The 142,169-nt window shown below is 29.5% G+C and overlaps 17 protein-coding genes and 3 long non-coding RNA genes across 34 annotated transcripts; 9 read left to right on the forward strand and 11 right to left on the reverse strand.

Moving 5' to 3' along the window:
- Positions 1–12,012: 12,012 nt before the first annotated feature.
- Positions 12,013–13,142, reverse strand: LOC141537237 (uncharacterized). 6 transcript variants are annotated; one of them, XR_012480889.1, is made up of 4 exons: positions 12,982–13,142; positions 12,639–12,786; positions 12,356–12,564; positions 12,013–12,281 (listed from the first exon to the last, which is right to left on the reverse strand). It is a non-coding gene; the product is annotated as an uncharacterized LOC141537237 (long non-coding RNA). The 6 variants fall into 6 exon arrangements; XR_012480892.1 differs by having other exon boundaries at positions 12,639–12,712; positions 12,982–13,140; XR_012480891.1 differs by having other exon boundaries at positions 12,639–12,712; positions 12,917–13,139.
- Positions 13,143–14,983: 1,841 nt separating this feature from the next.
- Positions 14,984–17,398, reverse strand: LOC141537169 (uncharacterized). The gene is made up of 6 exons (XM_074258015.1): positions 17,378–17,398; positions 17,096–17,299; positions 16,674–17,004; positions 16,303–16,506; positions 15,595–16,212; positions 14,984–15,117 (listed from the first exon to the last, which is right to left on the reverse strand). The coding sequence occupies exons 1-6, from the start codon at positions 17,396–17,398 to the stop codon at positions 14,984–14,986; spliced, it is 1,512 nt and encodes a 503-aa protein (XP_074114116.1).
- Positions 16,875–20,273, reverse strand: LOC141537243 (uncharacterized). Its single transcript, XM_074258106.1, has 4 exons — positions 20,172–20,273; positions 18,456–18,801; positions 17,096–17,729; positions 16,875–17,004 (listed from the first exon to the last, which is right to left on the reverse strand). Exons 2-3 carry the CDS (start codon positions 18,791–18,793, stop codon positions 17,504–17,506), a joined length of 564 nt encoding a protein of 187 aa, XP_074114207.1. The 5' UTR covers positions 18,794–18,801; positions 20,172–20,273; the 3' UTR covers positions 16,875–17,004; positions 17,096–17,503.
- Positions 20,274–20,546: 273 nt separating this feature from the next.
- On the forward strand, positions 20,547–24,854 carry LOC141537248 (uncharacterized). Its single transcript, XM_074258116.1, has 10 exons — positions 20,547–20,626; positions 20,800–21,121; positions 22,344–22,599; positions 22,685–22,747; positions 22,892–23,095; positions 23,175–23,502; positions 23,592–23,736; positions 24,054–24,142; positions 24,279–24,386; positions 24,470–24,854. The coding sequence occupies exons 2-10, from the start codon at positions 20,820–20,822 to the stop codon at positions 24,757–24,759; spliced, it is 1,785 nt and encodes a 594-aa protein (XP_074114217.1). The 5' UTR covers positions 20,547–20,626; positions 20,800–20,819; the 3' UTR covers positions 24,760–24,854.
- A 1,107-nt stretch (positions 24,855–25,961) lies between these two features.
- LOC141537278 (uncharacterized) lies at positions 25,962–70,222 on the reverse strand. 4 transcript variants are annotated; one of them, XM_074258166.1, is made up of 9 exons: positions 70,091–70,222; positions 32,302–32,563; positions 31,504–31,912; positions 30,664–30,867; positions 28,667–28,976; positions 27,208–27,282; positions 26,868–27,098; positions 26,474–26,785; positions 25,962–26,402 (listed from the first exon to the last, which is right to left on the reverse strand). In XM_074258166.1, the coding sequence occupies exons 3-9, from the start codon at positions 31,528–31,530 to the stop codon at positions 26,224–26,226; spliced, it is 1,338 nt and encodes a 445-aa protein (XP_074114267.1). In that variant the 5' UTR covers positions 31,531–31,912; positions 32,302–32,563; positions 70,091–70,222; the 3' UTR covers positions 25,962–26,223. The 4 variants fall into 4 exon arrangements, with proteins under 4 accessions (XP_074114267.1, XP_074114269.1, XP_074114266.1 ...); XM_074258168.1 differs by lacking the exon at positions 70,091–70,222 and adding an exon at positions 44,487–44,795; XM_074258165.1 differs by lacking the exon at positions 70,091–70,222 and adding an exon at positions 32,802–32,984.
- On the reverse strand, positions 33,257–37,571 carry LOC141537217 (uncharacterized). Its single transcript, XM_074258071.1, has 3 exons — positions 37,466–37,571; positions 36,791–36,858; positions 33,257–36,710 (listed from the first exon to the last, which is right to left on the reverse strand). Exons 1-3 carry the CDS (start codon positions 37,567–37,569, stop codon positions 35,617–35,619), a joined length of 1,266 nt encoding a protein of 421 aa, XP_074114172.1. The 5' UTR covers positions 37,570–37,571; the 3' UTR covers positions 33,257–35,616.
- Positions 37,936–40,088, forward strand: LOC141537170 (uncharacterized). The gene is made up of 5 exons (XM_074258016.1): positions 37,936–38,143; positions 38,719–39,078; positions 39,318–39,412; positions 39,696–39,891; positions 39,970–40,088. The coding sequence occupies exons 1-5, from the start codon at positions 37,948–37,950 to the stop codon at positions 40,086–40,088; spliced, it is 966 nt and encodes a 321-aa protein (XP_074114117.1). The 5' UTR covers positions 37,936–37,947.
- On the forward strand, positions 48,727–50,747 carry LOC141537229 (uncharacterized). Its single transcript, XM_074258085.1, has 2 exons — positions 48,727–48,966; positions 49,039–50,747. The coding sequence occupies exons 1-2, from the start codon at positions 48,922–48,924 to the stop codon at positions 49,816–49,818; spliced, it is 825 nt and encodes a 274-aa protein (XP_074114186.1). The 5' UTR covers positions 48,727–48,921; the 3' UTR covers positions 49,819–50,747.
- LOC141537171 (uncharacterized) lies at positions 51,142–52,305 on the reverse strand. The gene has a single exon (XM_074258017.1). The coding sequence runs from the start codon at positions 52,303–52,305 to the stop codon at positions 51,142–51,144; it is 1,164 nt and encodes a 387-aa protein (XP_074114118.1).
- On the forward strand, positions 53,632–54,801 carry LOC141537172 (uncharacterized). The gene is made up of 2 exons (XM_074258018.1): positions 53,632–53,770; positions 53,861–54,801. Exons 1-2 carry the CDS (start codon positions 53,632–53,634, stop codon positions 54,799–54,801), a joined length of 1,080 nt encoding a protein of 359 aa, XP_074114119.1.
- On the forward strand, positions 54,807–61,336 carry LOC141537173 (uncharacterized). Its single transcript, XM_074258019.1, has 11 exons — positions 54,807–55,122; positions 55,192–55,398; positions 55,480–56,300; positions 56,450–56,655; positions 57,337–57,427; positions 57,510–57,695; positions 58,483–58,668; positions 59,550–59,660; positions 59,763–59,919; positions 60,376–60,473; positions 61,244–61,336. The coding sequence occupies exons 1-11, from the start codon at positions 54,807–54,809 to the stop codon at positions 61,334–61,336; spliced, it is 2,472 nt and encodes an 823-aa protein (XP_074114120.1).
- A 661-nt stretch (positions 70,223–70,883) lies between the features above and the next one.
- On the forward strand, positions 70,884–77,712 carry LOC141537222 (uncharacterized). Of its 2 annotated transcripts, XM_074258077.1 has the most exons (10): positions 70,884–71,066; positions 71,306–71,567; positions 71,961–72,231; positions 72,307–72,369; positions 73,002–73,205; positions 74,895–75,204; positions 76,585–76,659; positions 76,769–76,999; positions 77,081–77,392; positions 77,464–77,712. In XM_074258077.1, the coding sequence occupies exons 2-10, from the start codon at positions 71,341–71,343 to the stop codon at positions 77,640–77,642; spliced, it is 1,872 nt and encodes a 623-aa protein (XP_074114178.1). In that variant the 5' UTR covers positions 70,884–71,066; positions 71,306–71,340; the 3' UTR covers positions 77,643–77,712. The 2 variants fall into 2 exon arrangements, with proteins under 2 accessions (XP_074114178.1, XP_074114179.1); XM_074258078.1 differs by lacking the exon at positions 76,585–76,659 and having other exon boundaries at positions 70,887–71,066.
- A 17,955-nt stretch (positions 77,713–95,667) lies between these two features.
- LOC141537233 (uncharacterized) lies at positions 95,668–98,488 on the reverse strand. 3 transcript variants are annotated; one of them, XM_074258092.1, is made up of 3 exons: positions 98,357–98,488; positions 98,003–98,274; positions 95,668–96,012 (listed from the first exon to the last, which is right to left on the reverse strand). In XM_074258092.1, exons 2-3 carry the CDS (start codon positions 98,201–98,203, stop codon positions 95,668–95,670), a joined length of 546 nt encoding a protein of 181 aa, XP_074114193.1. In that variant the 5' UTR covers positions 98,204–98,274; positions 98,357–98,488. The 3 variants fall into 3 exon arrangements, with proteins under 3 accessions (XP_074114193.1, XP_074114192.1, XP_074114194.1); XM_074258091.1 differs by having other exon boundaries at positions 98,003–98,249; positions 98,357–98,469; XM_074258093.1 differs by having other exon boundaries at positions 95,668–95,816; positions 95,883–96,012; positions 98,003–98,381.
- A 4,147-nt stretch (positions 98,489–102,635) lies between these two features.
- Positions 102,636–104,069, forward strand: LOC141537227 (protein ILRUN). The gene is made up of 4 exons (XM_074258084.1): positions 102,636–102,792; positions 103,020–103,230; positions 103,403–103,752; positions 103,823–104,069. Exons 2-4 carry the CDS (start codon positions 103,073–103,075, stop codon positions 103,927–103,929), a joined length of 615 nt encoding a protein of 204 aa, XP_074114185.1. The 5' UTR covers positions 102,636–102,792; positions 103,020–103,072; the 3' UTR covers positions 103,930–104,069.
- Positions 104,070–104,355: 286 nt separating this feature from the next.
- On the reverse strand, positions 104,356–106,195 carry Ts (Thymidylate synthase). The gene is made up of 4 exons (XM_074258082.1): positions 105,810–106,195; positions 105,462–105,725; positions 104,806–105,068; positions 104,356–104,722 (listed from the first exon to the last, which is right to left on the reverse strand). The coding sequence occupies exons 1-4, from the start codon at positions 105,961–105,963 to the stop codon at positions 104,513–104,515; spliced, it is 891 nt and encodes a 296-aa protein (XP_074114183.1). The 5' UTR covers positions 105,964–106,195; the 3' UTR covers positions 104,356–104,512.
- A 2,476-nt stretch (positions 106,196–108,671) lies between these two features.
- Positions 108,672–125,143, reverse strand: LOC141537225 (bleomycin hydrolase). The gene is made up of 4 exons (XM_074258081.1): positions 124,939–125,143; positions 112,285–112,595; positions 109,262–110,089; positions 108,672–108,957 (listed from the first exon to the last, which is right to left on the reverse strand). The coding sequence occupies exons 1-4, from the start codon at positions 125,072–125,074 to the stop codon at positions 108,742–108,744; spliced, it is 1,491 nt and encodes a 496-aa protein (XP_074114182.1). The 5' UTR covers positions 125,075–125,143; the 3' UTR covers positions 108,672–108,741.
- On the forward strand, positions 121,706–124,128 carry LOC141537244 (uncharacterized). The gene is made up of 2 exons (XM_074258107.1): positions 121,706–122,282; positions 122,357–124,128. The coding sequence occupies exons 1-2, from the start codon at positions 122,238–122,240 to the stop codon at positions 123,134–123,136; spliced, it is 825 nt and encodes a 274-aa protein (XP_074114208.1). The 5' UTR covers positions 121,706–122,237; the 3' UTR covers positions 123,137–124,128.
- LOC141537228 (uncharacterized) lies at positions 124,548–125,294 on the forward strand. Its single transcript, XR_012480886.1, has 2 exons — positions 124,548–124,830; positions 124,926–125,294. It is a non-coding gene; the product is annotated as an uncharacterized LOC141537228 (long non-coding RNA).
- Positions 125,295–126,623: 1,329 nt separating this feature from the next.
- On the reverse strand, positions 126,624–130,828 carry Poldip2 (DNA polymerase delta interacting protein 2). Of its 4 annotated transcripts, none has more exons than XM_074258141.1 (7): positions 130,702–130,828; positions 129,081–129,198; positions 128,840–128,995; positions 127,708–127,807; positions 127,296–127,637; positions 127,026–127,231; positions 126,624–126,908 (listed from the first exon to the last, which is right to left on the reverse strand). In XM_074258141.1, exons 2-7 carry the CDS (start codon positions 129,173–129,175, stop codon positions 126,800–126,802), a joined length of 1,008 nt encoding a protein of 335 aa, XP_074114242.1. In that variant the 5' UTR covers positions 129,176–129,198; positions 130,702–130,828; the 3' UTR covers positions 126,624–126,799. The 4 variants fall into 4 exon arrangements, with proteins under 4 accessions (XP_074114242.1, XP_074114243.1, XP_074114244.1 ...); XM_074258142.1 differs by having other exon boundaries at positions 129,081–129,176; positions 130,702–130,720; XM_074258143.1 differs by lacking the exon at positions 130,702–130,828 and adding an exon at positions 129,251–129,265 and having other exon boundaries at positions 129,081–129,176.
- Positions 130,829–131,764: 936 nt separating this feature from the next.
- Positions 131,765–134,286, reverse strand: LOC141537262 (uncharacterized). Its single transcript, XR_012480896.1, has 3 exons — positions 133,983–134,286; positions 132,787–132,972; positions 131,765–132,712 (listed from the first exon to the last, which is right to left on the reverse strand). It is a non-coding gene; the product is annotated as an uncharacterized LOC141537262 (long non-coding RNA).
- Between the last annotated feature and the right edge of the window lie 7,883 nt (positions 134,287–142,169).

Raw genomic sequence — 142,169 nt, forward strand, 5'->3', positions numbered from 1 at the left:
TTAATATTTATAACTTTAATTGATAGATTATTTTTTTTTATTAATTGTTCGATCAATTTAATTCTTTGTTCGATCGTTTTTATATTTTTAATTAATTTTTTAGATTAATTTTTTTATTTTGTGGCGCATGCGTAAACTCACACGAATGTAAATGCACATCCTATATTGTACAGAACAAAATTGGAGTACATTTCTTGCAGTCACCATGATGACTCGTTTATATTCATTATATTTAATCTTGTGGATTAATTTGTTGAATATTTTGAGATTTATAGGTTTTCGTAATAAAATATAAGTGAAAAATTGGTCTTAATATTATATTTACTTGTGACTTTTTTTTATTTCAAATTCAGTTAAAATATATGGATTTGCGTCATAACAGTAGTTTGGAGTACATGTAAAACACACAATTTTTGTACAAGAAAATGGAGCAAATAACGAAATTGCTATGGTCCGTTGTCGTTACAATTTTATTTTTTTCCTTAAATTTTTTATGAGTGGAATTTTTCATGAAAATTAAGTTAATCGACAATAAATCATTGTTATATATTTTTTTAATAGAACAATTTATTACAGTTCATCAATCAATCGAATTTCTAAGCTCTCTGTAGCATGGCTGGGAAATGTTAAATTATTACAGAATAATGTATTCAACGCCGGGTGATAAGGTGAATATAATTTCATGGAGATTGTTAATTAATTTTTCTAGTAATTTTTTATAATTTGTATACTCCACTTTTTTTTAATGAAGGTTTTTTTTTGGACATGAAAGGACATGTGAAAAACAATCAAAAAAATAATAATTATACACAAGAACAATTAGATATAGAAACAACTATATACAGTAAGTTATTTTTGAATTCAGTTATTGTTTTAAATATTAAATATTGTTGGAAAATAGTTTTTATTTAAATTTTCATATAAAAGTCATGTAAATAGCTGACAATTTTAGTAATTCAGTTTTTTTTTAGATAAAAATAACCAATAACTGATTAAATACCAATAACCAACAATTCGTTAAGAGATCGTGCCTACGTTCTACATTTTTATTTATTAATTTAACTACTTTTTTCTATCATTCCAATAGGGCCGTTTCTGATATTGATATAGTTTCTAAGTGATAAAAATAAAAACTATGATTACAATTTCATGATTCTCTCTTTAATTTCATTAAAACTTTTCAGGATTCAGTACAAGGAACTTAGTTGAAGAACTAGAAATAAAAATTTGTCATCCGGAGCCATTGGTAAAAGCAGTATTAAAGCAAACAAGGAAAATCTGTCTCTCGAATAGAATATTTTTTTTAATTTTAATGTCAATATGGATTCCGATGAATAATATTAATCAGAAGCTACAATGGAAAGTATTGAGGGTATCAAACTGGACAACAGCTTTTACATTAAAAGTTATTTTAATATTGTCAAATATTGATTCGTTATTAAAACGAAAAATGAATTTTCATAATTCATTTTTTTTTGCTGATATACGATAAATTGATTAATGGTCGAAAAAAAAATATGAGAAAACGCATAGGTATCCTTAAAATTATCAAATTTGAGAATTTCAACAGATCAATGCAGAGATTGTGACATTTTACACCCCAATACTAATAAAAATTTTCAAGACATCCAACTTAATTTCTTCGGTTCTGTGCTTGGACATTTGTTGCTAGTTTTGTAGCTCTTATACCGAGAAATCCCAATATTGGAATTGTAAAATGGCGGGCAAGAATTTTTACTTTTTCATATGATCAAGCTGTGAAGAAATTTGGGGAAGATCCAAGCAGGTTAATATTTTTTCCTTTCTTTTTTTAATAAACATAATTATTTATTTACTTACTTTATTATATTTCGAATATTTTTTTTTTTTAAATATTCGTAAAGGAACTCGTGCTAGCGCTAGCTTATTGAGATGAAAATAGATAAATTGTATTGTATTGACATTTTTAAAAATATAAGCCTATCATGATGTTACACATGTCAAGAGATTTCGTTAGAGTACCCACATGCATTTTTTATATATTTAAATATTTTATGTATATGTACATAAAAAATATATATAGAAAATACATGTGGGTACTCAAATGAATGCTGTCGACGAGTGTAACATCATGACAAACTTATATCTTTAAAAGGTCAATAGCTCTCTACAATTACTGAATCATCATTTAGTTTTGACATAATAAATAGATAAAGTTAATATCTAATGCTTGGTATTGAATCTAAAACAAGAATATATCTACTCTAAAATATTTATTATAATGTGTTCCATTAAAATTAATTTTAAGACAATAATTTAAATTTTTATCTATGATCTTGCGGAGTTCAAGTTACAATTGAAGGTGCCAATATATTGACACATATTTATACTATAATATCATTTCTTGATTAAATAGATGAAACTATAAGTCAGCTTTCTATAGCGTACAGATTTTATTCGTTACTATAAAATATATCGTTTATCGTTTGATATATCGTTTATCCGGAATTTTATAGAAATTTGAACTTTAAAAATTGTTTAAATATTCTATATTTACTTTCATGAAAATAAATAGAGTCAAAACATTTATTAACGGTGTATATGCACTTGTTTCAGATCATTATGCATATATAAATATCTTTTAACATTAACTTCAACAAATTGACATATTATCTTTCATATACTAATGTAAATTTATTCATGGTTCCATACTTACTTGGTTAATAAAAAAAAAAATTTTGATGTACATCATAAATTGAAATTCTATTTAACTTATAATAATAATAATAATAATAATAATAATAATGTTTCAAGTACATAAGTTTAATATTGAATGAAATCATATGATACTAAAGTTAGCCGACATTTGATAATTAAAAGAAATTTTTTAATAAATAAATTAGTTTCAGAAAATTATACTTAAAATATTGCTTATTTTTGTTCATTAAAATTTCTGTTGTTAAAATTTTTTTTCAATCATTTTTTATTATAACTTATTCGTTGAAAAATTATGAAAATCATTAAATGTCTGTTGATTTGGTTATCACGAAATTATGATAATACAAAATAATAACAACATCAATTATGATATTGTCAGTATTTTTTGCGATTTAACAAATTTAATTTTTTTTTTAACATTATTGCTTTCTTTTTACTATATTGATGAGATTTGAATTTTTAGATACACGTTTTTAGTATTTGAGATTTAAAAAAAAATTATTTGCTATTTCTGTAGTATTATTAATAATAACAAATTAAGGTTAGCATCGCTTGAACTGCTTTATAAATAATATTAACATATAAACATAAAAACCGCAGACGCAGACAAGTTCTTTTACCTTATTGAATTAAGACAAATCAATTTTTAATATTTAATTTTTTGTTTTTTATTTATCTCAAAAGAAAAGGTTTGTTTATTTAAAAATACCGCGGATTAATTTCTATTAACTTAACGTCATTTAATTTCAATAGATCATCAGTCGGTAAAATAATTTTGATAAGAATATAAAATATCTATATAGAGAATTAAATTCTTTTTAAACAAATGACAATCAATGAAGAGGTTTTTTTTATTAATAAATCATTGAACTTGCCTGTGAAATTCTTTTCGTGAAGTTTTTTAATTTATAATAAATATCAATAACTCTTGATAAAAAAAAAATTTTTTTTAATTTTGTTTGCTATTGTTATTAAGTTAACAATTAAAATGTTTTCTATAACAATAAAATTATAATTATTCATTTTTTACTCAGAAGGTTAGTAAGCTAAGAACGTCGGAAATTGTGTAATATTTTTTTACTGATTTATAGTTTAATTCAATTTAATAGACTTATAAAAATTCTTTTTTTTTATTTTTTTTTTTTTTTATATACTAAGATTAAATTATTTTTTTCAGATATTAATTGTTGACGATAATGGCACCTACAGCAAAATTTTCTGTTGAATCGGCAGTGAATGCTTTAAAAAAACATATTCAGTATTTTATCCCTCCTTAAAAACCCAAATGGTCTTCAAAAGTCTGGCGACTAATTTCCAATGAACTAAAAAACCAGTGGAATGAAAATGCTGTTCGTACAAACGTAAATAAAAACAGAAGAAAAATACTATCAATTGCTTTAGAGGAATGTGGATATTTTACTAATGAAAAAAATACAAATAAGAATGTTCGTAACGATGATGATGACAACGATGATGCTGATGTTAAAGAAGAAAATTCAGATAATAGCACTGAAGAAGATGACCATGATAATGATCCTGATTTTTACGATCAAGCTGCTTATTTTAAAAATATTGAAGAACTTGATGAATTTGATGTAGAAATATCTAGAGAATTATGGAATGATATTGTGAAACCTAGTGCTGGTAAAAATCAAATAAAACTAAATAAAAGAGCTTGGACGAGCATCATTGCGTTTGCTTTTTGGAAGCAATATCGCTTGAAATGTTGTTTTATCTTCGATAAAGGATCTTTAAATACGAATGGTTCTTATTATTTAACCATAAAAGCCCATTGTAAAAGTGGAAAGTGTGGCAACCGACTATTTGGATTTATAGAAGATGTCCCCTATGATGATGGTCCCGTATATATTAAAATAAAATGCCGCGATACTCGAAATGTAGAAAATCACGAAGATTATAAAAGACCACTTCGAGGTGAAACAAGAAAAGCAATCAGTCGACAAGTAAACGATTTAGGTGTTCATGGTTATCAACGCCTAGCAGCAACAAAGTTACTAAGGTCTGGTGATACTGGGTGTCCTTTTCTGTATAAACCAGACGTACTACATAAAGCAAAACAGCAGTTCCTCGATAATGAAAGAGGCATCAAGCCAATCGATCGAAAAGATATTTTCTTAGCAATTGATCGTATAAATGAGAATCCTCTTTACAGAAGTTCAATTATTTTAGTTGGGAAACCATTTTTTGTTTTTTATGCTACTCAGTCACAAATGCATTGCTACAAGGAGTATCGGCGCCTGCATAAAAAATCATCTTCTATTTGTATAGATGCAACAGGTGGAGTTGTTCGCAAATTAGTTACTAATGGTAAAAAAAGTTCGTACATATTTTTGTATGAAATTGTTATTAACTTTAATAAAACTTCTCAATGCGTATACCAGATGTTGACAGAAATGCAAGATGCTCATACTATTACTTTGTGGTTGAATAAGTGGGTTAGTGCAGTAAAATTGTTGCCACATGAAGCCGTCTCCGATGGATCCCGAGCTCAATTAAATGCTATGTCACGAGCTTTTAATGACATGTCGCTGAAGCATTACATCAAAGTGTGCTTTGAAAACCTTAAAAATGCCCAAAAAACGACTGATATCAAGACTTACATCAGGTTGGATGTGGCACATTTTGTCCACACAATTACGGGTTGGAAGTGTTTTAAATCGGTATTACACCCATCTGTAAAAAAATTCTATACCTACTGTATTTGTCTTTTAATAGACAGTAAAGATTTTTCCAAATTCGAAAGAATTTTAACGTTAATTTTGATTATCTGTAATACAGCTCACGAAGATAGTGTTATTTTTGTAAACAATGAAAAATTTACTCCTTCTCTTGCAAAAACAGAATTAGAAAATATAATTTCCCTCGGCAAAGTGGAACAATTTTATACAACTATAAGTAAAGAAATTGAAAATATGGAACTTGATCCCAATAAAAATAATTTCAAAGATATAGAACTGGAATCTACTGAAAAAGACTCAATATGTATTTCAAGTTGGATAAAGAAATTGGTAAAAGGTTCTAAAAATGTGATTCATCATGGTAAAAAACTACAAGGATTTTACCTTCCTACATTGGAAAATCCACTTGTTCAAGCGGCAGTAGAGTTTCCTTTATGGACAAATATTTGTGTTCCTCATTCTGAGTTACGAGCAACATCGAGTTACGTTGAAGAAGACTTTAAAGACTTGAAGATAGCCTTGGAACACCAAGTTTCTTTACCTACCGATATATATACATTTTTAAAATTGCATCTTGATTATTTAATTGGGGGAGTGAGTTTACTGAGGATGAAAATAACTAAATTTATTGATAATAATTTAAACAATACAGACAAAAATCTTATTGATATTTTAAATTGTGATATGAGCAAAATAAATAACGCTAGTAATAACAGTGAAGATTCTCTGAAGCAACCAATAAAAAGTAAAAAAAAAATATATCAAATGACTTGGATGATGAAACTACTACTTATACTAATAATAATACTTCTCACTTTAATAATGATGTAGATTTTGATTCAAATAACGTCGACAGTTGTCCGTTTGATCAAAAGGTTGGTACTCTTCAATTTGACGTTGATGAACCGCAATTCAATGTAAATGCAAACTATGAAATTAGTAGTAATTTGCAACATAATTTAAGTGATACAACTGAAGAAAACAAAGTAACTGCCGAAAAATTGTTGGAAAATAGTGGAAGTAATAGTACTTCAAGTCAATTCGATCAACTGGATTCAGTTACTTCTGATATTGATATAAATACAAATTTTGATCCTGATTGTGATAATAGTGGAAATTTAAGTTATGATTTAAGCGATATACTTGAAAAAAAAAATAAAAATGATCCTTTCGAAAATTGGCGGGGAAAAGGTATAAGTAATAAACTGAATCCATATGATTGGATGACACCTGGAGAGTTAATTGATGGTAATGAAACCAAATCGCATATTAAAACTAATTCCACACAAAAAGATGTTGAAGAATTTATGATTATTTCTGATGAAAGTTTGAATATTACAAAAGAAGATGCCTTAAAAGATCATGATTATTCTTTTAAAACCAGTACTCCCGTTGAAGAAAGAAAGTCAAAAAAAACTTTAGTAACTGCAATAGATCAAGTAGCTAGAAAAAAAACTAACTCTGGAAAATATTTTAACAACTGTCCCGAAATAAAATTAGAAAATAAATTTGTTAAACCTGACAAGAAGTCCGTTATATCTGATGAAAAACAAAAAAATAAAAAAGCATATTTATTATTTAATGGTAATTACTGTGATGCAATATTGATGAATGGTTATCAGTGGATACTATATAATACGTGTCCCTTTGACACAGTTGTACATTTACTTATCGAGGGCGCACTACAAGACATTAATTTTTCAAAATTTTGTGAAAGTTCTAAAAATTTTGTTTTTCAATTTTTAACCAGTTTCAGAAAACAAGGCTTAACTGATAATATCTATGAGAAAAGATTAAAAATTTTATATCCTATTTACAAACACACAGAGATAAAACAATCAAAAGTTGTAAAAGAAAATCATATTACTGTGCCTATTTCGCGAGTAATAATTTGTGAAGATAATATTAGTTTCCTATGGACTAGTCTTTTTGCCGATGAGCCAAGTATTTTTGAAAAAAACTCTTGTCCTACTCCGAATTGTAAAGGTAATAATAATAAAAATATAACAAACTTTCCAATCAATTATCATACAGTCATAAAACATGGATATAAATCATTACAAAAAGCTGTGGAATTTGATAATATTATTTACAATATTTCGTGTCAATATTGCAAAAAATATAAAAGAACTCGTAGACAGAATCCGAACTTCTACATTTACATTGAACTTGATGTTAAAACGCCTAGTGAGACGCTGGGTCGAAAGTGCAAACTACAGGAGCTTCCAGCTTACTTAATCTTACCTGTTATTGATATAAATGACAATGTTAATAATTTCCGTTATAGGTTTGTAAATTATTTAACTTTTATTACTATTTGTTTTGTTACAATTTAATGTTAATTATATATCTAATTTTAGATTATCTGGAGTAGCTGGTTACTTTGATGGTCATTACATCGCCTACAGCCGGAGATTATCTGGAACATGGATCAGTTATGATGATACGACCAAGAAGCCAAAATTTACAACTGCTTGTCATCAAGTTTTGCCTCATGGGGCATTTTACATTCGAATTTTATAATAAAAACTCCTATTTTTCTACAGTATTAAATAGTTATAGAAGAAAAAAATGGTTAAACGATAAAATAACTGAAAAAAAATAACTTGAACAAAAAAAAATGACTAAAACAATAATAACTTATTCTAAAAAGGATATTGTAAAAATTTGTTTCTATTTTTGTCTATAGCTATAATTGTTTTAGTTATTTTTTATAAGATTTTTTTTCGAGTTATTTATATTTAAGTTATTTCGTCTACATTGAGAAATGTAAATTTAAATATTAAATCTGATTTTATATTTATAATATTTTAACAAATATGTATACTGAGTACTGACATTTTTATAAACATAAGTTCTTACCACTATTGCACTCATATATACCTTTTATTTGAACACCCACATCAATTTTTCAGAAATACAGAAATATCCAACTCTTCTTTGAACATCTTAATTTAATACTTTTTCCGCAGATTTCCTGAAAAAAACAGGCTCCATACACCATTTAATGAATAGTATCCAGTAGGCAAGTACTGTCAAAAAATTATAGATACTACATTTAAAATCAATATATTAATTAATTTATTTATTTTATAGTTTTGCCGGCCATATGGATGAACATTGTCAAGAGAAAGACAGGAGCCTCGTTATTTTGTCTCAATCCTCACGGATACAGGTGCTAATCATCATTACTGTACGTGTATGTGTTTCAATGAAACTGTTTTGACTGTTTTGAGTAAGCCGGTTGATGAAGAGGAATAACCTGTTGATGGCGTTAATCGTACATAAGTTAGAGCTATCACAGTAATTACACATCATAACATTATGTAAACGCGAAAATGTTTGGTATTAGTTTCAAAATTAGATTACATTGAAACCTTTTAGGTATTGATCAATTTTGCTTAATTTTTTATCATTTTATGATAGGATGAATAAATTTATTACTAAAACAGATTCAGAATACTTATTAATTTTTTTTTTTAAACTATTTGGGTATTGTTCACACGGTGTACGCTGAAAATTATTAAGTTCTGCTAAAAACATTGGTTGGAAATATATTGGGATGTGTTGGTGACCGGCACGCATTACATCCTCTGATAAGTCTATCTTCCAATTATTCATACCAATATTAATTTATTATTCTAACAAAATTTCGACAAAATTTGATTTTATTCTGCCAGCTAATCTAAACTTACTAAAAGTTGTCGAGCGCTTGCTGCATTAATGTATCCATATTTCGATATACACGTATATCGTATACCTATATTTCATTATGACCGGTTGCTTCTTGTGAAATTCTCAGAATGCCTACACTATTTATTATAGGTGTACATAGTAATTTAAAGCATAAAACAACTGAATTGGTAAGTATTATTATAAATTATAATGACAGGAATAATTTATAAAAATATGTACGTAAATATTAGATGGACGTCATACAGTAGCTAATTTAGATGGTAGTTCAATCACAGTACACGATAGGTTATTTCTAGCTCTTCTTCCTGAACCACTGTTCCTACAGGCACTAGACGCTTTATCACAAGTTCTGTAGCCACTGTTCACTTCCGTGAATCACCTGAAATACACAGTCAAATAGTTGATAAACTCTTATAATATCATTACGCTTGTAAACCACATGTAATGGCATCATCAGATGAAGAGATCAATGATTATTCAACATATCAGAGACCGAAATGTAAGTTTATTCAAATTAATAATTAATATTAATATACACCTTGAAGGATATAATTTTATCATCATAAATAAATAGAAATAAATTAATTTCTTTTTCAGAGAGTCAAGATGACGAAAAAATGTTAGCTTGGATTCGTATAATACAAAAACTATCTATAATATTCATAGTTGAATAAAATTCAATTATATAAACACAAATTTTACTTTTAGTATTTTAATATCATTCTTTTTTTGTCTAGTAAATTACATGAAGCTTATTCAAGAATAGATCAACTATCCGGTTAACGAGTATTTAAGCCTTCTATCAGAGTTGGTTTTTACAGAAGAAAATTGAGTGATCTCAATTGGTAAACAATTTGTTTATCAAGTATCGATTTTACAAAACTTTCTAAAATATTCTTAAGACTTGAAAATTATCACGTCGAACAATTTAGTATTGATAATGTCGTTGCTTGAAAGCAAATTGTAATTTACCCTGTTGAAGTAGCTATTGAAGATATTCAGAAAAAAACAATTGAAGTATTAATTTAATGACACTATTATTGAATTTTATTACTTTAATAATATTAATTTTTTTTTAGCTGGCTAATACTATCAATTAAGATTCACTGGCTACATATATATATATATATATATATATATATATATATATATATATATATATATATATATATATATATAATTTATATGAAAGATATAAAACAAAAAAATTAACTAACGGAAATTATTCCTCATATTTCGATGTATTATTATCAAGTTTAGCTATCATGTCGGTTTCTCAAATGGTATAACATATTTAATATATTTTTTTAATGCCTCTTTACTGGAGATCCACGCTCACTTGTGATTTAGGTCCAATATTTAGTAAATATTTCTGTATAAAAAATCAAATTAATTTATAATTAGAACACATTGTTGAAATTCGAATTTTTAAAAATAAACTAACCTTTTATAGATTTATAAATTTATAGTTATTATCATTATCATCATCAAAGATTTTTAGTAGTAACTTATTTATAAACAAAAATCGAAGAGTGATTTCAAAGATTTCAAGATTTATTATTTTAAAGTTATTGTTAAATTTTAAATTTATTATTTTATTATTATTATTTAATTAAATGTATTGATATTACAAATTTTAATAATAGAACAATGGATTATAAAGAAATGTATATGAGAAATATTGAAATGTAAACGACTGTCATTTGTTCAGAAAAAATAAAGTTTTTATATAGATATAAATGTACTTTAAATACGGCAGTAATGATCGATTGTCGACTGATGATTTAATAAATTTTCTTTGTTATATAAAATAATATACCAGCAATAAATTAAACATAATAAATTAATTAACGTATGAACACATATTCTTTTCTTACTTTAAATAGAATTAAATTAGTTTTATAATTATGAGACAAATTATGGAAAATGTAATTATCTATCCAATATATCATTAAAAATGTAATGTCAAGCAATTATTAAGTTTAAACAAACGTACAGCGTACAGCTAACTTTTTTTACAATAAATTTTATATTTTTAAAAATTAAAAGTTTTGAAATTTTTATGAATATAATCTCTATTAAAAATTAATTTAAATACAATATTTTAGGCTCTGTAATGGTAAGATTCTATTTATTCAGTTGAATTTTTATAAATATTAACTTATATTAGAATAAAATAATTAATTTTCACCCCTCATCTAAGAAAATTTAGCATAATTTTGTGAAATAAATTTTAATACTCACATCCACCATCACAACAAGACTTAGCCGATTATTTTATCCTTATGAGATTAGAAATTACTTGAACTTCACCTGAAATGTTTTAAGGTATGGAGAATACGTAGCAACTGTTCATATTGTTTATCTTTTACATTGTTCCTTCAGTTTACCTTATGCTTTTTAACTTATAGTAAAGGGTGTTGCAGAAATAATTCGGACTATTGAAATAAAAAAATTACTTTGACTTAATAAGAAATAATTTTTAAGTACAAAAATAAAATAAATAACTCATATTTAAGTTTCTATGAAAAACTGTTAGCCTGCGTCTCACCTCATATTCTTCAAAATACGGTTCTCTATACGTAATTTGAACTTATGCTTTATCAAGATTCAGTTTGTTAACAAATGGATTAGAATCTTTTATTATATTGACATTATCAATACTAAATTGTCTGATGTAAGAATTTTTAAGTCTACTTCAGAAAGGTTCGTTAGAATATTTACTTGAAAAATAAATTCCTTACCATCGATATCACTCAATTTTCTTCCGTAAAACTAACTTTGATATAAGGTTTAATTACTCGTTAACCGGATAGTTCATCTATTCTTGAATAAGCTTCATGAAGTTTGCGAAACAAAAAAAGAATAATATTAAAATATTAAAAGTATAATTTCTATATAATTGAATTATATTTACTCATAAATATAACATAGTTTTTATAATTATATGCAGTTTCTTATGTTAGAAGTAGTATATGATAAACATCAAGAATATCTTGTTTTTCTGTTGGGTCCATGTTTACGACCAACAAGAGTAGATAATGATATCTCCATTAGCATTTAAGATATGAGTTCACAGCTGCACCAGATAATTTTAGTCAAGATTATCTTGATTCTGTTTCCATTCGTGTTTCTCCGATTCTTGGAGGTACTTGTTAAGTTTTTCAATAACCTCAGGTAGATGAAAATCTGAAAAAAATTTGAAATTATTTTGTGTAGAATCAATATTTTTAGTTTTTACGAGAGATTTGAAATAAGAGTACCTATCAATACATTTATTTTGAAGATGTACACTTGAAACAGGGTATATGAGGATGATCAACCTCCCACGATGAGCATCGATCCATCTAGCTCTAGGTAAAAGTATATCTGGTGCTATGTAAGAATAATTTAATGGTGATGGAGCAATCATAGCAGGTAATATAAGTTCACCGAATTGAAAATATTCATCTTTTCATAACAAAGATAACCGCTGAAAAAAATTAAATTTATTTAATGTCATAACAAGTGTATTTTAATTTTATTAATTATTAAAGATGCACTTACCATATAAGTGATTGGAGTTTCTTTTATTTGAAAGGTGCTCAAATCATCAGCTGGAAATGTACTCCAATTTTGTTCTGTCCAATAGGTATAGGATGTACATTTACATTCGTGTGAGTTTACGCATGCAACACAAAATAAAAAAATTAATCTAAAAAATTAATTTAAAATATAAAAACGATCGAACAAAGAATTAAATTGATCGAACAATTCATAAAAAAAAATAATCTATCAATTAAAGTAATAAATATTAAAATTGGAAATACAAAGCGTTAGCTTACAACAAAAATTTTTTTAATTTTTTATAAATAAACAATAATCGAACAAATAATAATTTTTAACGAACATTAAAGAACAAATGACGAACAATTGATTTGTTTATAACAAATTGATATTAAACAATTTGAAGTCGACAAGTTCAATGAGGTCGTAACCTCATGGTTTGAGTAAAGAAGTTTTGAGTTGAGCTGTATCGGTGCCTATCGGTGCCGTAAATGAAAAACTTTTTTTCAATTCGCACTGTATTCAAAGCGGCACCGATACAGCTCAACTCAAAACTTCTTTACTCAAACCATGAGGTTACGACCTTATTCAGTCACATCTGCATTCAACTACAACTTTACTCCATAACTATAATATGTTTACTCAATGACTGCAATATTCAGAGACATCTTTACTCAAAAGAAATTGTCGATAAGCAAGAAATTTTCATTTTGTTGAGTCGATAACAAAGTAAACAATTAAAAAACTTTTTACGAGAACTATGTATAAAAAACGGTACTTACATTTGTAAACCCTTTTTCTATATTTTGCCTATATAATTACTTACAAATGTAAGAAAATTAATTTTAATAATATATTTATAAGCATTATTTTAAGATCAAAATAAAATATAAATTCAAAAAATTTAATGTAAATAATTTGTTGAATTACAAAAATTTCAAAATAAATAAAATTATTTCTCGAATTTATTATTTTTTAAAATTACAAAGTTGCTTGCATATATTTGTAATTATAAAGTTAAATCTAATTAAAAAGGTTGTGTCATTTCTTTTTAACGGTAACTATTTACAAGTGGGGTTCACCATATATTAATTTTAATTTATTTGCACGAAATTTCTATTTCATTTTATTTTGATATATTTTTTTTAAATACATAAAAAAATGAACAATTAAAAAAAAAATTGATTATCGCAATTTAAAAAAATTTTCAAAAAAATTTATAAATCTTTTAGAAAATTGCGATATTTAACTTATTTTTTTTTAATTATTCGTTTTTTTTATGTACTTTTCAAAAAAATACATATCAAAAACATCAAAAATATAAATTTAATCCAAAAACATGAGAGCCAAGATTTTTTGCAACTTTTGAAGGCAAAAAAGAATCGAAATCTTAATTTTTTTTCTTTCACGGCATTTTTTATCATAAATGCGCCGTAAAAACAAAGCAGAATCATAAAAAAAATTTGAAAATGTTAATTATTCGCCTAGATATGGCAAAAAATAGGGTGGACCCCATTTGTAAATAATTACCGAATTTTCTTCATTATCTTTATTTAATTGATTTTTAATTAAGAATAATAATTATTCACTGAGAAATTCAATAACTTGAAATTAGTTTATTTGAATAAAAATATATTTCTTACTTGAGCTAAAATTTATATACTACTAAATAAAAAACTAGACATTCAATACTTTAATACACATTTTTTGCATCAACAATTGGTTTGCTCTATTATTCTATCTACAAAGTTAATAACATTAATAAGCTGATTATCAACTCGATATGATCGAAGTACAATATCATACTGCACAGTGTGTCCCTGTGAGTTTAGAGAAACTAAAGTTTTTTTAAGGTTCTTGTCAAGAACTCATGACTGTTACCATAGATAAGAAGACCTCAGCTTATAGCAGACCGGTACTGATTATATCTTCTCCGGTACTAGTTAAGTGAATATCAGCATTTAAACCGAGAAGAAAATACGATAAAAACAAATAATAAACAATATTAATTAAAAAAAAATGTTGTTATTATTTATGATTTGAAGGAGATTAGTTTTTGTTATACCAGCTTTAATAATTGAGAGCCATATTATTCCATCATCAATTTTAGCTCTCGGAGCAATAAATCCATCTTCACCGATGTATAATTGATAACTTGCATGAACAACGACAAATTCTCCAGAAAAAAAAATATTTAAAATAAAATTTTTAAAATATAAAATTAATTTAATTTCAGAAACTATTCAACCAATAAAGTCAATTATAATCCACAAGCCTTCATCACCAGTTCGAGATGACGATAGAAAAATTGACCAAGAAAACAATTCATTAAAATTGAAATAAATTTAAATTAATAAATCAACTTCGATGTATTTGCCCTTGTCCTTGCCCAGCGTAGCAGCACGTCCCTTGCTTTGCCTGTCGTTAATGTTTTTACGGTCTTTGTCCATCTTCAATTTGACATTAGTCTGAAATTCCTCTAATTTTTAATTAATTTAGTATTTTAATTTAAATTATTTTTGTATAAAAATATGTTGTTAAATAAAGTCGTACAAGAAATTTTTTTTTTTATTATTATTATTCACACACAACATAATTTTTTTTTATTTTTCAATGTATCTATGTACATTTAATAATATTATTAAGAGTACTTAATTTTTTTAAAGGCACATAGTACATAGTTATTATTACATTATTAAAATCAAACAATTATTTTTTATAAAAATAGTAATAATAGTTAAGAAAGCCAAAGGTAAAAATAGTAATAATAAGTAAGAAAGCTAATATTGCTTATAAAAACCATCTTTAAGAAAAATAATAACATAGTTATAAAATAAATGACACATTATTGCAGTACTTTGCACACATTAAGCACTAAGAAAAAGAATTTTTTGTAAAACTTACAAAAATGAAAATGTTGATTTTTTTTAGCAGCGAATTGCAATTAAAGCTGTACTTGCTTTTTTGCATAAAACACATGAGGCCCGATATTCAGGTCGATGACGATTTTCATGCTCACATTGTTTTTGTAGTTTAAATGCGCACTTGACACAAGCAACGATGACCACAAGGAAAAAAGCCATTTTCCGTTTGTTTACAAAACATAAGCAACATGGCTCCTCTTCATTACTAGCTGCCTCATCGTTGAAGTTCATTTGAAAGCTTAAATTGTGGATCCAGGGAGGTTCTTCCGGATCGTCGGCAAGTTCTATTTCGTTTTGGTAGTAAACGTCATCCGAAACTTCTGGAGTATTAACAACTTCTGGAGCATTAAGAACTTCTGGAGCATCAAGAACTTCTGGAGCATCAAGAACTTCTGGAGCATCAAGAATTTCTGGAGTATTAAGAACTTCTGGAGTATTAAGAACTTCTGGAGGGTTCGGAACTTCCGGAGCGTCACGAACTTCTGGAACTTCTAGAGTTTCAGCATCCTCATCGTTGTCGCTGTCTCGATCAATAATTACATCTCTCAAATTATTATTAATGATTCCATCGACATCCATTTGCACCACTTCACGATGGGTACCCAACCGATTGATTTGCGCGATTTTTTCCATTTGAGTATCATAACGATCTGAAATTAAAGAAAAAAAAGAAAAAATGTCAAGTAAATAATATTTTTCAACAATTAAAGATTTAAATATTGTTTCATTTTTAGACTTACATTGCTGACGATCCACAGCAGTGTCAATTAATGACTTGATGGATTGTCTAGAATAGCCTACAATTTGGATGTAGTCTTTTAAACTACACCGACCATTCAGTAATCGATCCCTCAAAATTCTGAACGCTCGATTCATTTCGTAGGTAGATGGAGATTCTTTACTCATCTTGGACTCACACCGTTGAATGAACTTTGACAGTTTATCTGAAAAATCAAAAATAATTATTTATAAATACTTTTGTATAAAAATAATTACAATAAAATAATCAACATCCTAAAAAGAATAAATTTATTAGATAAGATCTAAATTTAAATTAATAAATTAATAATAATAATAATAAAATATTTAATTTCGTAATATTCATAATTACCAAGAAAAGTTGGCATTGATGGGTGTAGCTCGCCGAAATGTTTGAGAAGGCATTTGTTAAATGTTTCTCCCAAAATCGTGCACTCCCTCGATGAAGTCCAAATTGAGAAGTTATTTGCTTGTGGAGCTAATGACTCCAAAATAAACTGGCGGAATTGCAAAAAATGAATATTGTCCGGAACATGACTTTCTATCATCGAGACAAGAACTTCTACCGCATCAATCACCAAATGAAGAGGCACAAATGCCAACGCACAAGTGTAATAACAAATTACACTTCGTGCGTGGCTGCGCTTAGGTAAATCCATACCGTTCCAACTACGGTGAATAGCCTGAAAAATAGATGAATCAAAAAATTGATTATTATTGTTATTTAAATTATGATTATTATTATTATTATTATTATAGTAGAAAAATTTTTACCCTAGCAACGGTAATCCATGACGCTTTACAACGGACCGAAGGAAATAATTGATGAATAGATGCAAGTAAGACCCCATCACAATCGCAAACAACTTCCTTTAGATTTGTTGCCACTTGAGGAGCTTTCTCAAGGATCCATTCCCATACTGAGCAGAATAATGGAGTAGATTTGTTTCCACATAAACAGAACAAAACTGGAATACCCTATGGAAGTTAAATTATTTAAATAATAATAATAATAATAATAATAATAATAATAATATATAAAAAGTTTCTTATTACATCAGCTCCTCGACGCCACATAATTGTCAACAGTAAGGAAATAGATGGAATCATCGGAACGCACTGAAAATAACAATAATAATATCAATAACTTTTAAACAGTATTTACAAACATTTTAATTACAATTAAATTACCTGGAATGTAATGTCGACGTGCCACTCACGGACCTCACCAAGTTTTGTAATTAAATTGGAGTTTCCGAATAGGTATCCGATGGAGTTGTCGGACCCTATTACTTTTGCTAAATAAATACTGTTGATCTTCTGTTCCATAAGGAAATATTCATGCAAATCAGCAAAACTTTGTGGAACTGGAATCACACGCTGCCGTGGTTGATTGATCCTTGTATTACTGAAAAATATTATTATATTATAAATATTATATTGTAATTGTAAATATTTTTATATTATTAATATAATTTTTGTAATATTATATTGTAATTTTAATTATTATTATATTGTTAATATTAGTATAGTAATATTATATTGAAATTGTAACAATATTTTTCCCCGTTATATAAAAATTTAAACCGGAGGCAGAGATACCGGCGGGTTAGAATAAAGTACGGCCGCCCTGAAATTAAATAAATAGGCCCGATGACACACAGGCTGGGTTAGAAATCCCGTTGGACGCCAGATAATTTTATCAAAATTGAAAATGATTTTCAACAAATTAAAAATTATTATCGTTGAACATTAGAATAAAATATGAATGTGAACTTAGCGGACAAAAGACAATTTAAAACTTTGACAATCGATATCTCGGCGAAGTAGTCGAATTTACAAAACAAAAAGACGTGTGGCACTCAGGGACTGCCGCGGTAAAGCTATTGCATAGATGATGCACGGCCTTCAAGCCACACCTCCGTGCCCGTCGGAGTGAAGAGCGTGAGGTTTTTTCGTTACGGAATTTCTGGATTCGGTCCCCGCGCTCAAGGCCCGCGATAGAAGCTATGCAATAGCTTAATAAAAAAATGAAGGTATTCAACGTTCGGATATTTACACTTGATTAATTTGTATTTTAAAAATAAATTTTTGAATAATTAAAATGTTTTTAATTTCGGTAACGAAATCTTACCGAGTACTTTGAGTGGCCCTGAAGGATGATGCCGCTTGAAGAGCCAACGCTCGGTTGAATCGTAACCTCTGCGTTCTAGATGAGTTGTTAATTCCACGAGGGGCGTGGTTATCACGGAAAGAGGCTGCCTCCTCTGAAGGTGGTATGTTTACTCCTGCATTAAGATGATGATTATGAGTACCCATTGTGACTCTTTCGCCCGTAGCCAAACACCACAATTTAACGTTGCACGGTTGATTATTGAAATTGTAGGCACACAAGTATCGTTGTCCACTTTCGCTCTGGTTCCTCACATCTCTTATGAAGAGATAATTGTTGTGTCTGATATGATAACTCATATGGTGATCTAAAGAGAATAAAAAGACATTCGTTAAGACCAAATAATTTTATTTACTTTATTGATAGAAAATTTTTTTTTCTTAATTTACTTTCTCAAAGTAATAGAATTAGTTTTTAATCCTTCGTTGGTCGCATCTTTTTTAGTTTCTAGCTCGCACTATAGCGAGTCTCTATAGGTTGAGTAGTTGTTAAGTGGCGATTCGCTCATAGCGCGATCAACGAAGGGTTAATTTTTAATCTCAATGCTATTTTTGTTTTTATAATCATTATTATTATTATTATTATAAAATTTTTTCGATATTTACTCATTTCAATGTAAAAAACAAAAAAAACAAAAAAAAAATATTAAAAATATTCTTGTAAAATTGAAAAAGTAAATTTTCAAAGCGTTATCATCAATATATAATAATACAAATAGAGAAGATACAATCAATCTACAGTAAGTCAAAAAGCATTCATTGAAATCACTGAGTCGCAGCAGTGGACATCAAAACAAGCACCCGTCTATCCTATTATATCCTCTTCTAAAAAGTTGATGGCCGGATGTCGTATCGTTTTACGTCACTTCTGTGACTATTTTATTAGGTTGTTGATTTGTCGACTGAGATAGTGGCGGGATTTTTAAAAGAATGAGGGCGAGCGAAGCGAGCGTGTTAAGTCTAGTATAATAAAATTAAGATGAAAAATATGTGTTGCAAACTATTCGTAACGTGATTGATTAAATATATCATAAGCATGAAAATATATCCCAAGTCTATAGTCAAGCGCGCTTGTGCGCGCAAATCAAATTCTAGTTCTTAGAAAAAGAGCTCCAGTAGAAACTAGCAATACTTGTGTAGCGAGAAACAAAAGACTATCAGGAATACAGTCGACACTCTGTATTTGACGATTTTACATAGCTCGTACTTCAGATCAAAATGTTATGCATTCTTCAAAATGTTATAGAATTTCTTAGCTTCTAAATTTATAATACAATAAAAATTTTTTTTTTATAAAAAAAAAAATAGTTTAATGTTCTACGCTAGAATTATGTAATTTATAAATTAAGTACTATTAGTAATTAATTTTTAAAAATATTTTGCTTGTCGATAGACAATTAATTAACCTATCGACAAGCGAAATTATTTCTCATAACAGGAATATGACAATAAAGTTAGCAGCCTTTTGAAAATTTTTTAACTTTATAGAAGAAATGAATTGTTTCAGAAAAATTATTTTATAAAATTGCATTTATATTTATTTTTAATTGTTTTATGTCAATTTCTTTTCTTATTTGTTTGCCATAATTTATTTATTAAAAAAATTCCAAAAATTATCAAATATCTGCTAAATTAATTATCATATGAAGAATTAAAATTAATACATAAATTATGTTACCTGAACGTAAAAAAATACCGGATTTTTCAAAAAATAACCTCCACTGCAAAATCACAAAAATCTAAACGACACAGTTAAACGAACAAGACGAGCGTTCGCCAGGCAGTGCAGTCAGATCGTGGGTATAACGACCCCCCACTTAAGGCAAAATAGCATGGAGTGTAATGGAAAGTGGGGGAACTTTTTACTCACGATCTGGCTGCACTGTCGCCAGGTAGTGAGTAAAAAGTTCCCCCACTTTCCATTACACTCCATGCTATTTTGCCTTAAGTGGGGGGTCGTTCTACCCACGATCTGACTGCACTGACTCGAAAGTCCCGACGACCCAACCTCAGTAACAAGTGAACGCTCTCTCTATTTACATGACCAAGTTATTTTTATTTTCGCAGCAGAGATTTTTTGTATTGGTGCACTATTTTTTTTTTTGTTAAAAATCATTTATTTAATAACTAAAGGTAACGTTTATTTTTCCTTTTAAGTTAAGTTTATTTTCAGGTGTAATTTTCAAGTCTGATCTTTTATTTTCAATATTTTCAATATAAATTTTTAGAAAAAAATAATTTACACTTGAATTATTCATAAACGATTGTTACACTAGTACTTATAATAATTCTGTTTAATAATTTAGAGTAGTCATTTAAATTTTCAATGGAAACTCCTGGACAACGTGTACATTCTCGGCGTCTCCATTATGGCCGATTTACTTACCATTTGGACTCAAGATATGCGACGAAGGCGAGAAAACGCTACTTATGTGCATCTAGAATAACAGCCACTCATTGTCCAGTTAAGCTGTGGAAAAATGCTGATGGTGCAATTGAGGTGATTGGCGAGCATAACCATCCAGAATCTGATATAGAAAATCGAGAACCAATAATCCGAATGCTGCAAAATCAAGCAGTCACTGATGATCTTTTGCCACAAGAAGTAATTAATACCATTTTAAGAAAGTAAGTATTTTGCATTTTAATAAAAATTTATTAAAAAAGGTTATACGTAAATTTAAAATAAAAAAAAAAAGGATGTTGCTAGTCATACGATTGTCGTATGAATAAAAAATAATTATATGAAAGACAATTTTTTTATCAATGAAAATAGAATCAATTTTATATTAAAGCCACAGTAATATAGATAGATAGATAGATATTTATTATTATGCCAAGGCTATAATGGCCGAATGGCAAATATAAAATTACATATTAATAATATACAGTACAAATAACGAAAAAATTATTTACTTAACTAATTATTTAATATTAATTGATTTATTTTCAATTTATAATGCGTAAATTTAGATTTTGATTTAACTGAGAAGATAACTAAGAATAAAGTATATTAGCTCACTTACAAAAGTCAAATAACAATTTGTTGTTGTGTCCTACTTTGTTGTTAACAATTAATATTTTTGAATCATTTTATACAATTTTCAAATAATATCAAATCTTAAATGACTAACAACTATCATATATCTTACAATGACTTACTTGATATTGGCATATAATAACTTAAATATCTAAATTAAACAAGTAATCAAATAATCTATTCTTAAATGCTTCAAGACTAGTTGCATTTACTATTTCACTTGGTAATTCTTCCCAGAGACGATTATAGCACTAACAACAAAAGATGTTTCATAGTAAATTGTACTGGAATTTGGCATTTTAAAGTTAATGTTGTTTTTCTTTACTGCTAATCTTTCTATATAGTAAAACAACATAAATTTATAAACTATTATTTTAGTTATTATTTAATGAGCGAATTTATTTTAAAAATTGTCGGACAAATAAATAATGGTTATTCATATACGACAATCGTATAAATAAAGGAAAAGTCTAGTCATCCGACAATCGGACGATTATTTTTATTTTTATTAATACGATAATCGGATGAATAACTATTATTTATTTGTCTGACAACTTTTAAAATATTCCCTTTCTTTTCCTTATATTTTCTTTTCCTCCTCCTATTTTTGCCATATTACATCGTTAATAATTTAATAATTTTTTTTTAATAATTTATAAATTAAATCTTTTATATTTTCCAACTTCTTTTTATCGCTGTTATAATTATCCGCTTAAAAAGTTTTGTTATGTCATTGAAGATCAAGAGACTTTCTTTAAGTTGATTTTTTTGTCAGTACATCACTCAAAGTTTTTATTACTTTTTAAATAGCATTCCGAATGCTGCTAATTATTCTAACCAAGCGTCAAGGCAAGTGATTCATCGACAACGTCGCCGTTATCGTCCTCCACTTCCGGAGAATTTTGCCGATTTAGGACAAATGCTGCTAGGATATAGAAGGATAATGAATATTAATCGTCATCAAGTTATTGCAGAAGATGGATCAATCGCATATATTTTTGGTAGTGATGAAATGTTGCAAAGACTTGCTATTGTTAGCGAATGGCATGTTGATGGCACTTTCCAGGTAAATACTTATAATAAAAATATTTAAAATATATTCCACATAATTAATAGAGTATATTTAATATTTCATATATTTTTTAATTTAGTGTGTACCACAACGTCCTCGAGCAATGCAACTTTTTATGATTCACATGCGTAGGATGGACATAGTAAATATATTAATTTTTTTGCATAACTGCGAAAGTTAACGATAAAGATTTTAGAATAATAATATATTTATATCACTAAAAAAATTGTCGTTGCTTAAATAGAGTTCTTTATTTTAATTATTAATCTAGAGAAAATAATTTCAGGGAATCCCAGTTTTATATATTTTGTGCAGTCATAGAACCATTCCGATGTACAATGGTATATTTAATTGGATTTTGAACCAAGTTCCAGAAATTCGTCAAAATTTACAGACAATTGTCTCAGATTTTGAAGTTGCCATTTTAAGGTCTGTCGAAATTTGTATGCCATGGGTGAACAGAAGGGGATGCTGGTTTCATTTTGCGAGAGTATGTAATTTATTAGTTAAAAAAAAAAATTAATTTTAATCATTATTCTATTAATTCAAAAATATTTATATTTTCCTAGGCTGTTACAAGAAAGTGGAACGCATTGAGACTACCAGCTCATGATGCACCTGAGCATCGCATTCTTAACCTAACTTGGGCACTGCCATTGGTCCCAGCTAACCGATTTACAGAGGCTTTAGATGTTATTATCGATCAACTCTTACCATTGGAGAATATGGATGATAATTATTATTTATTCCGCCGATATTTACAACGATATTGGTTGCCACTAGCAAATATCGTTTCAGTATACAATTCACCTTGGAGGACTAATAATATATCTGAAGTCTTTAATCGCCACTTATTATCAAAGCTTGGACCACATCCAAATTTGTTTCGATTTCTACGTCAGTATAAGATAATTATTTAAAAAATAACTATAAGTATTTTTTTAATGTTTTGTTTACTATTATCAAAATTTCTCTTATATTTTTAGATCGTTTAATAGAGCTCATTAATGAAGATAAAAATCTATTTAATGCTTTGGAAAATGGAGTAGATCTGGGAAGAAATAGGCGACATCGACAATACAATACAGACCGTTACATCACAGGAATTCAAGAAGCTTTAGAGACTGGAAGGTAGAATTTTATTTATTAATAAAAATAAAATGATTGTTTTCAGGATTTACATTAAAAAATCCTGTCACACAAAAATATCTGTTTACTCGGTACAAAATTTCATAACACATAAATTTAAACATTTTCATTATTTTTAAACGTTAAATTATTATTGATGAGAATTTCGGAAATATTGGTTTGTTATTACTAAAATTACTGAGATTATTGTACAGAACTCGAATTTCTTGTTCAGTAGAAAAGAAAACTCTCTTTCTCTCTGTAATAATATATATATATATATATATATTGGTTTTTGATGACCTGTATTTTTTTTCCAGATATTCTATGATGGAATTTCTTGAAATGGCGACGATTCGACGCGTTGAAGTCCGATTTCAATTGAATGCAGCTATAATGAGACAACAATGTAAGCTTCTTGGTCATATTAATATTAATCGACTATTTTACTACCACTACAATTTTAATTTTAATTTAGAATCGTTAATATTATCAAGTTTCTATTGTGTTATTCTTTCAAGTTTCTGTTATATTCTTTTCCGCAGATTTAAATGATAACTTGGCTGTAGAAGAAGAACTTTTGCTTCTACAACACTTACCAGCATTACTACACCCAATGAATCCTGAAAATGAGGATGATAATCAATTTTACGGTAAGATTATGAAGTATTTTGTTAAATCTACGAAAAATGACTTTTATGCCATAAAATCTAATCAAATTATATCGTTATTACAGTAAATGAAGTTATTTATGAGGATGAACAAGAAGTCCCTTGGATTCAAGCTGCAGCAAACGGAGTTATTTTCGAAGATCAGCCTGCAAGCGTGAACACTACTCCATGTTGTGTATGCCTTGAAAATGAAGCAAAGGCAGTCTTCGTCCCATGTGGGCACAACTCTTTGTGTTTAATGTGCAAATTTAAAAGTGAAGCCGCTGTCGCTAGAAATGAGTTACCAGAAAGGATACAAGGTTTAATTTGTTATATTTGCCAAGCGCCAAGTACTGGAATAATGCGTCTTTATTAATTAATTAATTATATTATTATTATTATTAATTATACGTAAACAACTCTTTTTTGAAAATAATAAATCCGAAAAATAACTTTATTTATTTTGGAATTTATTTTATTTAACAAAACAACATTAAAGTTAAAATTAAAATTAAAATAAATAAATTTTAAAAATTAACTCGATTATACTACTTATATTATATTTATTAATATTAATTCTAAAAACTTATGTTAAAAACTTTTGTATCCTACTTGTCTATGTGCAAAAATAAAAATATCGCATACCTTAAAAAGAAATGACACAACCTTTTTAATTAGATTTAACTTTATAATTACAAATATATGCAAGCAACTTTGTAATTTTAAAAAATAATAAATTCGAGAAATAATTTTATTTATTTTGAAATTTTTGTAATTCAACAAATTATTTACATTAAATTTTTGAATTTATATTTTATTTTGATCTTAAAATAATGCTTATAAATATATTATTAAAATTAATTTTCTTACATTTGTAAGTAATTATATAGGCAAAATATAGAAAAAGGGTTTACAAATGTAAGTACCGTTTTTTATACATAGTTCTCGTAAAAAGTTTTTTAATTGTTTACTTTGTTATCGACTCAACAAAATGAAAATTTCTTGCTTATCGACAATTTCTTTTGAGTAAAGATGTCTCTGAATATTGCAGTCATTGAGTAAACATATTATAGTTATGGAGTAAAGTTGTAGTTGAATGCAGATGTGACTGAATAAGGTCGTAACCTCATGGTTTGAGTAAAGAAGTTTTGAGTTGAGCTGTATCGGTGCCTTCAAAGCCAACAGTATTCAATGCAGAGTTTACTCAGCGCTGAATAGATAAATAAGCAAGCCTCGGTAAGAACGAATTCAATCAGAGAGAAATGACCATATGGTGCTGTATGGAGATTCCGAAATCATCTTGAATTAATCAAGATAATATTTAAATAGATTGAACTTGGTAATAAATATAAACTAGTCATTACTTATTAGATTTATTTATAGAAAAAAAAACTAGTCTATTTTATTATACCTTTATAAATAATTATAAAAATTATAAAACTTGGGTTAAAAATATTTAAATATTAATGAAAATATTTTAATTTTGATAATTATGGTCCAAGATTTATTTAAAAAATTAGTTTGTTTATAAAAACTTTATAATATTTTATTAGTTAAAATTAAGACAATTTTATTATAAAATAACATTTTGTGCACAATTGTTAGCTTAAAATAATTAGGTTTAAAAACAAGTATGTGAAAAAAAAATTGCTTCTAGAAATATATTTCTAAAAACTTGATTGTGTTGAATCAATAATACTCGTTTTATTATTAATTAAATATTATTACTAACTATAATTAACTTAATTAATAAAAAAAACTCTTATTATTGACTCAACACGATCAAATTTTAAGAAATTATTTTTATGATTTTCTTTTATTTTTTTAATCTAAACCTGCACTATGGATGATTGGTAAATATTTTAATGTTTCGTGATTTTTCACGACAGAGTGGACAGCGATCTCCAATTTTTCGATTGCACTCATTGCAAATACATAAATGACCGCATTTAATAAATGCCCAGACAGCAGCCCGAAATCTACAGCAGCAGCATATGCTTGTCCCTTCCGGAATAATCTCTGAAAATATTAATTTAAATTTGTTAAGAAAAATTGATTAAATTTCATATAATAATTTCTAAGTAAAATACCTTCGTCGTCACATGCTGAGTTACTTTGAATTACTGTTAAGCCAGACGTTGACAGACTAGACTGTGACATACTAGAACTTGACAAATTTGCCATCGCCGGGCTAGAACCGGCGGGGGCAGACGCAGACGATTCGTTGACTGTTAAGCCAGACGTCGACGGGCTAGACTCTGACATCCTACGACTTGACAAATTTGCCATCGAAGAACTAGAATCGGATGGCTCAAACGCAGACGAATTATTGAAAGTTAAGCCAGATGGTGTGGTCGCACGGCGATCAGTCCCTGAAGTTACTAAGGAGTTAATGAAGTAATCTGTAACAAATCCAATTATTTATTAAATTGTTTCATAAGATGGCCAAATGAAAACTAAAAAAAATAATTAATGAAAAATTACCTTCATCATCACTATCCGATGAGATTATTAAAGTGTCATCTAAAGCACTCGCATTTTCCGATGATCCTGCAACCGTGTCATCAATCACAGCTTCAGCTGACATAGGCTGTCTTGGCATAGTCGGTCCCGTTGATGAGGTTCTTGGAGTGAACCTATCTGGGTAGGTACGTTGATTAATGACATTAGGCAGATCCTGCAGATCCGTTAATCGAGGCACTCTAATATTTAAACCTAGATGAGTTTAAGAGAAAACAGAGTAAAAAAAAATATATAAAGTAAGATTATTCATGAATTTTAACAACTATAGTGAAACATAGTTATTAAAGACAAGAAATCTTACTAGCTTCACTGGCAACAGCACGCAAAATTAAATCCTGCTGATAGCGGTCAACAGAAGTTGCCAAAAAATCTTGAACTGTAATTTGTGAAGCGAGCAAATTACTTCGCAGTTGGTCAATATTTCTGTTTGAAAATTGATTGTTACCCTTGTGGAAATAATTCTCTGAAAAACTCTTGAAAAGTTTTTATAACTCTGAATAAGACTTTTCGAAAGTCTTCACATCCCTAACTAAGTAAAGGAAAGACTTAATAAGTCTTCAAAACTCTGCAATACTCTTCAAAAGTCAAATTTTCCCTGCAATTTCGGAATTTCTCAAAGAGTTATTAAGACTTGATAAGACTTGTTCAGTTTTACAGGAAAAGAAGAAAATATTTCTTTTCAAAAAAATTACTTATCAGAATTAAATAAAACTATAAAAAAGAATTAATGCATGTTTTAAAAAAATTTTTTTTAAATAATATTTTCATTACGAAAATACTTTGATGGGCATCGAATCACTCATAGTTGAGCAAGTCAAAACATCAACAGCAAATGAAGTGCACTTGATGTTGGAAACAGATACTACTCAAAGAGTAAATCCAATCGGTATTTAATTTGGACTATCAAATATTAAAGTCAACTTTCTAGGTAGGAAAGAATTTTCTATCCACACGCTATCTGCTGGAATTAATTGATACCTAACATATTTTAGTTTACGAATTTACAGTTAGAATCTTTGAGTGTTCTTAGTTTCTAATAGGTGGCATGTGGTTAGAAAATTCTTTCCTACCTAGAAAGTTGACTTTAATATTTGATAGTCCAAATTAAATACCGATTGGATTTACTCTTTGAGTAATATCTGTTTCCAACAGCAAGTGCACTTCATTTGCTGTTGATGTTTTGACTTGCTCAACTATGAGTGATTCGATGCCCATCAAAGTATTTTCGTGATGAAAATATTATTTAAAAAAAATTTTTTTAAAACATGCATTAATTCTTTTTTATAGTTTTATTTAATTCTGATAAGTAATTTTTTTGAAAAAAAATATTTTCTTTTCCTGTAAAACTGAACAAGTCTTATCAAGTCTTAATAACTCTTTGAGAAATTCCGAAATTGCAGGGAAAATTTGACTTTTGAAGAGTATTGCAGAGTTTTAAAGACTTATTAAGTCTTTCCTTCACTTAGTTAGGGATGTGAAGAATTTCGAAAAGTCTTATTCAGAGTTATAAAGACTTGTCAAGAGTTTTTTCAGAGAATTATTTCCACAAGGGATATAATTATCAAATTTATTTTAAACAAATGACAATCGAATAGAATAAATTTAGTTACAACAAAAATTCATCATTTCTAAGTCAAAAAAATATTGGTTCCGAATATATATATATACATATATATATATAACTAAAAATTATTATTATTACTAAAAATTTATATATATATATTAAAAATTTTTCATGAATATACATTAATATTACTTACGTAGAAGTACATTAAGAGATGGGTTATTACGTCTGCATAGACGGAGTAATTGTTCTGTGTAATTTTCCGTGATGTTCTGAATACGTAATGGACCGCTTTGCCTGAAGAACCCATCGAATCGCTCTATGTGTCGAAGGAAAATGGCTACACTAGGGTACTCTTCTTCAATTCTAAGTCCTGCCGCTGATGTAAGTTGGAAGGCATCAGGTCGATAATCGTCAGGAACAAGCGGCAAGGACCATGATAATCTTAGAGCGTGATCATTAATACGGAGTGGCAGGTTTAGTGAACACCAATTTTGGGTAAAATTCTGATGAAAATTCAACAAATTAAAATTTATTACAATTACAGTAATTTAATTAAAAAAAAAAAAAAAATAATAAATAATTCTTTAACATGTGATTTTTTTGAATTTATTACTTTAAAATAGTAGGAATAAATTTATTAGGCAAATATTTTGTATAAAAATTACCCATTTTAAAATAGAAAAAATAATTGCGTCAAGAAAATGACAGCAGAAAATACAATCATTTTATATCGGATATTCAGATTTTTTTTTCTTTTTTTTTTTTTACATCAATAAAATTCATTAAAGAAGCTGATATTTTATTAGTAGAAAAAATTTTTTTCCCCTTGTAATTATTTTCATTTAATTTTTTCAAGAATAAAATCTAATTTTCTTATTTATAAGCCTATCAAAATGTTATTATAAATAATTATTATCAGCAGTAGTATAGCTCAAATTCAACAATTGTTTCATAAAAAAATATATGTGAAATAAACAGTCAAGTTAATGCGAAAATAAAAGCTCCCCATCTAAATTAAATTTGTCGAAATGAATAATACTTTCTAAGAGATAAATTTCTTTTTTTCTTCTTTGGTAAGTATATATATATATATATATATTTAATGATATAAAACCAAATTCCAGAAATCTCTAAATCAGCTTCTTTGACTTAAAAGTGCAATAAAATGTTATTATAATATGAATTCTATATTACAAAAATAACGCTATGTTATCATAAAACATCTCACTACGCTAAGCACTCGCGCATGGTCTTAAAATTATTCTTCGGTTTTCTGATTTATTTTCAAAATTTTGATATTAAACTAAGTTTACTAACTGATGAATTTTATAAGATAAGAGATAATGAACATAAAAGTATTAAAAAAAATGAAAGTATTAACAAAAATGTAACTTTTAGTGCTATGTAAATATATATTTTAAATTCAAGTAAATATTTTAAATAATTTTTTTTTCAGTAGATATGCTACCATTTTTCGAGTATCATCACAGGATACGATTTTCTTGATAATGAAAAGAAATTTATTTATTTCTTTATTAATTTTATATGCCAAGGCGTTAGTCGAATTACAAATTGTTACAACAGCAGAAGATAAAAGTAGATATGATTATATAAATCGTTCGTTAACAATCATTTAAATTTATAAAATAATAACATGTGTAATATCAAAGAAAAAATTATATACAAATGAATCTTTTTTGATTTGTGGTAGAATTTTTTTTCTCTCTTTGAATAATAATATCCTTTGTCTTTATTGAAATTTTTTTTAATATTCAGTTTTCTTAGTTGTTAGTAAATTAATATAAATTAGTTATAAGAATTCTGAATAACAAACTTGATAATTTTCTTATTTTCTGCATAATTAACTGCACATAAGGATAACTGAAGAAAGTATATTGTAAACAGCATTTACTTTTTTTTTCTTCATTTATATCAATATTAAGATATCTTAATAATTTATAAGTGCTTTTCGAATCGCACATTAAAACAAGTCAACAAAGAGTACTACGTTTTATATCAATAAATAATTATTAAAGTAGTTCATAAATAATTATAACTTTTATAACAGAGTGTTTCAATCGATAACATTTTTTGTTAAATAGATAACGCTATTTGTTGTACACTTTGAAATATTATTAATTTTTTTCCGTTTAATTTTATTCTATTGTATGGAATTTAATTTGTACTTACCCGCATGACTTGCATCCATGTAGCTTCAATCCTACATGTGGGGAAGCTGCTGCGGATCGCTCCGACAAGATTTCCATCCATTGATGTCACGACAGTACGTATGTTATTCGTTAGGCGAGGATTAAATTCCAAGAACTGCCGAAAAATAGATCTATATAGTTCTTCTGATTGTGCACTGCACAAAGATAGCATCAATGGGATGGTCTGTACGAAGAAAACATAAGAATTATATATAATAATAATCATCATATAAATTTTTATTGAATTATAATTAATTGAATAATTAAAAAAAAAAATTACTGTCAGTTCAAAATATTAAATATAAATTAATATTAAAATATTAAATATTAATTATTTAAAAAAAAAATAAAGTTAGCATCTGTTAGTTTATCAAACCAGCTTACGAACGTTTATTTTTTCAACAACTTTGATTATAAAAGCATTTTTTCTAAATACCGAGTTCAAATTTATTTCTTCATCTAATTATAAATATATATATATTTTTTTTAATTATCAATATATGAAAAATTTATTAAATTCAATAATCAAAATAAATTGTATGCTTTATAATATTTAAATAATGGGTGTCAATAACGAGTTCATAATTTCCAAGTTGAATCTCTTATTGACAGCCATTCGACAGCGTTACGATAGTAAATATTAGTTATTATCATTTTTAAAAAAGAATTTGATTATTAAAAATATTTTATGAGACATTACCACGAACAAAATTCTACGATATTGATACTTGATTCGTTAAAAAAATATCAAATCTCTAATAGTATCAATAATTGGGGCTTCTACCTTATGTTTTAATTATTGAGTTTAAATTTTACTCACGGATTCCGCTCGGTAAACGAGTACCATCAGTAAATGACTTAACCTAGGTGAAGTCGGAACGAGCTGCAACACAACGAATTAAATTTTTTTTTTTTAATTTATTTTTTATTGAATATATTAAAATATTTGAAAATTCACTCTCATCGAAATATCAATGTAAATTGTATTTTCTTCCATTCGTTGAAGTAAACTCATGTTGGCAAAAATAAATGCTGTACTTTGATCTCCACTGTGAACCGTACCACGAAAGACATTATTTGTAACGGTTAGGTTGTTTAAAATTACACCTAACTCTGTCAAACTTTTTATTTGTCCTCTTAATCTTATATCTGCGATTGGTCTTCTATCATTCGGAATAGTTGGATAAGGCAAATTACGAGCTCGTCGTGCCGTACCTCTACCTCGTATTCTGTAAAATATGATTATTATAATAATAAAAATGCATGCACAGCAAAAAAATTTACTTGATTCAAGAGAAAAATTTTTTTATCAAGTAAAATTTCCTAAATCAAGAATATCAAGTTCTTTAAAATTATATACTTGATTCGAGAACTTTTTTTTCTGTGTGTGAAAGCTAATTTTTTATCAACACTAGTCGCTTACAATGATAGAAGAATTTAATAACCATTGATAAATATTTCTTAACAATTATTAAATTGCACTTAATAAATTACCTATTAACTTTTCATAAATATTTGTTAATTATTAAAAAATATTTATAAACATTTAATAAATAATTTATCGATTGTTAATAAATTATATTGCAAAAATTGAATAAAATTTAATAAATAAAATTACCGCTCTCGTCCAATTCTCCCAGGTTGTTGTGGAACTACGTAATCGCGGTCGCGGTCCTCATTTGGGTGATTTAAGTGACAATTCAACAATGATCGCCTAGAATCATTCCAAATCCATAATATGGCAGGACACTGGTTTGTAGGCTTATAAATACAATGATATTTGGTAACTATCAATGATCTTTGAAAGAATTTAAATGTTTCGCCTTGATGGTCTATAAATTGCATTGGAATACATCAACATCATCTCCATTTTCATTCATCTATATAAAAAGAAAAAAATGTTTTATAACATAAAAATTATCAGTTATCTAAAAATTTACAGACTTTATGGATCATATATATTTTTTTATTTTTTTTTTTTTCGAACAGAATTTATTCATCGTTTAAGCAAATTTTAATTATTAATGAATAAAATAAGTTTCAATAATTTATTTCATATATAATTGTTAGTAAAATATTTTTTATTTTTTTTTTTTAATTAACGAAATAATCAATTACCTTGCAATCTGATAAAAATCAACGAAGCCGTAAACTTAAATAAATACACTTCCGAACCGTAATTTCAAGCAGACTGAGACTAACCACCGAACCAACAACCGACGCCAACGACCAGTACAACCACAACCAGAAATAGAGTTAAGCGGGGCAAGTGTACGCTGGGGCTGAGAGTATCTGCGCATTACACTCTTGAAGCAGGCTCTACTATAGGCCACTCGACAGCCAATCACAATTTTCTTATTTATATATCTATATATATTCTTCTGTGCTTAATATATATATATATATATATATATATATATATATATATATATATATATATATATATATATTTTCGTATTTTTCTGCTATGTTCAACTATATATATATACACAAGTAAACGTAGCAAACTAATTCAAGAGGCTACGACTATATATATTTATGTACATACATACATACATACATACACACAAAATCACGCTTAATAAAACAAAAGAAAAATTTTTCGGCTTACGACAAAGAATTCCATGGTTATCGTGTAAACATCTTAGCGTATAAACAATGACTTACTTATGATATACTTATTCTTATTATTCCGTATTAAATCTACTACGTTCTTTACGAAACTCCGAGTAAAGTGATTGAAAACATTTTAAATTCAAACAATCCTTTCGTCGTACATTTTTTTTGTTAACCCTCCGTTGGTAGAGCCATGAGCAAATCACTGGCTAACAACTCTTCAACTTATAGAATGTACCTGTATTGCAAATGAGAATTCAAAGAAGACGAGGCTGACGAAGGATTAAGAAATTTTTTTTCATCTCTTTAGCAATCTACATGATAACTATTCTTAAAGAAAAATATTCAAACTATGTGTGGCTGCAGTTTAAGCTAGATAATACAAAACACTACAGTGCCGATTAATCAAGTATCTCTTTAATTAATAAGCATCGTACAATGCAGGGATCGTCGTGTACTTTAATTCCCGAGTAAAAACATAAAATATCCGCAACAGGGCTGCAACAGCGCCGCACGGAGTCTAAGTGCCCGCAACAGCGCCGCATCACAGCCGCAACAAATCTGTGATAAAATAAAAAAATTATAATTGCCGCAACACCGCCGCAACACAGCTGCACTGTAATAAAAATTTATAAAATACTTCTTAAATCCCGCAACACCGCCGAAACACAGCTGCAACAAATCTGTGACAAAATAATAAAATTGTGATTGCCGCAACACCGCTGCAACAAAGGTGCAACACTCAACAAATCAATCATATATTTTTTATAAATTTTAAAATAATTTATTATATCATATGGACGTTCTAATTAGTAAATTGTCTAACTCCATTTTAGAGAATCTTCTATTTGTACGTAAAACACAATTAGTTCAAAATTCATTATCACTTTAAAAAACCATTTAATATCATTATTATCTATATTAGAGATATAATATTTAGGTTTGAATCATTCAAATAATTTATAATTCGATTATGGCTACATAAAAATGTTAAACAAATCACCCTCTAAAAAATATGGAGTTAGACAAATTACTAATTAGATCGTCGATATACCATCTAGGCCACTGCAATGACTCATTACTTTATGGTAATTTTTTCAATAACTAGTATATTTGTTAGAAACAATTTTAAGATTATTTAGTACAGAAGTTTATAGAATAATTAGTTTAAAAATGATAATAGTATTGTAGAAGAGATGAAAAAATTTTATATATCTACTAGTCGAACCATGTTTCCAAAACATTGAACCCATCAAAATACTACAATGGAAATGAATTACAAGCCAGCACTTTTAATTATGAAATATTTTTATGATAATTAACATTAATTTTAACAAGTTGCATAATCTATTAATAAGTTATTCAATATATTCGACATTATTTTCTTGTTCACCAACATACGTATTTTTTATAGTCAAACCTTCAACATTCCGTTCTATTCTAATTATATAACACAAATTAATTATTTCACAAACATCAATTAAAACTTCTGACGAATCTCTTTCAATAATTTTATGAAGATAAGGAACGGTAATTCGAGTTTAGTTTGGTCCTTCAATTAAGCTCAAAGATGCTGTAGTTTTAAATGAATCTTCAAAAAAAAGTTCTTTAAAAAAGACATAAAATCTTGAATCTTGACAATGATATTCACAGTTATTGGCACAGTTACAAATTTTTAAATAATACTTCACAAATCCAATTTTAGGTCCACTTTGAGTAGCTACTTTTATACAGTACGATGCAAATGCTGTCTTCCTGGAATAATCTATCGAATAAATTATTTGTTTCTGCTTTTTTAATCTGTAAAATTTATGAATTTTTACATTGTTATTACTTTCACCAATTTGATCTAGTGCGACGATAAGATTTTGAGATTTAGTTTTGAGCAAAGACATTTTTCCCAAAGCGTATAAATTCTCTCCTATTTTACGACTAGTATCAACTCTTTTTCCTGTAGTTTTTAATTTCTTGCAAAATTTTGTAACTGGTTTTTCTTCAGGTAAATCTTTTATTTTATTCAATATTGTTAAGTGATTAGAAACTTTAGTGTAAATTTGCAATCCAACATAACGGGTACCATGCACGTATCCTACCATTTTGCCCAGCAAATCTTCCAAAAAAAAACATGAGGTTATCCACAATGGACCTAAGTCTTTGACTACCTGAGGTAAATGCCGTAAACAGTGAATATTGAATGTTGTAAATTGAATATCATATAATGTCTGAAATTTAGCAGCAAATGCATTTAAAAGATTTTCACTCAAAGCAAGGGACTCTAGCGATATTGATTGTTGGGTGAGAATGTAAATTCCTAGGACTAACTCAATGTAGTGCTTAAAAATGTATTAACTTTGGGATCAGATGGTCCAAACCAAAGTCCTGCCAAAATTATATTTTCCCTTAAAATCCTCTTCTCATACGGTAGTTCATTTATGATAAAGTAAAATGGCCACACACTGTAAGTCCGTGATTTAAACACAGGAGCACCATCGGTATACCACATAAAGGTCAAATTGAAGATATCATGATCAGGATTGAATTCTGCGATGTGTTCCTTGTACAATAACCCATCATAGATATCTTCGATGCAATCATCATTAATTTTTTGACGCCTGTACGGATATGATAAGTCATTAATAAAACCAGATCGTAGAAATAATTCTTTCAATTGATGATACAGTGGTACTTCTATAAAATATAAAATTTCGGGTCTGTTTTCAACTTTATCACTTTCACAATTATTTTGAGGTTGAACTACGCAGCTGCAATTTGACTCTATCGTTTTTAAGTTAGCTAGACATTGACTGCAGTAGTAGTGTTTGATTAATTGTGCCTTAGAACCGTTAAAATGTTTCATAAAAGTATGCACCGTTTTTTTATGTTTACTATTTGGTGGTAAGTGTAAAGATATTAATGACAACAAATCTTCCAATGCACAACCCGTTAAATTATGTCGAATAGAATACATAAAAATACTAAGCATACTTTCAGAGCATGTTATGGGAGATGATTCGTATAGTGGTAAGTTTTCTTCGTTTTCTTCAACATTTGATTGGAGATCGTCATCATCACTAGCCTCGCCATTAATTTCATCGTTGTCATCGAACTCGTTGTTACTATTATCGCTATCATGATGATCATCATTATCATCCTCATCATCGCCAATCTCATCATCAATTTCGTTATTTTCATCATCATTGTTAGAAACCTCGTCATTTTCACGATCATAATCACCAACAACATCATCAATTTTATCATTTTCATTATCGCTATCATTGACATCGTGACGGTTGCCATCGTAATCTTCGTTGACAGCATCGTTGTTATGAAAATCGTTTTGATCACCTTCTACAATATCGAACTTTTCTTCTTCAGCTTCACTAGCTGTAGAACTTTGGTCACATTCTTCTTCTAGAAATATATAGTTGAAAAATTTATTTTTTAAACAATTACATTATTATAAACATAGCTAATAAATATTTATATTCTACCACTTAATTCATCCGTATTGCTTAAGTTTTTCATGATGATTTCTTTCCTTTTAACGAACCACAGCTTCCTAAGATTTGTGTAAGTTGGATTATCAGAACTATTTATTTCTTAAAATTAGAGCAATCAGTTTTTTAAAAATTGAAAAGAAATTATCAATAAATAAATGATACTGAAATTAGCAGACATCTGAAATTTTTTTTGTATTTATTACAAATCAATTAAAATATAAATATATTTTTTTACATTTGTACTTGTAATTTTCTTTAAATATAATTTTTTTTACATTTCTAGACATCGAATTTTTTTTCAAAATTTTTTCGTTTTAATTTAGTTATAAAAATCCAAAAAAATGACTGATGTTTATTAATAACAGTTCCTTATAAATAGATAAATGAATAGAAAGTCAATATTTAAAAATTATAAGTAATTACTCAAGCGGCACAAAAATATTTTTGTTGAATTTAAGTTGAAAATTATCAGTTTTTAACTTCTTGGTTAATAGAATCTACTAAAAGCTCAAGTATTTTTTGTGACGCTTGCTTAATAAAAATTTTTTTGAGGTTACACTGAAAGGTCCTAAACTTAAACTTCAATGAATTTATTTTCTACTAATTGCATTTATCGTTTTCAGCAAATGCTATTTTCATTATATTGAACTATTTGTTATATTTTACCTGTTATTGTTGAAAATCTGTGAATTTTTCAATCGTTTTCGTAAAGTGTATTGTCTACTTCGACAATAATTTTCAATATTTTTCGAAGTATTAAGTTTCGGCATTTTTATTAAATTATTTTGTTATTTTTATTTTGAACAAATTTTCCAAAAAGTATAAAATACATAAAGACATAAGACGATATCAGATTTAGTATACTAGTATATACTAGCACACATACTTATATAGCTCACACATACATTTTGGATAATCAGCGCCATTATTGCACTTGTTATTTGGCGCCAAGAGCGTAGCATCTCGAGTGAAGCGCCATCATATACTACTAAACTTGCAACCGCTTATGTGTAAGAGTGAGACAAACTTACAAACGACGCTCGTAACCAAGGCAACGAGAACCCGGCATGTTCATTCTTGCACTGTTCAACTCTTTGTGTCGCTTATAATCGAAAACTTGATAAATATTGAAGGTATGACTAATTGTCATGGTCAAAAAAAATAAAGACAAGTGGGTGTTGATATTTTGGATAGAAAGTTGTGAAATTTCAATCGTTAGTCTTAAAGACATTAGTGAAGTGCTAAAATCAAAATTGATTCGAGTTGGCTGGTGCGGAGATCTTCCGTGGGTTGATCGATACGGAATTACGACTTTATATGAAGCTAAATTATTGAAAATTTCACGTGAGTATTTCTGTAAAATTTTGTAAATGATATTTTATAATACAGTTTAGTGTTTCTAAAAAAAATTAAATAGTATTCTGTAAATAATTTTACTTTCTTTAACCTATAATTTTTAACTATGATGCATGTAAATGTAGCAGACAAATAAAAAATTTTTCATTAAAAATCACGCAATAGTTATAAAATAATAATAAACAACAATTTGCTTATTGATTTGTTAATGTTTATAATAAGTTTTTATTAATTTTTTATATATAAATATTTTATTTCATGTTTTTACAATTATGGAAACTAATCAATGTCTCATATTAAAAAATTTTGCGTTTTTTTGTTAAAAAACAGTGTTAAAAAATTTTGTATTAAATATTTAACACTTTTATGTGTAAATTTAACATTTATTCTGTTAAATCAACACAAAGAATTGTTAAATATTTAACATAAAAATTCTTAACACAAAATTTTTTGAAGCAATGAAGCAAAATTTTTTACTGTGCTGCTAGTTTCAAATTCTCTAACTATTTTCCTTAAATAATTTATTGATAATTAGTATTAAATTTTTTTATTGGTATTTTCAGGTAATTTCAATTATTTAGAAGCTTTATTAATTGATGTAAAGGGTAAAGTTTTAAAAAAAAATTATTCTGTTAGCATTATGGCAGAAAAAAAAAAATTATCAGGTAACAAGAAGAAAAATGCCAAGTTACAGGAAAAGAATGTTCAATCTATGAACGAATCAACCAAAGAACTTGTCAAGATTGGCAAGCCATTAAGCAATAATTCGCCACAGATAAATCGTCCCATCACAACTACTGATAATGATTTGATACAAGTTGATGATAGTACCAAATCCACAACTTCTAGTGAAACATCACAGACACAAAAAAATACTTGTGAAAACTGCAAAGATTGTATTTGTAGACCATGGAGATCAAATCGTAAGTTTTAACAGTAATTAAATAAATTTCTATTAATGTTATTTTTAAATGATTGAAGAAAATTTTATAGAGCTAGTAGACACATGACTCTATCATCATCTGACTACTAGATTTGATTTAGTTGCTAGTGCTTTTTTTATGTATTGTTTGAGACAATTCTTTGATACTGTGACTAAAAACTAAATCTTCATATTGATTATTTTAATATTCCTTAAATAAAATATTTTCTATTCATTTAGTTACGCCAGAATATACAACTTTATTCGGATTGCAAGCAAATAGCTTTAATAAATATATATCAAAGAAGAATTTAACTGCAAGTCAAAAGCTAAAGGTAAGTCAATTACTATTTTATTGTTATTTATAAAATATAAAAATTTTATTTCAGCTGTAAGGAAAAAATATAATATTATGAAAATTAAGGATATAAGCTGTTGAACCAATTATAAAAATATCATCAAACATAAATTTAATTATTATAATTACTAGATCCAGTTTTTGGATGACAGAAATCGAGAATTAATTATTATTAATTCAAATATTTAATGTTATTTAAGTTTAAAAATATTTATTTAATAGATTTTATTAAAATAATCTAAAAATAAACCAAATTTCAGATTGAATTACATCCTAATACTGGAATTTTTATTTCTGAAAATGAGATAAATCTTGCCTTGAGTAAATCCAATTACAAACATCGAAAGCTGGTTAGGCAATTGTTATCTCTAATAATAACTAATGAAGAATTAATTGCATTTAAAACTGCTGAAAATATGAATAAAAATAATCCTAACATACGCAATGCAATAATTGGTAAGGAAAATTTTTTAATCGGTAAACTAAATAATTTATAAAACAAATTAAAAAATTTTTATTTTTCTTAATTCACAGGCTATTTGAAAAGTGAATGTGATGTCTCCTTAACGATTGTGGAATTCAATGACATAGTAAGACGCAAAATCGATCAAGCTGTAATAAATCAAAAACCACTTGATGAAATACAAAAATAAAAAGTAAAAATATTGAAAGGGCTTTGACCAGCCGATCTAAACGAAAGCTACTATCAAAAGAAAATTCCAGCATTGTTTCAAAAAAGTTAAAGGTTGGTTTAAATGTAATTTTCTATAGTTATAATGTTTATCTTCGTATTTACACTACTGTTAAGTTATTTTATAAATCTTTATATTAATTGCCTTGATAATTTTTGATTTATTCAGTTTTTAAATATTTTTATCATAGATTCTGATGATACGCTAGGAATAGAGCCATTTCTTCACTCAGAGAGTAAAGATAGAGATGACACAAGCCAAAACAAGACAAGTCAAATTATTCATGAAGATTTATCACTAGTAAATATAAATGATAATCACGAGCAATCGACTGAGTCATTTATTGGAAATGATAATACTTCAGGAAAGGACAAAGGTACAGATGTAATTAAAGTGTCAGAAATTGGAAATCAACAGAACACAAATAAGATTGAGCAGACAGTGACCATTGAAAATCTTGAAGAGGACAAACCGAATGGCTTGGAAAAAAAACAAATCACCAGCAAAACAGACCAGTAAAGGAATCAGCAACAAATTTAGAACAACCAAAAAACTTTTCTGCCAATAATAACTGTCCAAATCCACCATTTTCTCAGCTTGAAAATAATACACAGACTTCATTAACTACTTACGACAATACTAACACTGGATATTACGAAAATACACCATTCATGAACCATTTTCATTTGCAATATCCTTATAATTATGGTCAAAGCTACCAGCCACCGAACCAAACTATGCAATACTATGAAAATGAGAGATACGTACCGCCCTCGAATTACAACGATTCTGTCAACAACTGGTATTACCCACAACAAGACTTTAATTATCATCCGACGACAAATAATCAGGCCCCATCGAGTAATAGCGGATTAAATGAACAAAATGACCAACTCCAATTCCAAAACCTTTGAAAAATTTAACTATGAAATTAATTGCACTTTAATTCATTTTTCAATCAATAAATAATCATCTTTTTTATAAATGAATAATTTCTTTACCTAACTCTTTTTTATATAGCGTGCAGCAGTGTTGCGGCGACGATTTTAATAAAATTCAGCAGCGTGCAGCTGTGTTGCGGCGGTGTTGCGGCAATGCGAGTCGAGAATAAAAATTTCGTGTTGCGGCGATTTTGTCTTCCAAACGGCTGTGGTGCAGCGGTGTTGCGGCAGTGAATAAAAATTTTATTTTTTAAAAATCAATTTTCATTTTTACTCGGGGTATTCATAACAATCCTTATATGCTTAATTTATGTTATTTCAATAGTAATGTAAATAATAGAAATAACAATAACGAATTTATCTACGCTGCACATAACTTCCCTTGCGACTGCGAGTCCACTCTGGAACCACTCTGTTTCCAGAGTCAGAGTGGAATCATACTAGATCCAGAGTGTTTCCAGAGTGGTTTTGTGCCTTTTTTTCAGAGTGAAACCAGATTGGATACAGATTGAAACCAGACTGTATTCAGAGTGAATACAGAGTGAATACATAGTGAATACAGAGTGAATACAAATTGAATACATAGTGGACCCATAGTGAACACATAGAAAATTCAAGATCGATACAGAATGGAATCAACGTGAAGCCAAAGCGGAGCCAGATTGGTTATTCAGTGAAACTATAGTGGAGCCAGAATGAAACCAAAGTGGATACACAGTAGATTCACGATCGATACAGAATGAATTCATAGTGGACCCGAAGCGGGTCCAGATTGGTTATCGAGTGAGACCAGAGTGGATGCGGAGTGGAGCCAGAATAAAACCAAAGTGGCGTCGGAGTTGAATCAGAATGCAACCTGAATAAAATTCGATTGGAATCAAAATGGAATGAGAGTAGATAAAGAATAAAACCAGCGTAGAACCAAAGTGAATACAAACTGTTGCAGAGTGAACTTTAATTATTTTCTTAGCAAATCCTTTATGAATTTTGAGTTACTCCAAAGTATTTTTAGATTAAATCCAAAGAATTTTTAGAACGGATCTGTCATGTTTACACTTCAGTATACCTACTGTGAATTTATATCGATTTTGTTTCGTCTGATCAAAATACATATGGTTCAAAACGTTCGTATTGCTACATAATTTTTAGTAGATTTCATAAAAATCTAACTATTGCAGCCGTCCTCATGGCGCAACTTTTAAAAAATTTAGCCATTTTCTGACTCAGTTTTTCGAGGAGATTCAGAAAATGTAGTTTGTTCAAAAGTTTATATATATATATATATATATATATATATATATATATATATATATATATATATATATATATATATTGGCCACGTCTAATCATATATAATCAGATTTACTTATGCATTATTATATATGATCATATATAATTATTTTTACTCATATATGTCTGATAAAAAAATGCTTTCGAGAATAACAAATTCATTTCATAAATACATAGAGAAATGGAATAGTACGGTAATGGTTCGTTACAATATTAGGATAATCAATTCATGACAATATTAAATTAAAAAATCGCAGGCGTATGGAGGGCTCGAACTCAAATCTTTTTAGCTGGAAGCCGTCTGGAACGCTGCTCACTCGTCCAAGTCACCAGCATTAATATTGAAAGACATAAATTTATTAGACTTTTAACAACAGAAAGTACTGGTTTTTATAAAAATTTTTGCAATTTCATCAAATTCCGGAATTCAATAGATTTTTGTAAAGTTTAAGAACTTATTAAATTTGATAAAATTCGCAAAGTACAATAAAATTACAAAAAAATTATGTCATTATTAAAAAAAATTAGAAAATAGTCACTGTCCAATAAATTTTTCGGTAATTATTGACAGGCTGTATGTCAGTGTCAAAACAATCGTATTGCCAGTCTAAAAAAAAACTTTTTAAGGTCCCAAGAGTATTATCGCAAGATGTTTTGGTCATATATGTTTGATCATTCCAAACCTCATGTATAATCATATATGATCAGACAAAAATTTTTTTTCATCGTGTATACGATACCACTTGACGTACAAGTTCATAGAAATTGACGTGATAATTAATTTGGATATCTAAATCGAAACATTGTCAAGTTTGGTAACTAAATAAAATTGTGTAATATCGTTATAACCCTGTGGAAAAAGCCTGATAGAAAATATTAAGTTCCCATAAGAATCCTGATACGTCTATGTGGACCAAAAAATGCTCCGATATAAATGCTATCATAACTTATCCGTTGTTACCAAAAATTAAAATCTATCCGTGTTTTCCTTATCGTAATTCATAGGATTGTATCATTGTTTTCAATTGATTGGACTTTACTCGGATAATCGGTTAGAGTATTCATAGGGTTAAATACATCCCGATCGAAACAGTAATTTCATAAGCATATACAGTTGCTCGAAGCTATACTTTTTCGTCTGCAAATGCATTTAGGTCGTACAAGCTATATATGCATCGGATTTTCCAACTTATAGTTGAATTAGTATTACACAGGATGGTCTGCTCAATTTTTCTATCAGAAATTAACAGTAATTGCTCATTTAATTTTTCTCATCTCTATCGTTAATAATAATATATTTACAATACAGAAATGAGATTATGTTATATTTATTCATGAGGAAATGCTGTTTCAAAAACACATTAAATTCCAATAACTGAAACTGACATTCCATTAAATTAACCGTAATTGAAACTATAAGCAATTGCAGTTTTTTTTTGTATGAATTTTATAGGATATCACAACAATATTTCTTTGATTTTCTATATGTTATACACCTATATAAATCTTCCCATAATGAGAAACAATGAGAAACAATTTTTATCAGAAATTTTTTTGAGTACCGATTGAGTCCGATATTCATTACAAAATACAATTCATTTATTTATTTCAGTTTTTAAGTTTAAACAAATTTAATTTCAGTTTCACCTGTAAAATCCAAAATGTCTCATTTGCAGTTACTGATTTTTATGATTAAAAGGATCGTATACGAATTTACTGTTTTAACCGTACAATCAAATAAATCTCATTAAAAAAAAATTATTAACAATCTTTATGATATTAATTATTTTTTTGATAGATATTTTAGACACAAAAAGTAATTAGATATACTCTGAAATTGCTTTACAAAATAAAAAATAATCGTTACTTCAAAGTACCTATAAGCTAAAAGAAATTACGTGTTTAATTTTATAATTTGAAATAAGAAGAATGACTGACAACATTTGGATTACTTAAGAGAAAATAATATTTAATTTCTCATTTTCTATTAAGTATGAATTTATGTAATTGTAGTAGTTTTTTAAAATTATACAACTTTAATAAAATGTTTATTTCTTACAAACAAAATAAACACCACAATCTTGGGTATTTTTAATAATAAAGAGTAAGAGTTGTCTTTCTCACTTACCTAGTAAAATAAAGGGGTACGAGATGGAGAAAAAGCTTCCACTGAAAAGTAGGGGAAGTCGAATCTGAAGTGTTTGAAAGTATAAGAGTTCTATCGTAGACAGTCGAGTCGCGTTATAAGATCGCTCATTATAAGTCCGTAGATAGAAGTTTCCCATACTCCCTCCACACGTCTCTATACTCTTCATTGGCCAAGAGATCGAACTCTTAACGAGAATCGGCTGTACATAACTAAAGCCCGCCAAAGTGTGTAGAAGCCGGTAGTCACGTTGGCTGTCGTTTCAGTTGTTTTTTAGCCGTTCACAGTGAATTAACTGCGGTGTTAAATTGACAAAAAAATTATTTAAATAATTAAAATTTAATATTTAATATAATTTCAAGTAATCCATTGACACCAACATACACGTAAGTACTGAATATTTTTATTAAGTTTTGGAAGAATAATTATTTTTTGATATTTAAAAACTTCTTCATTATTGTTTAATTTTGTAAGTATTTTACGACATGAGACTCTGCAGTAATTATTTTGAACAATGAAAATAAGTTTTAATTTTTATGTGTTGTAAAAATTACCGAATAACTGTTTCAATGTGCGTGAATATTTAACAGAGTTTTTGTTTTATTTGCTTATGATTAACGTAATAATAACATTACTTAATAGTATTGCAATTTTAAAATAAAGTTTGTTAATGTAGTGATATATTAATTCGAACAAGTGCCGTGCATAATATGATTGTATTAGTGTTTTCAGTTTAACAGGTAGAATATAGTAGGTACTATTGAAAAGTCAGCAATTGTATGTTAGAATTGTCTTATTAAACGATCGATAACCATGAGATTTTTAAAAGATTTTATGTGGATTTCCAACTTAACTATTAATATCTATTGCGTTACATGAAAAAAGTTTTGTTTTTTATTTCTAAATTCTAGTATTGCATTGTTTGCTGATTGACAACTTTTCAATTATTGCTTGACATTATGAGTGTTTTAAAACAGTAGACAGTACAGTGTTTATTTTTTTAATTACAATAAAATTTTTACTTTTAACTTGCTTTGTAAAAAATTACCAAGTAATTTTTGAAATCTGTTTCAATATTTGAGAGATTATTTGAATTATTTATTTGATTAAATATTGAAATCAGAATTTAATTATTTATTAAAGTGTTATTATAAGATTTTATAAAAAAATTATAATCGTCATAATAAATTTGTTCGAACAAGTGCCGTAATTGATATGATTGGATCAGAATTTCCAGTTTAACAGGTAGAATCTAGTAGATACTATTGAAAAGTCAGCAATTGTATGTTAGAATTTTCTTATTAAACGATCGATAACCATGAGGTTTTAAAAGATTTTATGTGGATTTCCAGCTTAACTATTAATATCTAATGCGTTAAATTAAAAAAGTTTTGTTTTTTATTTCTAAATTCTAGTATTGCATTGTTTGCTGATTGAAAACTTTTCAATTATCGCTTGACATTATGAGTGTTTTAAAACAGTAGACAGTACAGTGTTTACTTTTTTAAATGCAATAAAATTTTTAATTTTAACTTGCATTGTAAAAATTACTTCGTAATTTTTAAATATATTTCAATATTTGAGATATTATTTGAATTTGTTAATTTAATTAAATATTGAACTAAAAGTTTATTTATTTATTAAAGAGTTATTATGAGATTTTATAAAAAAATTATAACCGTCATAATAAATTTGTTCGAACAAGTGCCGTAATTGATATGATTGGATTGGTATTTCCGGTTTAACAAGGTAGAATCTAGTAGGTACTATTGAAAAGTCAGCAATCATTATAATTATCATATATTTATAGCAGGTCAAAAAATGACTTTAGGAACTTTCAATTGTTTTTATTAATAAAAGTAGGCTTACGAAGCCGGATTTTTTGTTCAGAGACGTAAAAATATTTAAAAGACGTGACATACACTGTTAACAAAACTAGTATCTACTTACTTTACATATTTGTTTGATGTTGGATTAGAATAAATTTGTTAAATATAGATATTCAATTTAGTATGCATGCTCTGATTTTAGAAAAGTATGTACTATGTACTTAACTGAATCTATTTATTATATTCTAGTGACCTACGGATAATCACCATGTTTGCTTACATCAAGTTAGTAGATGAAGACAAATATGATACTATACCATTTACATGGGTAAAAAATTATGATCAAGTAAAGCTACCTGTAAATAGAAACAAACAACACTATATCTTATATGAAAATCAACCACCAAAAAAAGCTTTGCTGCTATTCGTTGAAGGTACGTATTCTATTGAATTTAATGTGTCCCTTTTAAACTCTTAAGAAAATGTATTGAACACTTTAAAATTATAAACAAAATTTGTCCTAATTTTAATATAAATGAAACCAAATGATTTTAATAACTGTATAAATGTAAAGTTTCAAAGGTTTTTTTTTTTCAAACTTAGTTAATTTGTCTGTACGAATGCATAACAGTATTTTACACTATTATCCACTCAAAGAAATTAAAATATTTTGTAATGTGGTTCTTATTACCACTGTTATCTTTATAATTTGGCATAATGTATTATATTTTCTATCGTGTAATGTGATGGATGTGCTTATAATATTTATTATTTTTCAGATACAATTGATGTACTCGAAAAACAAATAAAATCAAAAAGAATCACAGTTCTACCTCCTCGAAATCAAGAAACAGCCACTGAATTAAGTGACACTGAAATTGATGAAAGCAGTGCGAAAAAATAAAACAACTTCAAATGTTGACATAAATCCTGTTGTCAACCAACAATTAGAACAGTTGAAGGCTAAATTGGCGGTAAGTTTTTTTAAGGCATTATTATTTTAAATTAATTCTTCGATTTTCATAAATCTTTAATGAAAATTATTAAATAAACCTAGCTATTGGAATTGTCTATCATAAAAAAACTGTCATTTAAATTGGAACTATAAAACTATAAATTTTAATCATGCACTACATTAGCGTGCTTCAATCCCCAATAACATGGAATCAATAATCAGTTTCCGATAATATCAACACTAAAAACTTGTCACATTGTAGATTTGAAATTCAAATCTTTCAATTGAAAAAATTTTTCTATTCATTACTATAGTATTTAAAAAAAAAAAAATTAGTCATATCTTAGCATTGGAATCTAATGTTATTTTTGGAATTAAAAGTAAAGTATTTGATAAAATAACTCTTACGAACTTGTTCTTATTTCTTCTTTTCTTTCATTTGATTTTTAGGTGTCTTTTACGCGGTTTTCAAATTTTTATTTTTACAAAATAGATTAGTAAAAGAGATCAGTTATTGAAATGACTTTTTATACTTTTTTTCGTTTATTATGTATGTATCATCATTAGTTATAATTAGTCTTGGACTATTATATTTTGAGAAAATAATATATTATTATTATATTGGTAATATGCTCATAAATTGATACTTTGAACTACAGTTTAACGATTCAATTTATTTCAATAGTATCGTATGAATCAGTAAAATTAAAAAATGTATTTTTTAATTTTTTAACTTCTGAATTAACCCATCGCCGATAGTAAAGCTACTTTTGAAAATTACCGTTTTCTTACTATCTCTAATTTATGGAAAATAATCAGGTCTTAAATAAATATATTTAATGTCAAATCAGGTGAAAAGACCCAGAGAATATATTTTAAATCATTTATTCATATATACGACGTTTCGTCGGTTTTATTCCGGCATCATCAGGTATCTGACAACAAACCAACAAATTAGTCAATAAAAAATTTTTAGTCAATAAAAAATTAACAACAAGTTAGTCAGTAAAAACTACAATAAATTAAATAATATCAATACCTTGAATAATTTGTTAAAATGTTGTCAACCAGATATTCATTACATGACAGCTTCCCAGTCAGCATCCAAATCAGAAAGACTTCTGGAAGAAGTCTTTTCAAAGACGTCCATAAGAAGTCTAAATATGATGTCTTAACGAATTCATCAATCAGAACTCTTAATCAAGAAGTCGACAGGAAATCTTTTGACAAACTTTGTAAGACTTCTAAAATATGAGCTCTTCAAGTAGTTTACTTACTGAACTCATAAGACATCAATAATCTGAGCTTTTTAAGAGGTCTTTTTCTGACTTCGTAAGATGTCATGAATATGAACTCTTTCAGAGGTCTTTTTGCTGAGGTAGGATTGAATTGTATTGGCGCATGCGCACAACGATAAAAATTTTATTTTTATTTTTTATCTCTGTTTTAATATAACCTATAAGTGTATGGTACGTTTTCTGTTTACATTCAGCGTCGAATTGCAAAACTTTAATTTAGTGAAATCAATTAATTATTTATAACCAGTGATTTCGTAATTTGTAAATTAAAAGTTCTAAAAATAATGTAAGTGCATATTCGTAGCTAATTAATATTTGACTGTGTATGATATTTCATGTTTTTATCAGTGATAAATTTGAGAAATCATTCGATTTTAAAGGTAACGTATACATTTATCCAAAAAATAAATATAAATTATGATTTTTTTAATTTAAAATATTTTTTTCTCAAGATGTCTGAAAGAAAAAGATTCAGTGAACTGTCTAAGAGTCAGAAAAATCGAAGATTGAAAAAACGCTATGAGCAGGCAATTTTGGAGACTGCACGTGCAAAAGCATCGGTTGATACTTCGTTTGATAATAATCCAGTTATTAATAACAGTGTAATGAACAACGACAATAATTATGACAGTGATGATTTCAGTTTACAGTCGATTCATTTAGATAATACCGTAACCGATATCTCTTTAAAGACTTACACAGATAATAATGATAATTCTCATTGTACAACAACAAAAACAACATCAACAGTAACAGCAACAACTACTACAACTTCTATCACTTATAATAATAATAATAATAATTGTGATATCGAAGTACCAATTCCTTTAACCAAACAATTAGCTCAATGGAAATGCGAATTTAACATTACTCAAGCTGGATCAAGTGCTTTACTAAAAATTATTAGAAATGTGGAGTCAATAGAAGAGTTAAAAAGTCTTCCAAATGACAGTCGTACCTTAATTGATACTCCTACAGATACTACTATTCGTGAGGTTGCACCAGGAGAATATTTCCACTATGGACTGAAAGAAGGATTAATTGATCAATTAAAAATTGTCGATATAAAACAGATTACAGATATTATCCTGATTAGTATACACATTGATGGTTTGCCAATATCGAAGAATTCAAAACGACAACTGTATCCTATACTGGGAGAAATTTTTCCAAAAGTCTCTGTACCATTCGTTATTGGTATATACCATGGACTGAACAAACCAAATGACTAATGAATTTCTTCAAGATTTCATTAATGAGTACAAAAATCTGAGAGAGGAAGGTTTCGAGTATGATAGTCATAAATTTAAAGTAATTATAAGGGCTGTCATTTGTGATTCACCAGCGAGAGCTTTTGTAACCTACACAAAAGGTCATGGTGGTTTTTATGGTTGCGATAAGTGCATTCAAGAAGGAGAATATAGTGACCATCGAATGTTATTTCTTGATATGGATGCACCATTACGCACTGACTCGAATTTTATAAATCGTTTAAATGAAGATCATCATTTAGGAAAATCAGATTTTGAAGATATTGGTGTTGGTATGGTGTCTCAATTTCCAGTGGATTACATGCATCTTGTTTGTCAAGGAGTATCAAAAAAATACTGACTTCGTGGACGAAAGGATGGCGACTAAATGATAAAAATTTACTTAAATTAAGTCACAAAATGACTGAAAATCAATATTATTATTATAATTATTATGAGTATTACATAACAACAATAATAATTTAACAATTAATATTAATAAATTTATAGCATGAATAAATAATATTTATTAATTTATAATAATAATATTCTGCAAATTTTCTGTATGAAATCAGAAAGAGCTCTCAATTCTGACTACTATAAGTACTCTTTTATTTGAAGTCGTAAAGAGCTCTTAATTCGGATTTCTGCAAGACATCTTATTTTTGAACTCAAAAAGACTTCCTAATTCTAACTTCTGTAAGCACTCTTTTTTTTTGAACTCAGAAAAAAGATCTCTTTGAGAATATTTGTGGAAGTCTTATATTACTCTTAAAGTGGCGCATTCGACGTCCTCAAGACGTCTTAGAGACACCATTCCGTTAAAAATTACGACGTCCAAATCTTAAATAGGAGTTCATCAAGAACCTCTAAAGACATCATATTGTTTACTGGGTTTACATTAGTCAATTCCAAATTATAAAATAATAATAATATATCAACCATTTAACAAATAAATTTAATAAATAATTTTCATAGTATTAATAAATAACAAATTATTAATAAACTGAATATAAGAACACGCTACTCAGCAAATTGCTCTCGACTAAAACAGCTGATAATATTAGCAACTAGCAACTCTAGCGGCGTTATCCTGAACTAGTCATTACTCACTCAATTCAAATGCTTATTGAATTTAAATTTTTTAATCAAACCCAAATACACACTATTTAAATTTTCAGTGTCTGTTCTTAAATTAACCGTGTCTCTCAAGAAAATCTGGACCATTTCACTAATATTACGCTTATAAAAATTACTTTCTCTATCCACAATTCTCACAGAATCAAAATTAAACACATGACCTGTTTAGAAATGATGGAGAGCTAGCGCAGTAAGATCTTCTTTATCTCTGAACTTATCCTGACAGCTATATTTGTGTTGATAAATCCTTCTTGATAAGTACTGTTTAGTCTGGCCCACATATGCTTTTCCACAAGAACAAGGAATACTATAAACTAACTCCGATTCCTGGTTCCAGACAGTTTTATCTTTTAGCTTTGAGTATACTTCGCTGACAGTACGAATATTATAGAAAGCTGGTCTCCAATCCGTAGATCGAAAACTCAATGAAATATACCTGCTAAGACCTCGAATGAACGGGAACCTGAACCTATTTTCTTGAGTTTTTATGTTAACACTATCCCTGTTCTTATGCAAATTTTCAAATCTCCTCAAACAGACATCTATGAACGACCTTGGGTAGTTATTCCTATGTAAAATGTCCCGGACTTGTAATAAGTTTTCTTCATAAAAGTCTGCATGACTCAATCTGAACGCTCTGAACATTAATCCAAGGACCACACTGATTTTATGTGCAATCGGGTGATGTGAGTTAAAATTGAGTAATCTGCCCGAACAGGAAGGTTTCTGATACCAATTCGTCCGTAATTCACCACTATCCAACCTAAACACCACCGTATCCAAGAACGGTAGCTTGTTGTCAACTTCCTTCTCCATTGTGAACTGAATCTTCGGATGAACGCTATCAATCACTGGAGTCAACATTGTATGTAAAAATTTAGCTACCTTATAACATGGTGATTTGATGCAGCTGACAACTGGACGCATTTTACAGCCTGCCTTATGTACTTTACGAAGACCATATAATCTTGGTGGTAACCCATTCACGGTCTTTAAGCTCTTCCCCATCCAGTCGTCAATAACTTCATCCTCCACGAGCCTTTTTACCAGTTTATTGATCTTCATTTGATATTTACTTGTAGGATCAGTCTTCGATTTCTTGTATATAGTTTGGTCACTAAGCATCTCTGACATTGCCAAATAATATTCATCTCTATTCATTACCACAGTGGCACCACCTTTATCAGACCTCATAACAATGACGTGGTCATGTTCCTTCAGAAACTCCTTAGTCTTAAGCAAATCCTGCTTCAATAAGAAATCTTCCCGAAGTCCCGAATTACTAGGACCACCATTGTAGAAGTTTGAGATCGAATTCAAAGCCTTCATCCTCACATTTGATTTTATATTATCCAATTTCTTATCATCTATACCCTGGACCTTAATCCGTGAAATACCACCTTCTAAGTCCTTAATAAGTGTGGGGATAGGTATGGCCTTCCTGTCTAGCTCAATACCAAACTTAGGAGATAATCTGAGTACCCTTGTGGCGAAATCTGGTAAGTCCGTATCAGAGAAATTATATAGAACCTTACTGTAATCGGTATCATTCACCAACACCACTGAGTTTTTCAGTAGAGTGTCTAATTTCTTCTTGTGAATTAATTTTATTTTATTGAATATTTTTTCATATCTGATTCTGTTAATACGTTGACAAAAACAAAAACATTGCCCGGTAAGATAGGTAATAATTCTTCTTCTATGTTCTTTAAAATACTTTCAAGCCGAGAACTCTTCCAATGAGCTATTTTTATTTCCGCGTTCAAAAAGACATTTTAAAATTTATTACAAAGAATTTTTACATGAAAAATTATGTAAATTCTACCTATTTTGTCTGATAGTAGACTATTAACCAGAAAAATACTTCAAAGGTAGCTATACAAGCATAGAATTATAACATTCGATGCTTATTAAGATCGACCATCTTCCCCGCCGTCCATCTTACGGCTTAAAATAAATTTTATTATTTTTACAAAGAATTTTTACATGAAAAATTATGTAAATTCTACATATTTATTTAAATTATGAAAATTTAAATAGTGTGTATTTGGGTTTGATTAAAAAATTTAAATTCAATAAGCATTTGAATTGAGTGAGTAAGATGACTAGTTCAGGATAACGCCGCTAGAGTTGCTAGTTGCTAATATTATCAGCTGTTTTAGTCGAGAGCAATTTGCTGAGTAGCGTGTTCTTATATTCAGTTTATTAATAATTTGTTATTTATTAATACTATGAAAATTATTTATTAAATTTATTTGTTAAATGGTTGATATATTATTATTATTTTATAATTTGGAATTGACTAATGTAAAGCTGTCATGTAATGAATATCTGGTTGACAACATTTTAACAAATTATTCAAGGTATTGATATTATTTAATTTATTGTAGTTTTTACTGACTAACTTGTTGTTAATTTTTTATTGACTAAAAATTTTTTATTGACTAATTTGTTGGTTTGTTGTCAGATACCTGATGATGCCGGAATAAAACCGACGAAACGTCGTATATATGAATAAATGATTTAAAATATATTCTCTGGGTCTTTTCACCTGATTTGACATTAAATATCTCTAATTTTTTAAGCATAATTATTCAAGATTTCACATTTAATCAATCTTTATAAATGCAGTTCGATTCTTCATTATCGATAGAGATGAAACAGCAAAAGAGCCGACGGATAAATAAACAATATTTATTTAAAGATTATAATCCTTATCAAGTTAGTAGAGCAACTCGATCTCGACATAAAAATAAAATAAAACAGCTGTATGAAAAAAATTTATTCTCAGGAGGTAACGTATACATGCATTCTGGAAAAAAAAATCTATATTCATTATTTTTTTGAAATGGCAAAACCTAAGTTCTCTTTGATCAATTTATAGAAAACAGTCCTCAAAACATATTTGATGCTAATAATACAGATTTTCCAATAACTGAGCCATTAGTTTCTAATACGACAAAATTGCTTCAGTCATCCATTAGCTCTACTTCTGTAGTGTCATTAGAACAACACCAACATCCTATGGAAGAAAATTCCACCATGGACTTCAGTACTAGCTTAGTAGACTCGCATTGTATTTCTAAGGATCCTCATCAACAACAATCTACTCACAATCAATGTGACGTATCATCAAGATATTTAGAAAACGGCAATACTTTAGATGATAAACTAAGTTCCGAAAGTAACTTCTCAAATGATAAGCCGTATTCTGATAGCGACAGCGACTCAGATAGTGAAGTAACTTCTGATAGCGACAGTGACTCAGATAATGAAGAAACTTCTGATAGTGAAAGTGAAGTAGATTCAGAGCAAGATTCAGAATATGAGCAAACTACCGAGTCGGATTCGGACAATTCATCGACCGATGACTCATTTCGTTTTAACTGTGATAAAATGAATGGTTCTACAATCATGTTTCCACAGTCAAGTAGTACTGTCTCAGATGTATTGCTAATGGTTACGGCATTTTCAGTATCTAAACATTTGACAAGAAATGACCAAGATGACTTAATTAATTTAATAAAAGTTTTAGCTGGTCCAGCATTTGAATCTTGGAATGCTTCCCATTATTCACGGTCGAAAGCATATAATCCTCCAAGAAAGAAAATTCAATCAAATTTTTATTGCCAGACAGAAAAATGTCAACGCATTTTACATACAAGGAAATTATCGGATAAGGACAAAAAAATAAAAGTTCAATGTTCTGACTGTAAAGCAAAGTATAAACTATCATCGGCGAGTAAAAATCAATTTATCATTATTGATTTGAAATATCAATTGAAATTATTATTCAGAGATACGGAAGTAAAAATGATTTATTAAATACAATGGAAAAATTGAGACAACCGCGAAATGATGGAGTTATAAATGATATATATGACAGCCAACTGTATAAAGCTGTACAAAAACTTTCACCAGGCGCATTGACTTACAACGTCAACACAGATGGCGCACCACTTACAAAAAGCTCCAAACGAAGTATGTGGCCAATACAACTTCATATAAATGAATTATCACCAACATTGCGGTTTCGTAACGTTCTTCTTGGTGGTTTATACATTACATCGGCTGAGCTATCTCCCGAATTTATGCAAACTTACATGTCAAAATTTCTTGAAAAAGCAAATAATATAATGGAAGCTGGTATAAATATAACTGATAATGAGGATCGAATAAGAAATTTAAAATTTTTCTGTCTTTTATTATGCGTAGATTCGGTTGCTAGACCAGTTATCCAAAACCGTTTCCAGTTCAACGGATATTTAGGTTGTAGTTGGTGTTATGCGACTGGAGTTTACGATAGTTCTGTTATGAGATACCCTATCACTCAACAAGTTCCATTATTGCGACCAAATCAAAGTCATATTAAAGATGTAGAACAAGTGGAAAAATTGGGAAAGTCAATAAACGGCGTCAAAGGTAATTGTGCAATGCTAGAATTGAAACATTTCGACTGCGTGTGGGGTTTTCCTTTAGATTACATGCACGGCATTTTATTAGGTGTATCCCGACATTTATGGGCATTGTGGACTAAACCAGGAACTCCATATTATTTAAATCCTCAACAACGAAAAAAGATCATGGCTCGTCAATTACACATTAAAAGACCTCAAGAAATTCATAGACTTGTGAGAACAGTAGATCAAACAGCAAAATGGAAAGCTTCAGAATGGGAATCGTGGCTATTATTTGATAGTGTACCGTATCTAGCGGGTATTCTCGATGAAAAATGTTTTCAGTCGTACCTCCTATTAGTTTCAAGTATATATACGTTGATGACAGACAATATAAGTGAAGAAGATCTTTTACTATGTGAAATAAATTTACTTCAGTTTGTACGTGATTGTCAACTAATTTACGATGTTAACTCGATGACATTTAACTTACACTCATTGTCGCATGTTGTAGAATCAGTTAGGCAAAGTGGACCATTGTGGTCAAGTTCTGCTTTTCCTTTTGAAAGCATGATTTTTCTTATTAAACGTTACATAACAGTAGTTAGTGGTGTCTCAAATCAAATAGTTAATTCTATATTGAAAGAGAAAAATATTAGATGCAACATTGACTATAATACTGAATCTGTGAAATGCCGTAATTATTGTAAGGATCTGTTTAAGCCACGAAAACTGAAGAACTGTACACGAAGTGATGATCATGCTTTACTGATTGGCACTGAGAAATCACCGGACGATCAATTGATTCTATTGATGCACCAATATTTTGACAATACTCATTCAACTAAAGTTTATGATCGATGTATTTATAATAAAATGGTGCTTCGCAGCACAGCTTATACACGTCCTACAAAAACAAACGATACTGTAGTTCAGTTAGATACAAAAAAATTTATTCGGATTAATGGTTTTTTCTCTTTAAATATATTATTTTTAAAAGTTTTTCAAAATTAAACTGTGTATATTAAATCATATTTTATTGAATAAACAAAATTTGAATATTTTAATACTAACAGGCTATTAGTAATGGGACAGAAGTTCATGACAATTTGGCAACCAAAGTTCATGACAATAATGATAAAGAAAATTCAAAATTCATATTAAATCATAGTAAAGATCATGAAAATGTTCTGAAAGAAGTGACTACTCCTCCAAAAACACTACATCCAGAAAAATTGGACCTACTTTCAATGAAGATTGAAAAAAGTCGAAGGAAGTCAAAGTGAGTTGCATCCATTTTACTGTAGATTGTTTCATTTTTCTATATAAATTAAAAATTTCGCTTTTGTTATTTATTATGAGATCAAAATTTGAATATTCTTGCTTATAAAATTTATTAGACATATTTTGCATCTTACATCTATGAAGTGTTTTTTTGTTTTTATTGTATATGTAAAAATTTTGTTTACAATATCTAAATTCCGTTCAAATAGTCGGCGATAATTCATACTATTTTACAGAAAAGAAAGCGTGATCCGGAATCATTGATGGAAACTATGCCCAACAAAAATCTCGTAAAAATCGTAAAGACAAAAAATCTAAAGGGATGAAGGTAAAAATTTAAAACTAAATTATAAATTATAATATTATTTATTTTTAATAATAATAATTAAATACATTCAAAGATCAGAATTAAATAATTTAAAACGAATATAATTGAAGGCAAAAATACAAAATTTCTAAGATTAGATCTTAAACGATGCTCACTGATATAGAGTAAACTGCTAACTGAAATAGAGTAAATTTATTACAGTACAAAGTTATCTATTGCAGATGCGGGAAAAAAATTTTTTATGTCCTTTTCTCATACGTAGTATAAAAATTGATTTATCAGTGAAAATTATAATAAAGTATTTATCGAAGTGAGTGACTGTATAGATATATATTTTTTTTTCTTTTTCAGAAATCGGCAGATTCTAAAAACAGAGAAACTCTATCATAGAAAAACAACAAGCTATTTAAGTCATGATGGTGGCAGTAGACAGGTGCAAAATGTCAGTATAATTAAAAATAGCTCATATCAGACAATTTCGAAAATGTTTAAAGTATCTAATATCAATCTATAAATATTTCTAGAATGGATCTATGAAATCAACAGGATCAGTAAAATTACAAGTTAAGAAAGACGATAAATCTATTACAGTAACAAAAAGCGACGCACATGATATTCTTCCAGATGGACTTCCAAATCGAGATATAGTCGAGGGAAATAAACAAAAAGAAATTATTTCAGAGGAACATGACAATGACCAACTATCTCAAGTAATATGATAAAAAATTATTTTAAATTGAAATATCCGTGAGCGGAACACTTATCTCTATCTAAAAAATTATGCTAAAATCTTAGAAATTGTTATGATTTAGGTTAACAATATGTTGATATTGCACTATAAAAATTTTGAGAGTATTAGTGACATTCATTAAACCGTAGCGGTTTTTGTCTTGTGAATTTCATAGAAATGTAACTATTAAAATTATCTTTAACGCGCAACTTTTTACAGATTTTGTTACTTCTCAAGTAAATCTGGCATGTGGATTTAAGAAATACCATAAGTTCAAAAATTTATTTATGTATGTATTTATAGAATACTGAAAACCCTGAAAACGTCACTGAAATTAGTATACATACATAAATTTATGTGAAGTTTTTCCGAAAGCACTTGTAATAAGTTTTAATTTACATTACTTTTTCATTTACATTACTCAAATTGCGATTTTAATAAAAAATTCTTTATTAAGCTTTAAATTCTATGAAATTTTTCCATTCCATTCATTTTCACAACTTTACGAGTTGTTAGTCGAACTTTGAAATGTCCTTCAATTTGCTCAACATAAGACTTTTTTTTCTTAAAAAAAAAAATTGATTCTTATTAATCAAATTTTTGAGTTTAAAAACGCCTCTAAGTTGACGAGAATTAGGAAATAAATTAAAAATAATAATGTTGGCCTGTCGAAATAAAAAGGATGAAAAATTTTATCAATATTTGATAGAATTTGCATTATTTCTGCTTAATGCAAATTTTCAAATTTTATCTTAACATATTTTCAGACAAAAATAAGTGGATCTCAAGAAGTTGATCCAACGGTATCAGAAATTGCTGAAACTCCCGAATTTCTTGAGCAAATTAACTTGATTAAAGACTCGACCGCAACTACCCTGAATGCCAACAATACTTCTCTCGAAAGTGGATCAACAAAAACTGTCTTGGAAGAAAGTGCCGCTGAGCAAGATGACGTATGTATACAATGATTAATTTATCATGATAATATGATAATAACGTAATAACTTTTAATAAAAATTAATATTTTTAAGTGTAGAGAATATATATTAAGCTTCATATTTTATCGATAAAAAATAAGTGGATATCGTACATAAGTACACAGAAAAAAATGTTTTTGAACCAAGTATATAATTTTGAAGAACTGAATATTCTTGATTTGAGTAGAAAAATTTTTGATTTAAGGAAATTTTACTTGATTAAAGAATTTTTGTCTTCAATTACCCTCTTCAAAATTATATTCTTGGTTCAAGAATTTTTCTCTTGAATCAAGTAAATTTTTTTCAGTGTAGTAACTATAAAATATTCGAAATATTTTATGATTCTTTCGAGTGCTTATCTTCTTTTATATCTTGCAAATGTGAAAAATATGAAACGAACTTCAATAAAATATAAAAATTTTTATAATAATTAAATAAAAATTTGAATTTTTACCGTCTTACTAGCTACTCAAAAAAATGGTAAAAATTGTTGCCGGCTTTTTTGTGATATTTTTCCCCTTTAGTATGCGAAAATACAATATAACTAATGAAGCTGTTAATTGGAAATCATATCATTAATTTTTCAGTTTTTAACTGTTCCATCAGTTATGAAAATTTGAAGCTTTCTCATAACTAATAGAAATCAAACTGTGAATTTTAGAACTCTATTTAATTAAATAATTTATTATAAAATATTAAGCTTAAATAATCAAACGCTAATAAATTGTTACCTGTCATTCAAAGAATGTATAACAAATGAATTCTAACAAAACGAATAATATAGTTATTTTATAATTTTATTTATGTAAAAGCCAGTGTGTTTCTTTCGAATTTTCTATTTATCATATTACTTACAGATTTCCTGTGAACCTTTTCGTTCTTTCGATCAGCCTGTGAATGAGTCTTTGAAGAAGAAGAAGAAAAGTAAGCTTTCAGACAAAAAGCCGAAACGTAGCAAAAGTTCGAAGGTGCGTAATTAAAGTAATAAAACTATTAAAATCAAATGAATCAGTTTTTCAAATATTAATAATTTATTTCGCTTTAATATAACATACTTTACTGTGTTACAGAAGAGTAAAATCAAAAATCAAAGAAATGAATCGGAAAATGGCGTTATGAACGAAGTAAGACAGGAAATAAATGACATTAAAAAAAGTCAAGAGGCTTTTCAGCAAGTAGTCACCGCAGCTTTGCAAACAATTTTGTCAAATTGGCAGCAGATTCAAAGTAATATTATATATATTATAAATCATTTCCATTTAAATTCATTGTTACTATATCAGTAATACAAGAAACTAGTGCAAAAATCGGTTAAAAAAACTCTACAATTTGATATAAGTAATAAAACTAAAATAACAAAGACCAATATTCGTAAACTGTCATAGATTTTATTTTCGTTATTTTTTTGAGATTATTTCTGCAAGTAATACATCGAAATAGTTCGTACTTTCTTCAAGTTAAAATACACGTAATATATACTAGCTTATATAATTTTTCTCAATAATACCTTCGCACCATCATTGAATCTCTAAATATCACTTGTTAGCCAACATAACTAATACGATTTAAAAGGAAAAATCGACATTTCATGTAACATGAATCAATTTACATTTTGCGATCGACAATAATGCATACTTTATTTAGAACTGATATGGATTAATTCATATCTATGATTATTTTCAGGTACACGCGCAACAGTACCGACAGCAGTTCAAGCAATAGATTTCGAAAATATACAAGTGCCTCCGCCAGTTGGTTTTATACGGACAGACACCGAAATGGTAAATTTTTATTTAAACTAAAAAATTTGAATTTAATTATTTTATTGTTGCTGTAGAAAAAATTGAATCGCTGCGTTTACTCTAATGAAAAGTATCCTAAAAAATACTTGTTTTTCAATTTTTTTTTGTCGATTGCATGAAAAGCTATCTCAAGTTTACTTATCAAACTTTAAAAGAGACCTATAATTTGATAAATGATCAGCGATTAAATATTCTATAGAAATTTTTTTCAAGTGTTAACTTGGAGTGTTTATTTACTTTTATTAATTATTCTTCAATTACTCGATATATGAAAATATATGCTGCGATGAAAATAAAAATGCGCAAAAAAAATTAATTGATCCAAGTCGGAAAAATGCTCTATTAAACATCTGATTTAACAATAAATTCAAGAGAAAAGATCTAACCACTAGAGTACTAGAGCCATATATGATAGTTAAATTTGTCATTAAAGACAAATTTGGGAATTAGGAATTCATAAAGGAATTCATTAGGAATTTATAAAGGATAAAGGCGAAGGGGAGGACCTTTACTCAGTAGGAATTTTTCGGTAACTGAAAAAATAATTCAGACAGCTCAGACCGGGACTCTACCAGTTAAGGTATCCGAGACACTGTCCGTAACTACTATTCAGTCACCTAATAAGACCTATCGAGTAATAAACACCACCGTCCATCTTACGGTTAAGAGCCATATATGAAAGTACAGCTTGCAATTAACCGCTTGTCTCTTATACTTTTTATTAATTGCTGTAATCGAAATATTTTTAGATTCATTGTGGTCAAAATGTCTGGATTACTGTTCAAGATTATAATAATGCAAAAGCTGCAGCTGGGACTGATGCTATCTTTGTAAAAATATAGCAGTAAATATATTTACTCGAGACGTATTAAAGATCAGTAGTATAACAGGTAAAAGAAGCAACAGAACCAAAGGACCTGCCAAACCAAAACTAGATCCCATCAAAATGCTTGCTGTTAGAGGTAAATTAATTTTATTTTTAGTTAAAAAATTAATTTTGTTGAGGGTAATTAAATTTTTTACAGGTATTTACAGACATTATCTAAAGGAACACAGGCAATTGTCAGAAAAACATATCAATGAGAAGATTGACGACTACGTGGAATATATTCGGGGAAAAATTTCAGATCTAGAAAGACCAAAAAAATACCACTTAAAAGTAAGAATAATTTAAAGTTATCAATGATATTTGTATATTGATATTGAGATACCATTAACTTAATTACATGAACATTCATAAACAATATTTAATCCTAGTTGTCTCGATGAAAATTAGATCTAAACATTTTATGGCATCAAATTTCATTCACAGTATATAAATATTTGTGTGTTATAGAAACTGAAAAAGAAGAGGCTAATGAAATTGAGAAAAAGGCTGATGGAAAAAGAAAAAGAGTAAAGCCAGAATCCAGAAAAAAAAAGTTTCTAGCTCCAGTGACAATAGTAGTTCTAGTGAAGAAAGTACTGATTCTGAGAGTGAAACTAGTAGCAATGAAGACGCCGCTGATAACTAAACTTTTTTTTTCTATCTTTAATTTTTTAAGTAATAAATAAAATAATAAATAAATTTTGTCAAGTAATATAACAAAGTACAATTATTGCCAATATGTTATATTCCTGATATCCTTGATTAAAATTTCCAATAGGATCCCATCAAAAGCGACAAAAGCCACTTAGAAACCCATAAATTTTATTGTTTTCTAAGTGGCTTTTGTCGTTTTTGATGGGATCTTATTGGAGTTTTTCAATAGGGATATATACACTAGTCACAAAAATTAAGGGATATAAAAAAAATTCCAAATTTTTTGGTGATTTTCAGCGAGCTGTAACTCCGAGGAAAATGATCGCACAGAAAAAAAAAAAAAAGCAAATTGTAGCTCCAAGTGTCTAGTTTTTAGATATGACCATGAAAATTTTTTGTCATCGTCAGGTCTGGAGAAATCCTAAGAAAACTACTGAAAAAAATTTTTCGAAATTTTTTTCGTCTTAAAAAGGTCTACGGGCTTCAAAAAAATTTTTTGATTGTTTCGTTTAAAAGCTCTTTTAGTAAATTTAATACCCTTTAATTTGACGTAATCAAAAAGCCTGTACGATAATTTGCCGCGGAGTTATCGTCAATCAAAGCAAAAAGTTTTTTTGACTTTGGAAATCAATAACTCTGGAAATAATGACCGTATAGGAAATCGAAGGAGGGTTTTGAAAACTACACAATATTCTCTATAAGAGAACGTAAACCGCTTTTGAAGAAAAAATTTTTTTGAATTGAAAACTCGGACTGAAAAAAGACAAAAATTCGCATAATTAAGGATATTTGGATAACTTGGTATAACTTTGGATAAAATGGATGAACGAAGGATATCGTTGGTAATTTTTAACTTCAAAGTGTCCCCTAAAATCCCTAAGAAATTCAAAGCGCTGCGATTTTTTGTTCATAGTGCCCAGAAGCTTCAAATTCTGTGTTTTCGCAAAAATCACCATTATGAGCAATTTTGTGATTTTTATTCATTTTTCCATTGAAAAAAATTTTTTTTTTTCAAAATTCTTTATTTTTTCGATCAAAGAGATTGATTTTTCAAGAAATTTGAAAAAAAAAAATTTCAATTTTTTTCGAAAATTTTTTTCGAAATTTTCTCAATTTTTTTCGACTGTTGTTTTACCGCCGGCATTAGCGTTACCCAAAGCGTACCACGTGGAGGTTGCTCGGTCGGATTTACGCTTCTCACACACACACACACACACACACACACACACGCGCGCGCGTGTGTGTGTGTGTGTGTGTGTGTGTGTGTCTGCGTGTTTGTCTGTTTGCAGCTGCCGAATGACCTCTGTACGCACAGCAGTAACTGCTCAGTACCGTGTATTGCCACCTCTGTTCCGAATCACAGCTCGTAAACGCTCTTGCATGTTGATGCATCGTCGAATATCACGTTGCGAAATTCCTTGCCAACAACGTAACAACGCTTGAGTCAACTGATGAAGATTGTGCAGTTGCGGATAGTCTCGCCGCAATCGACGCCCAAACATGTCCCAAACATGCTCAATTGGGTTCAAATCAGGACTCATCGCTGGATGATTAAGCGTTGTTACGTTGTTGGCGCGGAGAAAAGTTCGCGTACGAACTGCAGTGTGAGGACGAGCATTATCCTGCATCAAAATGAACCGTCTTGCCCCCATGCGTGTGCGCATAGGCAGGACGTGTGGCTCCAGAATTTCGTCGACGTACCTATCGGCAGTCAACGTCCCACGAACGATGACCAACGGGGTTCTGGTATTGAAGGACACGCCTGCCCACACCATGACTGATCCACCATTGAAAGCTGTAACTGGTCTCGTAAAACCATCCCGATCTCGTTCTCCACGACGGCGCCAAACGAGAGATCGTCTATCGCTGCCATGAAGACAAAATCGAGATTCGTCAGTCCATAATACACTGGTCCACTGTCTACGACCCCAATGGTGATGATCATGAGCATAGGCCAATCGGGCTCGGCGATGTCGTGGAGTGAGCATAGGCACGCGATTTGCGCGTCTAGCGCGTAGTCCTTGCTCTCGAAAGCGATTTCGAACCGTCGATGCCGATATGTGTTGTTGGGGAGGACGTTGTCGACGATTGCGAAATTGATGAGCGATCGTGTGGGCATGCGCAGTAGGGTTTCGACGAGCTTCTCGAATGATAGCTCGATCATCACGCTCGGTAGTGATTCGTAGTCTACCTTGACCCGGACGACGATCGTAACTTTGAGTCGCGTTAAATCGGGCATAGGCCCGACTGATAACGGACTGGCTCACTACCCCATAGAAGCTGCTACTTCCACCTGACTGTAGCCCTCTTGAAGGAGGGTAACAATGCGAGCCACATCTGTGGCAGCTAAATGTCGACGAGGCATATCAAAAGGTGCTTATCAAAGAAAAGCTTACATAAAATTCACGTAAGGAATTTAGGCTAAAAAGAAAACGTAAAATTCAAGTTTTGTGTGAGGAAAAGCCGAACTCCGCGGGGGTATATCAATTTGTTTTTATTGAATTTTTAAAATGAGATTTAAAACTAAGGCAGTTGTAGCGGACAGAAAAAATTGAGTTAATTTTTTTGACAATAGTGAAGCATTCTGAAGACGAAAAAAAAAAATTAAAAAAAAATTTTTGATAAAAAAATTTCGAAAAAAATTTTCGAAAAAATTGAAAATTTTTTTTTTTTTTTCAAATTTCTTGAAAAATCAATCTCTTTGATCGAAAAATAAAGAATTTTGAAAAAAAAAAAAAATTTTTTCAATGGAAAATGAATAAAAATCACAAAATTGCTCATAATGGTGATTTTTGCGAAAACACAGAATTTGAAGCTTCTGGGCACTATGAACAAAAAATCGCAGCGCTTTGAATTTCTTAGGGATTTTAGGGGACACTTTGAAGTTAAAAATTACCAACGATATCCTTCGTTCATCCATTTTATCCAAAGTTATACCAAGTTATCCAAATATCCTTAATTATGCGAATTTTTGTCTTTTTTCAGTCCGAGTTTTCAATTCAAAAAAATTTTTTCTTCAAAAGCGGTTTACGTTCTCTTATAGAGAATATTGTGTAGTTTTCAAAACCCTCCTTCGATTTCCTATACGGTCATTATTTCCAGAGTTATTGATTTCCAAAGTCAAAAAAACTTTTTTGCTTTGATTGACGATAACTCCGCGGCAAATTATCGTACAGGCTTTTTGATTACGTCAAATTAAAGGGTATTAAATTTACTAAAAGAGCTTTTAAACGAAACAATCAAAAAATTTTTTTGAAGCCCGTAGACCTTTTTAAGACGAAAAAAATTTCGAAAAATTTTTTTCAGTAGTTTTCTTAGGATTTCTCCAGACCTGACGATGACAAAAAATTTTCATGGTCATATCTAAAAACTAGACACTTGGAGCTACAATTTGCTTTTTTTTTTTTTTCTGTGCGATCATTTTCCTCGGAGTTACAGCTCGCTGAAAATCACCAAAAAATTTGGAATTTTTTTTATATCCCTTAATTTTTGTGACTAGTGTATGATACGTATGATATTTTAAAAATATTAAATTTATTATCAATTATTGTTGATCAAACCCTCATGTCATTTGATCATTTTTCAATTTGATTTATCTGGTAAATTTTAATATAACGCTAAGATGAATTATTACATTCAAAAATTATTATAACATTGCTTATACATTATCATAGATTTTTATTAGCAATATTACTTTTCATTGGGTGAAATACATATAGGAAATTATAAAAAAGATCTAATTTATTTGCAAATACTGTTTTAAAACAGTTTGTGAATGGAGAAAATGAATTGGAACAAACCCTATACGATTTTATCATTTTTTGATTTGGATTACCTGATAAACCTAAATGTAAAACAAGAAGGGATTCATGCGTTGAAGGATATGTATGTATTGCCGATACTTTCTCATATATTATTATAAGCTATATTATACATATAAATACTATATTATACATATATAAAAAAATATTAAAAGAAGATTTTCATTAACGGTAATTACTTTTTTGAGCACTACGTGTATATTAAATATGCATGTGCATCAGCCTCATTCAATGAGATCATTTTCTTTTGAATAAAACCTGATTAATTTAAATACAATATTATAGTGGAATAGTACATTAAAAAACGAAGCGTATATTACTGAAACTTTTCCATTAATTCTCATATACTGCGTTATATAATTTATATCTAATAAAATACATATAAATAAGAATTGAAAACGATTAATTAATTAATCAGCAATTACTGTTTTTCAACAGTACATGAATGGAAAATCTATATTTTGATTATACTCATACAATCTGATTGTCTTCTGGTTCGGATTGTCCGATAAAGATTAATATACTAACAGAATGGAAAATTATACTGAAGAGTACCATGTATATTTGACTGATAAAATCCCTGATTAAAAAAAAGTATTGAAAAGTATTGAAAAAGTATTGAATTACACACACTGTATATCTGTATATACATACAATATAGATATACAGTTGCATAGGTTCTTTAGTCATATATGTGACTAAATAAACAAACTGTTAATGTTGATTAATATATTAATATATATCATTGAAATTATAAAAGGATACGTTTTCCACTATGTAACATCTTATTATGTACATTTATATAATAAAGATGGAAAAAACTTTAAGAAGTATATTAATAATTGATTAATTTTTTCCAATGAAGGTAATTTATTATTTATATTAAATTATTTACACATTCAGATCCCTATGAAGTTTTATCGGATCTGACTTTAGTTTTGCTGTAGTTTTATCTTAATTCATTTCGATTTTATCCGAACTTATTCTAAATTTATTGACAGTTTAATCTAATTTTTAATAACTCCATTGTGACTCATGCAAATTTCACGTTGACTTCACGCTAGTTTAAATCTGAATGAATTCTGATTTGATTATTATTTTACTCTGATTTCATTTTAATTTCATGTTGATTCCACTTTGAAGCCATCTTGATTTTATGTAAAATTCACTTTGATTCTAATCTGGTTCCATTCTGGTATCACTCTGGTTCCACTTCGGTTTCATTCTGGATTCACTTTGATTCCACTCTGGTTCCACTATAGTTTCATTCTGAGTCCAATCTGATTCCACTCTGGCTTTAGTCCGGGTTCACTTTGGTTTCACTTTAGTTTCATTCTGAGTTCAATTTGATTCTACTCTGGCTTTAGTCTGGGTTCACTCTGGTTCCACTTTAATTTTATTCTGAGTTCACTTTGATTCCACTCTGGCTTTAGTCTGGGTGCACTCTGGTTTCATGCTGGAAAATAGGCACAAAACCACTCTGGAAACACTCTGGAACCATCATGATTCCATAATGTTTCCAGAATTTTTTCAGACTGATTTCAGAATGATTTGAAAGTCGCAAGGGTTATTTGCAAAGAAACACTTCTTTGTTTTTAAGATTTAAATAGTTGATTAAGGAAGTCCTTTAGCTCCAGTTGAGTCACAACAACTGTAGTATAGTCAATATTCGATAAATTGAAATAAAAAAACCCACTAAAATTCCTAAAATTAAAAAATAAATAGTATATGAGGCATTAATCGTTGAAATTTTGAAAATTAAAAAAAAATAGTTAAATATAAAAATTAATTTGACTTTTGTAAATCAGCTGTTAGTAACCTGTCCGTGATTTGGCAACGATTTATTTCAGCTGTTTACATTTTTATTTGCACAATATTATCTTAACCATGTTTAACTTTTTGCAGTCAATGTAAATAAATAAATTAATTGAAAATGTTTAGTCACAAAACCATAACATTCTAATATTTCATGACAGGAATGCTAGTATTTTTTAATTATTGTTTTATTTTTCGATTATAAATTATGAAAATTTGTTAACAATAAATTAACTAATAAGTATGTATGAAAAACATAAGTGCGTTAAAGTTTAGTTTGAATTTATTGAATGGTCTGAAGCTCGCGCGCTACACAACGTTGCCAAATGTTCTGACGCTATTTAAATGTAGGTTACTTATAAATTTTCTGTGATTTTATAATTATAATTTCTCCATAAATTCCACGGCAGCCTATATATTTTATTACAAAAAAAGAAACCTGAATATTTCAAAAATCTTATTTTGAGTTTTGTTTTACCCCATCTAATCGGTGGTTAATGCCATAATTTGAGAAAGTTGTTAAGGTCTGACTTTTTCGTAAAACTCGCAAAAAATACTAACATTTTTAGAAATTTTTTTTTCAAAAATTTGCACGGTGAAGTATAAATTAAACTTCACTAGTAGATACATAAACTATTAGATAAAAATTAATTTTATGCATGATCTAATATTTTTAACTTCCCGCTAAAAATCTCAGATTTGTGTGTGCGTGCGTGCGCGCGCGCGCGCGCGCGTGTGTGTGTGTGTGTGTGTGTGTGTGTGTGTGTGTGTGTGTGTGTGTGTGTGTGTGTGTGTGTGTGTGAACCTCTCATAACTTTTAAATGGCTCGACCGATTTTATCGCGGTTGGTGCCATTCGAAAGGACTTGACCAAACTTAGATTACCAATACACTTTGGACCGATTCGGACCGGTAGATTTTGAGAAATCGCAAAAAAACTACAAAAAAAAATTTTTTCAAAAGTACTTTTTTTGGAATAACTTTTAAACGGCTTTACCGATCAATTTCAAAAACTAATTAGCTCTTAACATCAAAAAGCCACGTCGATCGCCGCCAGTCCGGTCAAAATCGGTTAATTCGTTCGTGAGTTATCGTTGACGAAAGAAAACCGAAAGAAGCGTTTTTTCAGAATTACTCCGAATTTTTCCACTCTGTGAATATAAATTCAAAGATTTTTTATGGAGCTTAAAAAACTGCGTTGAATGCCACCAAACGCGTAGAAATCGGTTCATTCATTCAAAAGTTATTGCGATTTGAAAATTAAAAAAATAGTGTTTCATCAAACTTCTATCAAACTTTTGAGCTCAAAGAGCTCAAAAGCATACAAAAGCTATTTTTTTGAGCTCGGAGAGCTCAAAATAATACACAAATTGTATTTATGAGCTCGAAGAGCTCTAAAACATCATAAGTGCAATTTCAAGCGTTTAGGTATAGAATTGGTGGGAAGTTGCAGGGATGGCCTTCAGGGTCAACCATATATTCCTAATTTTTTAATTAGCATTGATGGCGAAAGGACCTCCTCAATATAAATACTCATTGAATATTTATGAAGTAGTTTAAAATTGATCAAAGCATTGAGTTTTTTAATAATCACAACGATGTTATTTAATACATTATTACATTTAATAATTATTAGACATAGTTAATTATTTTATATTGTGAAAATAATCGATAATAATCTATAATATAATGCTATATTGAAACAGATACTTTAGTATAAAATTCTAAAAAATGTCAGATGATGACTGAATATATAAAGGCGGAATCAAAAGACGTTGAACAATTTTTTATTTTTTTATATTAATTAAATTAGAAACGGAATTAAATATTTTCGAAAAAAATGCACTTATAGTTTTTCCAATTCTACGCATAAAACATACAATAACGCTTGTTCTGGTCACAATGTAACAACTCTGAATTTTTCTTATCAAAGTTACATAGCAAAAACTTTTATCACAGGTAGTGTCAAAATATACGATCGTGTTATCGTACAAAAATGCTGAGAAACTATTGGTCGTGGAAGGTAACATCGAATTAATCGCTATCGTAGGTATCACTGGTATCAGTACATCTGATAATTTTGAGTGAGAATTTGTCCCATGCGGCACAGGTTTATTACATATACACTGTATCGGTGCTCGTAACCAGTGTCCCGTGCGTATGAAATATCTGCACGGATATAGTGTATGTAATAGACCCATGCCTCATTCTTCCGACAATTTTTTAGTTATATTAATGAAATCAATTATGAGTAATCGAAATTTTTTTTCCAACAAAATTCGTACCTTCTAAAATTTTGAATAACTGAATTTTTTTAATGTTTTGATGATGAATAAAAAATATAAAATACTTATTTTTTAATTTCAGTTTTATCTAGACACGTCTGTCGCCCGAATTTATAGGCGAAAAGTTTATGATCAATTAGTTACGACTACTCACTGTAATATCAGTTGTACTCCTTGTATGAAAATTATTAATCGTAAACTGCGCACTCTACTGATTAGAAGATCATAAAATACTGGCATGGACAGGCATGGACTACACACTCGAAAACTCGGGCTTCGACTGCGGGACGCCGCGCAATGAAACCAAACCGTACGTAAGAAGTTCCCCCACCACTACGCACTATACGATTTCGCAATAGAAAGAGGAAATTTTAACTCACGATCTAGCCGCACTACTCGAATGAAGGAAAGAAAAGGAAAAGCGAAATGTTTTGGTTCGGTTGATATATGTGTAATGCATGCTCATATCGTATTTAGGTCTTTATAACCCTATATAGTGCTAATCACTCTTGCCGATATGCAAATTATGGTATTGATTATGAAGAAAAGAGAGTTTCTATATGTACTATTTTCGATTTTTATAAGGTTCATGTGCTTTAATTACTAACTATCAGTAAATTAAAATTATTACTTGATTAAGCGTTATTTCAACAATTCAAAAATCCCATTATTAACAGTCGGAGTTTCGTAAACGACATATTAAACTTCATACGAAATAATAAGAATAAGTAAATTTTAAGTAAGTCATTGTTCAATACATTGAAATGTTTATACGATAGCGATGAAATATATATATATATATATATATATATATATATATATATATATATATATATATATATATATATATATATATATTAAGCACAGAAGAATATATATAGATATATAAATAAGAAAATTGTGATTGGCTGTCGAGTGGCCTATAGTAGAGCCTGCTTCAAGAGTGTAATGCGCAGATACTCTCAGCCCCAGCGTACACTTGCCCCGCTTAACTCTATTTCTGGTTGTGGTTGTACTGGTCGTTGGCGTCGGTTGTTGGTTCGGTGGTTAGTCTCAGTCTGCTTGAAATTACGGTTCGGAAGTGTATTTATTTAAGTTTACGGCTTCGTTGATTTTTATCAGATTGCAAGGTAATTGATTATTTCGTTAATTAAAAAAAAAAAATTAAAAATATTTTACTAACAATTATATATGAAATAAATTATTGAAACTTATTTTATTCATTAATAATTAAAATTTGCTTAAACGATGAATAAATTCTGTTCGAAAAAAAAAAAAATAAAAAATATATATGATCCATAAAGTCTGTAAATTTTTAGATAACTGATAATTTTTATGTTATAAAACATTTTTTTTCCTTTTTATATAGATGAATGAAAATGGAGATGATGTTGATGTATTCCAATGCAATTTATAGACCATCAAGGCGAAACATTTAAATTCTTTCAAAGATCATTGATAGTTACCAAATATCATTGTATTTATAAGCCTACAAACCAGTGTCCTGCCATATTATGGATTTGGAATGATTCTAGGCGATCATTGTTGAATTGTCACTTAAATCACCCAAATGAGGACCGCGACCGCGATTACGTAGTTCCACAACAACCTGGGAGAATTGGACGAGAGCGGTAATTTTATTTATTAAATTTTATTCAATTTTTTGCAATATAATTTATTAACAATCGATAAATTATTTATTAAATGTTTATAAATATTTTTTTAATAATTAACAAATATTTATGAAAAGTTAATAGGTAATTTATTAAGTGCAATTTAATAATTGTTAAGAAATATTTATCAATGGTTATTAAATTCTTCTATCATTGTAAGCGACTAGTGTTGATAAAAAATTAGCTTTCACACACAGAAAAAAAAAGTTCTCGAATCAAGTATATAATTTTAAAGAACTTGATATTCTTGATTTAGGGAAATTTTACTTGATAAAAAAATTTTTCTCTTGAATCAAGTAAATTTTTTTGCTGTGCATGCATTTTTATTATTATAATAATCATATTTTACAGAATACGAGGTAGAGGTACGGCACGACGAGCTCGTAATTTGCCTTATCCAACTATTCCGAATGATAGAAGACCAATCGCAGATATAAGATTAAGAGGACAAATAAAAAGTTTGACAGAGTTAGGTGTAATTTTAAACAACCTAACCGTTACAAATAATGTCTTTCGTGGTACGGTTCACAGTGGAGATCAAAGTACAGCATTTATTTTTGCCAACATGAGTTTACTTCAACGAATGGAAGAAAATACAATTTACATTGATATTTCGATGAGAGTGAATTTTCAAATATTTTAATATATTCAATAAAAATAAAATTAAAAAAAAAAAATTTAATTCGTTGTGTTGCAGCTCGTTCCGACTTCACCTAGGTTAAGTCATTTACTGATGGTACTCGTTTACCGAGCGGAATCCGTGAGTAAAATTTAAACTCAATAATTAAAACATAAGGTAGAAGCCCCAATTATTGATACTATTAGAGATTTGATATTTTTTTAACGAATCAAGTATCAATATCGTAGAATTTTGTTCGTGGTAATGTCTCATAAAATATTTTTAATAATCAAATTCTTTTTTAAAAATGATAATAACTAATATTTACTATCGTAACGCTGTCGAATGGCTGTCAATAAGAGATTCAACTTGGAAATTATGAACTCGTTATTGACACCCATTATTTAAATATTATAAAGCATACAATTTATTTTGATTATTGAATTTAATAAATTTTTCATATATTGATAATTAAAAAAAATATATATATATTTATAATTAGATGAAGAAATAAATTTGAACTCGGTATTTAGAAAAAATGCTTTTATAATCAAAGTTGTTGAAAAAATAAACGTTCGTAAGCTGGTTTGATAAACTAACAGATGCTAACTTTTTTTTTTTTAAATAATTAATATTTAATATTTTAATATTAATTTATATTTAATATTTTGAACTGACAGTAATTTTTTTTTAATTATTCAATTAATTATAATTCAATAAAAATTTATATGATGATTATTATTATATATAATTCTTATGTTTTCTTCGTACAGACCATCCCATTGATGCTATCTTTGTGCAGTGCACAATCAGAAGAACTATATAGATCTATTTTTCGGCAGTTCTTGGAATTTAATCCTCGCCTAACGAATAACATACGTACTGTCGTGACATCAATGGATGGAAATCTTGTCGGAGCGATCCGCAGCAGCTTCCCCACATGTAGGATTGAAGCTACATGGATGCAAGTCATGCGGGTAAGTACAAATTAAATTCCATACAATAGAATAAAATTAAACGGAAAAAAATTAATAATATTTCAAAGTGTACAACAAATAGCGTTATCTATTTAACAAAAAATGTTATCGATTGAAACACTCTGTTATAAAAGTTATAATTATTTATGAACTACTTTAATAATTATTTATTGATATAAAACGTAGTACTCTTTGTTGACTTGTTTTAATGTGCGATTCGAAAAGCACTTATAAATTATTAAGATATCTTAATATTGATATAAATGAAGAAAAAAAAAGTAAATGCTGTTTACAATATACTTTCTTCAGTTATCCTTATGTGCAGTTAATTATGCAGAAAATAAGAAAATTATCAAGTTTGTTATTCAGAATTCTTATAACTAATTTATATTAATTTACTAACAACTAAGAAAACTGAATATTAAAAAAAATTTCAATAAAGACAAAGGATATTATTATTCAAAGAGAGAAAAAAAATTCTACCACAAATCAAAAAAGATTCATTTGTATATAATTTTTTCTTTGATATTACACATGTTATTATTTTATAAATTTAAATGATTGTTAACGAACGATTTATATAATCATATCTACTTTTATCTTCTGCTGTTGTAACAATTTGTAATTCGACTAACGCCTTGGCATATAAAATTAATAAAGAAATAAATAAATTTCTTTTCATTATCAAGAAAATCGTATCCTGTGATGATACTCGAAAAATGGTAGCATATCTACTGAAAAAAAAATTATTTAAAATATTTACTTGAATTTAAAATATATATTTACATAGCACTAAAAGTTACATTTTTGTTAATACTTTCATTTTTTTTAATACTTTTATGTTCATTATCTCTTATCTTATAAAATTCATCAGTTAGTAAACTTAGTTTAATATCAAAATTTTGAAAATAAATCAGAAAACCGAAGAATAATTTTAAGACCATGCGCGAGTGCTTAGCGTAGTGAGATGTTTTATGATAACATAGCGTTATTTTTGTAATATAGAATTCATATTATAATAACATTTTATTGCACTTTTAAGTCAAAGAAGCTGATTTAGAGATTTCTGGAATTTGGTTTTATATCATTAAATATATATATATATATATATACTTACCAAAGAAAAAAAGAAATTTATCTCTTAGAAAGTATTATTCATTTCGACAAATTTAATTTAGATGGGGAGCTTTTATTTTCGCATTAACTTGACTGTTTATTTCACATATATTTTTTTTATGAAACAATTGTTGAATTTGAGCTATACTACTGCTGATAATAATTATTTATAATAACATTTTGATAGGCTTATAAATAAGAAAATTAGATTTTATTCTTGAAAAAAATTAAATGAAAATAATTACAAGGGGAAAAAAAAATTTTTTCTACTAATAAAATATCAGCTTCTTTAATGAATTTTATTGATGTAAAAAAAAAAAAAAAAAAAAAAAATCTGAATATCCGATATAAAATGATTGTATTTTCTGCTGTCATTTTCTTGACGCAATTATTTTTTCTATTTTAAAATGGGTAATTTTTATACAAAATATTTGCCTAATAAATTTATTCCTACTATTTTAAAGTAATAAATTCAAAAAAATCATATGTTAAAGAATTATTTATTATTTTTTTTTTTTTTTTAATTAAATTACTGTAATTGTAATAAATTTTAATTTGTTGAATTTTCATCAGAATTTTACCCAAAATTGGTGTTCACTAAACCTGCCACTCCGTATTAATGATCACGCTCTAAGATTATCATGGTCCTTGCCGCTTGTTCCTGACGATTATCGACCTGATGCCTTCCAACTTACATCAGCGGCAGGACTTAGAATTGAAGAAGAGTACCCTAGTGTAGCCATTTTCCTTCGACACATAGAGCGATTCGATGGGTTCTTCAGGCAAAGCGGTCCATTACGTATTCAGAACATCACGGAAAATTACACAGAACAATTACTCCGTCTATGCAGACGTAATAACCCATCTCTTAATGTACTTCTACGTAAGTAATATTAATGTATATTCATGAAAAATTTTTAATATATATATATAAATTTTTAGTAATAATAATAATTTTTAGTTATATATATATATGTATATATATATATTCGGAACCAATATTTTTTTGACTTAGAAATGATGAATTTTTGTTGTAACTAAATTTATTCTATTCGATTGTCATTTGTTTAAAATAAATTTGATAATTATATCCCTTGTGGAAATAATTCTCTGAAAAAACTCTTGACAAGTCTTTATAACTCTGAATAAGACTTTTCGAAATTCTTCACATCCCTAACTAAGTGAAGGAAAGACTTAATAAGTCTTTAAAACTCTGCAATACTCTTCAAAAGTCAAATTTTCCCTGCAATTTCGGAATTTCTCAAAGAGTTATTAAGACTTGATAAGACTTGTTCAGTTTTACAGGAAAAGAAAATATTTTTTTTCAAAAAAATTACTTATCAGAATTAAATAAAACTATAAAAAGAATTAATGCATGTTTTAAAAAATTTTTTTAAATAATATTTTCATCACGAAAATACTTTGATGGGCATCGAATCACTCATAGTTGAGCAAGTCAAAACATCAACAGCAAATGAAGTGCACTTGCTGTTGGAAACAGATATTACTCAAAGAGTAAATCCAATCGGTATTTAATTTGGACTATCAAATATTAAAGTCAACTTTCTAGGTAGGAAAGAATTTTCTAACCACATGCCACCTATTAGAAACTAAGAACACTCAAAGATTCTAACTGTAAATTCGTAAACTAAAATATGTTAGGTATCAATTAATTCCAGCAGATAGCGTGTGGATAGAAAATTCTTTCCTACCTAGAAAGTTGACTTTAATATTTGATAGTCCAAATTAAATACCGATTGGATTTACTCTTTGAGTAGTATCTGTTTCCAACATCAAGTGCACTTCATTTGCTGTTGATGTTTTGACTTGCTCAACTATGAGTGATTCGATGCCCATCAAAGTATTTTCGTAATGAAAATATTATTTAAAAAAATTTTTTAAAACATGCATTAATTCTTTTTTATAGTTTTATTTAATTCTGATAAGTAATTTTTTTGAAAAGAAATATTTTCTTCTTTTCCTGTAAAACTGAACAAGTCTTATCAAGTCTTAATAACTCTTTGAGAAATTCCGAAATTGCAGGGAAAATTTGACTTTTGAAGAGTATTGCAGAGTTTTGAAGACTTATTAAGTCTTTCCTTTACTTAGTTAGGGATGTGAAGACTTTCGAAAAGTCTTATTCAGAGTTATAAAAACTTTTCAAGAGTTTTTTCAGAGAATTATTTCCACAAGGGTAACAATCAATTTTCAAACAGAAATATTGACCAACTGCGAAGTAATTTGCTCGCTTCACAAATTACAGTTCAAGATTTTTTGGCAACTTCTGTTGACCGCTATCAGCAGGATTTAATTTTGCGTGCTGTTGCCAGTGAAGCTAGTAAGATTTCTTGTCTTTAATAACTATGTTTCACTATAGTTGTTAAAATTCATGAATAATCTTACTTTATATATTTTTTTTTACTCTGTTTTCTCTTAAACTCATCTAGGTTTAAATATTAGAGTGCCTCGATTAACGGATCTGCAGGATCTGCCTAATGTCATTAATCAACGTACCTACCCAGATAGGTTCACTCCAAGAACCTCATCAACGGGACCGACTATGCCAAGACAGCCTATGTCAGCTGAAGCTGTGATTGATGACACGGTTGCAGGATCATCGGAAAATGCGAGTGCTTTAGATGACACTTTAATAATCTCATCGGATAGTGATGATGAAGGTAATTTTTCATTAATTATTTTTTTAGTTTTCATTTGGCCATCTTATGAAACAATTTAATAAATAATTGGATTTGTTACAGATTACTTCATTAACTCCTTAGTAACTTCAGGGACTGATCGCCGTGCGACCACACCATCTGGCTTAACTTTCAATAATTCGTCTGCGTTTGAGCCATCCGATTCTAGTTCTTCGATGGCAAATTTGTCAAGTCGTAGGATGTCAGAGTCTAGCCCGTCGACGTCTGGCTTAACAGTCAACGAATCGTCTGCGTCTGCCCCCGCCGGTTCTAGCCCGGCGATGGCAAATTTGTCAAGTTCTAGTATGTCACAGTCTAGTCTGTCAACGTCTGGCTTAACAGTAATTCAAAGTAACTCAGCATGTGACGACGAAGGTATTTTACTTAGAAATTATTATATGAAATTTAATCAATTTTTCTTAACAAATTTAAATTAATATTTTCAGAGATTATTCCGGAAGGGACAAGCATATGCTGCTGCTGTAGATTTCGGGCTGCTGTCTGGGCATTTATTAAATGCGGTCATTTATGTATTTGCAATGAGTGCAATCGAAAAATTGGAGATCGCTGTCCACTCTGTCGTGAAAAATCACGAAACATTAAAATATTTACCAATCATCCATAGTGCAGGTTTAGATTAAAAAAATAAAAGAAAATCATAAAAATAATTTCTTAAAATTTGATCGTGTTGAGTCAATAATAAGAGTTTTTTTATTAATTAAGTTAATTATAGTTAGTAATAATATTTAATTAATAATAAAACGAGTATTATTGATTCAACACAATCAAGTTTTTAGAAATATATTTCTAGAAGCAATTTTTTTCACATACTTGTTTTTAAACCTAATTATTTTAAGCTAACAATTGTGCACAAAATGTTATTTTATAATAAAATTGTCTTAATTTTAACTAATAAAATATTATAAAGTTTTTATAAACAAACTAATTTTTTAAATAAATCTTGGACCATAATTATCAAAATTAAAATATTTTCATTAATATTTAAATATTTTTAACCCAAGTTTTATAATTTTTATAATTATTTATAAAGGTATAATAAAATAGACTAGTTTTTTTTTCTATAAATAAATCTAATAAGTAATGACTAGTTTATATTTATTACCAAGTTCAATCTATTTAAATATTATCTTGATTAATTCAAGATGATTTCGGAATCTCCATACAGCACCATATGGTCATTTCTCTCTGATTGAATTCGTTCTTACCGAGGCTTGCTTATTTATCTATTCAGCGCTGAGTAAACTCTGCATTGAATACTGTTGGCTTTGAATACAGTGCGAATTGAAAAAAAGTTTTTCATTTACAGCCACATGCTGTTGAGTAAAGTTGGTATGTAGTTGAGTAATTTGGAGTACAGTTGTTTTCACCGTGATATTAAAAATTTCGAGTTACGGATGCTCCTTGAGTAAAGCTGGCATAGAGTCGAGTAATTTGGAGTACAGTTGTCAACCTGCCGAAATGTACTTAGTTATAAACTTAAAATTAAAATATCTCGTGTTGTTGATCTTATAGTAAACAGGTACAATGGCAAAAACTAAAAAAAGTTCTGAAAATACAAAAAAGCAAGTTAAAAATATAAGCTTTAAAAAAAAAAGTGTAATTACAAGCATGAAAATTTACGATTGGCAGATATACCAAAATTGAAACATGCTGTGCCTTATTAAAGTTAAAAGTTCATTTTTTATAAAAAAAAAAACTATGTTGTTTTTATTAAACGTTTGTCCTTATAATTTATTCTATTAATTTTTGTTTCATCAGATTCCGCGGTAATTGTCACACGGTAATTGTAACATCCACAATAATTGTAGCGCGTTAATTGTCACAAGTCATTTTAAGGTCCGCGGTAATACTAGCACTTGCAATTTTTTTTCAAATGTTGATTATTTAATAAATTCAACATTAAATCATACTCTTAATCTTTTTTATAGTTTAAAATAAGTTGATTATCGATAAGAAAAAAAAATTAAGACGATATTTTATAGTGAATGTTTGAAATATGATTTTAAAGTTAGACGTACACATTAAGCCGCGGTAATACCCACACTTACCCTAATGAAAGAATAGAGTAGAGTTGTCATTTTTATTTTATGCTGAAAATTCAGATTTTTAATAAAGATGGCCTTGCGTAAAGAAATTTTGAGTAAAGTTGTTTTTTCGCCAAATGTCTCTGTTATGTCCACCCCAAAATTTTTCTTTAAATTTAAATCACCCGCGCAGATGGAAGACTTCTCCATGCGCGAAAGCCACAATAAAATATAAGCTACGCGACTGCTGGTTGACTAGCAGGGACTTCTGCAATCTCAGCACCGCGAGTATTTAAAAAGGCGATCAACTGCCAACGCCTTGTCTTTGATCAAGTAATTCGACTTCCGCGTTTAGTTGACGGACCCGTGCCTTGTAAAAGTCGCTCATCTTGATTTGCGCTGCACTTAAGACGAGTTCAGACTTGGTTCAACTGGCAGGCCACGTATTGGTCTTTGAGCAATTAATTCGACTTCCGCGTTTAATTGACGGACCCGTGCCTTGTAAAAGTCACTCATCTTAATTTGCGCTGCACTTAAGACGAGTTCAGATTCGGTTCAACCAGCAGGCCACGTATTAGTTATTAGTTCTAAATATCTAGAGAACCGGAATCTCAGAATTCTAATTTTCTCTGCACTTAGGCGAGAATCCGGGCAGTAAGTTTAAATAAAATACCACTAAAGAGCTAAATTTGCGCACTTTACCCTACGGGGGACTGGAGGACGTTAGCTCATTTAAATTACTAAAATTCATTAAATTAAATTCTTTAAAATTCAAATTGTGAAAGTGTAAGTTTTAATGTTTATAATAAATCTCAATTAAAGTGAAATCAGTTTCCAACAAGTCATTCCATAAAATAAGAAGCCCGTAATATAAGCAGCCCAAATCCACCCTACTCCATCCGCTGCGAGAACCAACCACAGGGCCCAAGTCAGGAAAAGGCGCTAACAGCAGCCCCAGAATCACGGATACAGTAACAACCAAAATTCCTGCAGAGAGTAAGTACATCTGCTAACATAAAAATCCGTCAGTCTCAAACGAAGGCGTGGTAAGTTCGTATCTCGAAAACGTCCCACATAAATAATTACAACAACGGAATTAAAACCTCCGTTGCGTATTCTTTAAACTGTTAGTCCAAACCTCCATCGTTTACGCTACCGCTCTAAAAACGCCCTTGGACATAACATAAAGAACACTGGTGGCAGCGGTGGGATTCGAATACGAAATTATTTAACTTCCGTTTGAGAAAATTTAAAAACTCTAACAATTTTCGTTCGTTATTCAATTTTTTAGTAAAGTAAAGTAAATTCACCGTGTAAATTTAATCTATAATCTTGTTCAATCTTGACGTAATTTCAATTTTTATTTTAGAACGAATTTTGAGTCTTACGAAAATTTTCTCTTATATTTCGACATAATTTAAATTCTATATTTCGAAAATTTTTTTCTTTGCCTGGAATTCTCCTTCAAAAGTTATAGAACTCCAATAATATTGTTTCGCAATCGGTTTTTGACCTTAGCGTACATTCTTTAGACAATAAATTACCGCAAAAGGAATTCGCTGACGCGTATATGCCAGAGTTGATTAACACCAAACGGAATTTGCAATCGCAATTCCTGTCAGCAAAATTTATTTTAATTCGGTATTGCGAAATAAAGAAATTATTTTTGCTAACTAAGCAATACTAACATTAAACTCTATTTATTTCGAAATTTTGAAAATTTTTTTTATCCCTTACCTTTACACTACATTTTAAGAGAAGTGTGCTGTGAACCTAGCACCTCATGTGACAAAATTCTCACAGAAGTTTCCTAGTACTAGAAAGGTGCTTTAATTAGCACTTTCTTTTACGAAAGAAGCTCTCACAAAACTCTTGGGAAGGGTGCTTTGAATTTAGCACCTTCTCTAGATTACACACTCACAAGGGTATAAAACAAATTTTATATTTGTATACTTGTAATATTAACCCATATTAATTATAAGAAAACTATAATCCCCTATCATCAATCGATAAAATTACAATTTTACGATTCAAAATTTTCGAACACTTTTACTATGTTGGGTTAAAATCGATAAAAATTTTTCCGGAATTCGAGAAAAGTTAATGGGAAAGAGTAGACGGTCGGGCTATCGATACCATCTGAAAAAGATACATTCCGATTTCGTTAACGGCAGAATATACCACCGCCCTCCTATCGAAACTAAATATTGGGAAGAAGATACGGAACCCGCGAATAAGGTAGTCGTCAATCAGGCTGGCGGTCCGAAAATCTTAGAAAACGTTAAGGCTATCCCGGAAATTTACAAAAAATACTAAAATTTAGACAAACCCAAAACCCTATCAATGCTCATCTAAACCCGTCTACACGACATCTAAATCCCCATTGCAAATAGATTTATCCGAAAATCTAAACCTTATCCTTTCTACTTTTAATATCTTTCCGAATTATACATATTAATTCCCTTTAACCTCCTGTTTGACCTCCTTAAACTATTCTCCACTATTGAATATTCATTCGAACACGGGAATTACTTATTCAAATCAGTTAAAATTCTTTTGGCTTAATTAAAGGCATTTAAATCTTCTCTCATTTCAACGTAAAATTGTCTACTACAAATTCAACTATCAACTCTTCCTTACTTACACTACCGTACTCGTCACTCGGTAACCATACACCGCGATAACTAATCTTTCTTTCGTGTCATTGTACTCTACAGCTGTTGACCTACTTACCTAGTGACCGAATAAAAATACATCGCGATTTAAATGAGATAAAATCAAAATTTTTCTTTTTCTTCTCTTGAACAAACCTCCCTTGTAACCCTTCTTTAAATACCTCTCTTACACAGAATAGCTAAATTTAAGACGATTTAATCAAATAAAAATCGTGGAACCATTCGAGGACGAATCCGGAACGTTTTTCGTGCCTTGCTCTAACGATTTCCCGTTTAGAGCCATGGAAAGAAGAACCTTCCGCGTTGATACCTCTATAAACGAGGAAAACCTCAATACCCAAATTCAAACCCTCGCTAAAGAATTACATGATGCACTCCCGTATTTTAACGGAGAAGGTCCAACCGCGATAAAAGATTTCGAATTATTTGACGGAATAGTAAGAAACTGGTTACCCAGCATTCCAGCTGATAATCAGGGCTTTTTCGCTCGCCGCGTAGCACAAAAACTATATGGACGAGCTAAAAGATTAATAGAACATGCAGAACTAGCTTCTGTTGAAGATATTTTACTAATCCTAGGGCGAAAGTTAAAAAGAGGCGACCCATACACCACGTGGCAGAAAAATCTAGCTGCCGCAGCCCCAAAAGAATCTGAAAATATCGAAGATTTCTATTTTCGGTTAAGCGAAATGGTCCGGCGTATCGAACTTAATGCTCCCGAAGATGATAGGGCTGTAGTAAAACGAACTTTCGAAAAGACAGCGGCCACTACTTTCTACGAATACTTACCAGACTTTTTACGATGCCTATGTAAAATGAGAAGAGCCGAAACATTAGACGACATGTACAAGGCCATCGAAAATGACGCGTACAGAAGACCAGACCGTAGACGCGCAATGAGAGACGACGGAGTTATACCAGGCGAATCCCTACCGCCCTCCGTAGAATTTCACAGACGAAAGGGACAAGACGGTAATAGACACTATCCACAGATGCCGAGATCTTCTCGTGACTACGATGACCGAGGTAATTATCGCGAATTGCCTCGCACTTTATCATACCACGAATACAGACAAGTCCCAGAAACATTCACTCATAGACTAGTACATCCGACGGACTACTATGAAGACCCATACCCTGACACTTATGAAGAGAATTACTACGGTCCGAATTATCAGAGGGAACAGCAGATTTTAGGCTCCACTTTCGCGTTCGGAACCGAACGAAACCCACAATATACACCGAGAAATCAATATTACTATCAACCTAGAACCTTTCAAAATTTCAATCAAAATCGTTATCACCCTGGAGTAAACGGTCCCACTAAAAGAGCGGTTCGCTTCGAAGACGACGAAGATTCTGAAGAAGCCAAATTACGACATAAAAAGGACCCTTCAGTAGTCTGTAATTGTCCGTTTTGTCCGAAGGGAGAACGTCGAGATGCCTACGACCCTTTAAACGGAATGGGCGCTCGTCAACAAGAGGCAATGGCGAGTATGCCCGTCCCGTCTCTGATTACACCGTCGAGGCACCTCAACAATTATCAACAGTACCAAAAGGGTCCATATCGGGGGTTCCAAAATCAACACCCCCGCCCAATCCTCCAAAACTCCCAGAAGCCGGACCTAGAACACCATCCAGAAACGAACGAAATGATAACCCATCAGAGATCGGAACAACAACCCGATCCGAACAACGTAAAACCACCACTCGTTCAACAGAACCCGCCATTGATGACGGCAGGAGAATTACGAGTCCAGGGAAGGACAAACCAAAATGTCTAACGACCGGAAAAGGCTCCTCGGTCCATATACGAAGCCCAGCATTTCGTAATGGAGGGGTAAACGCACTCCTGGACACCGGCTCTGACCTCAACCTACTCTGCATCGAAGAACTATGCAACGAAGTCCTCTGTAACAACGAAAATACAGGAGTAGTAGGAGGCATCGCTACTAGCTCAATGCCCATAATCGGTTCAATAAACTTAAAAGTATTCGGAACAAAAATTACCTTCCATCTCGTATCAGAACCACCCGGAGGTTATAAGGCCATACTCGGAAATGAATTCTATACTCGAGAACGCGTAACCATCTCGTTTTACTGGAATACCTTAGTAATGAAAAATAAACCAATACAACCCATCCCTATAATTAACCCAAGGAAGTTCCCAGAGCAAAAAGTCCTCGCTCTAGGAATTGGGCCAAAAATATACGTGTCGTGTAACTCACTCCTAGGCAATTATCAACGCTTCCTCATTGATACCGGGGGGGATGTATGCCTCATCAATGCATCCGCTTTAAAACCCGAAATAATTATCGACACCGGAAAAGCTAGGAAATTCCGAGGACTCAGTGATAGCACTTTCGAAACGTTAGGAACGACCACCTTAAAAATCCTCAATATTGATGTAGAATTTCAAGTCTGTTTGGAAGATTTACCATTCCCTGGAGTGGGAATTCTGGGAAACAACTTTTCGAAGCTGAAAAGGCGGAAATTTCTTATGATAACCAAACCCTAGTTTTATTATCCTGCCCTTCGAAACCGACACCCTTTAGCTTCGAAACAAAGCCTTCTTCCAGCTACACCTTACCACCTCGAATGAGAATATCAATATCAGTACCAATCCAAGAGTTTGAAAAAGACGAAGGATACCTCCCCCGAATGAACCTTCCAAAAGGGGTACTCGGAGGAGAAGCCGTTGTCAAGGTAAATGACGGGTATGCCATGTGCATGGTCATCAACCTCAATTCAAACCCAGTAGATATCGATATAGGACCTCAAACACTCGAAGAATTCGAATTCGATAACCCCAGTTCAGAGGGGGATGAATCCGACGACTCTTCTATAGAAAACTCCAATCGTGTAATAGACAAACAAGAACGTATTAAGATCTTACTTCAGAAAATACCTGTAGATCACCTAAATCAGGAAGAAAAAGAACAAGTTCTGAATCTCATTAGAAATAATCACGACGTATTTCACCTCCCCGGAGATAAATTAGGTCGTTCCAAGAATTTCACCTGCCGGATAGAAACCACCACCAACGAACCGGTGAGAATAAAACAATATCGATTTCCCCCAGAACATCGGGAAGAAATCGCCAGGCAGGTCGAAAATCTTGAAAAACAAGGAATAATCAGAAAATCTAACTCGCCGTACAACTCACCCTTGTGGATTGTACCAAAAAAATCAAATGACCCTCTATAAAAAAATATAGAATGGTTATTGACTTTAGGCAATTAAACAAAATCACTAGAGGGGACGCCTATCCTTTACCTCTAATTATCGATATATTAGACCAATTAGGCGACGCTAACTTCTTCAGCGTGTTTGATCTCGCCATGGGTTTCCACCAAATCCCGATGCACCCCGCGGACGCACCAAAAACGGCATTCTCTACTCCAGACGGGCACTGGGAATATCGTTGCATGCCTTTTGGACTAGAATGCGCTCCATCTATCTTCCAACGGATGATGGATTCCACCTTAAGCGGATTAAAAGGGACAGAATTGTTTATTTATATCGATGACTTAGTCAGTTATGGAAAAACCCTACAAAAACATGGGGTGAGAGTGCAAAGATTATTCAATAGACTGAGAAAAGCTGGTCTCACCCTCCAACCCGAAAAATGTAAATTTCTCTGCCCTGAAGTAGATTATTTAGGTCACGTAATAACGAAAGAAGGCATAAAACCAGACCCTAAAAAGATTTCATCACTTAAAAATGCCTCAAGACCTAGAAATCATACGGAAGCCAGGAAATTTATGGGACTTGCAAACTATTACCGAAGATTCATACAAAACTTCGCGGAAAGGGCTAAACCTATAACAGATCTCACGCGAAAAACGAAGCCCTTCATATGGACCGAGGAAGCACAAAAGGCATTCGATGATATCAAAAATGCCCTCTGCGTAGATTCATTCCTCAAATACCCAGATTTTAACAAATCCTTCATCCTCGCTGTCAGCGCGTCAGACTCAGGGATATCCGGAATCCTCAGTCAGCAGACAACAGAAGGGGACGATGACTTAAAAAGAGACGGAGAGAAAATAGTGTCATGTGTTTCACGTGTCTTTCACGACACCGAAACCCGATACACTGACATCGAAAAGCAATGCCTTGCAGTAGTTTATGCCATCCAACAATTTCGACCGTATCTCCAAAAACACTTTACTTTAATAACGAGCAGCCCTTGTGTCACCTGGCTAAGGGACAGCACGACTGTCACCGAAAGGCAAGCTAAATGGCGGTCCAGATTAAGCGAATACAAATTTACTGTCATAGTTCGGCACAAAATCACCGAACAATATGCAGAAGGACTCTCATACAACCCCGAAGGTCGCCCCGAGCCCTTAGAAAATGAAAATAACAATACCACCGAAAACGAATATTTGGCACTGCCCATCATGGAGAATACTACCATAAAAACTCTCGTAAAATACTCTCGGATGAAGAAGCGATTCTATGGGTCAAGCGCCCTGGTCGTCCTCTCGGATCGAAAAACAGACCAAGAATCAGCAGCGCCCCGAAGTCAGAGAAACAATCGCTTCTCGTCTTAGGAAAAGGGAAATGGGAAAAACACGAGTCCCTCCCAAAATAAACTACTTCGAAAATAGCAACCTTGAGTTAACTATAGATGATCCCAAGTCGCAGAAAACCGGAAACGAAAAAGAGGGGGACGATGATGTTTTCTTGCCAGCCTTAACTCCCGGGACCTCCGCGATTACCCAACCAGATATGGGACAAGAGGGGGACGACGAAGCAGAGAGGGACGAAGAAGTAGAAAAGAATAGAGAAAACATCATCCGACCAAAACAAAGACGAAAAACCATCGAGTTAATAAAAATGTTCGACGAAATCATAAAAAAACGACCCCCGCCTGAAAATTCTTACAAAGAAAAAGCTCTAGAAAAAATGCTTCTAGAAGAAGCAAAAACTAACTATACCCCCCAAGAATTAGTAAAAATGAAGAGAACCAGCTCTGAAACTGCGAAAAACATCCGCCAATCGCTAAGTAAAATGCCTCCGCTCTGGCGAAGCGAAGAAGATTCCGTAGACGATACTGCAACTGAAATTAATGTCGACGAGTTTCTTAGAGACAACGACAATGACCTCGAAGCAGAATCAAGCAGCGACATCAGCCCAGAAGATGCGGAAAGAAGCGAAGAAAATGAAACTCTCAGTGAAACGGAACACCCCGTCATCGTAGAGCCGGAACCTGCAACCTCAGCAGAAATTGCTAACATCAGAAACATCATCAACATTCACGATAAAAAGAAAAAACAAATGAATAAAAATTCACTAACACCACAAAACTTAATTAAATCCCGATTCACTGGATATTTGAGAGACGGTCCAGAACCCAGAACCCCAATCTTCGGAAGAGTCCTCATCCCTGATGAACTAGCGGCCATGGGTATCCATTATGACCACGCAAGCCGCCAAATCGTAGACGAACGCGGCAAGGGAATACAGGAAATAATCGAACTTGAACCGTGCAACACGAGTAACACCCCTATCGAACCAGAACGGGTAGAACAAATAAATAATTTACCACAAAGGATTAAATCAACCAATCCACCAGATAATAATAACTCGGAAAAATCCCACGAATCTGATAAAACCCTAAATAAGTTAACAACATGCGGGAATAAAACAGTGGGGGATGATGTAGGGACACACCGATTTGGACCACCCTTCATCGCTTTCGACCCTCCAACTTTCGAAGAAGCTGAAAATATCTTTGCCGAACGATGTAATCGACCAAAAATATCTTCACCCTCTAGTTCAGACGAAAGTATACCTGAAAAAGGTCCCGAGATAAAAATAAAATTTGCAATCAGCCGAGATGGGCTCACTTATGCCCGAGACCATTTATTACATTTCTTAGCGGCCGACTGCGAAATAATAAAACCTGTAGCGAAGCTGCTCCATGACTTAAAATTTATAAATGCCGAAGACCTTCATGCCTCAAAACCTACAAAAGGGGATGTATTTGTCACCAAATTAGGTCGTTGTAAAATCTTCACGGTATTTATTAAGACAAAACATTTCGAAAAACTAGACCCAACAGACCTGATCGAAGGATTGAGAAACCTTCGACAGTCGATGCACAAACATGACATTCATTCACTCCGCTGTGCAAAACAAGGAGATGAGTTCGATGACCTTAACATCCAAGCTTATTTACTACAAGAATTAAGAGACTGCCCACTAACAATTACTTTGTGCGAAGGGAATGTCGAGGTACCAGATGAATCCCTACGAATTAAAATAATCGAAGAAAATCATAACAGCTTAATAGGCGGCCACAAAGGCGTAGTAAAAACTTATTGGCGCATTCGTGAAAGATATTACTGGCCAGGAATGAAAGACAATATCTATAATTATATCCGAGCTTGCGAAATCTGTCAGAAAAATAAACTCACGCGAATAAAGACCAAACAACCTATGTCCATCACAGATACACCCTTTGAACCTTTCGAGAAAATTAGTATAGACACGGTAGGACCCCTACCTATGACCCCTGACGGTAACTTTCACATCCTAACGATCCAAGACAATTTCTCCAAAGCAGCTGCAGCAGTTCCTCTCCCAGATATCAGAGCAATAACTGTCGCAGACGCCTTATTAAATCATTATATTGCCCTTTATGGGTGCCCTCGCGTAATTCTATCAGACAAGGGCACCTCATTCACGAGCAAATTAATACAACAATTAGCCAAAGCACTGAAAATCCAAAGAATAACAACTTCCTCTTACTATCCTCAATCTAACGGAGCCTTGGAGCGATCTCACCAGCCTTTAGTCGACTACCTCCGGGCTTACGTAGATAAATTCAGTAACTGGGATCGATACATCCCAATGGCTATGCTTAACTATAATACCACTGTACATACGGCTACGAAATTCACACCATATGAAATTTTGTACGGAAGAAAAGCGCGTAGTCCAACTCAATTTCCCGACTTCAGTAAAATCGAATCATATAACGATTATCTAGCCGACCTGATTAACCGAATCTCCGAAATTCAACGAATATCTGCGGAAAACCTAACGAAAGCTAAACACGAGTCAAAAATCCGATTTGACAAACATATACACCCCGTAAAATTTAACGTAGGAGACTTCGTGTATACGTTAAAAGAACCTAGAAAAAATAAATTAGATCATCACTATACTGGCCCATTTAAAATAGTTGAAATAAACGAAATGGGAAATTTAACAATAGAAAAAGAAAACGGAAAACGGAAACTAATCCACCCGAATAAGGCTAAACCAGCCAGCCGCGAAAATTTCGACTAAAAAGAACTTAGATTGTTTGTTTCAGTAAATATACACATACCTAGACGCAGAAATCTACAAAAAAAAAAAAAAAATTTTTAATATGATCCTTGAACCACTTCTCCTCCTGGGAATCGGATACCTGGCATGGGGAGCAGACGAAGTGAAAATAAAACCCATGGAGACGAATCCGGGCCTACTATACGATCCATTCAAAAGAGTCCACCTCATCAGGGAAGAATGGCAAATCATCAGCTCAATAAACATCGAAAAACTAGTAACTCTCTATCCCTACTTAAATCAAAACATATGGGAAGCTTATGGGATATGCGCTCAAAAATTCAATCATTCATCCTGTGTGTCGTACCTAAGAACAAATACACACCGGGAAATATATGCTGAAATCGAACAAGCAAAACACCGGCTAAGGCAATTCCTCGAAGATCCTCAACTCGAAAAACTACGTCCACAGAATCGCACCAAAAGAGCACCGTGGTTCGGCTTCGTAGGCTCGATTGCGCGAAAACTATTCGGAACCATGGACTACAGCGACAAAGAACATATCTCCAACGAACTAGACAAGTTATATCAAGACAACAGGGAACTCGTACACCTATCTCAAAATAACACCCACATTATTAAGAGCGAAATCAACGAAATCCTCAAACACGAAACGAACCTAACCAACCGAATCAAAGAATTAGCAAAAAGTTCAGCATCTCTGCAACAAACAACGAATAAACAAATAACTGACATGCAAAGGATTCAACTGTTCTCAATGATCGGCAATGAAAATATTCACCGAATGACTAACCACCTAAGAACTCTTAATAATGCAGAAAAAGCCATAGAGGAAGCAAAATGGGGAAAACTGACCTACCTAACGGTGTCAGCTAAACAAGTAAACCAAGCCACCGCGGACATGATCAAAAAACATCCGACCTTAAATCCGCCACAACCCCTGGACCACATGGATATCAGCACGCTAGCGAAGGTGTCGAAAGTAGAAACAGGAAAATCGAACGGCCACTTCCTGATAATAATAACCGTACCACTCTTCGACCAGACGCCGTGGTTATCATATGAACTAAAATCACTTCCCAAGGCCGAGAAAATCGGAGATCAATTATCAACATTGACAATTCAGCCTACGTCAAAATATCTAATGACGGAACCTGCATTCGAAGAATATTTCCTCGCTGAACAAGATTACGTGGACAACTGCATCCACGACTTCGGGAGGCAGAGAGCCAAACAGGGTCACCAGGCATGAAGCCGAAAATAAGGCCTCTCTCGGATGGATAGGACGAGCCAACCCCGCTAAGAGACGAATCGCCCTTCTCAAATCCTGGAAAAAAAAAAAAAAAAAAAAAAATTTATATTTTTTTATTTTTCTATATACAAATTTTTGTTATCAATTTTAAAATAATGCTTTACTTACCCTCTCCCCATACATCATTAGGACCATCTGGTACCAGGTACCATAGCCTTCAAAATTCACCTCACAAGTATACATATTTTTATTTTTTTTGAGGAGAATATCCTTACAACAGGCCACGGTTTGAAGTACACTAACACTCAACCCGACTACGCGAACTCGAGAAGCAAGCAAAAAAAAAAAAAAAAAAATAATTTGTCAGCAAAATATGTACAATGCAATGCATTGCAAAATTAAAATATGAATTAAACTTAATTACAAGCACTAGATGCCTCCTACTGTTACTCTTTTCATTATATCAAATTATATTAAGTTAAATCAAAATTTGTAAGTGGCTCTCGCTTATGGGGAAGGTGGCCATAGGAAAACCGAAAAACTATACTAGCTTCTCGCTTTTCCGGGGGAATGTTATGTCCACCCCAAAATTTTTCTTTAAATTTAAATCACCCGCGCAGATGGAAGACTTCTCCATGCGCGAAAGCCACAATAAAATATAAGCTACGCGACTGCTGGTTGACTAGCAGGGACTTCTGCAATCTCAGCACCGCGAGTATTTAAAAAGGCGATCAACTGCCAACGCCTTGTCTTTGATCAAGTAATTCGACTTCCGCGTTTAGTTGACGGACCCGTGCCTTGTAAAAGTCGCTCATCTTGATTTGCGCTGCACTTAAGACGAGTTCAGACTTGGTTCAACTGGCAGGCCACGTATTGGTCTTTGAGCAATTAATTCGACTTCCGCGTTTAATTGACGGACCCGTGCCTTGTAAAAGTCACTCATCTTAATTTGCGCTGCACTTAAGACGAGTTCAGATTCGGTTCAACCAGCAGGCCACGTATTAGTTATTAGTTCTAAATATCTAGAGAACCGGAATCTCAGAATTCTAATTTTCTCTGCACTTAGGCGAGAATCCGGGCAGTAAGTTTAAATAAAATACCACTAAAGAGCTAAATTTGCGCACTTTACCCTACGGGGACTGGAGGACGTTAGCTCATTTAAATTACTAAAATTCATTAAATTAAATTCTTTAAAATTCAAATTGTGAAAGTGTAAGTTTTAATGTTTATAATAAATCTCAATTAAAGTGAAATCAGTTTCCAACAAGTCATTCCATAAAATAAGAAGCCCGTAATATAAGCAGCCCAAATCCACCCTACTCCATCCGCTGCGAGAACCAACCACAGGGCCCAAGTCAGGAAAAGGCGCTAACAGCAGCCCCAGAATCACGGATACAGTAACAACCAAAATTCCTGCAGAGAGTAAGTACATCTGCTAACATAAAAATCCGTCAGTCTCAAACGAAGGCGTGGTAAGTTCGTATCTCGAAAACGTCCCACATAAATAATTACAACAACGGAATTAAAACCTCCGTTGCGTATTCTTTAAACTGTTAGTCCAAACCTCCACCGTTTACGCTACCGCTCTAAAAATGCCCTTGGACATAACATCTCTGTTACATTGTTGAGACGACATGGTACCGAGTAAAGTTGGTATTGAGTAAACTTGACACAGAGTATACTTGTTTTCGAGCAGTGCGAGTATCGAGTGAAGTTGTTATTTTGTTTTTGTAAGTTGAAGGCAAAAACTTGGAATAAAGGTGGCGTTGAGCTGAGAAATTCGGAATACAGCTGTACCCCTGCCGTTGTAATGCCTCTAGATGCATCCAGCAGGTGACACTATTAACCAGTGAAGTGGGAATTTAAATGTAATTTAGATTATTTTATTAATTTATAATTTGAATAGTAAAGACTGTCCAAATTAGAAAGTTGAAGTTCTATGTTGTAGAATATTTATTATATAGAGTATATTTTGTTTCAAATAAATGTAAGTTATTATCGAGTACAAAGGAACATTGTAGTTGAGTTCTGAGAAACCTTATGTACCTGATATTCTGAAGTAAAATCATAAAAGATACGTGAGAGAAAAATTATATGATCCCTTGCTTCAACGGCTAAATAATAACGTAACCAATATGCAACTAAAAATAAGGTCGTTAAATAACATATTTTTGTTAAAATTGCTTTAATATAATATTGCAATGAAATAATATATAAAAGTTGAATAAACAATTCATATCCTGTATCCAACTTGTAAATAATTGTTAATGAATGTTAAAAGAATAAGATTTTATATAAAATAATATTTAATAATATTATATAATATTAAATATCTATTATATTAACAACTAACTGTTGCCCGCCCGCTCCGCTCGGCACTTTATAGAATTGTAGTTTTAAATCTATTAGACTTGAAATTCAATTGGAGTATTATTTTGACTTGCATAGGTTCCACATTCCATCGAATCGGAAGTAGAATTTATTGAAATCCGTATTGAGATGATCTCTACATGACACATAAAAGATCCTTACCAAATTTACAGCTTTTTAAAGCTATATTTTAAAAATTTAGATTTTTTATTGTTAATACCCACCCACGCGATCTTTATTGGATGTGATTCGGTGTAAGATCCGTTCTTAGATCATTTTTGTATTACATATAGACGACTTCTATTAAATTTGGAGTCTATCGGAGCTATAGTTTGAGAACCGGAATTTTTCATTGTAAACGCCCCCGCAACCCCCCTTGTAGATGGAATTTCGTAAAATCCGTTCTTAGCTGACTTCTACTCGGCGAAAGGAATATTCTTGCTAAATTTCAAGTCTCTAGGTCTAATAGTTCCAGAGATATCGTGATAAGTGACTATATCTATAGAAAGTCTCTATATATATATATATATATATATATATATATATATATATATATATATATATATATATATATATATATATATATATATATATATATATATTGACAGAAATAGTAATAAGCTTAATCTAATTTGCAAAATACAAATATTAATACATTACAATATATATAATTTATAAATAAATACATGTGAACACAATGGAAAGTATTATATATTAGTGTATAAAAATCATTTATATGTAGTAGAAATACGTGTATTTCTATACATACAAGAGTGGATACATGTATGGGAATTATGGTGGGAAAAGAACGAAGCTTGAAGCTCATCGGAAAAATTATGTAACGAAGGGTCCGTTCCACTAAGCGCTCACAACGATCACGCTCACGACCACAGTTTTTCCCGTTCCACCTACCTGCGAGCGTTACTGTCGTAAACTCAAGTGGAATGGACTATGGTGCGTTTTGAGCGTGGAGGTAAATAATACAAATGGCGAGTTAGTGAAAATAAGAAAGCAAAAAATTTAAGACGTTAAGTTTTAATCTGTGAGCCTTAAAAATAAACTTAAATAATTATTAATTACATTGAATTATATTGAAAAAATTGATAATTAGTGGTGTATTTAATTAACTTTAATTCAAGTATTATTAAAATGTCTTTGGCGGCAACAGTTGGATATTTGGTGATCCGTCGCGATAATGCTCCAGAAAGTAGTAGTTCATCCAGTTCAGATGAAGAATGGTCTACAATTTTACAAAAATATGATGTTGAAAAAAGAAAACTTCGACCACGTATTATTGATTACGATAACGTAATTCATCGTTACTCAGATGATGAATTAAAAAGTCATTTCAGGTAAATGATTTTCTGTCGCATACCTAACACATTGTATATTATGAAAATTTATCTTATGTAAGTCTTTGTTGTTTTTTTTTTTTTTTAGACTTTCAAGAAATACATTTAATTATCTACATGAATTAATACGAGAAGATTTAGTTCGGCACGTTCCTGGATGCCCTACGATTTTTTCCCATCATCAATAGCTCTTTGGAAAATGGCTACAACAGATTCTTACAGGTAACATTATTTTAGAAATAAACTATTTAGTCTGATGTAGTACAGTTCAGAAGTATGTGACTAAACTTTTGCTTTTTAATTTTATGGTAGATCCGTCTGTGACAGATTTAACGTAGGGCGAGCTACTGCCGTAAAGGCTGTACGTCGAGTTTGTCATGCTTTATTTAAAAGAGCCTCAAGATTTATACAATGGCCTACGGGAGATGGTGCTATTGAAGTAATGCGTGGATTTGAGACAGCAAGTGGTTTTCCTAAAACAATAGGAGCAATTGATGGGATTCACATTCGTATAAATGCGCCAAAACAGAATCCAGTAGATTATATCAATCGGAAAGGATTCCATTCTATTCAGTTACAGGTAATTAATAACTGTTATATTTAAGTATATTAGTTTTGTTATATAATTAAAATAGATTTACATAGAGTTAAATTTTTTTTGTAGCTGGTATGTGACCACAAGGCTCTGATAACCCATTGTCATGCTGGAAATCGAGGATCTGTTCATGATCAAAGAGTTTTTCGTTTGTCAGAAGTTGCAGATTACTTGAACGATGACAATGCATTCCCTGAAGACAGTCATATTTTGGGCGATTCTGCTTATGAAATACATCAGGACTTACTTACTCCTTATCGAGATAATGGACATTTAAGTGAGAAACAGAAAAAATATAATTATTGTCAATCAGCTGCTCGAGTTACTGTTGAAAGATGCATCGGATTATTGAAAAGACGAATGAGAAGCTTATTAAATTGTCTACCAATGACAAGAGTAGATTTAATGGCAGAGTATATTATTGCATGTTGCGTAATTCATAATATCTGTACTTTACGAGAAGATGAAATAATTGTTATCACTATACCCGAACCTAATGACGAAAATAATGGTAACAATTCACGCGAAGTAAAACGTAATGCAGGAATTTTAAGAAGAGATGTTATAATGAATTCTTTGTAATAATTATGATGATTAATTGTAAACTATGTTTTCGGTCGTGATAATAATTTCTTAGCACTTTAAATCATGGGAATCTAATGAAAATTTCTTTGGCAGTTGAAAATTTTCCCCAAAAAAAAAAATACTTTCACGGAATATGAAAACTTTAAGATTTCCAAAAAATTTGTCAATACTATAATAATCTTAAGCCAATAACAAAAATTAAACATATTATTATATCATATATGATAACACACACATGTAAAATATTACAAGAATTGTACAAAATCAAAATTTTTAAATATTAAACTTTATTAATTATAAAAACATGAAATGCACTTCTTGGTTTAATAAAAAAATACTAAATTATCGTAAAAAGGTTATAAGCTAATTTGTACGTAGAATTTAAACTTTTTTAAACTTTTTAAAACTTTTTTTTTCAATAGAATTTGAAATTATCAAAACTTATTTTTAAGGAGTATTTAAAATTTTTCATTATTTATTAGCTAACTTTTCTAAAACGTTCAGAAATTTTTCATCCATCTCCATTCGCTCTTTATGTCTTTTATTTTTTTGTTGTTCATGTTCTTCTTTTTGCTTCAGTCTTTTTCCTAATAAAGTGGCAATTGGTGTCTTATTTGATTCTGAAATGAAATTCCATTTTTTACAATATTTTAGTGAAACAAAGCTTTCAGACGGAATTAACTTACTTATTGAACATCCACTATCAGATCCTCCCATACTATCATTACTTTCTAATTGTTTATTTGATAGACCTGTGGAAGATGCAATAGCAACTAGATCACACCAAGCTTTTTGGGAAAAAATTTCTTCCATTATCTAATAAAAATATATGATACTGTAACAGTTTTACCTGCTCAGGTTGGCCCCTAATCAATTTTTAAATTAACTAACAAAACTAACAACAATAAAAATTACCAGGGCGCCACCAGGATTATTAATCACGGTTCCTGGAACCGGTCCAGAGCTGAGAAAACTTATCTTAGGGTAGAGAGAGTGGAGGAAGGTGCTGTTAAATAATAAAAATTTAATTCACAATCTGATCAGTTTTATTAACAATAAAAATTTAACAAACTTAACAATTTTAAGCGCTCACACACACTTTTATAATCTAACGAAACGGAGAATAACTGCGAAATAAACGATATTTACAAACGAACCTCCAATTGACGATACGATGACTAGACGGGCTTTTTTGAACGAACGGTCTCCCACACCTGCTTAAAACTAGATGGGCTTTTCTTAACGAACGGTCTCCCACACCTGACCTAAAACTAATGGGCTTTTTTGAACGAACGGTCTCCCACACCTGCTTAAAACTACTGGGCTTTTTCTAACGAACGGTCTCCCACACCTGACCTAAAACTAAGCTTAAAATTTAACGTCCACCGGACGACCAAAACTAACTCCACTTTACACACTTATAACTTAAAACTAAGTCCACAGGACTACCGCATTTAACACTATTAACACTCTCTATCACGCATAACCCATACAATTCTTCACACACATAACCCACACTTCGTTTAATTAATTTATTTTTAATTTTAAAAATGATTTTAAATTAACTACAATTTATTTTTATTTTATTCAATCATTGGCTATCGGTGAAACGAAAATTCCTATATCATGACCAATTTCTTACTAAACTTTTTTTTTCGTGTTGACCTTGACTCAATATCACTGATTACTTGGACTTAATGTCCATGCCGATAATTATCAATTTAGAGTAAAATTAATTTAATTAATTCACGGACTTAATCCCAAAATTATTAAATTCACACTTGACGGAATAGTTTTATAATATAATATTCTCAATAAATAATTCCTAATATAATATATTCTTAATAATTTTCCACTCTATATTATCCTCGATAATTAATTCTCAATATAGAATTCTTAATAATTAATTCTTAATATAAAACATTATCACTAGCGTTCTACTCGTCTTATAAATTATAAAAATTCGACACGAGTCGAAATAGTCAATTCAATTGCTAGAACATTCGCTAGTCAAGTCTTTGCTTGACCTTGGGTATTGGAATTTATGCGACACACAACTGACGCTTGACGAAAATTCCACGAATAAAAATTTGTCTTTTTTTCTCAATGACAAAAATCAATCAATTTTACTCAGTTAATTATTGAAAAATTAATTAAATAAATTTTCTTAGATGTTAGTTAATTGATTGAAAACTTTTAGATATTAAAAATTTCCCCCGCAAGGTCGATCAAGTGATCCTCGGGTATAAACCCCCATGAAAATCACTCAATCCAAAAACTAGCAAATGTTCTACGATTTAATTATTGAATAAGATTTTCGTCGATTAACGATCCAATTGATAAATAATTAGGAGAAGTAACTGGGCATTGGATAAACCGCGGTCCACTTCCTTCCCACAGAGCAATAATTGACACCTTGACGAACAAAACGATGATCTAACTCACTCGTTGAGGATGAAGTCCTAGTTGTAGTCGGCTTCCTTCGTCTCATCACTACTCTCGGGAACGGTCCTTTTTGATTTCCGTGGCACTCAGTCTGGCGGTCACACTACTTCTCCCTGTTCCGCTGCACGGCTCACCTATTTTAACCCAAACTCACCCCCTCCTATTCTCCCTTTAGGCCCGAAGATCGAGACGCGCCAGTGCTATGTCGAATAATTATCGATATTCGGTGACTTATCGATTAAGGGTAATTTTACCCTGTTACAATACATTACGATAATTTTAAAGAAATATGGTCTGTATTATTATAAAAAAATTCGCTACATGTTGAAGTTAAGAAGAATATTAAAGAATTTATACGAACGTCAAAAAACTGCCAAGTCCTTCTGTCATTTCCCGATTTACTATTATGGTCTTTGATAGATTTGTAAGACTTTTTTAAGCTTCGTAGCTTAGAAGAACATTGTGGTCCAGTCACATCATGTCCTTTTACCTTCAATTCTTTGGCAACTTTTTCCCAAACTTTCTTTTGGGATATTTTTCCACTATTAAAGTCGTTTTCCATTGACCTGTAAGACTCTAATAATAACAACACACAAGGTGTACTCCACCTATATAAAGAAATGTAAACAAATGCTATTACAAAGTTAATTAACTCCGTCACATGCTATATGTGATAATTAAGACATTTATACAATTGATCATTGTTTATGAATACCTTCACTTTCTTGAGTTTCAGAGTTGGGATAAGCAGTATCCTCTGTATTGAGGAATTCTTCATCAATAAAATTACCAGTGCCATCATCAGAAAATTGAACATTTTCATCAGCAAGATCAGCGGACGTTGATGTTTGCGGTTGTTCATTTAAAGCTTTGTTCAAACGTTGTGTCGTAAATAGTGTATCTATAATAAAAATAAAATTTTCACGAGTGAAATTTTAAATATTTGTCATAATTTTTTCAACAAAAAAATCACAAATTTTTAAACGTCGGCTAACTTAGTTTTCATTCATAAAGGTAGGTTATGTTATTGGCAATCAAGGAAAAATGTATATATTTGTATTGATTATAAGCTGTAATTACTTTTTTAAACTTGTTTCATATAATTATATTTATCTGTTGAGGCACGTTGAGCATCCGCTGCAGAAACATCCACATCTACTAAAATATCTCTTTCCGCATTAAATAATGTAAGTTTCACGGTCGCCATTTTTGTTGCTTTCAGTTTTGAAAGTGCCGCTAATTTTCTCAACGCTCACTTCAACCTACCTTTTCAGATGGGTCATTGTGAGCTTCGCGTTAGCGTTAGTCATGACGTCATGAGTGACGTTTTCGCCGCGACCACAACGACCGCGGTCGTTATGTGGAACGACTAAAGGAGCATTTTGATCGTTGTGAGCGCTTAGTGGAACGCACCCGAAACTTCTCGTTGGGCGCTTAGATTATTATCAAGATCACATTATTGTAAAGCTCAATTTTATATTTTGAAGCCATTCAATATTTTATCAAGTTAAATAATAAATTGAAACCAACTAAATAATTTTGATCAAAATTAAATAACGTCTCAATAGAACTCTTTTATTTAAAAAGATTCCTTTCCCGCGCTGAAACCGAGTATTTTAATACTCTCGGCCCGGGAAAAAATGATTGGACCTGACCATTAAACCTGATCAGGCCTGTTCATGTATGACCAGACCTGAAATTAGACATGATGATGCCTCTCCATGCCTGTTCATGTCTGGTGTTAAATACGCTCAGGCCTGACCAGGCCTGTTCATGTATGATCAGGCCTGAAATTGGACCTGATCAGGCCTGTTCGTGTATGATCAGGTCTGAAATTATACCTGATCAGACCTGTTCATACCTGCTCATGTCTAAAGCGTTAAATACGCTCAGGCCTGATCATACCTGTCCATGTTTGATCATGTCTGATTTCGGCTAGAAAAAGATTAAAACTTAAATGTTATTTTCAGTCTGGGAAAAAAAATTTTATAGAACTATAACTGCAGTTCTACTTTTAAAATTAATTTGTTCTGTATGACGCATCAATTTCTATCCCCTTATTATTTTTAAATGTACAACTTTCATTGGAAATATCGGCTTACGCATAAAGTTTTTAATTTTCCATGCCAAAACGATGATTTTTAACTATGATTTTTGACGCAATGACACAAATTTTTTACTGTGTTCCCGGGAATACGCGGAAAACAAGATTTTTAGTAGAAGTTTGAGTTTGATTGCGTGCAAACACCAAAATATATCAGTTGATATCGATAGGCGATAAGTCTTTTCTAGGTGTCTGTTATTATCTTAAGCTACGCTTTGGTTCATTGTAGTAGTATCAATCTTGGACTTGATATCCATGCTGATAAATAATTAACAAAATACTTTTCAATAAAATGACAAATTAATTTAACTAAATAATTTCCTGAACTTAAGTTCAATTCAATAAATTAACTACGTAGAATTAATTTAATCTAAATAAATAATTACGTCTAAAATATCTCAAAACATTAAATTAATCACCATAAAATTTCTTCGACTAAATCGATCGTAAACGCGTCATAAGATGAATAAATATATTCGCAATAAAATAATATTAATAAAAATTAATTCAATAATTCCATGTAAAATATTCCAATATAATTAATTGACAAAGGTTTGCGTTCTTAAAATGGACGCCAAATATTCGTTAGTACGTTAGTTTTGACCTTGAGTCCCGGATTATCTACGACGTAAAATTCAACTGACGCTTGACCAATATAATAAATATAATTTAGAACCACCTTTAGATGTTAATTAATTTAATAAATTACTGATTAAATTTAATTTAATAAAATAAATTCTTACGAAATTAACGAACTTTTACCTCAAGGTCTACTGAGTGACGCTCGAGTATGAATCCCATGAAAATCACTCAGCCAAGACTAACAAATATTGTAAATATTAAATGATTTTAAATACAAACGGAGTTTTATAATAATGAGATCCAAGGGCCAGTTTTTCAAATGATCATTTTTTATGAATGTAAATTCAGCCGACATCCGACAATTGAAAGTTTTAACAATCGATAACTTTGTGAAAATATCGATTACTATAGTTTTGAAAAGTGATAATGGCGCGTATTCGAATTCTCTTCAAGAGAATTTTTGTAAATTTTTATTTAATTGAATTCCTTAGCAATAATTTTCAAAATAAAATATCATTTGGAAATATTGAAAATATATATCGATGAAAATGAATCAAATTCTATTAACGAAGCATTTTACTATCAATTTTCAGGAGTATTTTTTTATTTTTCGCAAAAAATGATTAGGTTCTTCTTTCAGCTATAACTTTTAAGATAATGTTCTAAACGAAAAAAAAAAAAAAAACAATGCTCTTCTTTACTTGATCAAATCCTACGAGAACATTTTTTTTTTAATTTTTCAAATTTAACATATTTATAATCATTTTTTTAATATCCGACAAATTTAAATTTTCATCTACAAGCATGCAAATACTATAAATAATTGAAAAAACATTTAGCTCTTGTTTATTTTTTTATAAATTACAAGAGCATTTTTATTTTAAATTAAGCTTTCAACCGATCTTGATGAAACTTGGTACACATATTATTTGGGTAAATACCGAGGTCGAGTTCGAAGATGAGCAGAATCGGTCAATTAGTTTAGAAATAGCGGCCATTTGAAATTTTGTAAATTTCAAGTTTTGTAACTTTTGACTGACAAAAAAGAGCTCATTTCTGGAAACTTGATGGTGAAGCTCATTATATTACTTTCAATTTGATCTATAGCACTTATACTTTATGAAAATTTTTATTAATTTTATAGGCCATTCAAAAATTTTTAAATAATGAAAACTTTTTTTCAAATGTGGTTTTTTTAGAATGACTTTTAAACAGTTGTAATCGGTTGGCTTTACCAACCGATTACAAATACTAATCAGCTCTCAACATAAAAACAACTACGTCGATCGCCTCCGGGCCGGTCAAAATCGCTTGATTCGTTTGTGAGATATCGTTGACGATAAATTTATTTAAAAACTAAACATTAATTTAACTGTTTTTGTAATTAACATACAAAAAGTATATATAAAAAAAAACTTACCTCAAAAGTTAATTTAAAAAAAAATGCTCTTGTAATTTAGAACATTATCTTAAAAGTTATAGCTGAAAGAAGAACCTAATCATTTTTTGCGAAAAATAAAAAAATACTCCTGAAAATTGATAGTAAAATGCTTCGTTAATAGAATTTGATTCATTTTCATCGATATATATTTTCACTATTTCCAAATGAAATTTTATTTTGAAAATTATTGCTAAGGAATTCAATTAAATAAAAATTTACAAAAATTCTCTTGAAGAGAATTCGAATACGCGCCATTATCACTTTTCAAAACTACAGTAATCGATATTTTCACAAAGTTATTGATTGTTAAAACTTTCAATTGTCGGATGTCGGCTGAATTTACACTCATCATTTTTTAGTTGAAACAGCGTTTTTTTCTTTATGAAAAAAAGAATAAAACCGATATTTTAACAAAGATACATCATTTCGAAAACTGGCCCTCAGATTTTTAAGTTTCGTTCAACAAGAAATGTCCTGAAACCACTGAAGTAAATTTGTGATTTCTGAAAATTTGACTAGAATGTTCGTTTGTAGTATAACATACTTTTTTTTAAGTAAAAAAATTTTTATTAAAACTAGTTAAAAGAAAAAAAAATCGACTTGAATGTTTTTAATTTGAGATTAAATGAACTTAACTTACAAGTTTAGTTTTTAAAATTTTAATATTTCACTAAAATTAGCGGTCTAATAACAGGTAGCGTCACCTGCTGAATACATTTAGTTGCATCACGTAAATACAACACTCGATAGGATATTACGGAATTGAAACAATGCTCAAAAGAAAAAAAAATCTCAACGCAGTCACCCGCATGTATACAAACTATACACTCACTCATACCTCATACCTAACCTTACATAGGACTTCTGACATTATATATTATGTGTCTTTTTTATTTTAGTAGTATACTTAATGTCTGTCTTTTGTACATTATTTACACACATTGTAACAAATGACATTTAAAATCATCAGTCTAACAATTCTATAACGTAAACATTTATCAACTTATAAAATAATAAACAAAGAGTTGAGTATTTTAAAAAATACTGAGCGTTATAAAAAATAAAATCGAGAAAAAAAAAAAATTGCGTGTTATCTTTTATTCAACTCAAGTGAAAATATTCATGTCATAATAATATTAACAACAAAGATAAATTTGAACATTTTTTTAATCGATAGTGCAATTTTTTTTTAAATTTATTAATTTGTTTTTTTTTTCCATGTTTTTGTGTGTTATGGCGTGTTGCTAAAAGGAAAGTTTCAAAGAAATTCTAGTATTTTTAATAACGCCTTTAAATAACTAACAATGGATTTGGACAAAGATTTTGATCAACATTTATTACAACAATTTAGTTGTATGGGTACAACTGATAAAGATGATTTGGTTAAACAACTTCAAAAGTTGTTAGCAGGTAGTCAATTAAACGAAGCAACTGCTACTTTTTTTCTGGATATGAATAATTGGTAAATATTCTTGGTAATTTGTTATGTTTTTTCTTAAATTATCTTTACGCTTGTTAATTATTCCATTGGTATGAATATAATTTAAAATAAATTTCATAGTTATTTGATGTTATGAAAATACATTTAAATAATAAACAAAATATTAATATATACCGTTCTAAATATGTTTTAGGAATTTACAAGCGGCAATTTGCAGTTATTTTGATTTTGAGTCACCTTTTAAACTTCCTAGTATGACTTTAGTATGTGACTGTACAATCGGTGAAGGTGAGTCAGTATCGCCTAATACTAAATTCCAAAAGTCATGGAGAGTGCAAAATGCTGGCAACGAATCATGGCCAGAAGGAATTTCTTTTCAATATACTGGAGGTATTGTTATGGGGGATTGTACACGAATTGAAGTACCACCACTAGGTCCAAAGGAAATTACCGAACTTACAGTTACTTTAACCAGTCCAAATGAATTAGGGGTTTTTCAAAGTAAATGGAGAATGATGACAGTTACTGGATCTTATTTTGGAGGTTATTTAATAATCATTAAATAGTTGTGCTCATGGGTGTATTTGTTACTAACTATATATAATTTTTGCAGATATCATTTGGGTAATTATTTCTGTTAGTGAATCTGGAACTCTGGCAGTTACACAACAACTTCATCAATTATCAACTTCGCAATCTAATGATGTTCAAATGTCTTAGCCTTTAGTATTAATTTGAGATCAACTATTTTATAAAATACATTAAGAAAAAAAATACATAAGAGATGTAAATGAAAAAAATATTATTTTTTTCATTTATTGTTTATTTCTTTCCAGTTTTTGAAAATTAAAAAAAAATAACTGCTCTTAATAACAACTAACAACTTCAAGATAAACAAAAACTGATATTCATCTATTGAAGTTAAATTGGAATATATTTTACTATTTACACTTTTTTTTTTTTCTTAATAATCCAATAGCTTAAGTTTAATTAACTTTATTAATGTATAAAGTTTATCGTTAAGCTAAATTATTTTTTGACAAATATTTAAAAGTACAGTTTTGACGCTCTAATTGGCTAGATTTAGATCAGAATTTTTGTTTTTTATGAATTAAAAGATTTTAATGTAAAGATTACGAAAAAGAATATAATGTATTATTTTATTAGATTAATTTTTTTTTATCGCATCATGAAACAAGTTATAAGTAAGAAAATTATTTTATTTGTATATAAAAGATGATCATTTATAATCAAATGCATTTTTTTTTATCAACGATAATTTAAAGTGATGAAAATGAATTTTTCAAACAGCCATTTTCATCGCTATTTTTGGATGTGGATTATAAGCGATTAACTCGAAATCAGATACACTGAAATCATCAATTTCTTTAACGTCTCTTGTAATTTTCAATGTTGGAAATGGTTTTGGCTTACGTTGATATTGAATTTTTAAAGCATCAATGTGGTTTGTATACACGTGACAATCGCCCATAGTATGAACAAATTCCCCAGGCTGCAAAAAGGTTATTAAAATATAAAACTAATTCATATCTCAAAATATAGAAAAATTTCGCAAGTAATTGAGATTAATTTTACCTTCAAATTAGTTATGTGTGCTATCATGTACGTCAAAAGCGAGTAAGATGCAATATTAAACGGAACTCCAAGACCCATGTCAGCACTGCGTTGATAAAGATGACAAGAAAGTTCACCATTACTAACATAGAATTGGACAAGACAGTGACAAGGTGGTAATGCCATGTTTGGTATATCAACAGGATTCCATGCGGACATGATCATTCGTCGATTATTTGGGTTAGTACGAAGGGTATCAATCACATTTTGAAGTTGGTCTACACCTGAAAAAAATTTATGTTAATTTATCGATTCAGAATAATGATAGATCTACATCATGAAAATAATGTGATTAATTATAGGTTTTTATACAACAAAGTCATTCTATATAAAATTGTATTAGCTCTTAATAGATATTTGATTATTGCAATTTCATAATAGTATAAAACTACGTAATATTATTAACTAATGGCTATTATTAAGTAAAATAATAGGTATTCATTCTTAGCACGATTACTTGTAAGTAAAATTATTGTGTCAAAATTAAAAGTAAAATAGGAAAAATTTCGGATAATTTCATGTTAAGAGATTCAAAGTGAATCATAACAAGCAAGTTTAATCAAGTAACAAAGTTATATTTTTCTGCAAAAAAAAAAAAAAAAGTATAAAATGGTTACCTTGCCCGGTATAGTCTGCGTGCATATTAATATACTGAGCTCCAAAATGTCTCCATTGAAATCCATAAATTGGACCTAAATCACCTTCTTCCCTATTCTGAAATCCAAGACTATCTAAAAATTCTCTTGAGCTGTTAGCATCCCAAATTCGAACACCCTTTACAGACAATTTATGAGCATTCGTTGATCCACTGATGAACCACAAAAGTTCTTCAACTACACCTTTCCAGAATACCGATTTTGTAGTTAGTAATGGAAATACACCTTTTGCAGTAGTCATTTAAAAAAAGAATAAAATTACGACAAAGTTTGGTTAAAATTATAAATTGATTAAATTGATAAATTTACCATTTTTCAAAGAAAATCGCATTTGTGTCCCAAATATTGAATACGTGCCGACACCGGTGCGATCGTCTTTCTTTGATCCTTGGTTTATTATTCGCTTAACCAAATTCAGGTACTGATATTCTTCATGGTCATCATTTGGAGTTATTTCATCCATTGGTAACAGTTAAAATTATGATAAAATACGTTTTCAGATGTGAAAATAATTACTAACAGCTTGATATAACCTAGATTGTTAATGACTATATTATAATTTAATTAATTTTTTAATCCCCTATTTTACGTTTCTATAATATTTAATGTTCTTTCACCGATAAATTTCACAAATCGTATACATACAATCTAAAAAAAAATAGGTAAGTGAAACTCAAAACTTTTGTTTATTTGCTACATGTGAGGCTACTCTCACGTTTTTCTACTTTTAAATTATTGTCCCATAGAGGGCCATGTATTAAGGGTATAGTCTAGTTCGTAGGCTAAAAAAATAAGCGATTTTTGTGAATTTTCCGTGAGCTTGCTACAAAAGATATGTTTATGAAAGTTATTAAGCATGATAATTGAAGTCTTAAATTCAAAAAATAAAAATTTTTTTCACAAAAAATTCATACTCAAACGGAACACCATAATTTACAGGGAGGTTGGTTCCTACACGATTTCTCGGTAACGACATATGTGAAGCAAACGAACCGAAATGTTTTATATTCGTTATGACAATGTCTGTAAAATAGACCATTGGTTCTAATTTTGAACAATTGTAGTTAATTGTGAGTAACAAATACCTGAAAAAATGAGAAAAGATGTTTTTTTTTACAGTTATTTGTAAAAAAAAATTTGGAAAACGGTTGACCCTAACGGCCATCCCTGCAACGTCCCGCTCATTCCATATCTAAACGCTTAAAATTTAACATATTTCTCGCTCAAAAAAACTAGCTGTTCTATACTTTTGAACTCTTCTAGTTCAAAAGTTTGATGACAGTTTGATAAAACACTATTTTTTGTTATTTTTAAACAACTATAACCCTGGTTAAAAATACTGTGATTGAAAAGAATTGAGAAGCGACCACTCCATACGATATTTTGGTGTGCCAAAATGTAACTTCCGTGAAGAACCTTTTAAAATTGGAATTTTGAATTCTGCTTTCAACAGCAGCTGTGTTCAGGCATTTCCTGAAATATTTCGGGGTAAGAGGATTTATTTAATTTTCACAGAATTTTTAACAGGAGATTCAATTTGGCACTTCCGGCCAAAAGTTGTGAATTTTCAGCGGAAATACCCAAACTAAACTCCTGTTAAAAAATTCTATGAAAATCAAATAAATCGTCTCACCCCAAAATATCTTAGGAAATGCCCAAACATATCCCCTGTTAAAACTTTAAAACCTGAACCACTTTTTTTTTTTTTTTAATCAAAATTTATATTTCTCTTTGATAGCAAAAAAATCTGATTTTTTTTTAATTTTCATTGTTTATTAAATAAACAATTTGTTATAAACAATTACATTTTTTCGGTAGTTTTTTTTTACTATGCACTATGAAACACAATTAACTAACTACTTTTTCTTCATAAAAAAAATTTATTTATATTTTTATTGAATTTTAAAAATTATTGCCTTTTATACTCCATTAGTCTCACCTGATTTTTCATGTTTAAACTAATTATATCTTGTTAACTAATTGCAATACAATAAAAAAAGTCAAGACTTAATTGTTCTTTATTAATCGAGGAATAAATTAAGCCCAAAATTCATGATCTTAACTAATTATTTAATTAATTTATACCTTTTGTTAAAAAAAAAGTTTTTGAGATATAAGCAAAAAACTAAACTCCCTTTTTTTTCAGTTAATTGTTTATAACTTTTGTAATTTTTGCGAGCGCATCTTCAAATTTTTCAAAAACTTTCTAGATGTGATAACGAATCGAATGACACCTCAATCATATTTTTCGGAGCCTTTGAAAAAATTTTGACCTAAAAGGCACTTGTTGACTAGACTATCGCTGGATGTTCAGAATTAAGAGAGTAGAAAAAATTATAAATTTTTAATAATTTTGATAGCTCACCGAAAATTCTTTTCTGTGTAAATATACTAAGTTTCAAGTACATTTTTTCTATTTCTCTTGATAGTATTTTTATAACAGTAACACAAACTTTCAAAAATTTCTCAGAATTTTGAAAATTTATATACTATAATTTATATATATCTATAATTTTTTTCTTTTAGTACAATGAAATAAAGAGATATTTATAATCAATAGAAATAATTTTACTAGTAATAGAGCTTTGAAATTTTTACTTTAAATTTTATACAAAGCTGATTTTTTTAACGTTATTAGGTAACTATAACTGAGATGTAAATTTTGTTTAAAATTTATTAAAAATTATAAGATTTCTTTCTCAGTGAACATTAAAAGAAATCATTTTATTAGCGTTACAAAATTCAGAAAACATTATATATATATATATATATATATATATATATATATATATATATATATATATATCCAAAAGATTATTTAAATAAAAACATTATTTAATCAAATTGAAAGTGTTTTGCATTTTTATCAACCAATTCACATTTTTTCTCAGTGTGATTGTTACTATTTAATCATTCTACATTTAATGATAGTTTATGAATTGTAAAATTTTCTTCCCTTACGCCGTAATAGATATTAAAATGAAATAAAGTAATATAGCTACTGTTTGTTAGAAACAAAATCATATAAGCTTTAAAACAAGCATCAATTAATGAATCCAATTAATTTAGAAAATCATAAAAATAATACTATCGAGCATAATTCTTATAAATATGATAATAATTATATAATAAAGTTTCAAAAGATTAAAACTAGAAAAAAATTAATAAATCTTGTTAAGCTGTTTACAAATAAAAATAATTTCATGGAATAGAAGTACAACATAGTACAATAAGTGATACATTATTGAGCCAAAGTTCCCATTGGATCCCAAGCTGGTAAAACGATTGGCATTTGTTGGAATACTGCCAAAACTTCAGCAGGTACGAATTTTTTATCTACAACTATTTCGAAAACAAATTCCATAAACCAGTCAGCAGTCATTGCAATGAAACCTTTTTCACCACGATCTTCTCCCCAGGAATTTTCTACTCGTAATTTTGTCACTTTTTCATCAGGCTAAAAAGTAAAAAATCATAAATTTTTCGAGATATCCACTTATTTACTATTAATTTTTATCTACTTAGAAAATATATAAAAATTACAAAGATATGTTAATCATTGACAATTTCTGATTTTTTCTGAGATGATAATGAATTTATCTTAATCTCAAGTTTTTATAATAGAAAAAAAAAATTAGTAAATCATTACTTTTAAAATTATAATTGAAAATGATCAAATACTAATAAGTGATAATATTGAACTTTCATTAAGTATTAAAACACTAAGTATTAAAATAATGAAAAGAAAAAAGAAAGCTTACATCAAATGAAACACCAGTAAAGACCATAGCATGTGTCATAGATGATTCTCCATATATAAGTCTATCCGCTTTAGATAGTCCCATTTGAGTATCGATTCCGAACAAGGAATTGATGTCGTGTGCATCAATACTATGAAATCCTTGTTTAGAAGCAAATCGTTTGATCACTTCACAGCCGAACCAAACTGCTTCATTTTGCTTGATACTTTTTCCAACCAGTGACAATAATAAATCGACTGGTTGATTATTATATACTGTATCACGACCACCCTTGACATTTCCCAAACAATCTACCGAGTAAAGATGACCAAAAGGGTGGTTTGGTCTCGGATCTGTTACCAAACATACTTTGTCATCAATATTGTAAAATGGTTTTACATATTTTTTATAAAAATCTAAGCCAGTTATCGGCCCAACTGAATGATAAGCTTTAGATTTATCATAATATTCCCAGGTTATTTCTTGTGCAGGTATTCCCAAACAAATACCAACAATACGATAAATTATGTTCATTTGTTCGTAAATTTTATTTTCAATTAGATCATCAGATGCTCCATCAGTAATAATATTTCTTAATTCCTTAGCAAATTCTCTTAATTTACTTGTCAAAAGAAAATTCATGCGCGATGTTGATTCACTAGTCCATGATTCAGGGAAACATGATTTTGGTACTAAACCATATTTATTAATCAAATTACATATCATATCCCACTGACCACCATCACAAGTAGGATCATGGAGTAAAAATGATACTAAACGATCCTCAACTTTTTCACCTTGTTTCGTAGTCTTCACTATGTTATGCAAAAAATAATTTGATCGTTCAATCTGTAAGAAAAAAATTTGTTTCATATATAAAATAAAGTAAAGTAAATATTCTTAACTCTGTTAGTCTATAAAATATTTATATCTCATATTCCAGATTTGAAATCTGGACATTTGTATAAATACAGCAAAATATAGGTACACTAACCACCTATGGTTCTCATACATAGTGGTCATCGTACAGAAAATGATGGGGAGTTTGATAAAAAAGAAATCAGTTGAGAGAAAGTATTTTTATATATGTTTCGAGAATCTCGAAAATCAACTTTTGTTTCTACAACAAGGTTAAAAAGGATAGCCACTGTGATGGATAAAAAAAAAATTTGAAGTTTATGTCTTCGAAAAAATGTCTAAAACTTTAAGTCAGAATTCTATTTCATTGAAATCATATATGATTTAATATAGCTTTATATATATTTATACATAATTATATGTAACTCGATAGACAAATATATGTATATGGAAAGGGGGGAGGGAATATCCTTAAGAAAAAATGCTGATAATCTCAGATTTTCTCGCTTGTGTTAATTTAATTCTAGTTTCTTACCACGTTATTGTTATTAATATGATACGTTGATTGAAAAATAAAAATATTAAAATATGGGGCGAAATGAGACCCCTAAAAAATTCAATTAGTGTTTTTATTCTTTTTACGTTATTTGAAGCTTTTGCCCAAAAATAAAAAACAAATTTGATTCAAGAGAATTAAAATCTTGAACCCAGAAGATTATTTTGAAGAAATTATCGCAAATCGAGCACAAAAATTTTTGCCCTAAAGATATCTTGTACGACTTTCTTGGTTCTAGATTTTTGCCCGTATATCGAATTATCTTTAACTTCCCGCTAAAAAAATTGAAAATTTTCAAAAATCGGAAAGTTATTGGTTTCACCCCATTTTTCGAAAATCAAGTTCTCATCAGATCTTGACGTTTTAAGATCCTAGGAAGCTTCCCTGACTATTCCCGCGATGATGTCCGTATGTCTGTATACGCGCGCGCGTGTGTGTGTGTGTGTGTCTGTGTGTGTGTGTAACCCTTTTATAACTTTTGAACGGCTTGACCGATTTCATCGCGGTTGATGCCATTCGAAAGACCTTGACCAAACTTAGATTTCCTAGAATTTGAACCGATTCAGACCAGTAAATTTTGAGAAATTGGAAAAAAACTACAAAAAAAAATTTTTTAAAAAGTGGTTTTTTTGGAATAACTTTTAAACGACTATACTGATCAATTCCAAAAACTAATCAGCTCTTAACATAAAAAAACTGCGTCGATCGCCGCCAGTCCAGTCAAAATCGGTTGATTCGTTCGTGAGTTATTGTGAACGAAAGAAAACCGAAAAAAGTGTTTTTTCGGGATTACTCTGAAATTTTCGGTTCGATCAATTAAAATCTGAAAATAACTTATGAGAATGATGAAACTGCGTCGAATGCCACCAACCGCATAAAAATCGGTTGATCCATTCAAAAGTTATTGCGATTTGAAAATTCCAAAAATAGTGATTTATTAAACTCCTATCAAACTTTTGAGCTCGGAGAACTCAAAACTACACGAAAATTAGATTTTTGAGCTCGAAGAGCTCAAAAACATAATAAGTGCAATATCGAGCACTTAATTACGAAAGTAGCGGAAAGTTGCAGGGATGGCCGTCAGGGTCAACCGTTTTTCTAATTTTTTTATCAGTGAACGTATTTGTTTGCAATATCCTCGAAGAGCTCAAAGTAAAAACTTATTTAAATGAAAAAGGAGTGATTTTTCATGAATAAATCAGTGTAAAATTGTTGTATAATAATGAATTACTTCTAAGTGTTCATGTTATAGAAATGCACGAAATATTAATTTTCATAAAAAATATAAAAAATCTATAAAATCAACATAAATGAAAGACCTATTTATTAGTAAAAGTATTTTTCATTCACTGTATTCTAATAATATGAAAGTTTCATTTTCGTTTTCAGAAGATATGAAATTTTTTAAGTTATAGTACTAAAACATATGTATCATATATATCATATATTTCAAAGTAAAAAATAAATCAAACTTTATAGAGTACTTGTTTGAAATATATGGTTAAATATTATAGTAAAAGATTTTTTAATTATCTATTTTATATCAGAGCGTTTTTTTTTTATTAAATTCTTATTTGTTTAGAAAAGATGGGATTGGCTGTTAAAAGAAAAAAAAAATTATTTTACTTACTTTATCCCAGAAGAACAAATAAGGTTGGCTGAATTCAAATTCTTCTAAATTATACTGCTTCACAAATGGAATCCTGATGACATTCAATGTTGCGAAAATCCAACATCTTCCTGAATTTTTTTGATTCGTCATTGGTTTTACTTCTGATACTTTGTGTTGAAACACATGATTAGTTTTTTCAATGTTTGATCTTGAAAGACAACATTCCAATGGGTCGCTTTTTGTACATACATTTTGCGCTAGTATATTTTTTTTATCTTCATAAAATTTTTGATGAAATTCATCCAATATTTTAGACGTTAGCATTCCCGCTATTAATGAAAAGAAAAAAAAATCAATATTAATGTACATTCATTATTATTATTTCTTAATAGTACGAAAAAATTTTATACGGACAATTTAAATTGTGGAAAAATTTCTTTGAATTAAATGTGAAAAAATTTTAATAAGAGCAAATAATAGTTCACAAAGTTTTTGATTTTCTTAAAACGCCCGAAAAAGTCTTATTAAGTCAGAAGAACTCATCATTCGACTTAGAAAATCAGATTTTTTGCAAGATTTGGGACTCTGCCAGAAGAATTATTCAGAGTTATTAAAACTTCTTGTAGAAATTTTAATTTAACGCTGAAAATGGGTCTACGAAAGGGGGTATAAGAAAGGCTCTACGAAGCGAAATATTTTTACGACATTAAAACATTTTTTTCCATTTACAATGAAGACGAAAGTTCGATAAAATTTTGTTAGTTAACAATCATTTAACTTGTTGAAAAATTAACGTTAAGTAAAATTTCCAACGGGAATAAATTATTTATAGTGTTCAGAAGACACCATCATTTTTTCAAATTAAAAATAAATATTAAATACCTTAAATCAATTAATTAATGTATCGAACTCGCTTTTGACGCCGCGGACGCAACCTAAAAATGTCGCGCGGAGACCCATTTTCAGCGTTAAATTAAAATTATAAATAATGGAGAGAGAGTTCCGGGAGCTAAGAGTTTTTTTATTGGAAACTATAGCTGTTATCCGCCCGCTCTGCTGGGCGCTTTATAGAATTGTATTTTTAAGTCTAGACTTAAATTTAATTGGAGTTTTGTCTTGACTTGCTCAGATTCTAAATTCTATCGGATTGGCCTATACCTTTTATCCATGTGATAATTCTAGCTAATATTCATTGTAATTTTCAATGTGCAATCACTATATCATTTGGATCCTATACGAGCTAGAGCTTGGAAATTTGAAGTTTTCATTCATAACATCCACTCCCGCAGTCCATATTGGAAGTAGGTTTTCATACAATCCGATATTAAATCATTTCTACATCACATACTGAAGATTCTTACCAAATTTGGAGCTTATAGGAGCTACAGCTCGGAAATTGAAATTTTAATGTTAACACCCACTCCCGCAAGCCCCTGTGTCATGAGCTATCGTAAAATTTGTTTATAGGTAATTTTTGCATCACTTAAAGAAAATTCCTACTTCGGAGTCTGTAGAAACTATAGTTTGAAAATTAAAATTTTTCATTGTTAATATCTACCCCGCAACCCTCTGTGGGGTAAGATATCGTAAAATTCGTTTATAGATTATTTCCACATCTCTTACAGAAGACCCTGATTAAACAAAATGATTTGATATGATTAAAAATGATTATTTTTCTAATTATTTTTAATCTTGTCAAATCATGTAAATCATTTCAAATCATATCTCTTAAGGGGCATTCAACATTGTGAAATCATTTTTAATCATTTTGTTTAATAAGGGGATTCCTACCAAGTTTGGAGTCGATAGGAGCTTTAGTTTAAAAGAGGAAATTTTTCATTGTTAACGCCCCCGCAACCCCCCTTGTGGGTGGAATTTCGTAAAATCCGTTCTTAGCTGACCTCTACTCGGCGAAAGGAACATTCCTGCCAAATTTCAAGTCTCTAGATCTTATAGTTCTAGAGATATCGTGATGAGTGACTATATCTACAGAAAATCTCCTTTATATATATAGATTTCCTCCTCTTTCAGAATCTTTTTTTTTAATTTCTTAAATATTAATATTTTATGAAATATTGGCAAAAACCAAATGCCAGTTTTTTCATCTTTCATTGTTTATAATTTTTGCAATTTTTTATATGCTAATACACGCTTTTGGCACTTTCTTCGAGACGTCGATTCGATGAGCGATTCGATGCTCATCGAAGTGTTTTTGTGATGAAAATATTATTTAAAAAAAAATATTTACAAAACATGCATTTATTCTTTTTTATAGTTTAATTTTTAATATTCTCCAATTCTGATAAGTAAATTTTTTGAACCGAAATATTTTCTTTTTTTTAACTGTAAAACTAAATAAGTCTTATCAACTCTTAGGGCCAGTTTTTCAACCCGGGTTAAAATTTTATCCAATGATAAAATATATCTATAGATTTTACATAAATAAATATACTGGCAATAATAATAATACTTTTATCCTGGATTGAAAAACTGGACCTTAATAAAATTTTGGGAAAGTCCCAAATTGCAGGGGAAATTTGACTTTTGAAGAGATTTTCCAGAGAATTATTTTCACAAGAATTCCTACAAGAAGTTTTGATAACTCTAAATAACTCTCCTGGCAGAGTCCCAAATCTTGCAAAAAATTTGACTTTCTAAGTCGAATGAAGAGTTTTTCTGACTTAATAAGACTTTTTCAGACGTTTTAAGAAAATTAAAAATTTTAATAACTATTATTCGTACTTATTAAAATTTTTTCACCGTTTTTTCAGAGAAATATTTCCACAAGAGATTACTACATCAATACGTAATTAAAGTGTGTAAGTGTGGAAGCTATTTTTCCCTGATGTTTGTATTGAACAAATAGTTAAAAATATAAATATTTATTTCGATAAAGTACGACCAAATTATGAACAAGAATCTTTAGTTCGCCCAACGGATGTTCAAGAATTACAGGTTTTCTTTGGACTACTTTACGTGCTCGGTTTAGACAAAGCTTCCCATTTGAATCTGCGCGAATATTGGACCAATGATGGTAGTGCTCCAGATTGTTTTTGAACAGTCATGAACTTAAATCGTTTTCGTGCTTTCATGACATCCATAAGATTCGATGATCAGAGCGATCGAAATGAGCGAAAAAAATTTGACAACCTCCCACCAATTCGTGAATTCTCTTCTGGATTTATTCAAAAATGTCGAGAAAATTATTCAGTTGGACCTTACGTGACCATCGATGAAATGCTAGAAGCGTTCAGAAGACGTTGCAAATTTCATCAGTACATACCAAACAAACCAACGAAATATGGATTTAAAATTTATTTTCTGGTTGATTCCCAAACCTTTTACACACTAAACATGGAGATTTATTGTGGTAAACAACCGCCGGGGCCTTATGAACAATCAAATTTCGGATTTGATCTGGTTAAAAGACTTTTTTCACCAATTTTTAACACTGGAAGATACGTCACTTGCGATAATTTTTTCATTTCCATACCTCTTGCTGAGGATTTGCTGAAAAATCACCGAACTACCCTAGTGGGAACTAACTAAAAAAATTAAAAAGAGCTACCCCCGGAAATAATCAGTATCAAAGATCAAAGTTTATGTATTAGTAAATTTATTTTCAACGGTCAGTGCACTGTCGTTTCGTACGTATCCAAAAAAAAAAAATGTTTTACTCTTGTCTAGTCTTCATTCATCAGATAACATTGACGAAGACTCAGGGTTGAAGCTAAAACCCAAAATCTTAACTTTTTACAACAAAACAAAAGGAGGTGTTGATGTTCTTAACGAATTAATATCCAATTATTCAGTAGCTCGTGAAACAAAAATATGGCCAATGATAATGTTAAATTCATTGGTAAATATTGCTGGTATCAATTCCCAAATTATTTGTTCAAAAAATATGAACACTAAATTGACTCGACGTATGTACTTGAGAGAATTGAGTGAACAATTGATTCAGTTATATTTACTGATTCAGAGTAAAATCCCAACTTTATCGTTGGATTAAAAGAACATTATTCTAAAAGTGGGTAAAATACCATTGGAGGTAGTAGAAACGAGTAATTCCGGTACAAACTAATGAGTGCCACGCCAAAGAAGCTAAGATTTGAACTCATAGTTCCGATGCCCTGTTTATTCCAACCTTGGTCAGATAGGTAGATGACCATAGTGGCCGTTTACGCGCAGGTGTGTATGTGTGTGAACGAATTTAAACCTCACAGAAACAAAAATTTCTTGACTGAAGAACAAAGTTCTTGGCTCAAGAAAGTTTTCGGGTACCTGAAGGAAGACCGAAGTTATATTGACCGAAGTAAAAATTTTTCTTGAAATTCTATTCTTGGTGGAAGTAATTTTTTCTTAATTCAAATTATCATTAATACTTGATACAATAAATTTTCATATTTGATCAAGATTTTTAAATACTTTAGGAAAGTAGCGCCAACTACTTCAGCTGAGACAAAAAATTTCTCACTTTGAGAAAATTTTTTTCTTGAATATATGATACACATTTTATATTTTAGCGTGTAATTGTACATATTGAATATAAAAAAGGTGTGTGTGTACTTATGTACACGCGTTAGAAGTTATACTTCTTTGGCGTCTGAAGAAAAATTTTAAAAAACAAAATGCAGTAAATATCGAAGAAAAATGTTAAAATCAATCAATAAGATTTTATTGAAGTAAAAATAGCTATACAGTAAAAGTATGTAATCATAAATTATTATGTGAACGGCCTAAATGTATGTTTTAAATATTTCAAATTAACTAAGCTATATCCATAGGTTCTTCTGGTAACAATTGAATGGGTATGTGAGTGACAAGAGGTTTGTGGTAACTAAAACAGAATATACTGTACTAAGTACTGTATATTCAGTTTCCTTACTTATAAGTTGAGAAGTTAGTCATTTAAAGAAATATATATTATTAATTCCATTCCATCGACATCGTGCGCGCGTAGGTCATGAATTCAGTCTCATCCAAACGCGCCAAAAGAAGTATAACTTCAAAAATAATTCAAAATTATTTGATCTTCCCATTTGACTATTAATCAATAATAATATTAATAACAATTTACCGTCGAGATATTTAATTTTTTGGAACAACAGAGAAATTTTCTTAAGACAAGAAAATTTACTTCTATCACGAACTACATTTTTTGGAGCAAGAGGCTGAATTTTCTCAAAACAAGAAGATTTTCGTGACTTAAATAAATTTTCTTGGATCAAGATAGGTATTTCTTAAAGCAAAAGAATTAATTTTGTTGAAATAAGTAAAATTTCTAGTGTCAAAATAGTATATTACACACCGAGGAATGTAAAGTAAGAAATGTTCGCTCAAGAAAATAATTAGGAAAAAAAATATTTTCTTGGCTCAAGTGAGCCTTTTTTTCTGTGCTCTTATAATTTTTTAACGGATTAATTGATTGGAATGCAACTTGCGGCATCTCAATAGTTGAACACCACGCAAAATTGAACTAGTACAAGTACAAGACCAGATTTATATAAGTGGTATCACTGGATATTTCTGGTATTGAATATAAGTGTTAAACACATGTTAATATTATTTAATGAGTTAGCAATCAATTTTGAAAAGTTTTTTAAAATTAAAGTTTAACTTTAAATTGAAATAATTATAATTTTCCTCACTTTGAAAGTATTGTATCAGAAATTACTGATAAATACTACTTATATGATAAAAGTATTATCATAAAAATGGTACTCAGACTTTGAATTCATAACCAGCAAAATAGTTGAAATTATTTTTCTTAGGCATAATATATTTTTTACATGATTGAAAATTTTTTCTTTTTTCATAAAATTTTATTGTCTATAACTATACCTCCCAATTTTCAAAATTGATAAATAAATAAATAAGTAAAGTAATTTTGGTAAAATTGAAAATTATTGAAGCCGTAATGTCGTGTTTTATTTGAGTTTTTTAAGTCTGTGGGAGTTTTAGATTAAAATGTTAATTTTTTTTCATTAGCACCCCTGATTCAGAAAGATGATTTGAAATGATTACCTCCATGTTAATTGTATATCTATATAGTGTTAAAATCCAATGCTTTTAAATCATTTCAAATCATTTCAAATTAGATTTCTTAATCAGGGACCCCCGTAACCGATTTTGTGATTTAAACTTCATTTAATACATTTGTGTTTGTTTTAAGCAAAGCCCAAAAATTTTCTCTCTAAATTTCATGTCTAGAAAAGTTAAAATTCAAAATTTAGTTTTTGATCATTTTTTCTAACCATTAACGCCCCCGCTATACACTTCGGATAAAAAAAGTTAGCCTATCCATCAAGTCAATGGATGCAAAATTTCAATTCAATCGGGTCTATAGTTAAATAGTTTTAACAGAACAACCGTAAACAACTCGATAGATTCATATATTAGTATAGATATAGATATAGATAGTATAGATACCGTTTGCATGGAGCGACCGCTTTTTAATTTTATTCTATGTCAGTATTTTTAAAATGTTAATTCAACTAGGACTTCTGCAATTGAAATTTAATACTTAAGTTTGATAGCTGTAAAGAATTCTCTCCAAACCGCAAAAAGTTTTAAAAAATAAATTATTACAAATAAGCTCGGAGAAAGTAATTAATATAGATAAAAGTATGATTTTTAGTTAGGTTGGTTTTCTTATGACAACACAGTTTCTAAAAACTGTGACTTTGAAAATTTTAAAATCCTCGCATTTCTAAATTACTCGACCGATTAAGCTCATCTACGAACTTGACTTCGGTATCTATCTGTAGAATAATTATGTTGAGTTTGGTAAAGATCCGTTGTAAATTGGCAACGCTATCGTCGTGACAAGCCGCGTTATATCTGATATATATATATATATATATATATATATATATATATATATATATATATATATATATATATATATATATATACATATAGATATATATACATACATATATAAACTTTTGAACCATATGCATTTTCCGACTCAGCTCAACGAGTATAGTCGAAATATAGAAAAATTTTTCAAAAGTTCCGTCATGAGGACCAATGCAATAGTTAGATTTCTATGAAATCTACTAAAAAAAAACCAAACTGTATTGTAATCTGCATCCATGTAGTTATCGTTCCACGTAGGAAATTTTAGAAATTTGGATTTAAAAAAATGGCGACATATTAACAATTTTTTCGTTTTTTTATTCTCATTTTTTTGGATTCAAATATAACAGCCCTAAAAAAATCTTCAAAATCAAAATTTTAAAAATCCTCTATGTGCAACTATAGCTACTGAATAGATCAATAGGTAAAAAAGAAAAAGCTGCAAATCGGTTTATATTTATGCAAATTACAGTTCCCACCAGTTCAAAAAAAGTCGTTTCGAGAAAAACGCGTTTTTGTCGGAGCACTGCGCGTGCAATGGTCATTTGACACGCTGTTACAAAAATGACTTAAACTCGGAAAATATTCAAAATTTTTATATAAAACTCTAGATACATATTTTTTAATGTATTAACTTTGATTCAATAAAAAAAAATTTTTTTTTTTGAAATTTCACAGTGGCTATCCCCCTTAATAGGAAAATTTCATTAATTTTTAATTAACAAATCATATATTTAAAATTTTTTTAAATATTATTTATGAATTCTTTTTAAGCAATCTTTGATATCAATAAAAGACAAATTTTTCTGCTGTATCTTATGCTTGTTCAAATATCGTGATGTTAAACCACTATACAGAAAAAAAGGTTCACTTGAGCCGAGAATAGTATTTCACACATCTAGGGCAGTAAAATAAGAAATGTCTCAGATCACATGTTTATTGACCTCGGCTTCGCCTTGGACAACAATTACCTGTGATCTGAGACATTTCTTATTTTACTGCCCTAGATGTGTAAAATACTATTTCTTCCGAATTATTTTCTTGAGCGAAAACAAATTTTTTTTTGACCCAAGAAATTTCACTTATTTCAACAAATTAATTCCCTTGCTTTCAGAAATACGTATCTTGATCCAAAAAAATTTTAATTAAGAAAATTTTCTTGTTTTGAGAAAATTTAGTCCTTGCTCCAAAAAATTTAATTCTTGATAGAAGTAAATTTTCTTCTCTTGAGAAAATTTCTCTCTTGCTCCAAAAAATTAAATATCGTGAGAGTTGGGCGATAAAATAATCTAAAATGGGTATCAAATATTCAAGAGAAAAATTTTCTCAAGATGAGAATAGTATATTACACTACTAGGGCCGAAAGTTGAATTTTCGGCCCTGCGCGTCATGGTGCCCTCGGCTTCGCCTCGGGCATCATGACGCGCAGGACCGAGATTTCAACTTTTGGCCTGTGTAGTGTATACGATTTTTCTTCGTAGCCGGTCGAAAGTACGTTATCAATTTTACTTTTTTTAACTTCAAGTGCAGATAAGTATGTCTTGATGCCTGCCCTGACATTTGCGGCACGAGCGAAGCGAGTGCTGCTGGTCGTGGGGGCAGGCATCAAATACATTCGAAGAGTCAAGTCTGGTCATATTTTTTAAAAATAAATTAATTTCATTTTTTTAAAGATGTATTTATTTTCATTAGTTTAACAAACTATATTAGTTATTATAAAATTTATCAAACAAAACATATTATAAGCGAAAAACTCTTATTGCATTTTTTTTAATCGTTTCAATTTTCTCTTGAATGATCGCAATTATTAATAATTTTTCCATAAAATACACAGTTTTCAAACTTGATATTGGAGCAGTTAAAAATTATATCTCTACTGAGTATACACATTGATCAATATCTTTAAGGTTAGAGGTAGCAATAGAAATTACAGCGGTTAATAATTTGCCATAGTGACGGAATAAACAGTCCCTAGTTACAAGTGTAATTACGCATGAGAAATTCTTTCCACCCGCCTTACAGAGATCGCGCGTGTACTTCTCACAGGGAGTAAATGTTAAACTTTCTTTCCTGCCATTAGAGAGGAAAGTACGTACTTTCGACCGAGGTATGAAGAAAAATTTTTTTCTCCACTGAAGAAGATGGCGCTACTTCCCTAAAGTATCGAATATAAAAATTTATTGTATCAAGTATTTATGATAATTTGAATTAAGAAAAAATTACTTACACCAAGAATAAAATTTCAAGAAAAAATTTTACTCTGGCCAACACAAATTCGGTCTTTTTTCAGGCACCCGAAAATTTTCTTGAGCCAAGAATTTTGTTCTCCAGTCAAGAAATTTTTCTTTCTGTTTACTGTTTTTATATCATATGTTACAAATATATAAATAGGGATAAATTTGATTATTGGAGATTTCTTCACTCACAGATTCAAAATTGTCTATATGTTCTTAATTAATACTGACTTTATCAAATAAATTAATTTTTATTTGCTAAACGGAGGGGTTCAATAAATTTCACCTTAAACCTGTCCAACTAAGTACTTAGTATTTTACCTTACAATTACCCAGTCAGCATCCAAATCAGAAAGACTTCTGGAAGAAGTCTTTTCAAAGACGTCCATAAGAAGTCTAAATATGATGTCTTAACGAATTCATCAATCAGAACTCTTAATCAAGAAGTCGACAGGAAATCTTTTGACAAACTTTGTAAGACTTCTAAAATATGAGCTCTTCAAGTAGTTTACTTACTGAACTCATAAGACATCAATAATCTGAGCTTTTTAAGAGGTCTTTTTTCTAACTTCGTAAGATGTCATGAATATGAACTCTTTCAGAGGTCTTTTTGCTGAGGTAGGATTGAATTGTATTGGCGCATGCGCACAACGATAGAAATTTTATTTTTATTTTTTATCTCTGTTTTAATATAACCTATAAGTGTATGGTACGTTTTCTGTTTACATTCAGCGTCGAATTGCAAAACTTTAATTTAGTGAAATCAATTAATTATTTATAACCAGTGATTTCGTAATTTGTATATTAAAAGTTCTAAAAATAATGTAAGTGCATATTCTTAGCTAATTAATATTTGACTGTGTATGATATTTCATGTTTTTATCAGTGATAAATTTGAGAAATCATTCGATTTTAAAGGTAACGTATACATTTATCCAAAAAATAAATATAAATTATGATTTTTTTTTAATTTAAAATATTTTTTTCTCAAGATGTCTGAAAGAAAAAGATTCAGTGAACTGTCTAAGAGTCAGAAAAATCGAAGATTGAAAAAACGCTGTGAGCAGGCAATTTTGGAGACTGCACGTGCAAAAGCATCGGTTGATACTTCGTTTGATAATGATCCAGTTATTAATAACAGTGTAATGCACAACGACAATAATTATGACAGTGATGATTTCAGTTTACAGTCGATTCATTTAGATAATACCGTAACCGATATCTCTTTAAAGACTTACACAGATAATAATGATAATTCTCATTGTACAACAACAAAAACAACATCAACAGTAACAGCAACAACTACTACAACTTCTATCACTTATAATAATAACAATAATAATTGTGATATCGAAGTACCAATTCCTTTAACCAAACAATTAGCTCAATGGAAATGCGAATTTAACATTACTCAAGCTGGATCAAGTGTTTTACTAAAAATTATTAGAAATGTGGAGTCAATAGAAGAGTTAAAAAGTCTTCCAAATGACAGTCGTACCTTAATTGATACTCCTACAGATACTACTATTCGTGAGGTTGCACCAGGAGAATATTTCCACTATGGACTGAAAGAAGGATTAATTGATCAATTAAAAATTGTCGATATAAAACAGATTACAGATATTATCCAGATTAGTATACACATTGATGGTTTGCCAATATCGAAGAGTTCAAAACGACAACTGTATCCTATACTGGGAGAAATTTTTCCAAAAGTCTCTGTACCATTCGTTATTGGTATATACCATGGACTGAACAAACCAAATGACTAATGAATTTCTTCAAGATTTCATTAATGAGTACAAAAATCTGAGAGAGGAAGGTTTCGAGTATGATAGTCATAAATTTAAAGTAATTATAAGGGCTGTCATTTGTGGTTCACCAGCGAGAGCTTTTGTAACCTACACAAAAGGTCATGGTGGTTTTTATGGTTGCGGTAAGTGCATTCAAGAAGGAGAATATAGTGACCATCGAATGTTATTTCTTGATATGGATGCACCATTACGCACTGACTCGAATTTTATATATCGTTTAAATGAAGATCATCATTTAGGAAAATCAGATTTTGAAGATATTGGTGTTGGTATGGTGTCTCAATTTTCAGTGGATTACATGCATCTTGTTTGTCAAGGAGTATCAAAAAAAATACTGACTTCGTGGACGAAAGGATGGCGACTAAATGATAAAAAATTACTTAAATTAAGTCACAAAATGACTGAAAATCAATATTATTATTATAATTATTATGAGTATTACATAACAACAATAATAATTTAACAATTAATATTAATAAATTTATAGCATGAATAAATAATATTTATTAATTTATAATAATAATATTCTGCAAATTTTCTGTATGAAATCAGAAAGAGCTCTCAATTCTGACTACTATAAGTACTCTTTTATTTGAAGTCGTAAAGAGCTCTTAATTCGGATTTCTGCAAGACATCTTATTTTTGAACTCAAAAAGACTTCCTAATTCTAACTTCTGTAAGCACTCTTTTTTTTTGAACTCAGAAAAAAGATCTCTTTGAGAATATTTGTGGAAGTCTTATATTACTCTTAAAGTGGCGCATTCGACGTCCTCAAGACGTCTTAGAGACACCATTCCGTTAAAAATTACGACGTCCAAATCTTAAATAGGAGTTCATCAAGAACCTCTAAAGACATCATATTGTTTACTGGGTAGTTATTGCACTTTAGAAATTATTCAGTGAATTTTTAAGATTAAAACATAAGAATTTAGTAAGTTATATTGTAGAATTTATAATATTTCAAAGGATCGTCATTGGACATTTTCTTGTGCAAACTGTTTTCATGTACCGTACGATTATAATAATGCTTATCTAAAATAGTTGGACTTATGAGCTCTGAAAGTCATCAGCTGCCTATAAAATATACAATGAGCATCAACAATTATTTTGTAGAGTTTCATACATTATAGAATAATTGTTATAATATTTTTTGTGAAAAAATTTTTCTCTAAGAAGTTGGGTTAAATACAAAAAAAAAAAAAAATACTTTTTTAAGCTATTTAACTGAAAAATCGAATTTCTTAATCTACATTGAATTTATTGTGAAGTTTTTTTTTTTTGTCGTATAGATATTTTAAACTTAAATTACTATTTTTTCAATTATGATAAAGAAAACCAAATGGTGTTCTAAAATAAAACCTATTATACATTCATACATCAATTATTAGCGTTGGTACATTACCGTGATTAATAATATAGACCATTCATCACGGTGAATTAACGTAATTACTTTTTCTACACTAGTTACAATAAAAAAATTTTATTTCAACTATTAATATGCTTTGTTTTATAAATGGATTTATTTTGATACATCTTTGCGCCAGAAAATTGAAATCTAAAAAGTTTATTTAATTAAACTATTGAGAAATGAAAATTTAATATCCATGTTTTGAAACGTATGCGTTTATCGAATGTTGTGTATGGTAAATAAAGTAATAAATTATTACTTATTTACGAATATTTGTTATATTAACAGAATCAATATTACATTCTTAAAAATTTCTACAGAATAAATCATTTTTAACAGTAAAATAACTTACGAATAGCCATTGTAAAGGTAAAATTCGATGAAGAATAATGAACTAAACTACACAAAGTTGAGACTATAACCTCAAGTACAGTTGTTTGACAGTATCTGTGTATACGTACAAACTTATATATATCATATATAGACATATGGGTGTATGCTGTCGGTTGCCTGCTGTGCCGTGAGTGTAAGAGGTGGCCGTTGCTGTTACTGCTGTTGTTGATAATTTATGAAAGTGTAGGAGTTTTTTTTATTTCTTTTTACGTTAGTCCTAAATTTATTAAGAACTGATATATAAATTATAAAACCGCAAAATTTGCACCTGTTACGGGATTAAAGTAATCAAAAAATAAAATATACTAATTTTTAGTTTTTTTTAATTTTTAAGTACCCTTTAATCACATCAATTTGAGGACTATCTTGTTTATTAGTATAAAAATCAAACTTGTTCTGATAAATTTTTACTTCCATGTAATTGATTCCGTTTAACGAGTCACAAATTTTCATTAATTAAAAAATTTTACCAACTTCTTAATTATCAATGATTTGAGTGATACTTTAATTACATACTTTTCATGATCATGCATAAATAACTCTTTTGTTAAAAACAATGAATTTTTATACATTTTTGAAATCTAATGATTTATTTAAATCAAATGATTCGTTTGTTAAATAATTTATAAAGTTAAAATATTTTTCAATAAAACAGCCGTTATAATGTTATTAGAATTCATAACAGTCAAATTATCTAATAAATCGATAAATCGATTTATTTATTTAGCTAGATATGTAAGTTATACTTTTAATTGATAATCTTGTGACTGAATTTTATGATTGAGTAATTAATCTCTCTTTTTTTTTTCGACTCTCAAAACTAGAACAATTCAAGAAAAAATTTGGACAATTGCTTTTTTTTTTTTTTTAATTATTTACGCATAGAAAATTTTTCTTTCACATTTCTTGAGCTTAAAAATAATATATGTGTACTATTAGAAAAATATTTATTCATAGATTTTTTGTAAGTGGAAGTAGAAGAGCCGCGATTTAAAACCATTACCCAATATTTCTGATTGTCACAATAGGTTTGAGAGAAAAAAATATTTCAATTTTTTTAGAAAATTTACGGTTAAATTAGAAATTATACGAAGTTAAAATAAAATATTTATGAAGTGACCAATGGGAAAGATAAAAATGAGAAGGATCTTAAAACTTAAAATTTATCCAGAATGATGGTACACTTTCAGTTTGAAACAATTTATCATAATTTTGTTTAAAACAATCTAAGTTTAAAAAAAAAATTTAAGGAACAAGACTTGTGTTTTTCATAGACATTTAAATATATTTTACAAATATACAACGATTACTTCAATAATTTTTCATTAATTACTGACATCAAATTACAAATACGATGAATGATCATTAAAAAAGTACGAAATCTTTATACATTTCTAAGAATATTAATACAGCTAACACTCATAGTGAAATTTAATTTTTGTATTTATAAAATCTATTCAAGTGAATATCGATTAATACTCAACTTCTCTAGTACTATTATAATTATTTTATGTATTCATACTAATTTCAATTGCGACTTTTTAAAGCGAAAAAAAAAACTTGGATCAAGAATAAGAAAAAAAAAATTTAATCTAGTGATTATATCACACACATAGATCGTAAAATAAATTTAAAATCAACATCCAAGTTCTTATCTCTATTTTATCTACCAATTTTTACAGTTCAACTAAAGTCATTAAATTTATATATTAATGACTGTAAAATTAAAATTTAAACATGCTTATTTTCCTGAAAATAGAATAAACATGAAATAAAAATAACTATGTATTACTAAAATTGGTTTGATGATGACAATAATTTCATAAATCGACATTAGTTGATGATTCGTCAACTTTAGATTCTAGAGAGAAAGGAGGAATTCTGCAATCAAATGTGTACCCATCTTCTCTTTCTAAGCGAAATGTTCCCCTAAACAAAAAAAAGGACATAATTAGTTTTAAAACCATTCGGTTTCAGTTTTTCGATTAGAGATTTTGTTGAATCTACAATATATTTACTGATACTAGCAAACAATAAAATAATTACCACATGTGACCACTAGGAGCTTGCAAACTGACATGACTACTATATTGAAAAGCTGGTAATGTTTTTGATAATACTGGCTCTTGTCCGACAACCCCACGACCCCTCACCGTCTCTAAAGTACCAGATAAGCTAAATATTCTCCAGTGACGTTCTCGTAATTGTACACTAAGATCCCCTAAGTTTTCAAGTCTTATGCAGTAACGCCACTAGAATAAATAAATTTACTTATAAAACATTTAACAGTACTTTCTAATAATTTCTTCAACTTACCCAATAAACAGAAGTGGTTTGAGTTTCCCTGCAACCCATATAAAACGGAATGACAGTCACACGAATATTTTCGGTTATTTCTTTGTGAACGTCTGATAATTCAAGCCATGGATGATTTTTTTCTTGCCAAGCTCGGAGAGTTTCTTGAGCCATAAAAGGTGGATCTCTATCTGGACTGAATGTTAAAAATTTATCAAAAAGTTCATGTTGTAATGCTGTTTTGTCGTTAGTTGAGTAAGGTAAGATATCTTCATGTGCAACATAATCTAATCCAGGAATCGCATACAAACTTCTACTACTTTCATTATTTCCTAAAAACGTTACAGCTTCAGTTTGCGCTCTCTACAAAATAAAAAATAATTTCATTAACAAGTGCTTGATGTTAATTAAAATTTTTTTAAGTTTAACTTACAATAAAAGGACAATCACGTTGATCGATCAGGACTTGATAAAATGTGTGAGTTTTTCCTTTAACTTCTTTGCCTACACTATTTGGACTAATTTCATCAACTCTAAAAAAAATTTTTTTTTAAATAATTTGTGATTACATCTTATTTCAGGATTAGAAAAATATATCAAGATGTTTTTAAGAACGTTCTCAGGCAAGAAAAAGATACCTATAGCCTATGGCTATAGGAAAAAGACACCAATAGGTCACTAACTTCAAACTTCAAACATTTTTTTATAAAAAAGTGAATACGCTCGTATGTTATTTTTGATAAAAAATAGTTGTTATATCTTCAATTAATAATTCTCAGTAACAATCTTGTTTTAAGACAATCCTAAGAAAAGTACAATTGACATTGAATAAAACGTTTGCTTGAACGTCGGTCAGCCTAGGGTTTGTATGTAAAATATACAAATTTTAAATGTTAATATATCAAAATTTAGTGCCGCAAGGATTATTTAAAAAAATTCCTGCGTATAGAGGATACTTATGAGTAAAAGTACTGAAAATTTGAAAAAAATTTTAAGAAAACGGTTTTTTCTCAAAACGTCCTTAAAGCTTCTAGAAGATTAGAAAATGTGAAGAATTTTCTAAAAAGTTTTTTAACTTAAAAAAGATTTGTGTTCTTCGAATCACTCAGAATCTTTGAGATGTTTCTAAATTATAAAAATTATCTCCTGTTCTAGAATGTCTTGAAAAAAGAAAGTGAAATCTATGAACTTTCTAACACTTTTTAAAACTATCTCTATTTGAAGACTAATTATTTTTTATAATTTAACTCACTAATTTCATATTGTCAAATGTAGTTAACCAGAGTTACTTTGAGATACTGTTTAAAACATAATAAACCCAATTTTTTGAACAAATTGAAGTACCTTTCTACCATTTCAATAATTTAATTAATCTTATATTTTATGAAAAAAAAATTTTAAAGCCAATTCTGAATGTTATTATCTGAAGCGAAAAAAGTTACTTTGAGAAACTTAAGTTATTTTAATCGAGTCAATTGAAATAGTAAATTAAATCTGCAATAGTTAAGGATGTAATTGAAAATATTTTTCAAGTGTAAATACATGGTGTACTATGAATTACTTACCCATTTTTTTTATTGGGTAGATCACGATCATAAACTCGTGCAAGCCATGGGAACAAAATAACACCACGATATCCAAATACTCTGTGCAATATTAATTGTCCAGTTTCATATTTCCCTTGCAATTTAGGAGTTTCTAATTTTCCTACTTCTGCTAATCTAAACTCACGCGAAAAAAATACTTATATTATTATTAATTTAACAGAAAGAATAATTAATCACACGCGTTTAAATCAGTATTTACCTTATATATGTAGCATTTTGAATATTTAATAAATTATTCTTCGCTTTTAAAAGGATGCAATGAAAGCTTTTGCGATGGAATTGCATAAAGTTCATGCTAAAATTATAAATTTTTGATACTGGATGAAAAAAAAAACGATTATTATTATAAATTTGTAAAAAAATCATTACACATTGTAAAAAAATGATTACACATTATTGTTAGTATAAAATGTATACGTTATGCGCAATTACATACTATATATAAATTCTTGGTACTATAGTAACTTTACTATGCAAGATAGACATAAACAATCGCACTTATGAATTGGAATATGCGATTGAATTAACTAGGGAATGATCATCAATTCAAATTTATAAACTGTCAATTACAATATGTATATATATGTTTAGGCAAAAATAAAAAATTTTAAAACTAAAATGGACAGAATGTAAAAAATGTCGAAAATGTCAGAATAAAGTGTAAAGTAAATTATTTTATATGTAGCAATTGAAACAGAAATCCAGGTATAAATAAATAATTCCCTAAATAAAGTCACTACATTTGCAAGTGAAAAATAAACCATTCAAAATAAAAGTAAAAAGAAATAAGATATTGCATACTGGGATTTACAAATTAATTTATTCTGTAAAATAGCAATAGGTCGTTATAAATAAAAAAAATGAAGGGGTTGGTGAAAAATTCGATTAGAAAAATTGAAACGATTAAAACTGTGATTGACAAAATAATCTAAACAAAAACATGACAATCATAAAACGATACAAGTTTAAAGTGCCCGAGTTTAAAAAAAGAATTTCGATGTAACAAAAATTGGCAAAACAAAAATACATAAAGAAAAAAAGGTTCATATTAGCGAATATTTAATATTTATACTTGTAGCAGAACTTAACCTAACTATAAATTCAAAATAATTAAATTCAACAGTTTTCACTTAGACGTCGCTTTTTCCTTTTTAAAAACTGGACGAAAAAGAGTAAGCGAGAAAAACACTATTTATTTGATAAACATCATATTGTAGATAAGGTACCCAGTAAATTTGAATTTTCGAAATTCTTTATCTCGTAGCTCTAATTTATAGGAGTCAACTGTAAACGTATCCAAATAAATATACATTTGAAAAAATTGACGAACTGTAATTTTGTTTGTAAATTGTTCGTTAACATAAAATTAAAAGAATAATGAATATAAACAAATTAATTTAAAAAAATTCTCTTTTTAAAGCATGTTAAAAAATACCTTCAGTAAACTTAAAATTGTATAACAAATATTACTACAGTATTATTAATGATAGATAAATAAGAAATATGTTTTTAGCGAAAAACGTATACTTTTCGAGTTGAGAGAACCTACGACGTTCTCAGAATATATTTTGGAAAAAGAATTCGTAGTTCAGCAGATAAATTTAATCTTTATTGATATAAAATAATTATTCTGATTTGAATTTTGTCTACGAAACAGATGTGTAGACATATTCAAGACATTTTTACTTCTATTGATGATTTTCTGTATTGATTTTAATAATATACCTTTGTAAAAATTTTTTTCTATTTTTCCAAATAGATTTATAGATCACAAGAATGACTATGAATCATTGTCATAATGAAAAACTTTATTTACTTACTTTCTTAACCTATAAGTTTATTAATTTGTTTCCGTTACAATTTTTTTTCTTGATTTTTGTAAGAATTTCAAAAATACATACTTCATTTTGCCGGAGACGCATGCTCACAAAATAATATTTATTTATGTTGGTTACAGATGTTGATTACAGCTAGCAAATTGGATAAGTAAAGTTATCCTAGGCTACCCTTAGTTTGTTATAAGCGAAACTTACCGAAAACTAATATATCCGAAAAGACACAAACTGTGCTGTCATCTATCGAAAAATTCTTTTTTCGACTAGAAACGATACGAAGAGGCAAAATTCGATTGGACACATTCCGAAAAAAATATTGACAATTATAATAAATTTTGTTTATCAGAAAATTATTAAACCGAAAAGACAAAATCCGAATCGTCATTGATAGAAAAATCTTTTTTCCGTTTCGCAATAACTAGAAAACTTAACTCTCGATTGGACACTTTCCGAAAATTTTTTTAGATGATAAAAAAAAAAACTTCAGTATCGATGAACACCTTTGTACAGTCGGCAATGTGAATTTTAAGTGATAATGGGCAAAATATTTTCAGTGATTTTTTGTCTGTTGAAAAATATGAATTGATAAATTAAAAAAAAGTAATTAAAATATCGTAGAGTAAATTGGATTTAGAAAATTCAATGCTTCAAATTAAAAAGATTTTATATTACGTAACCTTTTTAACCTTTTTTTTGTTATTGAAATTAGCAGCCACGACTGATTCCTCATTTTATTGAGCAGAATTTTTATTGCAAAACAAAAATCAACAGCAGTCTCAACAAAAACCAAAATTTGAAATTATAATACCTCAAATGATTATAATAAAATTATATTTTCCCTGAAACTAATTTATTATTAATTATTATATTTCATTCCTTAAGTAGTTGCATATCTCAAAAATTCTTATCTTCACTTAAATTATTATTATGATTATTATTCCTTACTTACTTATAAATTTTTACAAAACTATATTAAAAAATATTAATTGTCAAAGTGAAAAAAAAAATTTTTTCTAACAAAGTTTTCTTATTTTCGGACTTTTGGAAGACCTGGCGGAAAACTTCAAAAAAATTGTACCAATTCTTGAGATTTCCCGGATCAGAGTTGTAGACAGTGGCCCCACTTTGGGCTGTTACAAATCTAAGCTTCTTTTCTCAAGTATGTCGAACTTACACCGGGACCAGAAGTCATACTGCGGGCAGAAAAAAAGCACCGTCGAGTGCGACCAATGCAAGAAACAATTCATGCGCGAAGATGTTTTGTTCTGTCACCAGACCAATTTTTGCAGATAACATTAGTGTGACAAACAGATTAAGTAGTAGTAAATAAAAATGGATAATAAGGAAAAAGGACAAGAAAGTGAGAAAGAATGTAAGTGGAAGTCAGTATGGGTTATGCTAGAGTATAGTAAAAAAGCAATGTACCAAACAAATAATGAAATGCAAACCAAAAAGTAATTGAATTTAATATAATTTTATTTAATTTAATATAATTGAACACTATGTAAACTACATAAACTAAACCAAATAGAATGACTGCGCTGCTGATCAATCTATTTGGAAATTTTATATATTTTTTTTGTAAAACACTGTCAATGTGATACAAATAAAAACCATTATTATTATTAGTAAGAATTTACCAGTAATATGAGTCTTAATGTATTTATTATTCATAAAAATTTATAAATTAAATTTTTTAATTAAAAAAAATTATAATAAAAAGTTATGAAATTGTTTAAAAAGTTTGTAAATCATGCAACAATAAGAATTTCTTAATTATTATTTTTTTTCCTCAACTGAAACTCTATCATCCCATCCGTTTCAATATTATAATGGGGGCATTGTAATTTTGTTCTTTCAGTTATTCTAGTCTGATTTCCCGCTGTGACAATCCGAACGGCACACCTTTTGCAAGTTAAGCCCTGGTTGCATGCATTCCACATAATGCTTACAGGTTGTTCGGCGCAGATTTCGCAATTTAAGCAGTAGCCCTCACCTATATAACAAAAAACAAATGAACTTTTAACAAATTATAGGCGAAAAATTTTCTAAGACAGAATTCTTAATCACCTTCAGTGTCAGTTGGTAAAAAGATGCGTTCGGTCCTCGCAATTGTCTTGTTGCATACTGAACACAATTTATGACTCCGTCCAGACGCACAAACAGAACACATCTCGACGTGTTTACAGGGGAAATTTATGGCTGTTACCAATTTTACTTTACAGCGGCTGCATTGTGAATCATATAAATGATTACCTGAAATAATTATATACTCAATGATGAATATTATCTATATTATTAAGAGAATAAGCGAAATTTTGTGGCCAGTGTATTTATATGATAAAATGGGTTTTCACAATTAAATTTGGTATCGTTGGAAAGGTCTTGACCTAAAGTTGTGCCTTTTTAATGTTTCATTTGCTTCTCTAAAGTCATTTATTTATTACAATAAGTTTTCGCAGTAATTATAAATAGATTTGAATTTAGTGATAAACAAAATTTGTTAATTTTTTTATTTTGTTTTGTGTACACGTCAATGAAGTTATATGTCTAAAATTTATTTATATAATCAAGAGACTAAGTTAAATTCTGTAACGGGTATATCTTTATCGTAAATTAGATTAGATATTTTTATTTAGTGAAAGTCATTTTTAATTTAGATAATTAATAGAGAAATGAAAATTTTGTGACGAGCATAGTATTATTAAAAAAAAATTTTTTTGTAGTTTAATTTGATATCATAAGAAAGGTCGAGACAAAAATTAGTGTCTTTTGGTTTTATATGTTTTTTAGTATTTAATTTTTTATGCAAAGTTTTTGGAGGAGTTTTTAATACTTTTTTGGTTCTTTAAATTTGTTCGGTCACATTGATTCGATCCTGTGATAGCACTATTATTTTTTAAATTTATTTAAAAAGTACCTAAACTATTAGTGTCATTATAAATATAAAAAAAAACATTAAGCAAAAGTTTTCTTATTCATCATTCGTAAATCTCGGCGGTCGCATATTGAGTGTAGGTTGCCGGTAACAATTAAATCCGAACAAAAACAGTTTCACTGTAAAAAATTGCGCCAAGTCCACGTTCATAAAACTCATCTCAATAACATCTGTACTTTGCAAAAAAAATAAGACTCGTTACAATAATTTTCATTCTATACAAAAAAAAGTTAAATACAAAAAAATACCAAGAAACCGTCATAATGTTGAAAAAATTGAAAAAAATTTGTTGAAAATTTAAAAATTAAGAAAAAATTTTTTATCGTACTTGGCGCGCGTCATTGAGTACCCCAAATTTTTTCAGGATACATGAACATCCTTTTAATGTTTCAACATTTATAAGTAAGTCAACCTATAAAATGCATAAATGTAATTAATGAAATATTATTTTATGATACGTTTAACAAAAGTTAGGTAAAATCAACATGGCATACGTATTTTATTTGAAATTTTTAAATTCTCCGCCCATCGTTTATGATTTCAATAAAACGCCCTCTCCTGTTCGGTTATGCAATTTGCTTACAAGTGAATACGCCTGCATACATTGACTCTGTCGTGGAATTACTGCGAAAATTGAGTTGATTAAAAAATAAAACGTATGGCCGACTAAATTGAGAAAATGCGGTGTGATTGCCAATCAAAATGTGTTAATTACAATTAAACGAAGCATGATCAAGTTTCTTTATGAAAGCTTAATGACGGAACTGAAAAAAATTGAATTAAAAAATTTTGTGTTATTTCAGATATCTTCACCAGACTACCATATTGACAGATATTTTCACTAAAAATCTGAAAAAAATTTTCGAAACGGATTTTTCACTGAAACTGATATTAATCCAGTAAGCAGTGTTTTTAATTCGTTGAGTATACTTCACTGATGTGAATCTATAAACATAACAATGTATGAAATCATATATTATATAATTAGAGCTGATAAGATATAATATATATATATATATTAGGGTGGGTCAAAAAAATCGAATAATTTATTTTTGATTTTATACTCTGAAAAATAGGTTCGTAGACACCTAAAAAGAATTCTCTCCAAGTATAAGCTCTTAATTATAACGGGAAGGTCCTCCGCTTTGCGGGTTTCTATTTTTTTCGAATAATCAGATAAAAAAATTTATATCTCGCTTCCAACTGCTTGGAAAAATATTCCGTGGCATAGATTTTGTGAGAAATTGAATGCTTTACAAAAAAGGTCTCTTATGACTTTTTCAAAAACTCAACCGATTAAAAGATATTCATAGTTGAAGTTTGGCTATTTTAAGGAAAATATTCGTTTTTATTATGAATTTTATAAGTCGATGAAAAAAATTATTTCGGATTGCGGAACTCATGATTTTGTAGGAAATTTACTGCTCTACAAAAATGGTCTCTTATGATTTTTTGATTAAGTGAAGCCGTTACGAGATATTCATCGTCAAACATTAACGAATATCAATATTTCCAGTTTTTGATCAATAATTCGATAAATTTTAATTTAAACTATGAGTTTCAGGAAAATTTACATAAATTTGAGTTTCGATCGATAAAGAAATGTTATAATAAGTTAGATAAAGAATTATTGGAATTATCATTGATTTTCCTTGGAGAAATGCCTCAAGAAAAGATTTCTTTCAAACGTCCTGGTGCTGTTCATCATGCTAGATGGATGGCTAAGGCCATTTATAGTTTGAAAATGTATCTATTCAGAGATGAATTCAAACTCTCTCAGAAAGAATTGCATGGTCTTCGTCATTTCTGTATTTTTATAGTCACATTGTATTTAAAAGCTTGGTTTTCATCAACTTCTGCAACAACTGTTGCTTATCATGACTTGCAGTTTATGAAAAATTTATTGGAGTACAAACATATCAATCCTTTGATTTCTTCAGCTACGTGTGAAAAAATGATTTCGCACTTATGGTATTTGAGCGATGAACTTGCCATTTTATCACTGTTTGACGATGGCGTTCCATTAGAAGTAAAAAAGTATTGTTGAAGCTGTTAATACTCGTGAAGGTACAGATTCTAAAGCTAAAAGATTTGTAATTGCTAAAAAGATTTGAATTCATTGGCGCAGAGAACTCTGAGTGACTTTGTGTCTAAAAAGTCATTAAATCTTTTCAAAATCTTCGATCTACCGTATGACTTTCTTGATGTCGATGTTGAATTATGGCCTACTAATGAGAGTTATCTCGAAAATAAAGAATACTTTCAACAACTAAAAGTTGTCAATGATTCAGCAGAGCGAGCTGTTGCATTAGTCAGTGAATATAATCAATGCTTGACAAAAATGAAGAACAATTCCAGTACTTATTGCAAGTTGTCAAAGAACATCAAAAACATTCCCAAATTGTAATAAAAGAAATTATTTATAGTAATAGCGTACTGTTATGTTAAAAATATAGACAATTATATTGCAATTGATAATTCAATAAAAAATTTATCTATAAAAAAGTTAAATACTGGTTGTTTCTCACTTGATTCAATACTTTTCATATTAAATTTGACAAAGAAATATGTCATTTACTTCAAATTAAACTAATCATTGGCTATATGTCGAAAAAAAATGCTCTAATTTCTTGTTTTAATGCAATCAAACAAGCTCAAGACTGAAAACAATATTAAAAAATTGTTTATAACATTTCTTTATCGATCGAAACTCAAATTTATGTAAATTTTCCTGAAACTCATAGTTTAAATTAAAATTTATCGAATTATTGATCAAAAACTGGAAATATTGATATTCGTTAATGTTTGACGATGAATATCTCGTAACGGCTTCACTTAATCAAAAAATCATAAGAGACCATTTTTGTAGAGCAGTAAATTTCCTACAAAATCATGAGTTCCGCAATCCGAAATAATTTTTTTCATCGACTTATAAAATTCATAATAAAAACGAATATTTTCCTTAAAATAGCCAAACTTCAACTATGAATATCTTTTAATCGGTTGAGTTTTTGAAAAAGTCATAAGAGACCTTTTTTGTAAAGCATTCAATTTCTCACAAAATCTATGCCACGGAATATTTTTCCAAGCAGTTGGAAGCGAGATATAAATTTTTTTATCTGATTATTCGAAAAAAATAGAAACCCGCAAAGCGGAGGACCTTCCCGTTATAATTAAGAGCTTATACTTGGAGAGAATTCTTTTTAGGTGTCTACGAACCTATTTTTCAGAGTATAAAGTCAAAAATAAATTATTCGATTTTTTTGACCCACCCTAATATATATATATATATATATTGGCCACGTCTAATCATATATAATCAGATTTACTTATGCATTATTATATATGATCATATATAATTATTTTTACTCATATATGTCTGATAAAAAAATGCTTTCGAGAATAACAAATTCATTTCATAAATACATAGAGAAATGGAATAGTACGGTAATGGTTCGTTACAATATTAGGATAATCAATTCATGACAATATTAAATAAAAAAATCGCAGGCGTATGGAGGGCTCGAACTCAAATCTTTTTAGCTGGAAGCCGTCTGGAACGCTGCTCACTCGTCCAAGTCACCAGCATTAATATTGAAAGACATAAATTTATTAGACTTTTAACAACAGAAAGTACTGGTTTTTATAAAAATTTTTGCAATTTCATCAAATTCCGGAATTCAATAGATTTTTGTAAAGTTTAAAAACTTATTAAATTTGATCAAAGTACAATAAAATTACAAAAAAATTATGTCATTATTAAAAAAAATTAGAAAATAGTCACTGTCCAATAAATTTTTCGGTAATTATTAACAGGCTATATGTCAGTGTCAAAACAATCGTATTGCCAGTCTAAAAAAAAACTTTTTAAGGTCCCAAGAGTATTATCGCAAGATGTTTTGGTCATATATGTTTGATCATTCCAAACCTCATGTATAATCATATATGATCAGACAAAAATTTTTTTTCATCGTGTATACGATACTACTTGACGTACAAATTCATAGAAATTGACGTAATAATTAATTTGGATATCTAAATCGAAACATTGTCAAGTTTGGTAACTAAATAAAATTGTGTAATATCGTTATAATATTCTGATCGTTTCATTTTGTTTATAATTATTGGACCTACTAATTCTTGAATTTCATTTTTTTCACTGGAAACCGACGAACGAAATGCTACTACGTTGGTCATCATTAATTTTTGACTTCTTTAAACCATAAAATTTGAAAGTAAAGTAACAATGAAAGTGAACTTTGAAGTATTACGACAAATTTATTTTTACTTTAAATAAAAGTCATTAGAAAATTAATTTTTTCAAGTTGTATATTTTTTTCCTGTGATTTTTAATGCACAATTATAGACTGTATACATATAGTGAATAGGTTCATGTACGAAAAGCATTTTAAAAAACAGCTGTAGTAAAAACTATGTCATGATTGATATGTAATTTTTTTAAGAGAATTTAGGAGAAAAATTGAAGCATACATTTTTACCGACATATATTACGCATGACTTTATTTTCTTCACCAGATATATTATATATAGACATTTACAATTTTCTGAAACTTACGTTCTATATGATAGGAATTTTATATTTTCTATTTTTGATTTTAAATACAATTTTCGATGCTGATCAACTCATAATTGATATAATAAAGTTTTTATTAAAATAGTTTTAGTGTACGTAAGATTAGGAGAAATCTTTAAATTTGTCAAAGATGAGATGAATAACAACTTTGATTATAAAAACTGATTGAGAAGAATTAATTTTTAATACTCTTTAATCAACATTTTTAAATAGAGATGTGACTAAATAAACAAACTGTTAATGTTGATTAATATATTAATATATATCATTGAAATTATAAAAGGATACGTTTTCCACTATGTAACATCTTATTATGTACATTTATATAATAAAGATGGAAAAAACTTTAAGAAGTATATTAATAATTGATTAATTTTTTCCAATGAAGGTAATTTATTATTTATATTAAATTATTTACACATTCAGATCCCTATGAAGTTTTATCGGATCTGACTTTAGTTTTGCTGTAGTTTTATCTTAATTAATTTCGATTTTATCCGAACTTATTCTAAATTTACTGACAGTTTAATCTAATTTTTAATAACTCCATTGTGACTCATGCAAATTTCACGTTGACTTCACGCTAGTTTAAATCTGAATGAATTCTGATTTGATTATTATTTTACTCTGATTTCATTTTAATTTCATGTTGATTCCACTTTGAAGCCATCTTGATTTTATGTAAAATTCACTTTGATTCTAATCTGGTTCCATTCTGGTATCACTCTGGTTCCACTTCGGTTTCATTCTGGATTCACTTTGATTCCACTCTGGTTCCACTTTAATTACATTCTGAGTCCAATTTGATTCCACTCTAGTTCTAGTCTGGGTCCACTCTGGTTTCACTATAGTTTCATTCTGAGTCCAATCTGATTCCACTCTGGCTTTAGTCCGGGTTCACTTTGGTTTCACTTTAGTTTCATTCTGAGTTCAATTTGATTCTACTCTGGCTTTAGTCTGGGTTCACTCTGGTTCCACTTTAATTTTATTCTGAGTTCACTTTGATTCCACTCTGGCTTTAGTCTGGGTGCACTCTGGTTTCATGCTGGAAAATAGGCACAAAACCACTCTGGAAACACTCTGGAACCATCATGATTCCATAATGTTTCCAGAATTTTTTCAGACTGATTTCAGAATGATTTGAAAGTCGCAAGGGTATCATCAATCAGTATGAAAGTAACTCAAGCAAATGAAATAAAATTAATAAATAAATAAATAGCTTCTTTGTCAGCTGCTTAAGGTTTAAAATGATTTATTACATGCAATTTGATAGGAAGTAGTATTCGAAATAATTAGAAGGTTAAGAAATTAAATTATTTAATACTTTTAAAATTTTTTTTTAAATTAAGTTTGTCGTATTTTTAATAATTTTTTTTTTATTTAACAGCAATTAAAAAAAAATTTGTAGATTAAAATATAAAAACAATCAGAAAAATTTATTAAGTAATTAATAACAATATTACAATTAATATAAATCTAACAATGGATAAAAATAACAAGCTGCGATTATCTTTTTTTTTTCTATTAAACGTTTTTGCTTAGAAAAAATATTCATTTGATGATTAAACTTTTTGTCCAAAAAAATCGATGACTAATTTATTTTTGTACAGTAACCGATACAGATAGTACGTTATTTCAAATTTTTAAATCACCATGTTTGATATTTTTTTTTAATTTATTGTCTACTTACCAATTTTTCAAGAATTATTTTATATGCAATGTCAAGTTCGATGTGAAAACTAAATTTCATGACAGTTTACACTATCTTAATAATCATTAAGTTTGCGTTATTCAACACAATGTCAGTTTTTAAAAGATCCTTTTATAACAATCAACTATGCGTGACGCGATATTAAAAAATGATGTTCATCAAAGAATAAACAATAAAACATTGATACCCGGCACCGACTGAACAGCATAGCACACTTCTTTTCATGTTCGAATGAGTCGCGTGCTCGGCACATGGAATAAAAGACAACTGTTTGCTCATGCGCAGGTTTTCCACGCACCCCCTCATGCATTCTCTATGCCCCGTATCCACATTTTCTGGGACACAAGCCCGCGACGCAAGTACGAACCGCTCACCTCACGTGGATGCGTGTGTTGTACGAAAAATTAATATAAGCAAGACAATAGTCGGCTTTCATTAACTCAGTATTTTTGACATCGTGGTACATATACGTACATATAAATATGTATAAAGTAATAATTTTTTAAGTAGTTTACTATACACAGTGAACTGTTTTTGTCTACAAAATATTGAATAAATATCGGAATCAAACGTAAGTAACCTTAAATTTTTATTTATATTGATTTTTGAATAACACTACATTTTTTTAACCAACCATACTTTTTTTTTTTTTTTACTTATACACAGGCAATACGTAATGGAACGAAAATTAAGTAACTCCAGGACATCAGTATATAAGAGAAATAAAAAAAAAATTAAACAATTTTTAATTACATTTCCAATTACAAATGGTCGACCTATCCCTCGATGCAGTCTTACATCACAGGTGATTCAGGTTAGTTACAGTAATTACTTGGAATAAATTTATTTAATGTTTCTTCATTAAATAAATAAAAAAAAAAATTTCTAACATAACCATTACTTGGTTTAAAATCAATTCACTATAAAGTTTCGTTTTCTAAAATTTATCTTTTTTGAGATACTTTGTTTAAAAAATAAAAAAAAGATTAAAAATCCATACACATCCACCCCAATCAAATACTTAGTTTTTATCTGTAGATAAGTTATGACACTTATTAAAAGTTTTTTTTTATCGAAAATTGAAAAAAAAAAATCTTTCATAAACTCAAGTGAATAAGAAGTAATAAGAATTCTAAACATTAGAAAAAAAATTTCTTTAAAATGAAAGTTGTACTATGAAAATTTTTAATATTTTTGAAACGTCGAGAAAAAAAGTCAAAGTTCATTTACAATAATTTTTCTTGAATTTTGTAACTCCTTGGGTAGTTTGAATTATTTAAAATTTTGTGAGCATCTTCAGTCGAAATCTTTTTTTTTCTTCCGACTAATTTTTTTTTTTCGTGAAAAAAATGAAAATAATAAAAAATTCATGGTGAAACTGTGTAACAAGTTTATTTTTTATAAAGATTATTACAACAATATCATGCAATTAGTTAGGCACAGTGTTAACTTGAAATGTAATTCTTAAATCTTGTCACATTTTATTAAACCATTGGTTTCAATGCAATAGCTACTCGCGTCTATAATTTATCAATATTGTCAATATAGTTTTTGACTTTACGGGCACTTAGAACATATTTATCATCAAAAATTTCATAGTAGTGCGATATTTAGTTTGCTATATTCTATATCTGAGATGATAATTCCGATTACAAAAGTTTAAAATAGTAAATAATATATTTGGTTACTAAAATTTATACATTATGAAAATGGTACTCCTTAGAATGAAGCATCTGTACATCCCGCATGGAAAAATATATATGCGAAGAATATATGCAAATATATTTCCCATATATTTTTTCGCGCTAAATATATGCTCACATATATGCGTAGATATATGTTTACATATATGCGTGCATATATGTTTACATATATGCGTGCATATAAGTGTCTAGAGATATACAGAAAAAAATTTAACTTTAATCAAGAAAATAATTTTGAAAAATTTAACTTTCTTGATTTGAGTAAAAATTCTCCAACTTAGAAATTTTTTTCAGTGTATGCTTACATATATGTATACATATATGTCTACATATATGTAAGCATGTATCTCTGCATATATATCAGCATCTATGTGAAAAATATATGTTGACATATTTTTTTTTGCGTAAATATAAGCGGTATATATATTATATATGCGACATATATTTTTGACATATATATTTCTCCATGCGGAATATTCTGATCCAAATGATAGTATTTACCATCAA

The sequence above is a fragment of the Cotesia typhae genome, unplaced genomic scaffold (genome assembly GCF_013202065.1).
Source record: "Cotesia typhae breed Kobodo isofemale line unplaced genomic scaffold, CoteBio_Ctyphae scaffold_70, whole genome shotgun sequence".
Classification (NCBI taxonomy): Eukaryota; Metazoa; Arthropoda; class Insecta; order Hymenoptera; family Braconidae; genus Cotesia; species Cotesia typhae.

What these genes read in the sequence shown, in the direction of transcription:
- LOC141537169 (XM_074258015.1), bottom strand. Translation starts at nt 17,398, where the DNA reads ATGTGGCGTCGAGGAGCTGAT. An exon ending in CATGGATTACCGTTGCTAGG is followed by an intron (nt 17,005 to 17,095) that starts GTAAAAATTTTT and finishes TCTATTTTTCAG; the next exon opens with GCTATTCACCGTAGTTGGAA. An exon ending in TGCTGTGGATCGTCAGCAAT is followed by an intron (nt 16,213 to 16,302) that starts GTAAGTCTAAAA and finishes CTTTAATTTCAG; the next exon opens with ATCGTTATGATACTCAAATG.
- LOC141537243 (XM_074258106.1), bottom strand. Translation starts at nt 18,793, where the DNA reads ATGAGTTATCATATCAGACACAACAATTATCTCTTCATAAGAGATGTG. An exon ending in AGGGCCACTCAAAGTACTCG is followed by an intron (nt 17,730 to 18,455) that starts GTAAGATTTCGT and finishes AATATTTTTCAG; the next exon opens with TAATACAAGGATCAATCAAC.
- LOC141537248 (XM_074258116.1), top strand. Translation starts at nt 20,820, where the DNA reads ATGGAAACTCCTGGACAACGTGTACATTCTCGGCGTCTCCATTATGGC. An exon ending in GCTGGTTTCATTTTGCGAGA is followed by an intron (nt 23,096 to 23,174) that starts GTATGTAATTTA and finishes ATATTTTCCTAG; the next exon opens with GCTGTTACAAGAAAGTGGAA. An exon ending in GGATGATAATCAATTTTACG is followed by an intron (nt 24,387 to 24,469) that starts GTAAGATTATGA and finishes TCGTTATTACAG; the next exon opens with TAAATGAAGTTATTTATGAG.
- LOC141537278 (XM_074258166.1), bottom strand. Translation starts at nt 31,530, where the DNA reads ATGGTACTCGTTTACCGAGCGGAATCC. An exon ending in TCGTTTACCGAGCGGAATCC is followed by an intron (nt 30,868 to 31,503) that starts GTGAGTAAAATT and finishes TTCTTCGTACAG; the next exon opens with ACCATCCCATTGATGCTATC. An exon ending in CATGGATGCAAGTCATGCGG is followed by an intron (nt 28,977 to 30,663) that starts GTAAGTACAAAT and finishes AATTTTCATCAG; the next exon opens with AATTTTACCCAAAATTGGTG.
- LOC141537217 (XM_074258071.1), bottom strand. Translation starts at nt 37,569, where the DNA reads ATGCCGAAACTTAATACTTCGAAAAATATTGAAAATTATTGTCGAAGT. An exon ending in CAGATTTTCAACAATAACAG is followed by an intron (nt 36,859 to 37,465) that starts GTAAAATATAAC and finishes CACAAATCTTAG; the next exon opens with GAAGCTGTGGTTCGTTAAAA. An exon ending in CAATACGGATGAATTAAGTG is followed by an intron (nt 36,711 to 36,790) that starts GTAGAATATAAA and finishes ATATATTTCTAG; the next exon opens with AAGAAGAATGTGACCAAAGT.
- LOC141537170 (XM_074258016.1), top strand. Translation starts at nt 37,948, where the DNA reads ATGGTCAAAAAAAATAAAGACAAGTGGGTGTTGATATTTTGGATAGAA. An exon ending in CTGCAAGTCAAAAGCTAAAG is followed by an intron (nt 39,413 to 39,695) that starts GTAAGTCAATTA and finishes ACCAAATTTCAG; the next exon opens with ATTGAATTACATCCTAATAC. An exon ending in CATACGCAATGCAATAATTG is followed by an intron (nt 39,892 to 39,969) that starts GTAAGGAAAATT and finishes CTTAATTCACAG; the next exon opens with GCTATTTGAAAAGTGAATGT.
- LOC141537229 (XM_074258085.1), top strand. Translation starts at nt 48,922, where the DNA reads ATGTTTTTATCAGTGATAAATTTGAGAAATCATTCGATTTTAAAG. An exon ending in GAAATCATTCGATTTTAAAG is followed by an intron (nt 48,967 to 49,038) that starts GTAACGTATACA and finishes TTTTTTCTCAAG; the next exon opens with ATGTCTGAAAGAAAAAGATT.
- LOC141537171 (XM_074258017.1), bottom strand. Translation starts at nt 52,305, where the DNA reads ATGAAGGCTTTGAATTCGATCTCAAACTTCTACAATGGTGGTCCTAGT.
- LOC141537172 (XM_074258018.1), top strand. Translation starts at nt 53,632, where the DNA reads ATGAAACAGCAAAAGAGCCGACGGATAAATAAACAATATTTATTTAAA. An exon ending in AAAAAATTTATTCTCAGGAG is followed by an intron (nt 53,771 to 53,860) that starts GTAACGTATACA and finishes ATCAATTTATAG; the next exon opens with AAAACAGTCCTCAAAACATA.
- LOC141537173 (XM_074258019.1), top strand. Translation starts at nt 54,807, where the DNA reads ATGGAAAAATTGAGACAACCGCGAAATGATGGAGTTATAAATGATATA. An exon ending in AAATAATATAATGGAAGCTG is followed by an intron (nt 55,123 to 55,191) that starts GTATAAATATAA and finishes TATTATGCGTAG; the next exon opens with ATTCGGTTGCTAGACCAGTT. An exon ending in AACGTAGCAAAAGTTCGAAG is followed by an intron (nt 59,661 to 59,762) that starts GTGCGTAATTAA and finishes ACTGTGTTACAG; the next exon opens with AAGAGTAAAATCAAAAATCA.
- LOC141537222 (XM_074258077.1), top strand. Translation starts at nt 71,341, where the DNA reads ATGCAATTTATAGACCATCAAGGCGAAACATTTAAATTCTTTCAAAGA. An exon ending in TGCTGTTGCCAGTGAAGCTA is followed by an intron (nt 76,660 to 76,768) that starts GTAAGATTTCTT and finishes AAACTCATCTAG; the next exon opens with GTTTAAATATTAGAGTGCCT. An exon ending in CTCAGCATGTGACGACGAAG is followed by an intron (nt 77,393 to 77,463) that starts GTATTTTACTTA and finishes TAATATTTTCAG; the next exon opens with AGATTATTCCGGAAGGGACA.
- LOC141537233 (XM_074258092.1), bottom strand. Translation starts at nt 98,203, where the DNA reads ATGGAAAACGACTTTAATAGTGGAAAAATATCCCAAAAGAAAGTTTGG. An exon ending in GGACTTGGCAGTTTTTTGAC is followed by an intron (nt 96,013 to 98,002) that starts GTTCGTATAAAT and finishes TATTTTTATTAG; the next exon opens with ATAATGGAAGAAATTTTTTC.
- LOC141537227 (XM_074258084.1), top strand. Translation starts at nt 103,073, where the DNA reads ATGGATTTGGACAAAGATTTTGATCAACATTTATTACAACAATTTAGT. An exon ending in TTTCTGGATATGAATAATTG is followed by an intron (nt 103,231 to 103,402) that starts GTAAATATTCTT and finishes AATATGTTTTAG; the next exon opens with GAATTTACAAGCGGCAATTT. An exon ending in TACTGGATCTTATTTTGGAG is followed by an intron (nt 103,753 to 103,822) that starts GTTATTTAATAA and finishes TAATTTTTGCAG; the next exon opens with ATATCATTTGGGTAATTATT.
- Ts (XM_074258082.1), bottom strand. Translation starts at nt 105,963, where the DNA reads ATGGATGAAATAACTCCAAATGATGACCATGAAGAATATCAGTACCTG. An exon ending in GCGATTTTCTTTGAAAAATG is followed by an intron (nt 105,726 to 105,809) that starts GTAAATTTATCA and finishes CTACTGCAAAAG; the next exon opens with GTGTATTTCCATTACTAACT. An exon ending in CACACATAACTAATTTGAAG is followed by an intron (nt 104,723 to 104,805) that starts GTAAAATTAATC and finishes ACCTTTTTGCAG; the next exon opens with CCTGGGGAATTTGTTCATAC.
- LOC141537244 (XM_074258107.1), top strand. Translation starts at nt 122,238, where the DNA reads ATGTTTTTATCAGTGATAAATTTGAGAAATCATTCGATTTTAAAG. An exon ending in GAAATCATTCGATTTTAAAG is followed by an intron (nt 122,283 to 122,356) that starts GTAACGTATACA and finishes TTTTTTCTCAAG; the next exon opens with ATGTCTGAAAGAAAAAGATT.
- LOC141537225 (XM_074258081.1), bottom strand. Translation starts at nt 125,074, where the DNA reads ATGTCTATATATGATATATATAAGTTTGTACGTATACACAGATACTGT. An exon ending in TACCTTTACAATGGCTATTC is followed by an intron (nt 112,596 to 124,938) that starts GTAAGTTATTTT and finishes TTTCATTAATAG; the next exon opens with CGGGAATGCTAACGTCTAAA. An exon ending in TTACTGGTGTTTCATTTGAT is followed by an intron (nt 108,958 to 109,261) that starts GTAAGCTTTCTT and finishes TTTACTTTTTAG; the next exon opens with CCTGATGAAAAAGTGACAAA.
- Poldip2 (XM_074258140.1), bottom strand. Translation starts at nt 129,247, where the DNA reads ATGATTTTTTTACAAATTTATAATAATAATCGTTTTTTTTTTCATCCA. An exon ending in CTACCCAATAAAAAAAATGG is followed by an intron (nt 127,808 to 128,839) that starts GTAAGTAATTCA and finishes AATTTTTTTTAG; the next exon opens with AGTTGATGAAATTAGTCCAA. An exon ending in AACGTGATTGTCCTTTTATT is followed by an intron (nt 127,638 to 127,707) that starts GTAAGTTAAACT and finishes TTTATTTTGTAG; the next exon opens with AGAGCGCAAACTGAAGCTGT.